This window comes from Salvia splendens, chromosome 6 (assembly GCF_004379255.2).
Source record: "Salvia splendens isolate huo1 chromosome 6, SspV2, whole genome shotgun sequence".
Classification (NCBI taxonomy): Eukaryota; Viridiplantae; Streptophyta; class Magnoliopsida; order Lamiales; family Lamiaceae; genus Salvia; species Salvia splendens.
Window position 1 is genome coordinate 38,253,252 of NC_056037.1, and position 135,947 is coordinate 38,389,198.

General features: G+C 38.8%; 21 protein-coding genes, 1 long non-coding RNA gene, 1 other non-coding gene and 2 pseudogenes across 39 annotated transcripts in view; 14 read left to right on the forward strand and 11 right to left on the reverse strand.

Moving 5' to 3' along the window:
• The first annotated feature begins 1,112 nt into the window (after positions 1 to 1,112).
• On the forward strand, positions 1,113 to 3,955 carry LOC121806572 (NAC domain-containing protein 7-like). The gene is made up of 4 exons (XM_042206676.1): positions 1,113 to 1,336; positions 2,418 to 2,582; positions 2,790 to 3,061; positions 3,478 to 3,955. The coding sequence occupies exons 2-4, from the start codon at positions 2,423 to 2,425 to the stop codon at positions 3,862 to 3,864; spliced, it is 819 nt and encodes a 272-aa protein (XP_042062610.1). The 5' UTR covers positions 1,113 to 1,336; positions 2,418 to 2,422; the 3' UTR covers positions 3,865 to 3,955.
• Positions 3,956 to 7,440: 3,485 nt separating this feature from the next.
• On the reverse strand, positions 7,441 to 11,129 carry LOC121808423 (monocopper oxidase-like protein SKU5). Its single transcript, XM_042208906.1, has 9 exons — positions 10,772 to 11,129; positions 9,944 to 10,053; positions 9,602 to 9,872; positions 9,384 to 9,522; positions 8,867 to 9,233; positions 8,359 to 8,724; positions 8,193 to 8,271; positions 7,922 to 8,124; positions 7,441 to 7,835 (listed from the first exon to the last, which is right to left on the reverse strand). The coding sequence occupies exons 1-9, from the start codon at positions 10,907 to 10,909 to the stop codon at positions 7,742 to 7,744; spliced, it is 1,767 nt and encodes a 588-aa protein (XP_042064840.1). The 5' UTR covers positions 10,910 to 11,129; the 3' UTR covers positions 7,441 to 7,741.
• Positions 11,130 to 14,249: 3,120 nt separating this feature from the next.
• On the forward strand, positions 14,250 to 16,558 carry LOC121808370 (inorganic phosphate transporter 2-1, chloroplastic-like). The gene is made up of 3 exons (XM_042208812.1): positions 14,250 to 15,179; positions 15,369 to 15,560; positions 15,642 to 16,558. Exons 1-3 carry the CDS (start codon positions 14,514 to 14,516, stop codon positions 16,473 to 16,475), a joined length of 1,692 nt encoding a protein of 563 aa, XP_042064746.1. The 5' UTR covers positions 14,250 to 14,513; the 3' UTR covers positions 16,476 to 16,558.
• Positions 16,559 to 16,579: 21 nt separating this feature from the next.
• LOC121808369 (beta-arabinofuranosyltransferase RAY1-like) lies at positions 16,580 to 20,235 on the reverse strand. 2 transcript variants are annotated; one of them, XM_042208810.1, is made up of 7 exons: positions 20,055 to 20,235; positions 19,912 to 19,964; positions 19,494 to 19,832; positions 19,206 to 19,410; positions 18,426 to 19,133; positions 18,098 to 18,344; positions 16,580 to 17,894 (listed from the first exon to the last, which is right to left on the reverse strand). In XM_042208810.1, exons 1-7 carry the CDS (start codon positions 20,055 to 20,057, stop codon positions 17,449 to 17,451), a joined length of 2,001 nt encoding a protein of 666 aa, XP_042064744.1. In that variant the 5' UTR covers positions 20,058 to 20,235; the 3' UTR covers positions 16,580 to 17,448. The 2 variants fall into 2 exon arrangements, with proteins under 2 accessions (XP_042064744.1, XP_042064745.1); XM_042208811.1 differs by having other exon boundaries at positions 19,206 to 19,327; positions 19,451 to 19,810; positions 19,912 to 20,235.
• A 1,725-nt stretch (positions 20,236 to 21,960) lies between these two features.
• Positions 21,961 to 22,616, forward strand: LOC121809234. Its single transcript, XM_042209769.1, has 2 exons — positions 21,961 to 22,051; positions 22,162 to 22,616. Exons 1-2 carry the CDS (start codon positions 21,961 to 21,963, stop codon positions 22,614 to 22,616), a joined length of 546 nt encoding a protein of 181 aa, XP_042065703.1.
• A 5,803-nt stretch (positions 22,617 to 28,419) lies between these two features.
• LOC121807430 lies at positions 28,420 to 30,825 on the reverse strand. Of its 2 annotated transcripts, none has more exons than XM_042207660.1 (5): positions 30,449 to 30,825; positions 30,283 to 30,362; positions 29,434 to 29,994; positions 29,106 to 29,331; positions 28,420 to 29,009 (listed from the first exon to the last, which is right to left on the reverse strand). In XM_042207660.1, the coding sequence occupies exons 3-5, from the start codon at positions 29,962 to 29,964 to the stop codon at positions 28,555 to 28,557; spliced, it is 1,212 nt and encodes a 403-aa protein (XP_042063594.1). In that variant the 5' UTR covers positions 29,965 to 29,994; positions 30,283 to 30,362; positions 30,449 to 30,825; the 3' UTR covers positions 28,420 to 28,554. The 2 variants fall into 2 exon arrangements, with proteins under 2 accessions (XP_042063594.1, XP_042063595.1); XM_042207661.1 differs by having other exon boundaries at positions 29,434 to 30,005.
• Positions 30,826 to 30,882: 57 nt separating this feature from the next.
• Positions 30,883 to 33,089, reverse strand: LOC121807431 (F-box protein At1g70590-like). The gene is made up of 4 exons (XM_042207662.1): positions 32,477 to 33,089; positions 32,079 to 32,212; positions 31,327 to 31,509; positions 30,883 to 31,236 (listed from the first exon to the last, which is right to left on the reverse strand). The coding sequence occupies exons 1-4, from the start codon at positions 32,991 to 32,993 to the stop codon at positions 31,066 to 31,068; spliced, it is 1,005 nt and encodes a 334-aa protein (XP_042063596.1). The 5' UTR covers positions 32,994 to 33,089; the 3' UTR covers positions 30,883 to 31,065.
• Positions 33,090 to 34,197: 1,108 nt separating this feature from the next.
• On the reverse strand, positions 34,198 to 37,251 carry LOC121809847 (dual-specificity RNA methyltransferase RlmN). Its single transcript, XM_042210669.1, has 9 exons — positions 37,025 to 37,251; positions 36,867 to 36,943; positions 36,445 to 36,547; positions 36,069 to 36,166; positions 35,786 to 35,916; positions 35,443 to 35,551; positions 34,999 to 35,190; positions 34,762 to 34,898; positions 34,198 to 34,665 (listed from the first exon to the last, which is right to left on the reverse strand). The coding sequence occupies exons 1-9, from the start codon at positions 37,206 to 37,208 to the stop codon at positions 34,383 to 34,385; spliced, it is 1,314 nt and encodes a 437-aa protein (XP_042066603.1). The 5' UTR covers positions 37,209 to 37,251; the 3' UTR covers positions 34,198 to 34,382.
• A 60-nt stretch (positions 37,252 to 37,311) lies between these two features.
• TRNAG-UCC lies at positions 37,312 to 37,383 on the forward strand. Its single transcript has one exon. It is a non-coding gene; the product is annotated as a tRNA-Gly (tRNA).
• A 526-nt stretch (positions 37,384 to 37,909) lies between these two features.
• On the forward strand, positions 37,910 to 38,645 carry LOC121807045. Its single transcript, XM_042207227.1, has one exon. The coding sequence runs from the start codon at positions 38,005 to 38,007 to the stop codon at positions 38,503 to 38,505; it is 501 nt and encodes a 166-aa protein (XP_042063161.1). The 5' UTR covers positions 37,910 to 38,004; the 3' UTR covers positions 38,506 to 38,645.
• A 2,040-nt stretch (positions 38,646 to 40,685) lies between these two features.
• LOC121809389 (cyclin-T1-3-like) lies at positions 40,686 to 46,287 on the forward strand. Its single transcript, XM_042209974.1, has 7 exons — positions 40,686 to 40,944; positions 42,061 to 42,376; positions 42,591 to 42,672; positions 42,970 to 43,104; positions 43,961 to 44,136; positions 44,225 to 44,376; positions 44,840 to 46,287. The coding sequence occupies exons 2-7, from the start codon at positions 42,180 to 42,182 to the stop codon at positions 45,805 to 45,807; spliced, it is 1,710 nt and encodes a 569-aa protein (XP_042065908.1). The 5' UTR covers positions 40,686 to 40,944; positions 42,061 to 42,179; the 3' UTR covers positions 45,808 to 46,287.
• Positions 46,288 to 46,894: 607 nt separating this feature from the next.
• Positions 46,895 to 49,688, forward strand: LOC121806618 (carbonic anhydrase 2-like). The gene is made up of 7 exons (XM_042206734.1): positions 46,895 to 47,508; positions 47,795 to 47,843; positions 47,907 to 48,038; positions 48,137 to 48,190; positions 48,849 to 48,934; positions 49,170 to 49,275; positions 49,365 to 49,688. Exons 1-7 carry the CDS (start codon positions 47,444 to 47,446, stop codon positions 49,527 to 49,529), a joined length of 657 nt encoding a protein of 218 aa, XP_042062668.1. The 5' UTR covers positions 46,895 to 47,443; the 3' UTR covers positions 49,530 to 49,688.
• Positions 49,668 to 51,246, reverse strand: LOC121806617. The gene is made up of 5 exons (XM_042206733.1): positions 50,907 to 51,246; positions 50,673 to 50,825; positions 50,470 to 50,592; positions 50,244 to 50,387; positions 49,668 to 50,174 (listed from the first exon to the last, which is right to left on the reverse strand). Exons 1-5 carry the CDS (start codon positions 51,021 to 51,023, stop codon positions 49,734 to 49,736), a joined length of 978 nt encoding a protein of 325 aa, XP_042062667.1. The 5' UTR covers positions 51,024 to 51,246; the 3' UTR covers positions 49,668 to 49,733.
• A 3,657-nt stretch (positions 51,247 to 54,903) lies between these two features.
• On the reverse strand, positions 54,904 to 59,223 carry LOC121806847 (pantothenate kinase 1-like). The gene is made up of 10 exons (XM_042207007.1): positions 59,056 to 59,223; positions 58,439 to 58,657; positions 57,762 to 57,808; positions 57,229 to 57,345; positions 56,734 to 56,853; positions 56,397 to 56,491; positions 56,225 to 56,318; positions 55,854 to 55,985; positions 55,446 to 55,558; positions 54,904 to 55,325 (listed from the first exon to the last, which is right to left on the reverse strand). The coding sequence occupies exons 1-10, from the start codon at positions 59,150 to 59,152 to the stop codon at positions 55,175 to 55,177; spliced, it is 1,185 nt and encodes a 394-aa protein (XP_042062941.1). The 5' UTR covers positions 59,153 to 59,223; the 3' UTR covers positions 54,904 to 55,174.
• A 4,933-nt stretch (positions 59,224 to 64,156) lies between these two features.
• LOC121806534 (ADP-ribosylation factor 2) lies at positions 64,157 to 67,138 on the reverse strand. Of its 2 annotated transcripts, XM_042206612.1 has the most exons (7): positions 66,990 to 67,138; positions 65,852 to 66,020; positions 65,636 to 65,706; positions 65,361 to 65,480; positions 64,842 to 64,960; positions 64,671 to 64,752; positions 64,157 to 64,446 (listed from the first exon to the last, which is right to left on the reverse strand). In XM_042206612.1, the coding sequence occupies exons 2-7, from the start codon at positions 65,997 to 65,999 to the stop codon at positions 64,441 to 64,443; spliced, it is 546 nt and encodes a 181-aa protein (XP_042062546.1). In that variant the 5' UTR covers positions 66,000 to 66,020; positions 66,990 to 67,138; the 3' UTR covers positions 64,157 to 64,440. The 2 variants fall into 2 exon arrangements, with proteins under 2 accessions (XP_042062546.1, XP_042062545.1); XM_042206611.1 differs by having other exon boundaries at positions 64,401 to 64,752.
• A 1,536-nt stretch (positions 67,139 to 68,674) lies between these two features.
• Positions 68,675 to 70,417, forward strand: LOC121807326 (putative FBD-associated F-box protein At5g22720). The gene has a single exon (XM_042207548.1). It carries the CDS (start codon positions 68,736 to 68,738, stop codon positions 70,221 to 70,223), a length of 1,488 nt encoding a protein of 495 aa, XP_042063482.1. The 5' UTR covers positions 68,675 to 68,735; the 3' UTR covers positions 70,224 to 70,417.
• A 1,339-nt stretch (positions 70,418 to 71,756) lies between these two features.
• Positions 71,757 to 73,790, reverse strand: LOC121807599 (E3 ubiquitin-protein ligase BOI-like). The gene is made up of 3 exons (XM_042207866.1): positions 73,548 to 73,790; positions 72,430 to 72,791; positions 71,757 to 72,302 (listed from the first exon to the last, which is right to left on the reverse strand). The coding sequence occupies exons 1-3, from the start codon at positions 73,648 to 73,650 to the stop codon at positions 71,793 to 71,795; spliced, it is 975 nt and encodes a 324-aa protein (XP_042063800.1). The 5' UTR covers positions 73,651 to 73,790; the 3' UTR covers positions 71,757 to 71,792.
• A 13,034-nt stretch (positions 73,791 to 86,824) lies between these two features.
• On the forward strand, positions 86,825 to 102,939 carry LOC121807792 (annotated as a pseudogene).
• Positions 102,940 to 104,384: 1,445 nt separating this feature from the next.
• On the forward strand, positions 104,385 to 115,847 carry LOC121807794 (alpha-glucan water dikinase, chloroplastic-like). 2 transcript variants are annotated; one of them, XM_042208109.1, is made up of 33 exons: positions 104,385 to 104,533; positions 104,982 to 105,308; positions 105,785 to 105,829; positions 105,948 to 106,057; positions 106,148 to 106,226; positions 106,337 to 106,428; positions 106,508 to 106,661; positions 107,081 to 107,503; positions 107,590 to 107,697; positions 107,847 to 107,945; positions 108,052 to 108,192; positions 108,277 to 108,365; positions 108,965 to 109,099; positions 109,558 to 109,720; positions 109,812 to 109,901; positions 110,012 to 110,197; positions 110,403 to 110,465; positions 110,546 to 110,608; positions 110,695 to 110,754; positions 110,855 to 111,007; positions 111,116 to 111,199; positions 111,517 to 111,693; positions 111,778 to 111,884; positions 112,104 to 112,317; positions 112,411 to 112,514; positions 112,703 to 112,835; positions 112,967 to 113,092; positions 113,606 to 113,716; positions 113,981 to 114,079; positions 114,205 to 114,378; positions 114,986 to 115,078; positions 115,197 to 115,312; positions 115,400 to 115,847. In XM_042208109.1, the coding sequence occupies exons 2-33, from the start codon at positions 105,039 to 105,041 to the stop codon at positions 115,602 to 115,604; spliced, it is 4,266 nt and encodes a 1,421-aa protein (XP_042064043.1). In that variant the 5' UTR covers positions 104,385 to 104,533; positions 104,982 to 105,038; the 3' UTR covers positions 115,605 to 115,847. The 2 variants fall into 2 exon arrangements, with proteins under 2 accessions (XP_042064043.1, XP_042064044.1); XM_042208110.1 differs by having other exon boundaries at positions 105,788 to 105,829.
• Positions 115,848 to 116,224: 377 nt separating this feature from the next.
• LOC121809235 lies at positions 116,225 to 119,051 on the reverse strand (annotated as a pseudogene).
• On the forward strand, positions 118,836 to 124,022 carry LOC121808408 (pentatricopeptide repeat-containing protein At4g39952, mitochondrial-like). 4 transcript variants are annotated; one of them, XM_042208886.1, is made up of 5 exons: positions 118,836 to 118,993; positions 120,029 to 120,117; positions 120,800 to 120,972; positions 121,060 to 123,733; positions 123,881 to 124,022. In XM_042208886.1, exon 4 carries the CDS (start codon positions 121,262 to 121,264, stop codon positions 123,590 to 123,592), a length of 2,331 nt encoding a protein of 776 aa, XP_042064820.1. In that variant the 5' UTR covers positions 118,836 to 118,993; positions 120,029 to 120,117; positions 120,800 to 120,972; positions 121,060 to 121,261; the 3' UTR covers positions 123,593 to 123,733; positions 123,881 to 124,022. The 4 variants fall into 4 exon arrangements, with proteins under 4 accessions (XP_042064820.1, XP_042064823.1, XP_042064822.1 ...); XM_042208889.1 differs by lacking the exon at positions 120,800 to 120,972; XM_042208888.1 differs by lacking the exon at positions 120,029 to 120,117.
• A 22-nt stretch (positions 124,023 to 124,044) lies between these two features.
• Positions 124,045 to 125,987, forward strand: LOC121808409 (alpha-glucan water dikinase 1, chloroplastic-like). The gene is made up of 5 exons (XM_042208890.1): positions 124,045 to 124,078; positions 124,181 to 124,288; positions 124,523 to 124,620; positions 124,746 to 124,919; positions 125,697 to 125,987. Exons 3-5 carry the CDS (start codon positions 124,558 to 124,560, stop codon positions 125,760 to 125,762), a joined length of 303 nt encoding a protein of 100 aa, XP_042064824.1. The 5' UTR covers positions 124,045 to 124,078; positions 124,181 to 124,288; positions 124,523 to 124,557; the 3' UTR covers positions 125,763 to 125,987.
• A 15-nt stretch (positions 125,988 to 126,002) lies between these two features.
• On the reverse strand, positions 126,003 to 128,312 carry LOC121808410 (lysM domain receptor-like kinase 3). The gene is made up of 9 exons (XM_042208891.1): positions 127,682 to 128,312; positions 127,417 to 127,608; positions 127,184 to 127,323; positions 127,019 to 127,108; positions 126,841 to 126,946; positions 126,613 to 126,764; positions 126,440 to 126,537; positions 126,228 to 126,366; positions 126,003 to 126,140 (listed from the first exon to the last, which is right to left on the reverse strand). The coding sequence occupies exons 1-9, from the start codon at positions 128,310 to 128,312 to the stop codon at positions 126,018 to 126,020; spliced, it is 1,671 nt and encodes a 556-aa protein (XP_042064825.1). The 3' UTR covers positions 126,003 to 126,017.
• On the forward strand, positions 128,237 to 129,061 carry LOC121808411. Of its 2 annotated transcripts, none has more exons than XR_006052189.1 (2): positions 128,237 to 128,373; positions 128,794 to 129,061. It is a non-coding gene; the product is annotated as an uncharacterized LOC121808411 (long non-coding RNA). The 2 variants fall into 2 exon arrangements; XR_006052190.1 differs by having other exon boundaries at positions 128,281 to 128,400.
• Positions 129,062 to 135,610: 6,549 nt separating this feature from the next.
• The window catches only part of LOC121807796 (RNA-binding protein 25-like), a 5,251-nt gene continuing 4,914 nt past the window's right edge, over positions 135,611 to 135,947 (forward strand). For 7 of the 9 annotated variants that reach the window (XM_042208114.1, XM_042208115.1, XM_042208116.1 and 4 more), the window contains exon 1: positions 135,917 to 135,947. This exon is cut by the window's right edge and continues 145 nt beyond it. Coding sequence is in view for 2 of the 9 variants with exons in the window: in XM_042208112.1 (XP_042064046.1) it covers positions 135,696 to 135,947 (252 nt within the window). In the remaining 7 variants the exon portion in view is untranslated. The other 2 variants (XM_042208112.1, XM_042208113.1) reach the window with 1 other exon arrangement.

Genomic DNA, 135,947 nt, shown 5'->3' on the forward strand with positions numbered 1-135,947 from the left:
CTCCCCACCGATGTGGGATGGCAAAACTTTTGCCAAATTTCAACAGTCCTAGGTTCTTAAAAATTTGTCTCATTTCAACTTTGGTAATTAATTTCTCTAATATGGTGAATTCTATTCTTCAGTAATAAACTTCAATCATTTTTTAATCTCTATTTATATCTTAATTTATCAATTTTGCATTAGAACTTGGATTAGTTGATTACAACAAATAAACACATAAGAACACATTTTAATGCTATTAAGGACGCTAGTTTGTGTGTCTAATTATACCACCAACACTTCATAAAGTGTCCTTATTATTAGTGTCCCAACTAAAATTAGGGGACACAAATAGAAGCATCCTAAAAAAGCAAAAGATTAAGATAATATGTCCTCAACCTAGAGATACTTTCTTTTGCGTCATAAATTATGGTTTATTTTAAAAATTTACAAATGCCATTAATTGTGTATCAATTTTTATGTCCCTAAAAGATACAATTTTTTTTAGAATTACTAGCAAGACTAGTAGAAGTGGACAAAGATACCATGTTGACAAATGAAAAAAAAATCCTTAAATCAGTGTATAGATAAAACTAAAAAAATAGTCATACAAGTCTACCACTTTACCAAATTTGCATCAAAATTCGAGTCAGACAATATCTAGACTATTGATAGTGGATGGAGATATTAGTGTTTGTATATATAATTAACAAACAAACTAACTACATTTGTGTAAAGAGAAGAACAAAAAACAACTATACAAGTCTCATAGCTAGGCTACTAATCTCTTAATTAGCAATTGATTTTAAGATGGAACCTCTTCAATTTTTATCATGACTTCAGAACAGATCACTATTTGTGGCCTTGAAAGTTTAATTGACCTAGCAATATATTTGGACGGTTGGACCTGAAGCCGTAGAACCGAGATAGGTCTCAATCAGTTGCGGGTGGCTAACTTTGTGCCACCTTTTCTCGCGCCCAAAAAAATACTTTCCCAACAATTCAGCCGAGTCTTGACAGCGAGAGACAATCAACATAAATGTTAGCTACATAACCTTTCATCATTAGGGCTCCACTCTCTCTCTCTCTCTCCACAAATTAGTTTAAGAGTTTTGTCCTTAGACATACATATATATAACTATATCATTCGCTCTTTCCATTCTCCCCTTGTTCAAGTAGGGTTTTCAAGCCTTGATCTCTCTTGCTCAGTGAGGATTCAAGAAGCCCTTTTCCTCGGGATCCAGCCCAACCCGGCCCGGCTCGGCCGTGTAAAGGGGTTTTAGTCCCGAGGAGAACTTCTTCCTTCTCTTCGTCGGAGATTTCACTTTGCCACGGGCCGATTCAACTTCTCGTCAAGGTTTGGAATCGTTTAAAGTTGTGGAATTAATTTGAAAGTTGTGATCAATTTTAGGATTGCCATTACTTTAAGCTAATGCTAAGATAATAACTTGGTGATCTAGCTTAATTTAGATAATATAACTTGCATATTGATTTGAGGTTCTCTATCTTTGATTTTTCAGAAAGTAATATTTAGTGTGTTATTTTTCAAGTTTTATTTCTAGATTTTCATCTAGTTCAATTTAGATTTTTTTTGTAGGTGGTTATTTTGTTACTATGAATAAGAGTATATAATTGGAATAATAGTATGATTTTGATATTGATTTTACATTCTCTCTTTTTTTGAAATACATAATTATAAGGGGAGTGGTGAGAACTTTGCATGCATCTCACATGCCTATATATTTTTTACTTCTCATTATGATACAAGCACTAGTACTGATTTAATTTGGCATCCACCTCATCCATTTTGCATTGAGAAATTGTTGTCGATGATTATAGCCTTGCAATTTCTTGTTGGAATTCATCATCATTGACTGCACGCTTAATACTCCAAATATATACGTTCATTTAATTTTGTGATATTTTTTGTTATTTAATTAACCTTAAAATTTATATGAAAAATAATGTTAGAATTTCAAATCTCGATCGATTTTTACATCCAAATTAATTTGAAATTTCACTATAGCTAGTTTATCATGCCATATTTAGATATTATATAATCAAAAAGAGATCATTTATTTTTCATTAAGATTCATTTTATTCTTGTTTCTTTACGTACACATTAATAAACCAAACACCTCCAAAAATATGGTTTATACGAAACAAACATTTAGTAATACGCGGCAAAATCGTAAGTACTTACATAAAAAAATTAGGAAATTATGTCACGCGCAATTTATAATATGAACAATGTTTTGGACCATATAGGCTTGATTGAATTATTCGATGATAGGGATATTTGGTGGACATGATGTGCTTTAATTCTTTCTTTATTTATATGTAAAACCCTAAACAATCACATAAAAAAGAGAAACACCTTTACTTTGTTGATAAAAGAAGAAGAGAGAAGAGAAATTAATCTTGATGGATTGAATCAGAGAATATGAATACGTTTTCACACGTCCCCCCGGGCTTCCGATTCCATCCGACCGATGAGGAACTTGTCGATTATTATCTCCGGAGGAAGATTACTAACCGAAGTATCGACTTGGACGTCATCAAAGATGTTGATCTGTACAAAATTGAGCCATGCGATCTCCAAGGTACAATATGATCATTTCTTCACGTACACTCCATCCATTCAATTCAAAATATAACAAAAAAATCGTTTCTTTATTTGTCCTCATTTAAACACCAAATACTACCTTCCTTTTTATATGTACTTTGATAAACTAAAAAAATGGAGTATAATGAATTTACAAAATGGCAACATGAATTAAATCTAACATAGTTATGGTTGATTTTGGTAGAGCTGTGCAGAATAGGAACAGAAGATGAAAACGAATGGTACTTTTTCAGCCACAAAGACAAGAAGTATCCAACGGGAACGCGCACGAATCGAGCCACGACAGCGGGGTTTTGGAAAGCAACCGGGCGGGATAAGGGCATCTACTCTAAGCAGGAGTTGATCGGAATGAGAAAAACCCTAGTTTTCTACAAAGGGCGAGCTCCAAATGGTCAGAAATCAGACTGGATCATGCATGAATATCGCCTCGAAACCGACGAAAACGGAACCCCTCAGGTATGTATGTATTTACCTTACTTGTATCTATTCCGAGTGGACTCAAATATATTGAGTCGGTCATTTTTCTGTTTTACGCCTAGTATTATGTAGTATTGGGCCAGCCATTTTTCTACGCCGGTATTGATATATTGTTGCGTCAGATAATACTTTAGCACAACTAGACTAAAGTTTATATAGTCATTTTTTTCATTGCGATCTATATAATCATTGGGTTAGTTAACTAGTCCAAATTTGAAGCACAAATAAATGTATTGCTAGGGCAATCAATTTTCAATTCAGCCCACATATAGTGTCTGGTCAGTTAATGTTTTAGCTCATAATGAAAATCAATATCTTAAAAACCAATTAGTGATAAGTATAGTAGCTCATTATACTTAATATATGAGTAGTTAGTTGCTTAATTGTGTCTGCAGGAAGAAGGATGGGTGGTGTGTAGGGTTTTCAAGAAGAGGATTGCGACGACGCAGAAAATGAGCGAGCACGACTCGCCCATGTGGTACGACGACCACGTCTCGTTCATGGAATCTCCGAAACAACACTCGTACAATCCGAATCTGCCCTACAAGAAAGAGATGTCCTTCCCGTACGGCCCCGATCACTTCCTCCAGCTGCCCCTTCTAGAAAGCCCTAAAGTTCTTCAGCCGCCGCCCTCCAACCCGGACTACTTTCACGTCACAGATTGGAGAGTTCTTGACAAGTTTGTGGCGTCGCAGCTCAGCCACGAGGATGTTCCGAAGGAGAACGAGGGTGGGGAATTGAATTCGTCTTCGAGTTGTTGTCAGATTGATCTGTGGAAGTGATGTGCGATTATATATATACTGTTTGCTGTAAATAATATAACTGATAATGTCACCTATAGCTGTTGATCTTGCAATACTACTTATTACTATATCTAGAAACTTCATTTTTTTTTTAAAAAAAACAAAGAGGGAGGGAGGGAAAGCTTAATTAGTACATAGTACATGTTATTCTTGTAAGATAGTGGTCCGACGAAGATTTTATTGTGGTTGCACAAGGTCATCTCTGTAATGCCTCTGAATATATCCCTTTTATATGAAATTTAAAAGGGCCAATTGCCTAAAAATTTATGAAGATTAGTCAAATTTCGGTTCGTCTGGCAACTTTAAAAATGAGTAGGGGAATATAATGACATTTTGATTTGTTTGCAATTGTCCTAAGGCGAAAAACAAGCCACCTATGTGTATATTGTTGATGTTTTCAATGAAACGACATGCTTTTCTTTATAAATGGACAACATCATTTAACTAAGTACCGGTGGTGACGCACATGTATAATTTCTCGATTTAACCAAAATTCTAGTCACTGGATAATTGCAAACAAATCCAAATTTTATGATTTTCACTGATATGTACTATTATATATGAATGAGTTTGATCGAATGTAAAATTTGATAATTGTAAAATAGAAGTGAGTATGTTGCGAGCACTATACTAAACTTCATATATAGATAAGGAGAAGTCGAAGTTGATGAATATTGTTATATAGTAAAAGCTAGTAGTTAGTAGTAGTATAATTTAATGGGGAATTGTTACAATTAATGATACAGAGCAATCATAGAGTAAATTCCTTTTCTTTGCTTTTGCTGTCGGAAACAACGTCACTTAGAAGGGCAGGCTTGTGGAAATTGGAATATTTGGCTTTGATTTGTATATTTATTTTAAGAGCTGGTCGAAAATTTACAAAAGCTTTTCTTATCCTTTACACAGACGTAAACTCATCCATCTACTATTAAAAGCCATCGAGTTTAATTTATAGATGGATGATGACGAAGATACAAATAGTCCAATGCATCTCTAGTCTTTACCTACTATCCGTATAACACATTATTAGCGAAATCCATTGTGATATATAGAAACTTTTCAATTTGCTTCGTATTTAATTTAAAGCATATACAAAGTGTAAAAATAATGGTAGCATTAAACATCTCCTGTGCATTTACGAGAATCTTCTACTATCACTTAAAATTGTGCAGCATATTTGTCATAGATAATTTGCAGAAAGTATTTAAAGAATAAGTTTTAGGCATTGCATTGCATGCTTTCAAACTTGTGAGTTTAAAAGAAGTCATGGTTACAAAGGGGCAGGCAGAGGCGGACGGAAATATTTGTTTTGGTATGTGCTATATATATTCGCTCGCTATTTTGTCCAAGATAATATGTTTCTTATACTATTTTGTTCCATTGACATGGGATTTTGTACAACAATTCACATAAAAATACCAAAAATTTGATAACATTATAAAAAAAAGGACTTTTTTGAAGTTAGTAAGGGAATTTCTTGCATGGAACGATAATATTTCTTAGAATTTATAACTCCATTAGATCGTATATGCAAACTAAAATATTAAGTCCAACCTCAAAGAATAAGTAGGCGCGTGAAGAATATATATGTATGTATGTACATAATGAGTGTGTGATGATGAATATAAACCATTACCAAAATGTGAGTGTTGTTTGAAATTTGCAGTTTCTTGCATCTTGGCGCAGTGAAGACACCTTGTTTTTGAAGTGAGGTGATGATACTTTGTTTTGGAAGTGGCCAACATTGAATCCTCAAGTCAATGCATGTTTCTTGTGGTCAAACCAAAATACATATATATGTATATGTATAGAGAGAGGCAAGGTAGTGTTATAGAGGTAGAGAGAGATTTATATATGTATATATATGGGGATATGTGTAGTGAGGATGGTGATATGATTATGTATTGTGTGTTATGGAAGTAAACATGATTAAACAGCTACAAAAAATGATCCCACCATCACGCTCCTCAGCCTGCATTCTCACAATTATTACTCCAATTTGACCCGGCCCATCTGCATATCTGGGCCCCTCTTACTCTTCGCTCACGCCTCATCTTTAATTAGGTACTATGTTAAGGACGTACTCCTTAACCTCGCAGGAATTCCTCCGTGAAGTCGCGGGAACCTTTGCCCGACGATCAACAACGATAAGAACTTGGGTTTTGAATTGTAAAAGAAAAAGAAACTAATGTGAATTCTCTTATTTCATTTATTGAATGAAAGGAAGAACATTGTCTCCTATTTATAATGCTAAATACCCGAAAATAATCCTAATCATATATGAAAGATACGGTAAATTATTAAATAACCAAATAATGATATGAGGAATATTCTCATATATCTGCACGTATCATACTACATGTCTGGTGTTAAAAATAAAGCTCCTCCTATACTAATTAATTAATTAATGATATATTTACTCATGAAGATGCCTAATTATGCAATTTTACAGCGCTAATTGGCTATCAAAATTCATAATGTAATTAATTAATCGTTGCCTCATGTTTTAATATCAAGGTGAATTGAAGTAATATTCTAAATCAGAACATTGACCATAAAAAATGTAAATTTCCTAAAATCTAATGCAGAAATTAAGGGATTATAAAAAAAATTAATACAGACAGCACATTCTTTGGTCAATCATTCTTCTTTCCTTGGGGGCTTATCCGTCAACCCCAAAATAAAATACATCATGATTCCATGTGTTCAATGAATAAGTGTGTCTAGGACCGGAGTATATATACTATATTGTACTTTACAAATTAGTATGGTTGATGAAAGGAAAGAAGATCAGCACTCTTAAATTAAATTAAGACTAGTATTACTTGGCATTTTATTTTAAAATCGAGTACCATAGACACATAATTTAGTCCTTCAATTCACTCCATATAATAAAGTCGGTAAGTTAATTAATATATATATACACAGAATCTTTATCATATATACTTCACCAATTAATTTTTTTATAATACACTACCAAATTTATAAAAATAATAATAACTACTTAAATATGCATTTAAGTCATTTACACTTGCCATGTAGGAGTAGTAGACTTATAAAGTAAGCTGATTTCACTTGATATTGTTACGTCTTATGATTCGAATATGCATTTGAAATAGTTCAATCCGATTTTGCTCTTCCATTTAATTGTTATTTGGGATTCCATTCTATACATATTCTTTACTTTTAATTTGCAAATTTTAGTTATGGTTGCTATTTCAAATTTAGCAAGAAATCATATTTTTATTATTTGGGGTAGGGCAATAAATGTTAATTACAGAATTTACATTTGTATAGTAATACCAAAACAAGCAATTTCTAATACACCCAAGACACTGTCCACAAATCTTAATTTTCAGTCCAAAATTAAGTTTAGACTAAATTGCATGTTTTTATTGTAATACTAATGTCAATAATAAAGATTTGACTAGCTAGAAATTGGGGAATTGACTATTGATGAATGTCATGCAAATTAGATTTTCAAGTTAAATGCAACTGCGTAGAAGTAATTGGATGAGTCTCAAAGAAAAATGTTGCAGCAAAGAAATAAAGAAATTTTAAAAGAAAAAAAATTAGAATTGAAGGGAGAGAGCATAAGAATGGTACATCTTAAACAATGTAATAATCACCTAATATTAATGAGGACTAATGCTTTGGACAATTTGACAAGTACTAATACTCTTACATGATCGATGAACAAAAAACAATCATGTCCACAACTCCAACAACATTTTGACACACCACGCCGTCTCGTTGGTTTGAGAAATCAAGATAAGAGGATCGAATCATTTCTTCGGGACCCTTTTCCAAATTTGATAAATGTTGGTTGATCATATATTTCATCGTCAGCAAAAGTTTAGTGCAAAAGGAAAATCAGTGTTGGAACAATCACGAGCATCATATAGAGCAAGCGTATGTGCAGTGCCGTTGCTGAGGAAGCTTTCTGAGGCCTGCACATAACCATCAAAATAAATTCATGCTGCTAAAGATGAGCAGATGGAGTTATTTGCAGGTAGAGTTATACAGTTTCACTCACTTTTGCATATGGCTGAGGGCACCACAGAAGAGAGCGTTGTCGGGGACAGGCAATTCTGTTTTGTTGCTAGAATCTTCGGGGTTGATGATTCTCATGTAGGTCTCTTGCCCAAGATACCACCTATCGAGGTTGTCAGTCCTAAGGTTCCATGCACCGACATTGTCAAGCGACACATAGACAGCAGTCCATCCTCCAGCAAAAACCTGACCATCGAAAAATAAAAGTTGTAAGACATGATAGCGAGTAAGTGGTTGGTCAATAGGATTCATACCTGGACAGTGGAACGAGATATCGCATCCCATCTGTTGTACGAGCCCCTGTTGTTTTCCGTCCAATCACCATAGCCCATCCTGAGATCATTCACCATACAATAAGTAGTTAGGAGGGTAACAAGTCACCTGTTTATAAGATGAAATAACTAAAGATTGAGACCATACCCAACGACAAAGAATGAATATCCATCCACGTGAAATGTCTGTACAACTGTGTCGTTATTCTGGAGTATGATTTCTATGAATCCCTTGTAGGTAGCGTTGATGAGAGATCTGTCCACAATTGCGGGCCTATTCAGTGGTTTGCTGGGAAAATCTAGCTTATAGTCGCCTTTCACCTTGTACACGTCAGCAAGGCGTATAGGGGTGTCAGGGTTGACAAATGATATCCCATTGTATGTTGCTCGTAGCTTCCCATTAATCATTACTGGTGGAAGACTCTTGAGAATATACACATCGGTAACATTGATTGAACCATAGCGAAAAGAACCCTGTGGGTTAGGACGAGCTCCACTAGCACTCACGTTTTGCCTGGCATACACGCACGGAATCAGATTGAGGAACAGCAAGTCATGAGAAGAAAAGAACAGTTCGCATCAAAATTAACGTGCATCGAAAGAATCATACAGCATAAAAACGAAAAGAGATGTACAAAAAGTGCAGAAATACGGACCTGATAGACAAAGCCTGGTTGAGTGAATATGATTTGTCATAAAAGTCATTCGGGGAGTCTGGGAGTGGACCGGCGGCCTTCCCTTTCGAGTTTGAATAATGCAAAACAGCAACACCGGTAACTCTTTGCCAGAGTGACTCATTCACAAATCTTGCACTGGCAACAATATAGTAATCGCTGCTTGCATTCTGATCCATGGTAACGAGAAAAGAGTAAGACTGCCCAACGTGGATATCCAAACTGGTATAGTTCTGCTGAGTCGTGTAATAACCCTCGGTTTCTGCCAGAAGCAGATTATGGTTCTGAATACGAAAATTCAGGCTAGTTGACACCCCAACATTGTGGACCCTAATACGATACGTTTTACCTGCAATTTCCAAAATAAGAAGGTTAGTCAATTATGTAAAATACGCTTTTGCGAGGGATAAAGCGAACAAATCAACAATAAGAGATACTCCATCGGGAAGACAATCAATTTATTTTCCAGTAAATCGAGGGACGTGTTTAAGAAGTTTACCAGGATCAACATTAATAGTCTCGTGCACTATTCCATCAGGAACAAGAGAAGTATTGTATCTGTATGGTCCCTTTCCATTGATCAGAACTCCATCAGGCATTCCTAATTCTTTTCCACTGTCAAGGGCTTTCCTTAGAGCCTGCATTTCCATACATGATCAAAATAAGAAAATTCCGCATTTCACAATTGAGTGCATGATCAAAAATCAGAAAACCAACCGTATGGTTTTGTGTGTACCAATCACCAATCATAATAACTATATCTCCATCAGGGGTGTTGAAAGGAATAGGAATGATATTGCGGTTCATGATAACCAAAGAGCCGAATCCACCAGACGCCCTCTGCATGTTGAGTGATGGGAAGTAAAAGAAGCTACCAATCTGATCCTTCACCTGGAACTGGTAGGTCCAGTTCCACTTCGGCGGGATGGGGCAATTTGTGCCTAGAACCCCGTCCTGCCACGAAGAACGGCGCATCTGGATCCCGGACCTGTGACACCAGCAATCTTATCACACAATCTGATTCTATATAAATGATAAATCTATTGAGATAAAACATACCATGTGACCAGGAGATTCTCATCTAACTTGTTCTTAACATTCACCACCACATTGTAATTTGTTGTAACGTTGAGAACAGGGCCTGGGAATTTCCCATTGACAGCTATTACCTAAAAAATGGAGCATAGACATAATCAGCATGCCAACCTCAAAACATTAAAAATACAAATAAAAAAACAGAAAATCCTAAAAAGAGTAGCTAGAGTCAGAGATGAACCATAAAAGCCAACTCCAATGACTAAACAGACACCATTTATTACAGATTCATCTTGATTCTACTGTGGTCCCTATACACTACCTTTTGGAATCATCAAAGCAATAAAATTAACAGCTCAAATCAAACTTCAACTTTAATTGAGAGAAAAAAAAGCTCAAAAGCAGAGACAATTACAAGAAGTTAAAAGAGCTTGAATAAGAAAAAAAAAACCTACAAAACAAGATTAATGAATCCAACAGAATCAACATGGCAACCTCAAAACTACATACTGTAATAATCAAACAGAAAATCCTCAAAAGAGTAAACATAGTCAGAGATGAATCATAAAAGTTAACTCCAATAATTAATTAGACACCATTTATAACAGATTGGTTTTGATCCTACTTTTTGAAATCGTCAAAGGAATAAAATCAACAGCTCAAATCAAACTTCAACTTCAATTGAGAAAAAAACTCAAAAATAGAGACAATAACAATTGACAAGAGCTTAAATACAAACAAAAAACAAGAATAAGGCGTAAATCAATCCAACGGTTGCTAATAAAATCCAGAGATATAGAAAATTATTGATTCAACAAAATTCAGTAAATCACAAGGAAGAAATGAATTAACCTGTTGAGGGACACCCAATGGAGAAGCAGTGATGTAAGAGAAATCCAATTCGAAGTTAGCAAAGGGGTCGGCGCAAGAACCGATTTTGAACAGCAACCCAATGAAGAATATCCAATACAGTAACCGGAATGTCGCCATTTCTGATTTGAAAGAAGAAAAATTTGCAATAGCAAACAAATGGGATAAACTGGGAAAGGGAAAAAAACAGAGAGACCAAATGCAGAGAGAGTGCAAAAGGTGTGCTTCTACTTCCTCTATCAACACTCAAAGGAATTTGAGAGAGAAGAAGGCTTGATTTTCTTGGGCTTTGGGTGGAGTGAGTGATTTGCGTCGTTCTTACCTATAACCCTTTTTTCATGGCGCAGTGTTTTTTTTATTATATTATTATATTTTCCTTTGTCTAATTGTTATTAATAACAATTTTTAATTCTAAAAGAAAGAATGTTCGAGAAGTTTAATATTTATAAAATAGAGCTAGCAGAGCACTTTTTAAATAGTTATGCGAAGAAATGGTGGTTCGTCTTCTTATAATACTACTTGCAATCGATACAAAGTTAAAGAATTTAGGATCTCTTAATCTTTGAAACTTAATCTTCATATTACTATAAATATTAAAATTTTAAAAAAATAAATGCCAAATTATGAAATCGATAATAAGTCAACAAAATGATTTAAATGACAAATACCTAATTTTTTATATGTACAAACATGTATTTCAACTTTCCATATTGAATTTAGAAACGTAATTGACATAAGATCCTCAAGATATTGTTATGAAAATAATTAGAATGTAGTGCCATTATTAATGGTATTTACTATTTAGCCTGAAATTATAAATTCCGTCATTTTGTAATGCACATATTTTTAGTGTTATTTCAAGGAAATATTTATTCATATTTGATCCCTAGTGATTAGCCGACATTAAAATATTTTTCTACATTTGTCCGGCAATTTGCAGTATTTCCAAAATAAAATAATCGAATTTCAGATGGGAAATCCGGTGGGGTGGGGCCCAACTAACAAACATTGATAAAATATGACTTTATTTTATCCATTTTCATAGTATTACGTAGTGTCCATCTTTAATCTTTTCTTGCCGCCAATTTCGGCGTTCAATATAACTTGTTTTAGATGTAATCTATCTAGAAATTAAATTAGGTAAATAGTCTATGTCATTCCCAAATTGATCGATTTCATACAAGCATGCAGTCTAATGTATGTGGTATGCAAGTGCAACCCATCTCGCTTTTTTACAATCAGCGATTAACACATTTAATATAATCGATTAAATGTTGTCACCAGTTACGAGTGCCCTTAGAATTACAGTAAATGGTTTTTATATGAAAAATAGTAGAATTAAATTACATAAATAATTTATTTAGTTGCTAATTTGATTAATGTTAACACTTACTAACATATTGTAATGCAGTATTTAATGTTAATATATTCTTGTTTTGTTTACAACAATATCCAAGTTTTGATATACATCTAATTCATTTATATTTATTTTCCACATTTTAAGAGATATGATCAAACTAATTAAATCATAATTTGACTTTAATTATTGGTTGAATTCTTCCATTTATTGGGGATGCTGCTCCCTGAAAATTGAAGAGTGAGTTCTACCTTGGCATATTGTCATTTCCTCTTCCAACTTCCAAACACTAACTTTAAACACAATTATTGTCATTAATTGAAAATTAGAAAAATAGCATCGATGTCATATAAGATTTGACTATGTCCACATTCGGACAACACTAAAATCACACGATAATTAACTATGGTAGGATGTCGAAAATTCAACTTTAATACTGTATTTAAATAATTTTTAATAATACTAACATTTATTATATCATATATTTGACTTTGCAGTCCTACACCTTTTTTATTTCTTCCCCATGAATTCCACTTACATTCTTGCTATAATTATTAAATTAAGAATGATAATTAGACAGATTGCATGCGCATATGACCAATAATCTAGTCCAAAGTGATAAAAAAAAATATAGTGGGATAATCCTATTTAAATCATAAGATTTAGTTAAATTTTGATTGTAATATTTATTTGAAATTAGAATATATTAAATTATGATGGTTTATTTATTAAAATAAAAATACTTATTCTAGTAACCATTAAAATTTATATGGCCTCAAATATTTCTTTCAAATGTTATGTAACTGGCCTAGATTTATAATTTAAATAGCTATTATTTTAACAATAGTTCAAAAGTGGTGTATTTAAATTTTAATGATATAATAAGAGTTGTTTCAACTATACATTAAATTAACTTTTGTATTACGTTATTGTGTTGTTAGTTGTAACGATGGTCTTTATTTAAAAAAAGTGGATACATAGAACGCAACTTCTTTTGAGGAATAAATAGAGCCTCGATTTAGCAAATACATTTAATGTTTCTGACTCAATTGCTTTAACCAGTTTTATATTGCCCCAGTCATCGTAATTGTTTGGATGGATCTACTAATTGTTTTGTTATTATTTTTTTTAATACTCCAAACGAAATAGAGTCCAAATTCATTATTTTACTAGTCGAAGTTTAGAGAAGTAGCCCAAGCCCACATCTTGGATGTTGGTCCGTTATATTTGAAATCCATCGATTTTATTCCTTCAAATCGACTTACCACACGAGCTACACTATGGGCCTATACTTTCGGCACAGGTCCAAGATTTGAGTAGTTACTATAATTCTCTCTCCATCCGTCTTATTAAGATATCCATATTCTGGAGTGATATGAAATTTTAGAAAGAGTTAAGTATAGAGAAAAAAAGTAGTTGGATATTTTAATGAAAGAGATTTATTTTCAAATGTAGAAAATGAACATCCACAAACTAAAAAGAAAATGGAGAGATCGACATGAAAATAATAAAATTAAATAAATTTGAAAGTGTTAAAGCTACATGCCTACATCCAAACATCACTAAAATCACGCAAATATGCAACCATCTATGGTTTTGAGAACTGGCAGTTTTGTTTACGTATGATTTCTATTGTTGGGAACATCACATCTCATTGAACAAATGAATCAATGTTAAGCACATCGGCAATTTTTCAGAATAGACTTAAATGTTTGGGAGGATAGATAACTATGCAATTCTATCATAGAATTCCATCCATACATAAATTATCTACTCTACCAAACATAAGCTAATACTCCTTATCGTAAAATATATATACCAGATTCAGTCCGGTTACAATATTATGCTAGCAACATATAGATTTTTGATACAATGGTGTAACATGATGTAGCACTCCTCCGTTCCATGTTAATTGAATAATTTATTTTATTTTATGAAATTCAAACATATTTTGCAAAAAAGAAGCATTCGTTCTTAGTTTATCTCTTACTTTATTCAAGGCACTATTTTTAATTTTGGTGTGGATCTCAATTAACAAGACAAGATATGGAGGGAGTATGATACATAATGATAATGGTATATTTGTTGGGAGAGAGAAAATAGGTGCAGTGCATAGGAGTTGGTAATGCCCTTGGAGAGGAGAGTTAAAAGGTAGCGTGGATAACGGATATTATTGGATCATATAGTGGCTCTGAAACAACACACTCAATCTTCAGCTTTCCACCACTCATCCATATTCCATTCAACATCGCCGGAAGAAAACTGGGATTCAAGAAGATGCAAACTCAGCCATTCTGGATTAATGGTCGTTAATCAAGCCCACCTTCTCTCTCACTCTCTCATCTTAGTCACTCACTCAGTCACTCCATGGCTTCCTCCTACGGCCTCAGAAACACCGCCGCCGCCGCAACTCTCCTCCTCCGCAACTCCCACTTCCACCTCCCCCGCTTCCGACTCAATACACACCTCTTCATCCCCAACCCCCACCCACCTTCGTCATCTCTCTCCATCTCATTCTCTAGGCTCTCTCCTTCCGCCGCCTTATCCTCCTCTTACGCAGAAGAAGAATCCGGTGGCGGCGATCATGTGAAGTCGGAGGACGAGCTCCCGCTCCCCGGGGTGGCGGAGGCGATGAACATCTCCCCGGCGACGGCGGCGGCCATGGGGGTGTGCATCGCGGTGGCGGTGCTGGCCCTGCCGCTGGCGATGCCGTCGCTGGGGCGGGGGCTGCCGGTGAAGACTCGGGCAGTGTCGTACGCCACGCTGCTGTTCGGGTTCTACATGGCGTGGAACATCGGGGCCAACGACGTGGCGAATGCCATGGGGACGTCGGTGGGGTCGGGGGCGCTGTCCCTGAGGAGGGCGGTCATCATCGCCGCCGTGCTGGAGTTCTCCGGGGCGCTGCTCATGGGCACGCACGTCACCACCACGATGCAGAAGGGGATTCTCGTGGCCAGCGTTTTTCAGGGGAAGGAGACTCTGCTTTTTGCTGGCCTTATTTCTTCCTTGGCTGCTGCTGGCACTTGGCTTCAGGTACTATCCCCCTTTCCTCTCTTGCTAATTACCTAACATTGGAAAATTAGTTACAATGTTTGAATTTGCATTACATAGTGTTCAAGATTTCTACCTTAAACTTGGAAGATTTAGCTAACTCATAAATCATGTGGTTTATGTCATATTCTTAAAACCTTCTGATTTCCTATATTCAATTTGGCTACTTAGGTTGCATCATACTATGGTTGGCCTGTCTCTACCACGCATTGTATAGTCGGATCAATGGTCGGATTTGGGCTAGCCTATGGAGGCGCTGGAGCTGTTTTCTGGAGCTCGCTGGCACGTGTGACTTTGTCGTGGGTCGTGTCGCCTTTGGTGGGAGCATTCGCCTCTTTCCTCGTCTATAAATGCATCCGCAGGGTATGTATGTATGTATGTTTCAGTCTTTTTGCAGAAAACTATGGATGCGGCCTCAAATCTAACCCTTGTCTCTACATCTAGTTTGTTTACAGTGCTCGAAACCCGGGGCAAGCAGCAGCGGCAGCTGCACCATTAGCTGTCTTCTTAGGCGTCACGGGGATTTCCTTCGCTGCATTCCCTCTCAGCCAGACTCTATCTGTAGCCATCGCGCAGGCCTTAGCCTGTGGCGCTTGCGGAGCTGTCCTGTTCGACAGAATCATACGGACGCAGCTCGGCCACCTCCTCGACAAGCCTCCTAAAGATGATGCACAAGTGACAGAATCAAGAACAGAGAACGAGTCGAGTAAAAACATCGGTCTCCTGTCTGATATAGCTGGTCCTAAGGGAACACAGTTGAAGATAGTTTACGGAGTGTTCGGGTACATGCAAGTTCTGTCGGCCTGCTTCATGTCATTTGCACACGGGGGGAACGATGTCTCCAATGCGATTGGCCCTCTGGCAGCGGCCCTCTCGATTCTGCAAGGTGGGGCGTGTGGCGGTGAGATTGTGATCCCCAATGACGTGCTGGCATGGGGCGGATTTGGGATCGTTGCAGGGCTTATGGTTTGGGGATACAGAGTTATAGCGACTATCGGGAAGAAGATAACGGAGCTGACACCGACTAGGGGCTTTGCTGCTGAGTTTGCAGCTGCATCGGTTGTGCTTGGGGCTTCGAAGCTCGGACTGCCTATCTCAGCCACACACACGCTGGTTGGAGCAGTGATGGGGGTAGGGTTCGCAAGAGGGCTTAACAGCGTACGAGCAGAGACCGTGAGGGAGATTGTGACGTCGTGGGCTGTCACCATTCCTGCTGGAGCCACTTTTGCTGTTGTTTATACATGGATCTTCACCAAGTTCTTATCCTACTTACTGTGAGTGAAACTCCATTGTTTTATTATAATGTGCACTGAAAATTTTCAACTGAGATTTATGAATATGATTCACATCTTCCACATGTATGTTATTTACTTATGGAGATCTCATGATAATCAAGTATTATTCCTCAATCAAGAAAGTTCATAATCAAACACAAGAAGCCAATAAACATAGAGAAATCTGATTAAACGGTTTGTGTTCATGGAGATAACTCTTGTATAGAATCGAGGCTCGGCTCCCAGTCACTTTCCTTCCATAGCTTCGGCTTCTGGATTGGTGGAACGAATGGTCTCTTCTCTTTCACAGATTTTTTCGATGCAGAATCTGCACGACGCGGACGCTCTGTGGAAACGAAGAGGTCCTGAGCAGAAGAGATGGATTCCTCGATACTAACATCTCCGGCTTCTTCAATTTCACTGGCTCTCCCTCTGGCTGAGTGTTTACGTTTCAGCTTCTCCACAGAAGTACGCCTCATGAGAAAGTATTTCCGGCCAGGTAACAAGACGTCGTCTTCTGTCAAGACAGATTCCTGTGGGCGGTTGAAGACCTGAGGAGTAGTGATGTAGAAATCTGGGTATTTCCGAATGAGTTCGGAGGCACGAATTCGAGTATGATACATTTCTACTCGACCGCCAGCATGAACTACCCTCACCATGATATCCTTCATTTGCCTGCTCACGCTCTGTGAATGAGATGGCGTCTCCTCTCTCACCTCTTGCTTTCTCTTGCATGTATTTTGCACGGCTGGGCTTGCGGTAGACTGGAAACATGAAAACATCCCTCCAGCATCTCAGACCAGCAGAAGCAGATTGATGAAGCTGTGGTGTGGGGGGGGTAGGTATCTAATGCTCTAAAACCTATGTTTTTCTTAGTTTCCTAAGCTCTTTCCTTTTTTAGCTTTATCCTAAAAGTCCAACGGCAAGAACTAAGCAAGTTATCGATGTCCACACATAGGAATGAGCTCCAATGATGCTTAGAAATAACTTTTGGGATTTGTCGTGTACCAGCTTTGCAAACACATTCTAGTGTTGATGTCATACTCCCACAGCCCGGACAATACCTGCCTTTCGAGCTTCTTCTTTCTCCCGTTTATCCAGTTGTTGTGTAGAATAAAACAGCCCCTTTCCTCGCAGGCCTTCTTCGTGTCCTCCTCCTCCCATAGACCCCGGTATGCACCGTTTGGGAAGAGATCTCGATCCAAGAAATGGACCCGTAGGTTGGTTTCTGGGTCCAAGCACTGGTCATCGCCTAACCTGTAGGAGCCACCTTCCCCGCATAACGTATCGTAGAAGCTTGGTTGTTCGGATAGATTGGAGTAGGCTGCGTGCTGCACCACCTTTCCCAGCGCAGCAATTGTCGCGCTGTCTGAATGAGCATAGTAGAAGCCGGAGTTAAGGCGCCGAGGCAAGTTTATTGCTCCTGCAAGAAACCAGAAGCAAGAAGTTATATTTGCTCTTTCACCATAGTGCAAAATGCTGAAAAAAATCAACTTTAGTCGGTAAAATTCTGATCCGCTCCTTAACTTTAGAAATTAGCCAGAAAACCATTAAGTTTGGATCTTTTCGCAATCATCAAACCAAACTTCATGCATTTTTTGTGGCAATTTGCCCTCTTATATTTACCTGTGACATTATATTCATCGGACTGTGCGACAAGAACGCCCGGGCCGAAAGAAGTGAGATAATCTAATGGATTCTTGAACCAATACACATCCACATCACTCAAAAGCACATTATACCCAAGCTCCAAAATCTGCAGAACCATTCTTGACTTCACTTTAGTTACTTTCTGAAAGCATTCGGATCCGAAATGGCAGTCATCAAAGCTGATGTTGGTTGGAGGAGATGCACATTTAATAACTGGGACGCCCTATCATATGAACATGAAAATGTTAGCAAATCATGAAGTCGTCAATCGAGCTATATAGATCAGTAATGGAGGTGAAGCCACCTGCAGGACTGAGAAATCATAGACTTCATCATCGAGGGCGCAGACCAAAAAGTTTGGTATTTGGAGGTAACGCAGCCTGCAGACCCAGCTCATCAGCATGTCTTCGTAACTAGATCCAGCAATTCCAAGTAGAATTGTCTTGTTCTGATCAGCCTGAATTGCCAGTAGAGATTCCATGGACATTGGAAGTGTGACTGCTTTCGTCACACTCAATGCCTCTCGTTTGAAGCAACCTCCGAGTGATTTCACTGCCTCAACACAATCGAACAACTCCTTTTGTGTAGATAAAAAGAGGCTCTTGTTTCTCAGGTTCAGTGGTCTGCTGTATCCCTGCCAATACACAGCGCTGTGATCCGTGTTTGTAAACAGATAGTTCCCACCGCATGTAGATAATCTGAATGAATTAGTATAATTCGGATCACGGAAAGAAAATGATCCATAGTTCCTTCCAAGAAGGGAATTCCCAGCAAGCTCCCAGCTTCTTTCTTGATCGGGCTCGCTTAGGTAGAAACTCGACACAGTCAAGGTTGCATCGATTACGAGCCTGAAATCAGAGATCAAAGCTTCAGTGACCAGCCAATGGTTGTGAACTCCCTTCCCGAACAAGAAAGGGGGAAGAACACCCTTGTGAAGAGGCAGATCTCCATTGTTCCATGCTATAAGCATCTTTTCTCCGCACAAAGCTTCTTGAACGAGAAACGGCTGCAACTAAGGAAGACAAACGACAGTTTTAGCAAGAAATCTGCTTCTCCCACCAGAATATGATGAACAAGCGCATACCTTTTGTATCCCATCATCAGACTGTAACGAAAAGGGGAAGGTGGAAGCAACGAGCAGCCAGTCTTGGTCCAGCTTATGAGCGTATCTCAAAGTGGAGAAAAAGTCTGCCATGAGAATGGTGTCTGGATCAATCAACACAGAAATATCTGATGAGGATGACAGAGATCGAGCAACCATTGAATGGAAAAAGGGGGTGCCCATAAACCTAGTAAAAACGATGAAAATGTAGGAGCAAATTAGTCCACCTTGAGTTAAGATGAAGAAACACGATGAGTGAATCAAACTCACGTGAAATCGATTTCGGTCTCCACAGAGATTCGTGGACCAATGGAGGTAGCAAAGGAGGAAACAGAAGGGTCTTGGCTGAAAAGAACAACAATGATGTGTTCCGACAATCCAAGCCATGATCTAACAGCAAGAGTCTGTCTTTCACCGATTGATCCAACGAAAGGCCTCGGCGCTGTAAAGATAGTGATACTGGGGATACTTGAACCACTTGGTTTCTTCATCTTGATTTGGTCTTTCAGCATTTGGGTGCCGTAGAAGGAAACACCAACCAAGAAGAAGCCACACATCCAAACAAGCCAAAGTCCACTTTGCAGAATCTGCAAAATAAATTGGGGGAAACTGAATAAAAATGAGAATGCGTAGAACATGCTCGGCGATTTTACTCAATGAAATTGGGAAATTCCACCCTGTGTTTTACCTTCTTGTTATAGATACCGGATAAGAAATGCATATCCATATCCATGTCCGTCGCTTGATTCACAATAAAATGAATCAATTTCCTCCTTTAAAGCGATTAGAAATGGATTGAAGGAGTGAAAAAAACGCAACTAATGGCAATACCATGTGACGGCAGCGCAATCTTCAACACTTGCGATGCTCCGGAAGGGAAACGCGTAACTTCAATTTCCTTATTTATATTCAAACCATTTCCTTGGTTATTTTTTTCTCCTTTTCAGTTGTCAAGTGATTAAAAAAGATGAATTCGGTAGTGGAGCATTTGCGAACTTCATAGCTCAGATAAATTATAACTGTCTGTGAATTGTTAGTTATTTGATTCTGTAGTGATGTTTGATTGGTTCATAATTACTATAATTAATAAGGATATAATCTTTTAAAATAATTGAAGAAGAAATGTATTAGTATCATTTAAATTGTACAGTGCTTAAATACACATCCTAAAGTAGACAATTAAGTCAAAAGCTGGTTTGGTACTCCCCAATTTGGACCAGCAATTTTCCACTCAAAGAGCCCCATATTTGAATCAGCTCAACTATTTACCGAACATTGGAATGAGATCATTTCAATTTGATTAGAATTTACAAATAAAAAAATTATAAATTGGGAATATAAAGTTAAAATTAAAGAACGAATTCATAAAATAGTAGGAAAAAGCAAATTAATTTTTCTTAATGACTGTGTACAGTGCTTAAAAACACGTGAATATATTAAATCTTAATGTGTCTATCTCTAAAGAAAACAAGATAATGCCCAATGCAATACATACACGTTCCCTCTCTCAGATTTAGATTTAGATTTAGATTTAGATTTAGATTAGAAAGTAGAGGTGGATTGCAGGATGCTTTGAAGAATTTTGTCAAACTTAGAGGTATTGAGAATGTTAATTGGCTTCTTATACAATTATATATTTTGTTACCCGCCAACAAGTCTAAAACTGGTCGCTTTAAATATTTGTTGTCATAAATTAATTGGCAAGGACAGAAACTTTTACCTTTCACTTGCCTTCTTCTTTAGGGCACGTTCAGGTTATTAGAAATAGGCAGATTATGGCCCATTTCTTATGCGGTTCTGGCGTTCAACTTCATTGTTTCATTACTTGAAAGCCCAAGGAATTGCCCAAGGCCCGTACTGTTCTTTAATGAAATGGGCAAAATAAAATATTTGGTTGGGGTTGGTATATGAAACTGGATGCGGGACGGAAAGTAAGATTTGATGGGAAAATGTCTCATTTACCCCTGCCAATTTCGTTCCCTCCTTCCATCTCTCATTTCCCAAATCAAATTAGGGCTTCTCGTGGAAAAGATCATCGTCGCCTCCGAGGGGAGAACACAATAGCTGAGTGTGTGAAACTGGAAGAAGCCGACGAGGTTGCATCAAAGGTACAATCCGGAGTTTCTTCAATCGTCGCTGACGGCGTTCCACAAGATCCGCAGACGTGCTTACCATTTGGCCAGGGTTCCTCCGTCGATTGTAGGTATTTTGACCGAATTATTTTGGCTTATCCCGATTTAACAGCTTTCCATTCATTTTTCTTAAACTCCTACGATTTTGCATTGCTAAATCGTTCCACTAATTCTTCCATTTTCAATGGGTAACGCATGTTTGTGTAGCTCTGGAGTCTTAAATATTCTCATCCAACAGGATGTAATACAGCTTATCACTGCTATTATATTTCGAAATTTACTTTGAATTTAATTTCGTGCCAACATCTTCGTGCCAACATCAAGGTATAGATCTGTAGAATTTTATCAATGGCTGAGTAAGATGATATGCAACTTTTTGTATGTATGTGTGATATTTGAAGAATGGCTGTATAGATTTCCTACTAATCCTCTACTGTGTCATGGTTATGCTTTGGATTGTCCTTTTGTTTGGTAAATATCACTTCTTTTGTTTGTTCCTCTATAAAATACCCTGTTGCTTAGTCTTCATCTTCAGTAGTTGTGACAGATATGCTTGCCGTGTAAGGTTCCCAAATTCGTTCCCCATCTAACGCCATATACAGACAATGGCTCCTGATACATCAAACTATGCCCAACTGTCTATGATGCTGGAAGACCTAATGGTCATGTATCGAGTAGAGGTGACTATTCTCATTCGTAGATATAGGCGTGCCCGCACGGAACGCAAGAAACGACAACTCCTTGACCATGCTCGACGTTTTAGCGTCATTATTACTTGTGCGACAATGCATACGCTAACAATGCAGGATCTTATTACTTGTGCGACAATGCATACGCTAACAGTAATGGCTTCTTGACTCCGTACAAAGGTGTTAGATATCACCTGAAGGAGTGGGGCCCTGGAACAACAGCTCCTCAGAACCCGAAAGAAATATTCAACATGCGTCACACAAAGGCCAGAAATGTTATAGAACGTGCTTTTGCAGTCTTGAAAATGCGGTGGGGCATCCTTCGAAGTGCTTCGTTCTACCCTATCCAGACCCAGATCCGTTTGATAATGGCTTGTTTCCTTCTACATAACTTCATAAGACGTGAAATGGTAATAGACCCAGTTGAGATTGAACTAGATGGGGCCGTAGGTCCTCAAACCCCTACCGAAGAAGAGTATGTGGGCCTAGATTTTGTAGACTGTGTTGAGCCGACTCAAGAGTGGACGCAGACACGGGACAATTTGGCCCTCAACATGTGGAACAACCGTTAGGCTGGATTTGTGTATAAGAACTCTATGTGGAGTCTTTTTGCATATCACTATAACTTCCAAATTATGAAGCACATTTTGCTTTTGAAATGTATCTTATTGTATTGTGCTGTTTAGTGGTATATTATAATGAGTGGATTTTTTGTTTTCTCCACTAGCAAAATGCAACATCGTATGCCTCTCCCATTTAAACATGCATCTTCTCATGGGCTTCATGGGGTTGTACTGGTTTTGTTTGGGTTGTTGATAGGAAAGCTCCTCTGAGAGGGAGTCCAGTTGCCTACTAAACTTTGTGATTTTTTTGGGCTTGTAGTTAAGTTGGGCGCTCGCACCGGATGTGCGCAAACCTTCGCAATGTTAACTCGTACTATGTATGCCATATTATGAGATATGGATGCGGTGTTAAGGATGCGATGTAGTAATACAACTTGGTATGTTTGACAAGCCAATATGATCACCGCACGCCAGTTCATGTGGATCCAACTCACCCATTGCTTGGTGGCCTAACTTGGGCAAGTGAGTCCAATTGTGCACAGGTAAGAGTGTTGCTAGCTCCACATTAATCAGCCGTGTAGTGCAAGTGGTTGTGGACTATGCCATTTTGTTTTTGGACACTCTGTAAGTACAATGTGGTTGTTTTCTATTCCCCCTTTTGTAAGCCCACTTGTTAGATGCATACTGATGATAAGATCTACCTCCGTTTAGCAGTATTTTACAATATTTTCTGTTGCCAATGGATATATGACAACGGTTTTTGTAACATTGGCTTCAACAATTACTCAGTTGTGTGATGAAAGTTGGACGTCCACTGAATTTCAGAACTCAACGAATGTACACACCAACCAAATCAACAAACATAATTTGTTTTATATTATCATCATCAAAAGTCTCATATACCGCCCCACTTTGAATAGGTTTACAAAATGTTTTGCGTACTATAGGCAAATTTTACAAAAAATATTTACTTCTACTTAACTTATGCATCATAGAGAGTCAAAAAGAAATTACAATATCATTACCCAAATATAAGGTCATGGGACAAAGAGATACCATCAACTGACTTCACTTGGGCGGGTTGCTTGGTTTGAGGAACCTTTTCAGATATCCCAGCCTAGCATTCGGTGGCATCCCAATGAAAACCTCCATCCACTCAGAATTTTTGCTGAGGATGTCACAGAGGTCATACCTCTCATCAAGAGTTAGGCCGTCAACGGTCCCAAGCTTGTCAAACACCTCTTGCCTAGCCTTCCCCAAATCAAACTCGTAGCCGATCCTTGCAGCGATAACCTCCAAGCGTGCGTTAGTGTCGGCATGTAGGTTGCCTAGGAAGTCCAACAATGCATCATCAGAGGAGGTGCTCTTGCGTTTTCTTCCACCAGATTTGGTGGTAGCCGTGACCCTCTCATTGTTTCCTGAACTGATGTCGTTCTGCTCCATATGCTCTTCGACCGGATCAGTTTCATGAATGGGGAAGTCTTCAGACAATGGGAGCTCAGAATTCTCGTGTGTGTTGCTTGCAGCAGCGACTTTTTCTCGCTGGCGGACAGCAGCCGCTTGCAGGTCCTCAGCCCCACCACCACTGGCTCGATCTTTGCCGAAGATACACTTCCAAGTCTCCCACAATGGCCACGACTTCGTTCGCATAAACCTTGCATTTTTATCAGCCTGTACCGGAACAATCTCTAATGGATTACTAAGGTCACAAATACAACACATTTTAGAGAAACCAAATAATACGTAATCTGTGAGAAGGCTTTGATTTATGAAACCTGAACAATTTGCGCCCATTGTTCGTTGTCGCAGTCTATCTTGTATTCGCCATCGTTATTGAAACCCACACCAGTCCGACCTAAGATTTTGCATAGGCTGGTGTAGCTTTTCTTCCACGCTTGAAGCCTCGAGGTTACATGAGGAGTACCCTTGATATCTGTGTTTGGGAATTCCGCTCATATAGCATCCTCGATCTTCTGTAGATAGCCTGCACGGAATCCATTATCGGATTTCCAACCTCGAGCCACTAGGTCTAGTAACGTAGCTGCTAGGATCTCCTCCTCGCGTATAGTCCACATCCTTCGAGACCTATCCCCCTTGTGATACTTCTGTCGTGGCGATACATAGTTCCCTGGATGAATACAACCAAACAACAAAAATAGCTTGAGATAAGCAATAAGTTCTATTTGTCACAAGTGCATACGTTATGTACACAACGGCAGTAAAGTACACACCTTCACTGCTACTACCAATTCCATGAACACTCCCAACTCGTTGGGAGTTTGACATTGCCTGCAAAACGTGAGCATAACATCAATTAAAGTATCAAAATACTACTCATAAGTAATGCAATATCTCATCCATGTCATTTTGAGGTTTAGAACAGCTTCTGTCTGATTCCATCCAAAGATTTTCTCACATCTTATACAGATTCTAGAGTCAGAACACCTTACCCCTCGTCTATGCATAGCTGGATCTCCATCGAACAACTTCAATACCAAAATTTCACAAAAAGTGTAAAAGACCCAAATTGATTGTACAAAAAATACGCCGCCCGGATGAAACACATACCCAATTCCTACCGAAATTTCACTAAATTATTGAGTTTTGCAGTGCATACCTCGAAGAATTCGTTGCCCCAACTCGCCGCTTTGGTATGTAAAGGATGAAATCAATCATCGGTGCTGACCCCCTTTTGTAGGCGGTGCCTTTTTGAAAAAATCAAATCAGGCGCCCAAATTTCACTTGCGCGTCGAGGAGGATTAATTTCATTTTAGATGAGGGTATTTTAGTCTACACGGTCAGAAGTGGCTTTTAGAAAATAAACCAAAATTGTGTCATAAAAGCAATTCTCATTTGTTATCTACAAACCTGAACTAAAGAAATCATTGACATTTCTGTGGGCCCTACACGGCTGATTTACCACAAGAATCCTTTATGTGCATTTCCTACGAAGCAACATGAACACGCCCTTAGGTTAATTCTTGATCAGAATTAGACGGTAGGTCCCACCAGTAGAGAATTCAATTCACTGAACAAGTTTTGGCCTCATGTTTTAGAAAAAAACAGCTCTTTATTTGAGTGTGCTGACAAAAAAACCCTCGCTCTTCCATCGCAGGTCTCTGAATTGGAGCATAAAAGAGAGGGGGAGGAAGAAAAATAAAGACCTCCGAATCTTATTTTTTTCTGGGATTGAATTTTGTGGAAAGTTGTGAAAATGCAAAGAAAGAGATGAGTGGGAAAAGAGTGATGAGAGCTCTATTTTACTAATGTGTTTTTGAAATTGGAGATGGTGAAGAAAGAGAAGGGAAAATGCAGGGAAATGGGATGAAGGTGGATCGGTGGTGGAGAGAGAAAATTGTAATGAACCACCAAAATTGAGGGTAATCTTGCATCTATTTCTGGATGCACGTTCCAAAGCAAGATATAAAAACCACCAAAATCGAAATATTGTAATTCGGCCATTTCAGCAATGAACAGTGCGGGCCTAGCTATATTCAAGGGCCGTCAAGAAATTAGTCTGCCACACTGAACACATGAAATTGCCCAGATTTCTTGACATAACTGGGAAAGCGATCGCTTTCATTAACAATCTTGCTCAGGGATAGATACCATTAGGGTATGCACTACATCCCTTGTGGGTACTAATTAAATGAAAAAAGGGCATAAATGTGTTTCCTGGGCCCACACAATTCACATACTAAATGGGCGTTCATTGACTCTTAATTGGGCTTCAGATTTGAGGAATTGCATTTTGCCATTTTTTTAACCTGCCTTTTTCCGACTGCCAATGACAGGTTTGCCCCTAACACCATTCCATGAAAAAACAATACAGATACGTGCTCAATGACAGGTTTGCCCCTAACACCATCCCATCTCGCGCCCGGGAAGTTGTCGACCTTCTTGAATATTTTGTAGCGCGTATGGAGCACATCAACACGTCCATCTACTTCAGCCGCAGAAAATTTGACTCCAGCGATGCTCCGGATTTCCGAGGCCACACTACGCAATACACTCCATCGGGGGAAGAGCGGGTTGATGCATTGCATTTCACTCTGCTTGCTCACCAAAGTATCGACGAGGATTGTGTCACAATCTGCAGTCCATTTGCCTTGATAAAGGACGACCGATTGTAGAGGAATATCCATGGCTTGTGATCTTCGAAGAACAAGTTTCGAAAGTTGGGTGGTGCAAATGCCGGTCAAGTTTCACAATTAAATAGAGATATGGGCTCATCACACCCAACCTTAATTACTTCTTGAAGAAAGGCTTGTGAAGTAATTACGATTGACACATATCTACCCCAACCATAATTGCAATTGGAGGAGTAAATATGAATGACATTTTTCTACCGCCGTACTTAGGGGAGTATAGCTATGCATATCCTATAAAAGATTTTTCACAATTGGAGGAATAAATATTATCTAAGTTATTTCAAAATCATAATTTTAAATTATCTAACTTATTTACCTTCAACAAAAATAAATATTTCTTTATTATAAAACATGAGAGCTATTCAAGAGAAGAGGTAATTAAAAAATAAAAAATATAATATGAAAGGCTTATTCTGTTATGATAAAATATAACATGAGAGCTATTCAAGTTTACGTATATTTTGAGTTTGATTTAAAATGATAAAATAAGACGATAGAATGATACTTTCAGACGATAGAATGATACTTTTAGTTGATAGAATGATAGGTATTTTTGGTGTATAAAATGACATTTTTGTTTAATAAAATGATACTTTTACCTTATAAAATGATAATCTAAGCGGATAAAATGACAGTTAGCTTATAAAAATGACAGTTTAGCTGGAGAAATTGCATATAAGCTGAAAAATGATACTTTAACGTGACAAAATGACATAAAACTGATAAAATGATACTTTTGCCCGATAGAATGATACTTTCAGCCTATAGAATGATACTTTCAGCCGATAGAATGAAAGGTGTTTTTGGTGTATAAAATGACATTTTTGTTTAATAAAATGATACTTTTACCTTATAAAATGATACTCTAAGCGGATAAAATAACAGTTAGCTTATAAAAATGATAGTTTAGCTGGAGAAATTGCATATAAGCTGAAAAATGATACTTTAACGTGACAAAATGACATAAAACTAATAAAATGATACTTTTGCCCGATAGAATGATACTTTCAGCCTATAGAATGATACTTTCAGCCGATAGAATTATATGTGTTTTTTGTGTATAAAATGACATTTTTGTTTAATAAAATGATACTTTTACCTTATAAAATGATAATCTAAGCGGATAAAATGACATTTAGCTTATAAAAATGATAGTTTAGCTGGAGAAATTGCATATAAGCTGATAAAATGATACTTTAACGTGACAAAATGACATAAAACTGATAAAATGATACATTTTCCCGTTAGAATGATACTTTCAGCCTATAGAATGATACTTTCAGCCGATAGAATGATACTTTCAGCCGATAGAATGATAGGTGTTTTTGGTGTATAAAATGACATTTTTGTTTAATAAAATGATACTTTTACCTTATAAAATGATAATCTAAGCGGATAAAATGACAGTTAGCTTATAAAAATGATAGTTTAGCTGGAGAAATTGCATATAAGCTGAAAAATTATACTTTAACGTGACAAAATGACATAAAACTGATAAAATGATACCTTTTCCCGATAGAATGATACTTTCAGCCTATAGAATGATACTTTTGCCGGGTAGAAAGATAGGTATTTTTGGTGTATAAAATGACATTTTTGTTCAATAAAATGATACTTTTACCTTATAAAATGATAATCTAATACGGAATACAGTAATATAGTGATGTGTTAAACGTCTATTCATCCACATGTGATAAAACCAGAAAAGTTTAGTTAGAGGGGGATAAAACCAAATGAGTACAATATCACATAGTTTGCAAAAAGTTTCGAAAAAGATCAGTAGCTAACAACAAATCCTATCTATTCATCCACATGTTCATTGCTAGTTGCTCCCTGGTTTGAGTCCATTCGGCAGTTGGCTCGACGCAATTCACATAATCAGCGCCTATGTTTTCTTCTGTGTTGCCCAACTCCGCCAAATCAGCATCATCAAGCTCCATTTCGACCGGATCAACCTCCATCTCCCGCCGAATAAAATTGTGTAGTAGAAAACAACACATAATCAAGCGGATCTGAATCTCAATTGGATAGAACGATGCACTTCGAAGGATACCCCAACGCATTTTTAAGACTGCAAAAGCTCGTTCGATTATGTTTCTTGCCTTAGTATGGCGCATATTGAACATTTCTTTTGGATCCTGCGGGGACTCGGTTCCTGGGCCATACTCTTTCAGATGATAACGCACGCCACGGTATGGTGTGAGGAAGCCATTACTGTTAGCATAAGCATTATCACACAAGTAGTAACAACCTACACGTAGATCATTCAAATAACATCAGCTTGATGATTTTCTATTTAAGAACACATATTTGAATAAGTGGACTACCCCGGTATAGAACAACATACCTTGGGGCACCTTGAAGCCATTATACCGGGTAACTGCATCTCTAAGAATACGGGAGTCGCCAGCAGACCCTTCCCACACGGCTAGTAGATACACGAATTGCATGTTTCGATCACACACGGCAAGGGTATTAGTCGCAATTTGCCCCTTTCTGGTTCTGTATCGGGGCTTGTCTTCATTGCTGACGAGTACGTTGATGTGTGTTCCATCAAGAGCACCAAGGCAACCCTTCAATAAAAAACCAAAATTAAGTGAGCCAATTTAGGTGAACAATTGTATAAAAATAACTTGTAGGTTAACAGCTGATAAGTGCATTACAAAGTATAATACCTTAAACCATTTCCATCTATGATCTGTATTGTTTTCGGTGACGGGAGTGGGTTTGGAAATCAGCACCGAGTGAAGGCTGAGAATTGCACAAAGCACGTTGTGCACAATGTGCGAAACAATGGCCCCAGATCGGAGGAAATGGAATTTAACCACACGGTTTTTATCATGATGAGCAAGTACCCCCAAAAACATGGCAACCTGTTCCTCGATTCCTAAACATCTCCCGATGTGCAGGCCACCCCGCGCATGTAGTATACGACATAACCGTCCAAAGGTGTTGTGGTCCATTCGCAATTTGGCGATGCAATCCGTATCACTAGCATGCACAAGTCTATCTAGGTGCTCCACTTGCGTAGGGATTTTTTTCAATATACTATACCGCTTTGCGTGGTCTAGGACCTTTCTTTTTGCTAGCCGGGTGCGGGCATTAAGGTAATTGTGCAAGAAATAGGTTGTTTCAATACGATAAAGTTGCATAATGTCCTCCAATACCATGACCAGATGACCGTGTTCACTTGTGCGGCTAGACATTCCTTAATTGCAGAAATTGTGTGGATACCTCTACAATTGCACTGGCAAAATGACTTAACAGATACGTGCTCAATGATAAAGTAGCTCTACAGCAAATTACAAAACAATACAGATACGTGCTCAATGATAAAGTAGCTCTAGAGCAAATAGGCATTATAAATGATATCACGGCACAAATTTAAGCACAACATATGCCATCCAAATGCTAAGAATTTACAGACATATACACTCTGTATCACATCACACACAGCTTCACAAATCCAAAATTTTTTAGAACACAACACAGGATATGGAGTAGATGGAGAACCGACGACTTACTTGTGGAGACTGGAGTAGAGCTTGCAGATCCTAAATTCGTCTTGGATGGGTAATTTCACGCCTGGTACAACCGCCGTTCCCTGCGACGAAACACATAATCAATACAACACTTGGAGCCCGTATCTTCGTCTAAGTTAGGGGCCTGTTTATTGCAGAAAAAATTAACCTGAAGCAGCGTTGTCGAGAAGTATGATGATCAATTTTCCTTGAGTAAAATGGCAGCGGCTCAACAATAAACTCGAATTCGACTCTGAAGCACGAATCGGGGATCTAGCTTCGACGATTTGCGAGAACACCGACCTTAATTCCGCCTCCGTCGATGGCTGCGAACTACCCAGTTATCGCCGCCGTTGTAGAGCGCTGGGGCTTCGGTCTTCCTCACAAATTGAAGAAGTGATTTCAAATTAGGGGTGAAAACCGAGCACCTCAAGGCCACATTCGACTTTTGCCATCCAATTCCTGATGCGGTTTTCGATGACATTTCAATTAGCACCATTTTGTCAATAAATGCTATTACCTTATTTACGGAGTGAACAGTGCGGGCCTTAATAAAATGCAGGGCCATCCTCATTTATATCAAGACTAGTGAACACCCAAATATGACCATAAATGAAGCATAAACTGTCTATCTCTAAAGTAGTGAACACGTCCTTAATTGGAAATTACACTGTTGCATTACTACATCTTTTCACACTCTCTTTTGATGACTGCATTTAATTACATAACTAGTTTACAAAATTTGACACACATAAAAATTAAAATTACAAATAGGCAGTAGCGGAGTCACCGGGAGGAGGAGGCTAAAGCGCGCCATTTGTCAGCAAGAAGTACAGCTCTTTTTCGACAAGTTGCAGAGAGTTGCTCGAGCACAGCGTCTCTTGCTGGTGCTGCAGCCATTTCACCGGCCCTAGTAGCCAATTCCAGGTACACCACACCATTCATCGCGTCGCCTTCCTGTCAACGATGTAGAAATACCATCTAACTATCTGAGTTTTGAGCAATTACTCACACCAACAGAAAGCAAAGAATGCTCTTGTTACATACTGAAATGAGCGCCAACCCGTGCTCATACTGAGCTTTGCTATGGCCGTGGTCGGCTGCCCTTCTCATCCATTTTCTAGCCAACATATCAGATTGAACCAAACCTTCACCAAGTGAGTAGCATAGGGATGTATTGTACATCGCACGCGCATATCCCCCCTCTGCAGCTCTTGCATACCAGCCAGCCTATTAAAATCAGTAATACAAGTGAAAAGGATAACCATAAGTTAGCAGTCTATCAAACTACAAGAGCAACCGTGACCCCTATGAACACCAACAACTTCATTATTTGGGCCATCATCGTTTAAAAAACAATACAATAGTCGATAATTAATTTGGCTAGATGGGGAGCTCAGGCTTTCTACAATACAGGCCTTTTAATCAGGGATGAGCACTATACAGAACACTGTTAAATTGTAAAACTAAACAGGATCACATTACAAATTTGGCTTCTTTTATACTACTCCACTAGTACATAAGTTAGTTCAGTTCCAATTACAGAATTATGAAGAATTGGTCTGGTCCAGTTCTGCTTCTAGTCAAAGCTCAATTTCATATGCAACATCCAGATTTCAGCCTTCTACTACAAGTTTTTACTTCTAATAATCTTTCGGTTTGCTTTTTCACTAAGTCGACTGATTTATCAACCATCGCAGCCTGAAACTTGCAACCGGTTGCATTTCTACTCTGTTTCAATAGGTTGGCATATACTATATGTTAAGGTCAAAACACTAAAGAGTTGGATAACATCATACCGCTTCTTGCACACTTTGTTCCACCCCTTTTCCTTGATGAAAACAAAGCGCCAGTTGGTATTGAGCGCGAGCATGGCCAGCAACGGAAGCCTTGTACAGCCACTCAACTGCTTCTTTGGTATTTGGAGGTTTAGCTGCAGCATATGCACAATCGTCATTCATATAGTAGTAGCATTCTTTCGTAATCTCACTAATCGGTTTCTCAATTTCGTATGTAATCAACAAGAAATACAGATGAGCTAGTATAAAATTGATTCTAGGAAGGAGGAGGATAGTAGTATCCATAAAATTGAACAAAGATTTCTCATTTAGCAGTAAAATAATCATCAATAACAGTCCTAAGCATCTAACACTAAATGATGAAATTGATTCCCAAACACACAATCATATATATATACCTTGCAGAAAGGAGATAGCCAAATTACATTGTCCAGCGGGATCACCAAGCTCGGCGGCTCTCCTATACCAAACAACCGCCTTTTCAAACTTGCCCATTTCCCAATAAATCAAACCCGCATCTACCATAGCTAGAATGGAGCCACGCGCCGCCGCCTTCAAGAAACAATCCAAAGCCTTGCCCAAGCTGGGCTGCACCCTTCCGAGGCCGTGCTTGAATTGCTTCCCCCGCCTAAACAAAGCCATCGCCTCGCTGAGCGGCTTGAGCGCGTCCCTCCACGCTCTGCAGACGAGCGAGGCCGCCCTCAGATCCGGCAGAGTGAAGGACGATGCGATCCTGACTAATGCGTCGTAGGGGACGGCGGAGATTGAAGTGGAAGTTGAAGAGGCATCTGGAGACGGATTGAATTGGGGGAATTTTGGGGGTTTCGATGATTTTGCTAAAGCGTAGGAATTCTTTTGCTTTTTGATCGAGGGAGGGCTGGCTGGTTTATGTCGAGGCCATTGCTTCTGCTTCATTGGAAGGTTGCGTTGGCCGTGGCGGCGGTGTTGAGCTCGGTGGAGACCGACAGCTGAACAAAGTAAACGATAACTTTTTAATACAATAGCATTATACATTTTCTTTTACATTTGTTTATTTATTTTATTTTAATAAACATATATACATTTCGTACTCCATGTTTCTTTTACCTCTTTTTCGTAAATGTAACTTTTAGAATTTTTATCATTAATTTAAATTCTCAAAATATCATAAATTTAAATAAAATGTAGTAGTACTACTCAAAATATCATAAATTTAAATAAAATGTAGTAGTACTACTATGGGTCATCTTCTATTGTTTATAGCATCGTAATCCAAAATAAAGACCAAATCTCCACCCTTAGATTTTAAATTGAGGTGGATGAGATTAAATCTTACGAATCTCAATAAATAGTAGGCAAAATATCAACAAAAGGGTAACATCGTCATTTTGTTATCATATCATAATTTTCATGTTTTTTTATATTAACATAGTGTATTACAAATATCACACGAAAATATCAACTCGGTTTTATTGAGATTTCACCCGCATTATATTGAGATTTTACATGCATAATATTGAGATTGTATATGCATTATATTGAGATTTCGTCAAATCATCAACATATACGAAAATTGATTTAAAATTCATCAAAATTCATCATCCTATCATATTTTTCGTGTTTTTTTTATATTAACATAGTGTATTACAAATATCAACACAATGACATGAGTATTTCAACACAAGTATACGAAAAATATCAACCCAGTTTTATTGAGATTTCACATGCATTATATTGAGATTTTACATTCATTATATTGAGATTTTATATGCGTTATATTGAGATTTCATCAAATCATCAACATATACGAAAACTGAAATAAAAATCATTAAATTTTATCATTCGAACATCGTTGGAATATATGCAATTGAGATCTCGTTAGAATCATTATAAAATTACCTTTAATTTGATATGTTTTTTGCGAAAAAATAATTTAAATTGAGAGAGTTACATAAATTTAAAGTTTTAGGATAATTTTAATAAGAGGAGATTGGCATTAATACCCTTATATTTTATTTAATAATTATTTATATTTAAAATATAATAAACTTGGCATGATGCCACTAGATCTTCAAATCTAATGGTTAAAAATTAGTCTTAGTTTTGGATTGCTAATTAGTTAGCAATTGATCACCTCACGTACTACTATAGTACTATGATATTAAGGATTAATAAGAAAATGATGAATTAATACATCATTATATATTGAAAGATTCCATCAACCTCTATCCCCAGCATTCTTATGGAGTAACTATGAGCTACAAAAAAAGCTAAAACAGACACAGCACGTAGAGAGATCACAACAATCAGATAAAAGGTCCAACCCTACGCTGAGAGCGAAGACCGAAACTTAAGTGGGACTTTGAGCAAGGGAGCCTGGATTTCACCCGGCTTGCCAAGCTGGCCACACGCAGCCATCTGATCATCGCCTCTGCTGGGTCGTACGAAGACCACTACTTTTGCTTTAGCAAGTATGTTGCGGAACTCTATCATCTTCTCGTCTGTGGTTGGCTTAAAGTTCGACCCACAATGGGGATTGAAAGATATTAGATTGACCTTGCAAGGAATGCCTTGGACAAGATTGATCAACCGCTTAGCATCTTCAACACTGCAACAAAATACACCAAATGATCGTCATTGTTGATTTCCTTGTATTAATCACACTGACTCTATTTGACAAACGGGTATCAAAAGGATATCTGACCTGTCGTTCACTCCAGCGAGCATTACATATTCGAATAAGACCTTGTAGTGGCGTTTCAAGCGAAGTTCCTCCCGAAGTGTACCAAGAAGTAGCTCAAGGTTATACTTGCGGTTGATTGGCATGACCCAATTTCTGACCTGCATATGTTTTAGCAATGTATTTAAAATAGAAATCTACTGTATATCTAGTATAACTATACACTGAAAATAATCAAGAAAAGAAGGATAGAGGTAGTACCTCATCTGTAGTAGCATTCAAACTGACAGCTAATGCACAGTTGGATTCTTTAAGGAAACGCTTTAATTGTGGAACAAGGCCACTAGTCGAGACAGTAACCTTACGAGGACTGAATTGAAGACCTTGCTCGTCTACCATTATGTCAGCAGCTTTTAGAACATTCTCAATGTTGTGAAGTGGTTCGCCCATCCCCTATAACGAGGAAACTTCAATCAGTAACTACAACCATGATGTGAAGCCCTAAAATGCTAGCTAGTAAAAGACTAGAGAATGAGATGTCTGATCAAGTCAGTAGAACCTTCAACGCATAATCTCACACATCTAGGTCAAATGAAAACCATCAAACTCGAATCTTAACCCATCATTAAGCAGCTTTGATAACAGTAGCTCAAAAAGTGTCATAATCAACTCTATTAATGATGACAAAACCCAATTAACACTTACCATGAATACAACATTCGTTATGTTACCCACTTCATGTGAGAGCAGTCGCCTTGCAAACACAGCCTGCTCCACGATCTCGGCAGCAGATAAATTTCTTTTCAATCCCATTCTGCCAAAGAAATCAACAGGAAAATTCATTACTACTTGGATAACAATAAACATTAAAAGTAGGTAGCATTTTTTCTGTTGAAAATTTGCATCATCCTTTTGAAACTCAAAAGATTTAAGTCCCAAGTCCATCTTCACGGAAGCCACACAAGGAGCCTTTTTCCGCTTACGTTCATATAATAAGAAACTAGAAAAAAAATTAAAAAGAAAAGTAAATGTAGGTTAAAAATCTTGCCTCCCGGTGTAGCAAAACTGACAATTCATAGCACACCCCACTTGACTAGAAACGCATACTGTAGTCCGGCCCCTAGGACAAGGAATCACGACGGTTTCAATCACTAGTCCATCCTCCAAAGTGAACAGTATCTGTAAAATCCTGTGACTCCCAAATGAATGAGACGGTTCTCAAAACTGTTGAAGTGCATGAAAGTAGTACACATGCAACCTAATACTTCGCGTAGCTAACTAGCTGTACAAGGATTAGTTAGTGACTAAACCGTCAGTAGAGACATGTTTACCTTCTTGGTTCCATCTGAAGCTGAAATCATATCCTTTAAGTGTAGTGCCTTGAATTCAGCATGTGCGCTTAACATCTTTTTGAAATCCTTGTTCAAACCTAGCAGTGCCCAACAAAGCGGGATGGAACTATCAATTAGCCCCAAAAATGGAGTAAAGGATGGTTTGGGGAAACAAATGAAAACGAATAAAATGTGTTCAGTTTATCCGGAGACAGAGTGATAGTGAACTTCGTTTCATCGACATACTTTCTCAATTCTCAACTTATACAAGGATAAAAAAGATAACTAGAGCAGTTAACTTCACAGTAGCTATAGAAATAAAACTTTATAGAAAATTTAAAAAAGCAGAGACATAGTTACTTGATCACGGACAGACCTTCTAATTCTTCATGGCAGTGAGCCCAGATATTATTTCCGTACAAGCGTTTCCATAACATCATAGCCTGACCAGGCCTGTAACCATGTGACTGAACCCATTTCTGTTGTAGCAGCAAACAAAGTCAGCAAAACATTGAGATACTGAAATACAATTCAATTTAATTTGGGTCACTGCAAACTCATTACTTGGGCAATTATATCATAAGATGATAGATAGGAAATAAACAAAACTTGCTAATAGATAAAATCAACAGATAAAAACCTACTAAAAAATTTACGCTTGATTAGAAAGAAGACAGAGCAGGCAGCTACAAGAATAGAGCTTGTAACTAGGCTATCATTCTTCAAGTTAGGATTTTCATAAAAAAAAAATACTCCGTAATTAAAATTAGCAGGAGTAGAAAGGAGAAAGAGAAATACCTCAAGCTCGTGATATCTCATCCCTTTCAAAAGAACCATGGAACCCTTCATTGGAATTTCCATACCTCCTTTGCTAACTACAAGTAAAACGTAATTATGTGTCTCTCGAAGACTGATTGGCTGAGTTAGCTGTTAATGGGTATAGAGGAGTGAATTACCTTTAGGGTTGAGGGAGACGTTGGATTGGAGAGTGGCAGCGGCTGAGAAAGAGAGGAATCGGGCATTAGAGAGAGGGTGGGAATTGGCGATGGGGAGAAAGCGGAGTGGTGTGGGAGAGAAAGGGAAGCAGAGGGTTGCGAGGTGGCGCCTCATCCAGTGCCCGCGGCTGAGCGTCATCTCCATTGCCTATAGCCGCCCGAGTTCCAGAACATCCACTACTTTACCACTTTGATTGAATGCAATCTTTATAATTTATGTAAGGCCATTTCCGTCGAATCGGCATCAAGCGTTTGTAGTCCAACGGTTAGGATAATTGCCTTCCAAGCAATAGACCCGGGTTCGACTCCCGGCAAACGCATTATTTAATTTTTTTTGGAAAATTAAACATTTAATTTTTTTTTTGGAAAATTAAACTAGTAAGATAACTATATCGTATTTATTTATACTAATATATAGTAAGATAACTGTATTTTTTTTTTTGAAAATTAAACTAATAAGATAACTGTAACGTATATATTTACACTAATATAGTACTAATGAGAACATGATATGCTATATACCTTACATGAGCCTCCTCTGTGAGCAACACTCCCGTTTGATACAAGTATAGTATTGTTCGTTTGGATTTATACTAAAAAATGTTATTGAAATTCTAATATACTAAAAAATGTTAGTTTAATTCTAATATACTAAAAATGTTATTGAAATTTTTAGTTTCAATAAATTCATACTCCTATTTATCAAAGCTCGAGAAATAGAATATGACAATCTTGTGAGAAATGAACTTTTTTTTTATTTGGTGTATGCAACTAAAAACTTTTATGTATTCAGTGAGATCCAATCATAATTACACAAAACAGTGGAGGCGAAAAAGGAAATACACATAATTGGAGTATTAAACGCTGGTCTGACCTCCGCCTCAGAAAAAGAAAAAGGGAAAATAAAAGAAGAAAATCCAGAAAGAAGGAATCAAGCAACAATGGCAACAAGTCTACCAGCTTCAAGTCTCCAGCTCCCAAAACCTGACCCCACATTCCCATCCCAAGCCCGGGCGCACCAGCAGGCTGTGAAATTCCGCGCGGCCCCAGAAGAGCAGGAGGAAAGCTTCGAGGAGCGGCTGTCCCAAGTGCGGCTCCGGTACCGCAGCGGATCGGGGAAGAAAGCGGAGGTGCGGAAGAGCCGGAAGGGGAAGAAAAGCGGGTCGGGTGCTAGCGTGTTCCTGCCGCCCGTGGCGCTGAAAGAGCCCAAATCGGAAGGGCTGAATGTGGAATTCGGGTTCAGCCCGTATTCGGAGCGGGTGAACGGGCGGATTGCGATTCTGGGATTGAGCGCTCTGTTTCTGGTGGAGCTGGCCACGGGTCAGGGCGTCATTAACTATCACACTCCTTCCATTGTCTTCCTTCAGATTTACTTCGTCGCCGCGCTTTCCGCCATTTATCTCAAATTTCAGAAAGAGAGCATCAGTGTTTGGCCCAAATGAACAATTCTATTCACTCTCTTTTTTCCTTGTAACTACCACTATTTCTCATTCTGATTTTGTGCTGTGAAAATTTATGAATGAACAGAATTTGTGATCATACTCCTCTTATAAATTTGCACAATTTGAACTCTTCATCTTAATCCTGGCTATGATTGAAGCTCTGGTCATTCCAAGTCGGAGGTTCATGAAGAAAGAGCACCAGATTCTTCTCGTCGCTCACTGTAAGCAAACAAATTACTCCTACTCAATTTAGTGCCAACAAATCATTTAAATCTTAAACACTTCCATCATATATGTGTTTAGCCTACAAAATCATTTTTATTTTGACTACTTGTATTATTTATATTTATTACTGTACTTTTTTAACTCATAATTTAAATTTATCAATAAAGATGAGAATTGAAAATTTAAATACATCAAAAATTACATTTTTTTTAAATACTACTCCTATGTAACTAAATTTTGTTAAATGAAACAATAAATTAATGAATAGTATATAATTTAAATTAAAAATACATAACTAAATCTGATTTTTCATAATGAAAAAATGTCGTGTGGACTCAGAGATATGCGAGTCATGTGACATTTATAGATCATGCTATTGTGGATGCCAAAAGACCATTCCCATTTCACGAGTTTTGGCTAGAATTGTACTATATGACACTATAAGGTAGGGATCACATGACGCATATTAGTTTGCTTACAAGACTACCAAGCCTTGTGGCCAAGTCCAATGCGATGCTGCATCGTGATAATCACAACTCAGAAATTCAAAGAATTATTGTTAGTTATTTTTTACAGTTTTATTAATGATTTATAACCTCTTGAAAATCAATTTAGAAAAAAAAAAGATAATCCGTAGACCATTAATGGTGTCAAATGACAAAGATTTGTAGTAGTAGATCTTAAAGCTAAAAAATTTAAGGTGGTGTGGGTTGAAATAAATTGGATAGACATCTTCTATTGGGAAATAAAAGCACACAATCATAAATATAAAAGATAATTCGATACAATGTGTATCTACGTTTGGGGCGATGCCAAACCAGAGATTTCACTATATAATTTTATAAGGAAATATCTTATAAAGAATAAATATATCACAAGAAAATATACTTCAAGTCAAACAAGGAAACTTATGGTCAAACAAGGAAACATATTCCATAAGGAAATATTACAAAAAAATATACTCAAGAAAACAAATCTAAATATGGTAATAGATATTTTAAGTTCCATAAGGCCATCCACAATAGGAATAGCCCAGCAATAGCACAGTCATAGGCTAGCCACAAACTCATATTGCCACATCATCAACACTAAAAATCCTCCTGTCACATCATCAAAACAAACAAATAGCCCAGCTATAGCCTAGCCACATCACTTAAAATTATATAAAACAAATAATTAACAATCACACAAAATACGGAATTGAATTTACCACACGGATACTGGAAAATTCAATAATAATATTAAAAATTTAAAAAGTACATTAATTAAAAAAACACACTTCATTAAAATTAAAATAACATTACAACATCCTCATTAATGAGTTTGTCCCACATCGAAAGTGGAATATAAAACATTCAAGGATGTCTCTATAAAAGAGAAACAACCAAGAATGAATTTGTCCCACATCGAAAGTGGAACATAAAACATTCAAGGATGTCTCTATAAAAGAGAAACAACCAATAATGAGTTTGTCCCACATCGAAAATGGAACATAAAACATTCAAGGATGTCTCTATAAAAGAGAAACAACCAAGAATGAGTTTGTCCCACCTCGAAAGTGGAACATAAAACATTCAAGGATGTCTCTATAAAAGAGAAACAACCAAGAATGAGTTTGTCCCACATCGAAAGTGGAACATAAAACATTCACGGATGTCTCTATAAAAGAGAAACAACCAAGAATGAGTTTCATAAAAAAAACATTAAATAAAAAAAATTAAAAAATCCGCTTGGCGATGCGCTCGGCGATCCGGAGCGTTGCAATAGCGCCGAGCGGATCGCCCAGCGCTGTGAAACCGCCGAGCGCTCGGCGGTTTTTAATTCCGAAATCCGCCTAGCGCCGACGCTTGGCTAGGCGGTGCGCTAGGCGCCATTGCGGATAACCTAATTAACATTTTTATCATATAATTATATAATTGGGCTTCTTAGACTTAGTTATTACGTTTAGGCGTTAATCTTATTTTAAAAAAAAGGACGAGACCTAACACACGCTGAAGCACCCACGCCTACATCTCTCTCGTTACCCTCTTCCGCCGCGAACCCGCCGCAGCCACCGTCACCGTCGACCGCCGCCCCACCCTCCTATCCCTTGTCTATTTTGCTTATAATCCTATCCCGCGAACACACAACGCGCGCGCACCACCTTACGCATTAACAATTCCCCTTTTCATCTTCAAGCGTTTAACTGAATCGGCATCTACCGCCCCAATCAAGGTACAATTCGAAACCTAGTTTATGCCTATGCTTTAATATGAGAAAATCTCTTTTGGAAGTTGAGAAAGGGGGGGTCGGTTATGGTGGGAGGAGTTAAAAGTAGGGTTACGATTTTTCGGTCATTGCTTAATTAATGGCTAGATGCGCGACCTATAAGTGAATTGAGTTTGAATTGTGAAAGAAAGTTGGAACTTTGGATGAGTAAGTGGGCTGGCCGATAATTTTGTGGGTTCAATTTGGGGATTGTTGTCTAATTGCGTCGAATAAGGTTATATGAGCGTGCTTGGATATATTTTGATACGACTGAGTAGGAATTCGTATTAAAATCAAAATCTCCTGATAATTTTGTGGTGGCCAAAAATTTATGAGATTGTGGTGGCCAATAATTTTGAAGGCAATTCTTCTTGAAATTTATGAGATACTCCTATTTCATTAGTTTAGCTATATGCAGTTATCTTTGATAATATTGAGCATTATTTGTGTTGAGAATGTGAAATAAAGATTGAAACCTGGAAGAGTGGTGTATGGATGAAATGCTCTGTCTAACTCTCTTTTTTGAATTATGTTTAGCATGCTGTGGGTTATTTTTGTTGAATAACTTGAAAGGTAACTAGTAAATAGTCATATTATTTGCAATTTCTTGTCTTTTACTTCACTAAATATCTAAATGAATTTCATAAGTAATTGTATAAATAAGAATTTTCAGGATACACTTTGCATCTCCAATTAAGATATTACTGTTGCTGCATATAAGTATTTCAAAAGCAAAGTAAATATTTACATGCTTTCTTAGCTTCAGTATAGTGATTATTCTATTCTACTTGTACATAATGGTAACATATAATTGGAGTCTTTGTAAAAATGTGCCAGTATTGCTTACAAAATCATTGATTAGTTTTCTGGTGCCTGCCTTACTGACAGCACTGAGCACTGTTATTGATGATACACCTGCTCTCTATAGTTTTATGTTCAACTCTTACACTCAGAGGTGCTTGTTCACTTTATTTCGATGTTGCTGTTATGTTAATTCTACTCTTTATTCATTAGTTTTATTTTCATTTTTCTGACTCTCACTAGCTTCCTGTTTTCTCCACTTTGGTGCTGCTATAATGTTAGCTTGCTGAGTGAACATTGATGAATGAAGGTTCACTGAGGATATGAGCATATCACTTTAGATCTTCAGGAGAGCTCATCTGGTGTTCCGTGAAGAATTTTGGTGAAGAAAGGAACTACTTATGGCTAGACTGTTGACTGGTGAAACCTCCCATCATGGAGCACCTGTAGAAGATGTCGGTTCCCACTGGTACTTATCAAGGAAGGAAATCGAAGAGAATTCTCCTTCTAGACAAGATGGTATTGATTTGAAGAAAGAGACTTACCTGCGCAAATCATATTGCACATTTTTGCAAGATTTAGGCATGAGGCTGAAAGTGTAAGTTGTTTTCAGGAGCTTTGGATTGCTGTAAGTTATTTAGCCTGTATATTTTTGCATGCATTCTTATGAACTGTGGTATAGAAGTTTCATGTGATAATATCACATTATCTGTATTTCTTATCAGAATGTATTCCATCTTGCAACCAAACACCGCAGATGTTTATAGTCTTGCAATTTTCTTAGTGCACTGTGCGGATTCTTCATGTTGCAGGCCACAGGTGACAATTGCTACTGCAATTATATTTTGTCATCGTTTCTTCCTTCGTCAATCCCATGTGAGAAATGACAGAAGGGTGAGTAAATTTTCTGTTTTATTTCGATCTTTCAGTTTTCCCTTCACAGTTTAGTCTCAACTTTATGGTGTGTATGCTAAGAGACTGCTGGTGGACATTTACATGTAGATTTCATAGGTGTATACTATCTTTCTGATTGAATATTTAGATATGGTATTCTGTATTCAGTAAAGAATTACTTATGGTGCTGACTGTTGATGATATACGATAAGTAGTTTATTGTTTGACCTAACCATATGATGCCTCTGTATAAGGTCTTAATTTTGGCAGCTCATCTTTATTGCATTGTTTCTGCAGACCATTGCTACCGTATGTATGTTTCTAGCGGGTAAGGTTGAAGAAACTCCTCGTCCTCTTAAAGATGTGATTCTTGTGTCGTATGAGATTATTCATAAAAAAGATGCTGCAGCTATGCAGAGGATCAAGCAAAAGGTGATGTACAATACAACTTCTATGAATCAATTATCTCTGGACCATAAATGTGCATTGATTAGATGTGTCTTATTTTAACAAGTACATTCTCCTTTCAACATTAAGTTGGGACCACAGTATTATGACTAGTAAGTTCTCCCTCCTTCCCACTCAAGATGTCCATTTTTCCTTTTTATAGTTTGTCCTGCTCAAGATTTCCATTTTCTATACTTGGAAATAGCTCCCTCTCTCCTCTCCTCTCCTCATTAGAATATTTAACTACCATTTTTCTCTCTACTTACCCCACCTAACAACTCCTAAAATCCCATGCCACTCTAGAATGTGGACATCTTGAGTGAGACCGAGGGAGTAATATATGGTACTCCATGTTAATTTAAAGAAGTTTACTATACTTTGTTACTCTATCTAGTTTACTTGACACTGCTTGATCTTGATTGTTTTTGTATTGGATCTGCCCCATTAGACATCTATATGCCATCTATGAAAATTGTTTAATTAGTATAATACTCATTTATGCATGGATATCATAATACTCCCTCCGTCCTTGAAAATTTGTCACTTATTTCCATTTTCGTCAGTCCCTAAAAATTTGTGACCTTTTACTTTTACTATTTTTTGTAGTGGACCGCACACTCCGTCAACTCATTCTCACTCATATTTTATTATCAAAGTAAAAAGTAATATAAGTAGGACCCACATGCCACTAACTTTTCCAACCAACTTTCTCTTACATTTCTTAAAACCTGAACAGGGTCAAATGGTGACAAATAATTAGGGATGGAGGGAGTAATTTTTAAGAGAGTTTTGATACTCCTCTTTTACATCAATCATTTCATATTTAGTTCTCTGTACACAGGAAGTGTATGAGCAACAAAAGGAACTTGTTTTATTGGGAGAAAGGGTTGTGCTTGGAACACTTGGTTATGACCTGAATGTACATCACCCATATAAGCCCCTTGTTGAGGCAATTAAAAAGTTCAAGGTTGCTCAAAATGCCCTAGCTCAAGTTGCATGGAACTTTGTAAATGATGGGTATGATGTACTCAATATAGTTTCTACTTGGTGCTTATCCAAGGCGATTCTACCTTTTCTCCTTTTGACCAGAGAAAGCCCCGTGCAGGCTTCGGACTTCTCTGTGCTTGCAATTTAAGCCTCACCACATTGCAGCAGGTGCTATATTCCTTGCGGCCAAGTTTCTCAAAGTGAAGCTTCCATCTGAGGGTGAGAAGGTTTGGTGGCAGGAGTTTGATGTCACCCCACGACAGTTGGAGGGTTGGTGTCCTATCTACCTTTATACAAAGTGGTTATAATCACTGTCATGCTATCATGGGCTGTTTCATATAGAGAAAACTTGTATTTAATTTAAATGTTTGTTTAAGGAGTAAGGGGAGGGTTGAGGGTGACTCGGTATGATAGGATTATACTCCCTCCGTCCCGTGCTACTCGCACGTTTGCTTTTCGGCTCGTCACAAAGTCCTTACACTATTTATAATTTAAGTTAGAATTATTGCATTTAATTAATATGTTAGTTTAAGTTAAGAGCTCTTTTATTAAGTGATGTCTCATTACACCTAAAATTCTTTTTTAATTACACAAAAAAATCAATCCCAAATTTACGGCCTAAAATGAAAAGTGCGAGTAGCATGGGACGGAGGGAGTATATAACTTTCTTCATGGTAGGTAGTAGCATATTATGTGATGTTTCACTTTTTTACTGAAATTTTGTTCTTTGCAGTGGTTAGCAACCAGATGTTGGAGTTGTATGAACAAAACAGAGTCCCACAATCACAGACAAGTGAAGCAGAAGGGAGTGCTGGTGGTAGTCAGCAACCTCCATCAAAGATGCCTGCTAATGAAGAACATGTTACCAGTTATAGTTCCCCTCATGGCGGATCTGCTTTGAAGAGTTCGTCCTCTAAGCCTGCACTATCACAGCCAAGTCCTGATGAACAGTTCGTCGATAATCACAGTGGACCTCCTAGAAATACTCATGCACAAAACAATGAGTATGAAAGTTCTGAATATAATAGTTTTCCAGATCGCCGGGGAGAGGATGTGATTCATGAACGAGAGGCCCTTCCACAGCAGGGGAACTCGGGGGAGACCCAGAACAAAACTAAGCTCGGGCATGGGGAGGAGGATCAAAAAAGGGACTCTCTAGAATCTAAGGACAAATATCATGGAAGAAATGTGTCCAACAAGGATATTGCACTTAGTCAGTCACCTCATGATGCTACTAGAAAGCTTGACAGGGAGAAGATTAAAGCTGCCTTTGAAAGAAGGAAGGCCCGTGGAGATATAACTCGTAAAATAGACCCTGTGGATGAGCTTGAAAAGGAATTGGAAGATGTGGAAGTTCCTGGGGACAGTGAGAAGACCAAGCGTGAAAGAAAGCAAAGCTGGAACAAGCCGTCAAGGACAGACCATGAGAACTCCCACAGCACCAAATACGACAATGAGTCTGGAGATGCGCAATACCCGCTAATGAAGGGGCAATCCTCGCACGGAGAAGATTTTGATACTGTAGAAGAAGGTGAACTTGAACCATCTGATATAGCTGATCGGGCTTATCGGTCACCTCGCACGAGCCGCAAGAGAAAAGCCGGTAGCCCGTTGGCAGGTAGCCCGTTGGATAGGAATGGACAGGGGAGGCCTGGGTATTCAGAAAGAGAACACAAACGGCATGGCCATGAACGGGGTTGATTGCTTGTGCATGTCTGAAGTACTGTGCACGGCGGCCGAGTTCTTGACAGGCTGGTTACTGAAGAAAGAAGACATAATGGCAGAGAATTGGAGAAGCTGGGAGCTGCTTTGACAAGATGAAGGGCTCTTGATATTAAGGTTGATTATTTGGATCATCTCTGCATATGATTCACCTGTTTGAACATAAGTTCCAGGTTAAAATGTTGAGGAACCAATTAAGGTGATTATTATAATTTATCATTGACCTTGAGTTGGCACATATAATGAGAGAAGATGCAAGATTTGATTTCTGCCATTTAAGGTGGTGACTGAGGTGCATTCAAGTTGTAACAGTAACAAGAGAAAGAAGTGGAAATTTGTTCAAATTTTTGGTGGATTGTGACAGTTTGTTCCATTTACCATCTTCACATTTTCATGCAGAACATTAAATTTTCAACTGTTTAATGCCGCATTTCTTTACCTTTTCCATTGTTAGGTTAATCCTGTCTCAACTGACATCAATTCGATCCGGTAATGTGTGTAAACATTCACAAGCATATACTTTCTCTATCCTATAAAAAAATATAATGTTTTTTTTCTTTTTCGAATAAAATAAAACATTTCCTAAAATAAAATTAATATTATCTCTATTTTTTCATCTCTTACTTTACTCTAACTTCATTAACTTACTAAAACAACACTATATAAAATCCAGTGCCGTAAACCATATGTTTCATATTTATTGGGACGGAGGGAGTACAAGTTATTGGTCTTTGTCTCTCGAATGAGAGTCACACATCCCATGGTGCATCACATATGTTCCATTATAGAATTATATCTCTGTTCTTAAAAATAGAAGCTATTTTTATTTTGGTCCAACCTCTACATATAGAAATATTTTAAAAAAAAATATTTTAGTCAAGATAAATTAGAAAGAGGAAAAACAGAAAAGGAAAAAAAACACGTTGATTTCCACATTTGACGTGCGAGGTGCGTTGAATATTCAGTCATGTCTCTGTTGAATTCTAAACCCACCCACTTAACCATGGTTACTTCCTCGCTATAATATTAGTAGCACAAGTGACGCATTGGTTTATTATCATCACATAAAAGATTTCGAAAAAGGTGTGTATCACCAATCCCATCCCTTCCCTTCCCTTCCCTTCCCCTCCCCCACAATTCATCATTCTCTACGATGTCTCGCATTTATAGCATGTGATCGTAGTTTTTTTGGGGAGAAACGAAACGTTTTTGAGAATTTTCAAACTTATGATCTGGATTCTGTTTATTTCACTCACAATTCATCATCTTTAGCATGTGATCCTGAGGTATGATTGTTGTTGTTGTTTTGATGGTTTTGGAGCAGATTTTGTTAATTTGGAGGTGATTTTGTTTACGCGCACGTGAGGCAGAGATTGAAAATGGCATTGGAAGGCTGAAGAAGCTTCTGAGGTAGAGTATTCGGCGTACTGTTTTCGTACACCACACCAAACCAGACCAGAAAGCCAAATTAATTTGCAAATCACATTCCCGAGGCAGATACAAATTAATGTTTTCCTGCAGTGAGAACATGGAATTGGAAGGTTAATCAGATGATCACAGAGCTGACGGGCTTCGACCCGGTCGCCAGGCTTCCACCATTTTAAGAAGGAGAATTATGAGTCTCTTTTTTTTGGCTTTTAATTCTTACTACAAAAAACTGCCAGATTCTTGTAGGAGTATGTATGTATATGCTAACTAATTAATCCAACTACTTTTATTACTACATGTGTGATCATCTAAGCATTGAGTAATAACATGGGATCTTTTCACAAATTTGGATGAGATTCAAACTGGGAAATAAGTGGTCCTCCTTGTATTGCGTCATTACAGTTACATTTTGTTTCGTAATTCAAACCTATTTCCACATTAACTACTTTAATTCCCTTGTTTGTTTTTATGTCATTTGACATAAAATTATAACTACAAACCATGTCTTGTTTTAATTAATCAACAATTTACTTTTTAGGAAAAATCCTGCTTTGTACGAGGAACTATCCCAAGCCCAAAGTCCAAAGGTAAATTACATACACAAAAAATTACTAATTCATTAGAGTATATTAATATAAAAATAATTGCAGTTCTTGGTATTTGCCTGCTCTGACTCGAGAGTATGCCCTTCCCACATACTGAATTTCCAACCCGGGGAGGCTTTTATGGTGCGAAATATTGCTAGCATGGTTCCACCAGGTAACACACCAAACCAAAACAATGTACCTAATTCGGTTTTATTTTATTTAATTATCTATTGAGGTGCTTTACCAATTAAGACAACAATTGTTAATTTCCATTGATTTTTTATTCATTGCAGAAGAAATACTCAGGGATGGGGGCTGCAATCGAATATGCAGTCATTCATCTGAAGGTGCTTATTATCCTTTTACTTTTATAAAAAAATTTAATTTTAGTTCGTAGTTTTTTTCTGATTTTTTCTTGTTGTCAATAGTAATTTATTATCTACAACCTAATAAGTTGATAGTTGAGAAAAAAAGGTAGTGGTTAGTATGTGGGGAAAAAGAAGAAAAAGCATACAGACCTAAGCCACAAGCTTCTTTACATCATATATTTGCCACTTTCTCAGCCACACGACAACCTATTCCCACAAACACTATTTTTGCTAGTATTGTTTTGTCCTCTAGGATAAAGTGTTTCTTATTGTGGAACTCAAATAGTCATCATTTTCAATTCCGTAAAATTTCTCACTCAAAACTTAAGTTTGGCTGTGGGAATCAGCACTTTACAAAACAAAAGAATGAAAGATCCATCTTATACAGCAAGAATGATCATTAGATAAACCCATATAACTGAATTAGGTGACATAAACTAATCACTAATCATATGCCAGTACCTTTCGTATGGAATTGATTCCTCATCCTCACAATCATTGCTTTGTTCAATGATTTCATTTTGACTAATATAGAGTATAGACAACGCCAAATGACTAATCTTATTTGAAAAGAGTGTTTATTTAAGTTATTATAGATTGTTATATATTGATTATGGGAAGAAATATGAAATGTTAGGTGGAGAATATATTAGTGATTGGGCACAGCTGTTGTGGAGGGATAAAGGGCCTCATGTCCATCCCAGATGATGGGACCATTCAGAGGTTAGTTAGTGTCATTTTAATTGCAATCCTGCTTTCATTCCATTCCCAATTTTCATGTTAGGACATGAGTAATAATCATAGGACTGTAACTGAATCAAAGATGCAGACTTTCTGGGTGATTTCTGGATTAAATGTTTAATCTTATTTGTACTGGATCTTAGGGGAACATTTCCTCTGTTGGTTATGAAAAGTGGATATCTTATGTTTTATTTTTATACCAATACCGATGTTGCAGTGATTTCATAGAAGATTGGGTGAACATCTGCAAGGTGGCTAAGGCGAAGGTGCGGACAGAATGCAAAGACTTGGATTTCGGAGAACAATGCAGTCATCTTGAGAAGGTAAGAAGAAACATGTATTTTAAACCAGTCATTCAATGCTGGATTAAATATATGATGTATAACTTGGTTATGGTGATGGTGATGAACAGGAAGCTGTGAACGTGTCGCTGGGCAACCTATTAACCTATCCATTTGTAAGGGAAGGTGTGGTGAAGAAAACTCTGTCACTTATGGGAGGGCACTACGACTTTGTCAAGGGAGCCTTTGAGCTCTGGAACCTCGACTTCAACCTGTCTCCTTGTCTATCACTATGAGCCATACCAGCATTGTCAATTCATGATTCTTGATTCTTCAGATCAAATGTTGTAATTTCTTGGTGTTGAATAAAATGAGTTTACTTTCAAAATGTGTGCATTGTGTAAACTGTAAAGTGACTTGTAATATCAATGAAATGAGTTTTGGAATGAGATTAACTTTTATGCACTTTCATCATGAATGATCAGTGGAATGAGATAAACTTAAGAGAGCTTTGAATTCAAGAACAACCTTCTATGGGAATGCCTTGCAGCTTTTCTCCTGGCTGCCCATCTCTCTTTGATGTTTTTATGCACATGGTCTTGTCGAGTTTCTGCGGGTTCTTCATCATCTCCATTGCCGGAAGCTTGCCTGATTCGGGCAGATTCAGCGAGCAAATCGGTGATTAACATTTCAGTGGTCTTTGTAGTGATCCCTCTGAGGTACCAGGAAATGGGCGGCGGAGGAACTATGGCCGGTTGTATCAGCTGCTCTAGCTTCAACCTTGATGCGATCCTTCCTACGCCATTGCTGCAAGAGACGTACTCTGCCACAGAATTCGGTTTGAAGGGATGGCAGAGTTGTTCATCCACAAATAAAGGTTCCATTTTCCAGCTACCTTCAAATTTTTCCATGAATCCTGATTTGATCTGTTTGAACTTCATCTGATAGACAGGGAGAACACTTAATGTCTTGAAAAGATAAATATATTGAGGAAATGATCATGTCCTTACAGAATGATCTTCTCTGTTTTGGTCGACTAAAACATGAACGGAGATTGTTCCCGACCACCAAAGGAATCTCCAAATTGCTGCTTGCTCCAATTCCACCACCTGCCTTAATCCTTTATCCACTAATACCTTTCTAGAAATTACTTCCTGAATACATACAAGAAGAAGTTAGAATGAGGCTATAGACAGAATGACTGTTTAAAGAATTAAAGATCATTAAATCTGTTACCTTGATGTTTTTGAATACTCTCTTATTATCAGGGTCTGTCACAATGTTATATACAGCATCAGGAGGCAACCCAACATCAACGCTCACACTAAGGCACGAAAGAGAACCTTTAGGGATGGTTACCTGGAAAAACTCAAAAACACATAGTTAACGATAGGGAGTATCTAGGCTTGCTATTGTAATGATGGTCAAACTTTTTTTACCTTTATACACGGAGGACGTTCCAGCCACTCTGGATTGTGTTTCCATGCTTCCATTTGCCTCTCTAAACTAAGACTTGTGGTAGACAAGTCTTTGGCAGATAACTCAGAGGATCCAAAATGGTCATTCTTGCTCAAATTTTCAAAACTAAACTGCTGCATCAAAGACAAGGCACATAAACTCAAACCAAGAACTGAACTTCCATTCTTCAAGTAAAAGTGAGGGCAGTGACCAACCTTAACATACTTGGCAACATTCTTCGGGAAGTATGAGGTGAAATTACGCAATCCTTGAGCCAGAAAATTAGGATGTTCATTAGCCTTTTCTTCACTTGGATTTGCACCCCGGGCCATCTAAACCTGTGTAAGATAGTGAAGTTAAAAAACCATAACCAGGGTCAGTACAACTAAATTGTCCAACCATCAAAACAGATAAATCACTTAATTTACATGGAATTCCAGATTTGAAGCATAAATGAAATGAAAACAATCTAACACATATGTTCAAGTAATTTTATGAATTAAATCAAAAGTAAAATCTTGATTCAAGAATCTACTACATAATTGGGGAAAGCAAGGCTTTCGGTATAAAAGTGTTCAAAGAAGTCCAAAATTGCAAAAAGCAGCAGTCTTTAGAAACAATGGCATCAGAAAAATCATGGGCTCTCAGCTAATATTCATCAAAGAATATGCAAATACAATTATGAATCCTGGATGATAGATTCATACAGTTATACAAATTAAGCTGAGGGAAATGTCGATTAGGCCATCCGCAATGGGCGGACGATGGCACGCCCGATGGCGCGCATCGTCCGCGCCATCGATCGTCCGCGCCCATTGCGGATACGGACGATAGGTCGCGGACGATCGTCGCGGCCGATACTAAGGGCGCGGAGGATGGCGCGCCCGATGCCTATCGTCCGCGCCATCGTCCTCCCCATTGTGGCGTACACGGACGATGGCCGCGGACGATAGGCATCGTCCGCGCCATCGTCCTCCCCATTGTGGCGTACACGGACGATAGGTCGCGGACGATGGCACGCGGTTTGGTTTTCTATTTAAAGAGCGTTTGTCATTCATTTGTGCATACCTCTACATATTCTCTCTCACAAATCCAACCAATATGAATCCCGGCGACGACACCAATAGTTCTAGTTCCTCTGATGAGTCCAGTAATAGCATAGATATAGCATTAAATGCAGTCGTTGAAACGGCGATGACGCATTGCTATGCGTTGATGCAGCGCCAGGCGGCAGCGGCAGCGGCCTCTGAGCAAGTCCATAGACCTATTCGACATAGGTCGTATATCCGACGCGACCACGCGGAAGCTCACACACGTCTGGTTGAAGACTACTTTGCCGATCAACCGCGATGGGGCCCGGCTGTTTTTCGGCGCCGATTTAGAATGTCGCGGTACCTGTTTCTCAGCATTGTTCGGACATTGTCTTCACGTGATGAATTCTTCACGTTTCGGGAGGACGGCATCGGCAAACCCGGCCTTACACCATTGCAAAAGTGCACGGTTGCACTCCGTCAGTTGGCCTATGGCACCACGGCGGACCTTTTCGACGAGTACCTCCACTGCGGGGATTCTACAGGCCGCGATTGTCTGAAGCGCTTTTGCCGGGGGATAGTAGAGGCTTATGGCGACACATATTTGCGCAAGCCGACTGCCACTGATTGCCAGGGTCTGATGCAGATGCACGAGACGGCGCACGGGTTTCCTGGGATGCTCGGGAGCATCGACTGTATGCACTGGCAGTGGAAGAATTGTCCGACGGCGTGGAGAGGCCAGTTCACAAGTGGATACAAGGGCAGCCACCCGACGATGGTCCTCGAAGCCGTCGCTGACCATCGGCTATGGATCTGGCATGCTTACTTCGGCGTAGCCGGGTCGAACAACGACATTAACGTCCTCAACTCGTCCACCCTCTTCACCGATCAATGTAATGGCAACGGCCCGGCCATCGAGTTCACTGCCAACAGACGCCAATACCATATGGGGTACTACTTGGCCGATGGCATCTATCCACGGTGGCCTGTTTTTGTGAAGACGGTTAGCTGCCCAATTGGTGAGAAGAGGGTTTTATTTGCGCAAAAGCAGGAGTCGGCGAGGAAGGATGTCGAGCGGACATTCGGCGTGCTCCAATCACGGTGGGCAATTGTGAAAGGGCCGGCTCGTTTCTGGTTCAAGGATGTCATCGCCGATGTCATATATGCGTGCATAATCATGCACAACATGATAGTCGAGAATGAAGGCGGAAGCATCACCGATTGGAATGAAGATGATCGTGCATCTAGTTTGGCCGGCGCGTCGACCGAGCCACCCGATAGAGGGTTACCGTTAGGCTTCAACGAGGTTCTATCTAGACAGGCCTCAATGCGCAACCAACAGGATCATGCGCAGCTCATGAACGACATGATCGAAGAAGTGTGGGCTCGCAACCGCCGTTGTTGAGTTCGCGTTTTTTTAATTCGCATTGTAATGTATTAATTTTTATTCAATGAAATGAAGTTTTTGAAATTCGTATTTTAATGTATTAATTTTGTTAAATTCGTATGAGTTTTGTAATAAATATTAAAAAAATGATGATGTGGCGCGCCATAGGGCGCGCCTTAGGGCGCGTCTTAGGGCGCCCCACTGCAGGTGAGGAGGTAGGAGGATAAAACTGCTGACGTGGCGCGCCATAGGGCGCGCCTTAGGGCGCCCCATTGCTAATGCCCTTACCTTCAACAATCTACCACAACAATCCCAGAAAAGTTTGGCTATACTGAGTTCATTTCTTTCAAAGTGAGATTCCCTTTTCAGTTGAACTTTCTGTCCAAAATTAACTGATAAACCTATTTTTCCTTTATTTATTTGATTTTTCCCATTTTGGAAATATATTTTATTTTTTATTCCAAAAATCGTACAGTAATAGCGAATCGGGTTTTTGATTTTTCCTTATGCTAGTTCAAGGCCCAATAGAGTTTAGCATTGGGCTAAAGAGTTAAGCCCATTAATTAAAAAAATGTACTTATTGGATATATTAAGCAAACCATCAAATTGCTATCATGTGAAATGGGATGCACTGATTTTTTAAATTAAATTGTGATGAATGTTTGCATGTAATAGTATGCTATTTATATTTAACAAATATTTGATATTAATATTGATCACATGGATATTGTTCTCATACTTTTGCGTATTTGTGTTTAACTATATAGATATTGGTTCAAACATTAATATTTTGATTTTTCGAGAATCACTAGTGTGCAACAACCTAACACTTATTATGCATATTTGTACATTATATGTTCAACTTTATACAGTACATAAAATCATTTTCACCTTATATATCTTAATATTTAATTAATTTTATAACATTTCTTCAATTGCTCGTAATATTCTCATCGGTTGACTTCAGAGATATAGTATATAATTATTATGTCTCCATGGAATTTCTTTGATTTTGTTGAAAGTTGACATGCATACATTTATTTCAGATGACTAACAATTTATGGTTAAAATTCTACCACTAAATTGGATTGGTGAGGCATTGATCTAGTTCGAGATACGTTTTCTGTTGAATTGAAAATTTCACCGCTCTTAATAGAAAAGATCTACTATACAAATAAAATCTAGAGTTTAGAGACCAATTTCACTTTATTCAATTTTATTTTGATCGAAATTGTAATAATAAGATTAGGCTATGCAATGCCCACTTCTCCCGTTCCCATATATTGCAATTGGGCTACCCTATAATTAGTAACCTTTAATTACAAATTAATTAATCCTTTTTAGATTAATTAGACACACAAGAATGCAATGCCCACTTCATTTATATGTGGAGAAGCAAAGACGTCACCTTAGCATTCATCAAACCGGTTTTCCCCTTGCGGCCGGTGAAGGTGTTGGCGGGAACGGATGGATCGGAAGGCGGTGGTGTGCCAACTCGACCAGATTTTCGAATATCTGGCGTTTCAAGGATCTGCTAGGGCCATTGTGGAGGCGAAGACGGGGGTAGAGGTGAAAACGTCGGCTCAACACAAGATTTACATTAGGTGAGAAATGGAGACAACCCATGAAAACATAACGGAACATGATCTCCACACTTTGCTTCCCAACTACTCAATCAAATCAAATCAAATGCAAAAACCCCACATGATAACAATGACTCAAATAAGAGTACATTCAGTAGCACTACTACAAAATGGGAACAAACATTACTCGTTACTACTACTATACAAGTGCTTTTCACTTCTGAATTGGCATATATTTATTCAATACCAGTGAAAATTGCTCACTTTGCTTTCTACCAATGCTGCAAAATGAGTTGGCAAATTCAAATTATCCATATCCCCCAAAAAATACATACACCTCTTCAACAAAAGTTCAAATTCATAGGAAATAAAAAATATTACAACAAGAAGAAAAGGGAAGCCATCATATTCATTCATTTGAAAGAAAACTACCCCTGGTGATCTCAAGCATCTATATGTTAAAACCTACTGCATATATTATATTATGGGGTTAGGTTCGACTTTTCGCAGGATTGTTCCATGAATTGATGAGTGATGTCTGTAAATCCATTTTTCTCATAGTTCATGAAAGCTCCCAATGCCCCAAGAAACCCTTCATGCCTCAAAAATAAAGCTTTTGCTTCACCTTTTGACCTGAAAATTATGGTTGTTTCAGACACCATTAAGAAGCTATATAAATTTTTCACAGATTCAAATTCCACTAGTAAGGAATGAATTCCTAGAATGTACTTGAGCAGAGAAGCAGGTCATTACCAAAAATTAACTGCAACAGAAATTGTATCCATTGTGTATGCATGTCCCCGAATGAAAAATCCTCCAAAAAATATCCTCTTCAATCCGAAACGTAATGCGTTCAAGTAAGCGATCTGACATTAGCAGATGAAGGAAACAGTTTAAAGAAGCAATGAACCCGGAAACCAACATGACATGGTAATTGCAATTAGTAGAAGATGATTTCCTGAACTCCAGCATTGCAATTTAAATGTTTTTTCCAACAGCTTAACCTTGTTATGTGCTTAAGTGTGTTTACCAAGTTTTACGGAGTAAGAAAGCTATGACCCAACAGTGACACTGACTGTTAATGTTTTTGTTTGTTTATATTCACTGTGGATTACTCACATATTTCATGATGTAAAGATTTGCCCTTTTCATTTCACTGACCTGTCCGATATTGTTTGAGATCATTCTTAGTAGGGACCTCGCTACATCCTCGGGTCTGTAATCATCAAGTTCTTTCTTTTCTGATATTGCCTTGCCAAAGCTAGAAGCAATTGCCGTTGACGTAAGACCAATCTGAAATAATTAAACACAAGTAGAAATTATCATACCATTATAGTAGTTGGTGCTACCTGACCACTCATGTGACAAGAGAGGATGGAATATATCGTTAAAGCACTAACTTTAAATACATATCACAGTGAACCCTAAATCTATTTGTCGTATTGAGGGGGATTTCCAGACACTGAGTGAAACAAGTAATGGTATAAAGAAGGACATCAAGGAGATTAGGACATGCACTCAAGGAAATATACCTTTGAGTAATCCATTCCACCATATATGTCTCCAACAAGCATGTCTATCACTCTATTGTTTCCTTGGCGACTCAGTTCTAACAACTCATCGAAACTGTGAAAACCATAAAATATCATGTAGCGAATTATGGGAGACCGTACATTGCACTACAATGAAGGATCTAAGAGCAACCTTTGGCACTTGGTTAAAAGTCTTCCCAAACCCCAGAATGTGCCGCCACCAACACTTGTTCCACTGACTCGCTCATAATCGTTGTCACCATCTACCTAAATACACAGGGAAAGACAATATAAATAGTTACAAGAAGGAACTAAAACCTTGAGAATTCTCATACACACAAAAGATGCAATAAAAATGTCTGCTAAACAATCAAAAGATAATATTGACGAGCAGTACCAGATCGATAAGTTTCGTATAACTAAATGCCTTATATAGAAAATTTTATTCTAGAAAATGAAAAGAAAAGGAAGAGAAAATACCAAGATAAAGTGGAACAGGAAAAGATTACCTTGATCATGCTGACTCCAGACCCCACATTGACTAGGAGATAAGGGTAAAGATCTTTGTGGTTAATCTTGACATAGTCCTTCTGGCCATCCGTATAGGTAAATGCTTCATGGTTCACTGCCTAACAGATATAAGTGATATATGAACTTCATATCAAGCGTAATTAATAGAGAAGCATAGCATACGCACCTAGAGGCAAGGAAACAAATTAGACAACAAATAAAGGAGCTTGAAGTATTTATAGAAATTGTCCGTCTTAAGCTGAAACCTGGAGTGTAATAGAATATGATAACTCCTCTATAATCATTTATCCTTATTCCTTATTGAAGGACATAAAAATGTCAATTTGGATATGTTACCTAAATGGAGAACACAAACAGTATCACTCAAAGAAAAATATCAGAGGAAAAAGAAAAAAAATGCTAACTGCAGCAAAGAGTCATCCAGAGATAATAGAGAAGTAAATTCCAAATTTCATGCATTAAATGGTCTATACCTTAAGCAGGAAATTAGCTCCAGCAACAAGGCAGCTCATTTCGTCAACCTTGTCCAGAACGATACCTAGCTTTTCTTTAAATAAATCGGCAAATTTAAATGCCCCGCCACCTGTGGCCTTCAGAAACGTACTCAATCAGATTATCAATTCATATATTCCTGTATGTGCGAAGACAATATTTTATAATTGACTTGAAACCAATCTGGTGTCTACGCATTACATGGTCAAATGAATCAACGAAGAAAAGGAAAAGGAAACATCCTCCAGTTTCGGTCTACGATGACAAGATAGTCAGATCCTTTTCACTATTATTAGCAGAAACAGGAAAATATGACTGGCAGAAAATTATTGGCAGCATGGAGAAGCGATTTCCATATTTATTAGTAATTGATATCAAATTCACAATCTACTTCAGAAATCATCAACTCATAAAATATCTGAAACTAACTAGAAGAGACCTTCTTGGTTTCAGGACAAGGCAATGACAAAGGACGTCATCTAATCATGTACTCTGACATTATTCAAAATATTACCTTAACAATATTTTCGTCACTGGCAAGGTCCTTATCATCCTGATCACCTGAATTCACAGAGCCTCTAAGAAGGCAGATATATGCAACACTACTACACAGGATTCACAGAGCCTCTAAGAAGTAAGAAGGTATAAATATGCAAAAATAAAAATTGTACAGCTAAACATGCATGATCATCGAATGGGTTAATAATCCCAGATAACGGATGCTCATAATCTTGATGTTGCATTACATCTTGCATCTCATACAGGTTTTCAATATGCACCACATATATTTGCATGCGCAAAACTAGTGAACATGCACGATTACATAGTTATTCAATAACTCCATATAAAGATCATACATAATCTAGATGTAAATCTAGCATCTCATACAGCTTTTCAATATGTACCAACCAGTAAACATAATGCATAACCATGCGATCTAAATCATTAAAATATTTTCCTTTTCATATTTAATGTGAGAATAGGATGATTATTTCTTCCAGGTTGTTGGAGTATAATGGGAAATTAGCAGTAAAATATATTAGCCTCAATCACAAATCATATTCCCATCACAGGCAGAGTATAGCAGAACAATCAATAATCCAGGTAAAAAGGAAACATTTGTAGACAGGACACATGACAAATACTTAAGTGCATATTTCCAATATCTTGATATATTGATCACCATATTACCATAGTGTTGAAGGTGCTTGGAAGATATAAAGTTGATGCATTCGCTGATTTTGCTGGTTTCAAACTTGAGAAAGTGAAGTTTCCCCCTGGAGCCATCATGATTGGATGTGTTAATTCCATCCTTTAAATAGTTGTGTTTCTCATCATCATCATCATCATCATCATCTTCAGAGGAGGAGCTACTGCCACTTGAGAAGTAAACCATCTTTATTAGAGAACCTACAGATAATAAAGGAAAGATCAATGCAAAATCTTGATTGGTTCATCAACTCACTATTTTAAAACTTTGCATCACCGATGGTACAGCTTTACAAAGTTGGAAATTATCAATAAATGAAGTAAAAGTATATCAAGCAGAATGATAAATGATCTTGAATCCAAGTTGTAAAATTCGACAAGTCGAATTTAACATTTCCTCATAACGGAGTAACTTGTAAGAAAAATCCTACTACTTGAAAAGATTGCTTTTTTACGGGCATTTTCATATAATTAAAATAGTAAGCGCCCAAATCACAATTGAAAATGGGAAAAGGGTAATCAATCGCAGTCGCAAATCAAACAAAAGCAACAACTGCAATTGCATACGAAGGATATCCAGCAATTAAACAAGCGATCACCTCCTATATCAAGAGAAAGATGCGAAACGTGATCACGATCACTGGACTTCAATTCCGTGTCTCCCGAATTCGCAACATGAGTTCCAACAGTCTCCATCCCGTTGACGAATGAATCACCAAATTCGATTCGGCGGAGTCTCCGGGTAGCGACTACATCATTTATACATAGAAAACAAGTGCGATTGTCAACTATGGCTGCTGAGTCAAATCCACCTAAGAGCATCTTGGTGGAGGACATCCAATAGCCCTCACATAGCCTTTTCACTGCTATATCATAGCACTAAAATCCTCCTGCCACATCATCTGAACATGCAACTGGACATCCAATAGTCCTCACATAGTCTTCCCATAGCCTATCCACGTCACTAATAATAATTATATAATTTAATTTACAATCGTAGCAACATACAAAATTTAATTTACGAGACAAATACGAGAAAATTGAATAATATTATTAAAATTTAAAAAAGTACAATAATTTAAAAAAAGTACAAAAGTTAAAAAGTACAATAAAAAAATTACATAAAAAATCACTCCTCGCCGCCGTCCTCGCCCAGTCCTTCGTCGTCGCTGCCGCCTCCGTCGCCACCAATCTGACGTCGGTCTGACGCCGATCCGGGGCCTACAATGGCGCCGTGAGGATCGGCGTCAGCCCAAGAATCGGCGTGGACACGCCGATTTAGACGACGCTCGCAATGGTTCGGCGTCAGCACCGACGTCCGCGAAAAATCGGTGTGCCGGTGCCGACTCCCCCATTGGAGATGCTCTAATAGCGGATAAGAGCATCCACAACGGTGGCGTCCGTCGCCACGGCCGTCCGCGCCGCTGGCACGGACGCTACCCGCCGCTGCTGCGCTCGCGCCGCTGATAAGAGCATCCACAACGGTGGCGTCCGTCGCCACGGCCGTCCGCGCCGCTGGCACGGACGCTACCCGCCGCTGCTGCGCTCGCGCCGCTGGCATGCCGTGCCAGCGAGCAGCTGACGTGGCGCGCAGGGATTCGTCAACGACATAGCCGTTGTCTTTAAAAAAAATTTTAATTAAAAAATCGGTTTTTAATTAAAAAAACTGATAAAAAATAAAAAAAAATTCACTTCCCAAAAAAAATATATCCGTTTATAACCGTTTTTTTCCACTTTTTATTTTTTTTTTCATTTTTTTACCCCAAAAATACACACTTTCATCTATAAATACCCTCAATTTCACTCCCAAAAATTCACATCAAACTACACAATTCTCATCTTCATTCTCTCATATCCATTTTCATCTTCAATCTCTCATATCCATTTTCATCTTCATTCTCTCATACCCTACAACATCACTATGTCCGGCCAAGACGATAATCCTACGGGCTCCCACGGTTGGAACCCCGAATGGTTCGGTAAGTCGTTCAAGTACCTAAATGTTTGGCAGGAAACGAGGACGCACCCGAAGTATCTGAGAGGTGTAACATCCTCCTCTAGCGGCTCCTCCAAACGGTCATCGTCGGCATCCCTATCCGACGCCGGCGAAGAAGTGGTTAGCCAACTCGCCGAAGCTAACTTGGGTAGCCCCGACGCCGGACCAAGCGGTTCCCGACGCCGACCGCAAGGAAGGAAGAAGGTGGCGGCCGAACGCCGTCGCGCCACGACTCCATCTGCCCCCGCCCCCGAACCCGCACCCTATGTTCCACCTCCACCCCCGAACAACTCGTTGTGGGCCCTTTTTGCCCAATTCAATATGGCTGATAGGTCAACTATGACCCCCACGCAACTTCAAACGCACGAGGACATGATATTGGGTCTCAAAAAACAATTGGGGTTGGTGCCGCCGGATGCGTAGTCTTCCCCGGGTAATATTAGCCAATAATCACGTAATTTTTAATTTTTAGGAGTTTAATTATGTAATTTTTAATATTTATGATTTTAATTATGTAATTTTTAATTTTTTGGATTTTAATTATGTCTTTTTATTTTATTTGTAATTTGTAATATTTATTGTGGTTTTTTAATGAATTTTAGTATTATGGAAATGTTTTTGTGTAATTGAATTTTAAATTAATTGTGCTCGTCCTTGCGGAAGAGCACAGCTGTGGGTGTTGTGCTCTTGACAGAGAGCAGACAGAAAAAGTGGGGTCGGACCCACAACCGTACCGCTGGTAAGAGCACGGTTGTGGATGCTCTAAAAGTAGAAAACTTGTAAAGTGGGGACAGACACATCCAATATTTATTTATTTATTTATGAGGAAGTAGTTAATAGAGGTACAACTTTGAAGGTTGGCTAAGGCTGAGGGCTTTCGGTTAACCCCTAATTCGAATGGATAAGAGCATCCACTACGTGTCCCGCGCGGCTCGCGTTCCGTCCCGGAGGGACGGTTCCGCCGCGGGACGCGTTGCAACCCTCGTCCCGTCCCGTAGCCCGTCCCCAGCCTGTCCCGTAGCCCGTATCCGCGAGACAAGGGACGTGCCGGCCCGTCACGCGACCGGGCGACGTGGCGCGCCCCCGATGCATGCGTGACGCCCACTCGCTGGCCCGCGAGTGGGCGTCGTCACGGATGACGCAATAATTCATTTTTTTAAAAAAAAATCAAATTTTAATAAAAAAAAAATTTCAAACGGTAATGTTACCGTTAATTTTTTATTTTCTTTTTATTTTATTTTATTTATTTATTTACTCTATAAATAATCCTATTTCATACTCATTTCACACACAAACACACATCTATTCCTCTCAAATCCTCTCTATCACTCCAATTTCCATCTTAAATCAACTCAAACAAATGGATCCTTTTGAGCAAATGCGTCAATTAATGGAACAATCACTTGAAGAAGATCGACGACGAGAGGCGGAGGAAGCCGCGCCACCCCCACGACGCTCCCGGAAGTACATCAATCGGAACCGGGAGGAAGCCGCCGCACGGTTAGTACGCGACTACTTCTGCGATAACCCGATTTGGGGAGATACCTACTTTCGTCGCCGTTTCCACATGAGTAAACCGCTATTTCTCCACATAGCGAATACTTTGGCGGCCCGGGAAGAGTTCTTCCGAGAAGGGTTCGACGCGGTCGGCCGTCCCAGCCACACGACGCTGCAGAAATGTACTGCAGCCATCCGTCAGCTTGCGACTGGACAAACGGCCGACATATTCGACGAATACCTCCACATCGGAGACACCACTGGGCGCATGTGCTTGCTAAACTTCTGCAGAGGCGTCCGGGCAGCCTTCAGTTACGAATTTCTCCGGAGGCCAAGCACGGACGATTGTTAGTTCCTCCTCAACCTGCACGAACAAGTGCACGGATTCCCCGGGATGCTTGGCAGTGTCGATTGCATGCACTGGCAATGGAAGAATTGCCTGGTGGCTTGGAGGGGGTCCTACACGAGCAGCCACAAAGGCACCCACCCAACCGTTGTACTCGAGGCCGTTGCCGACTACCGGCTTTGGATCTGGCACGCGTACTTCGGGGTCCCTGGCTCGAACAACGACGTAAACGTGTTCCACCAGTCCGATCTCTTTACCGAAGTTTTGGATGGTAAAGCGCCGGCCATCAACTTCGTCGCCAACAACCGGCTGTATAAAATGGGGTACCATCTCGCCGACGGCATCTACCCGAAGTGGCCGACCTTCGTGAAGAAATGCGGCAGGCCTGCGAACCCAAAACAGGCTCTTTTTGCGCAGAAGCAGGAGGCTGCGCGCAAGGATGTGGAGAGGGCGTTTGTGGTTCTCCAAGCGCGCTTCAACATCATCAAAGCCCCGGCTCGTTCCTGGTTCATGGAGAGCATGGTCGACATCATGTATACGTGCATAATCTTGCACAACATGATTGTCCGAGACGAAGGACCCGATGCGGGAAATTGGTTCGACCCCGAATCTCCCGGAAGCTCAACTGCAAGTAGTCCACCGCGAAGTGGAGCGCATCCGTCTATACAAGAACGGTTGGCTATTCGGGCAAGGACACGCGACTCTAGCGCCCACACCCAACTCCAAGAGGATCTAATTGAGCACATTTGGGAAAACTTTGGCGGAGAAGATTAAATTATGTCATTTTTTATTTTTTTAGAATTTTAATTATATCTTTTTTTCTTTTTTTTTTAAGTTTAAGTTGTAATGTTGTTTTAATTTTAATGAATTGTGTTTGTTTAAATTTAATTGGTGGTAAAAAAAAAGAAATTGAATGAATAGTAATTAAGGGACGGAATAAGGGACGGAGCGTTGCAGGTTCCGTCCCTTAGTTAAGGGATGGAAGAAAAAAGGACAGTGGGGCCCTCAAATAGTGGTCAAATAGTAGTTAAGAGACGGTTTAAGGGACGGTATAGAGACTGCGTAATGGATGGTCTAAATATAAAATGTGACTTTTTTGGGATTGGATAAATAATGGTGAATATTGACTTGTTTCAAAAGCCACAAAATTAATATTTCTATATTTTCCTACACGAGATAGGATAAAAGATATCAATCCCTCTACCTATGTTCACACAAAATAATTAGTCTTGTATATTTAGATAGTTTTCCCCTAAATGTATTTTACTTGTTATTTTTTTTACTATCTTCCTTACTTTATCAATTTTATATTAAATTTCTTTACATAAAAATAAATTGTAAATGTCATTTTATTTTGAAGTACTCTTTATGAGTTTATTCAAATTTATAAGTCTCTTTTAAAATTATATTTGGTCTTCCTCTTCACAAAATTATACTGTATTTTTTTTATTGCATTCAATTTTCATGTGTAGGACAGATTGTTCTTCCCTTAAACATCAAACTCAATCTAATTTGATGTAAAGAGGCAAAATTCCCAATATCAAGTAAGAAATCATACAGATTTACTATAAAAACTTGTGAAAATTTATAGAAAAGGTGTATCGATGTTAAGGTGAGGCTGTCCGAAACTTCGAACTCAATATTTGTAGTAGCATGATATTATCGACTTCAAATGTTCAGTAGACATATTTCGATGTATTCGAGAAGCAGTCTATACTCTATAGCAATTACTAAACCCATCCACAGTAACGTACTATAGCATAATAATGAAAATATAACTAATTGATTTCAATTAGTAGTAACTAGGAGTAAGAGATAATTCAAGCCACGCAACAAAATAAAAATGAGAATGCACCGCAAATAACAGAAAAATGCAATTGAGTAATTAGCTTTTATGAATGAATATAGCATTACATGTAGAACTGATGTACCGTAAACATATGAAACAATATCATTTAGTTTTTTACACAGCCATTGTGCGTACGAAACAATTTCATTTAGTTTTTTACACAGCCATCCATTTGCACAAGACAAGTGCTAAAAGAACTTTCAAAATTTCTGAAACGAAATCATTCAACACATAGACTGGTATAAAGGCTATGAAAACACAGCTGAACGCATTATCCAAGCAACTCCGAACAGCATTTAAGCCTGTAACAACATATTCAGATTAAAAAATTGATCGAATAAGGTCATCCAGTCTGAATTTTACGTCTAGGGAAAAAGTAGAAATAGTGATATTTATATTTTTAGAAATATGTCATTTAGAGTGAGACATCCAAAACAAAGAAAAATGTGTACATTCCAAAAACGAAAATGTGCAACTTAGAGTGGGACGGAAGGAGTAGTAGTTTACACGTATCTCAAGAACTTGCCTTGTTAGCTATATTGTTAGAGAGCCAATCCAGCCCCTCGTAGAGCCCCTCCCCGGAGGTAGCACAGGTGCTCTGGATGTACCTGAAGGCAATACGTGTTGGGTAAAATTTACAATAGTAGATTCAAATGCATTTGGGATTACTATAGTATACACAAACAAAAATAGTTACCAGTGACGCTGTCTCAGTGAGTGCAGGCCGAGCTTGTCAGTAATTTCGGCAGCATTCATTGCATTGGGAAGATCTTGCTTGTTTGCAAATACAAGTAGCACAGCGTCCCTCAGCTCATCCTGTAATACAAAAACAAAATAAGAATATCATCAGTGTTTTATCCTCAAATAATTAACAGCACAGTACCATGGCAAACCAATGTTTATTCTGCAAGAAAACCAGTTGCAGGGAGACAATGTATTCATTTGAACAAATATGTTCACGACTGCTTGGTGGACAGTTGATAGAATGCAACAATCTAATCAAAATGCCTTTATATACTATTGGCTTCATAACTAAGCCAATGACGAGATATTAGCTTAAGCAGCTATCCATCGGTCTACTCAAAGAGGCGCATATGATTAGTTAGATCATTCCATCTATTATACTGTCTATTATAAATATGCTATACACCAATGATCCTAGACATGTTGATTTTGATGGACCAATGCAATGCAGCTTCAATAATAATTCTCTTACCTCATTTAACATCCTATGCAATTCATCCCTTGCCTCCACAACACGGTCCCTGTCATTGCTGTCCACCACAAAAATGAGACCCTGTGTGTTTTGGAAGTAGTGCCTCCACAATGGGCGGATCTGAACGAAAGTAGAAAACAAGTCACTATGAGCATGCAGCTTCAATGAAAATTCTACCATCTTACTGATACAAATATAAGCAATTAAAATGCTCGTATGTATTTACTTCAAGGGGAAAAAAAGAGCAAATGAAACGTTAAAAAAGCAAGTCCCACCTTGTCCTGACCCCCAACATCCCACACAGTGAAGCTGATGTTCTTGTATTCGACAGTCTCCACATTGAAACCTACACAGTTAAAGTTAACCCAAAGCAATGAATACCAGAAAATGTTGATGCAAATTCCGAGAAATAGCTAGACATTCATTTAAATGTCTTCTATAAAAAAAAGGTGTATGAACAGGAACAAAAGGTTAATGAAGTTGCAGCATACCAATGGTTGGGATGGTGGTGACAATCTCTCCGAGCTTGAGCTTGTACAAGATGGTGGTCTTACCAGCAGCATCAAGGCCAACCATCAAAATTCGCATCTCCTTCTTAGCAAAAAGCCGGCTAAACAGCTTAGTGAAAGTCAGCCCCATTTCTGTTTTCTACTTAGGTCCCTGCATATCATCAGAATGGAGATAGATATTCAAATATATACACGTAAATCATGATATTTATGTACGAAGCAATATTTCCACCAGTATTTACCCCTTGGCATTTATATATGCATACCCATTTAAGCTAGCACACATATATGAAATTATGAATAGATCCATCAACCATATGCTAATATATATAGAATGAATTCTGAAAACAAGACTGTACATGTAAATAACAATCATTGTTGAGAACAGCCTGAAAAATTTACATATTACATGAATATAAATATTTTCCCAATACCTCATGATTTTAAGCATATAATAAAATTTAGCTAGTAAGTCGTTCTAAACTGAAGATTCTCACATAAATGGCATTCTAGACCTCTGAACAAGCATGGAACAGTTCACTAACGATTACTGTTTGTAAAATGTACTAGTTATCATCAAATCTCACCTAACAGGCAGCAATATGATCCGCATCTATTAAATGATAAATCTAACCAAGCGAAAACAATCCAGAACATTCTGAAATTTCACTCTCTGAACCGAAATTATCAACATGCAACCGCTCGGATAATTTATTATGTCACGATCTCCATGAAAAATGGAGCACTATGCAATCAAAAAGCTTTTCCAAAGAACAAAACAAATAACAAAACCGATTCCAAATACTTTCCGAAATAATGAGTTTCAGATCGACATCATTAGATTAGTAGACCTTCCAGATCAGGCATCGCAAGTGATACGAAAGCAGAAATCAACTGTGCTTTCAGGAATGAAAATAAAAACTAAACATAAATTCTAATTGCATAGGAAATGTGATGTAACACTCAAATATAACAAAACAAATAAGAGAAACCTCAGAATTTAGATCAGATTTCCATTGTAACATAATAAATTCAAGCGAAAAAAACAAGACCGGAAGCTTAAGATATTCGAGCTGAATCAGATCTAAGAATTGACATCCGATCTCAAGCACTTACGTACCAGAAAACGATAGATCTGGGGAGGTGGTAGAGAGTGTACGCGGAGAAACAGGGAGCTGCTTCAGAACAACGCGACAGTTTTTAAACTTTCGATTCTTCTTTTCTGATGAGAAATATCGGCCATCGGATATTTATATTGATATTCCATTGAAATTACTATACTGCCACCGGATCTTGCCTTATATAACAACGTTGACCTTTTAGCAATTACAGTACTTCTGGAAATTGGGCAAGGTTCCACTGTGCACAGCAGGCTAATTATACACACACATCTAATTATTCATGATAAAACAATAATTAATATTTTAATATTATAATTTAAAAATAAAAGTATAGTAGGATGTATGGAACAGCAGCCCATATTGTGCATCCAAACCCCGGGAAATTCTGGGTTGAACCGGCCATACCAATAGGATCTTGTTGCCATGTCATTTTTCATTAGTTGTTAGTACTTCCTTTATCCATGAAATATAGTTCAAGTTTGATTTGGTGCGAATTTTAGGAAATGTAAAAGTGAGTTAAAAAAAATTAGTGGAATGAGGATCTCATATTTATATATTAATTTTATAATAAAATATGAATGTAAAAAGTTAGTGGAAAATATGATCCATTTACTAAAAATAAAAAAAAACAAAGTGAACAATTTTTCACAGAAGGACAAAAATGGCAAAACTGAATAACATATCACGGACGGAGAGAGTATATGTTATTTTTATTCTAATTCAAAGATTGTGATTCATTTGTTTGGTCTCCCCTCCATCTCTAAGCTCGCTTCAATGAATGAGACCATATGTAAAAATCGAACTTACATGAACAACGGTGTTGGCAAGCCCCATTTTGTCTGCTTCTGCAGCGTCATAGAACATTGCCATAAACCACATCTCACGTGCTCGGTTCGGACCAACCTGTATGCTTATAGGCTTTCAATAACTATAAAGAACAATGGCTCAAACAAGATGTGTGTAGAAGATTTTAGACTTACCAAACGATCCATTACGCAAGCTCCATAACTAGCATCTACACTTCCAACCTTGGGCCATGTTTGGCCAAAAACATACTTTTTTGCAGTAATCGTAACTGTAAGATAGCAGACCTTGTGAAGCACGTGCCCACCCCCAACTGCGTACCTTGCAACCTTTTATCAACAAATTGAAAAAAAAATGGATATTAGTAATATTGGAATTTGGTACTCCCTCTATCCCATTTCTCTTAACTTGCAGTGTTTTAGGAAAATCATAATAGATAGTTAAAGTAAAGAGAAACTAAAGTAAGAGAGAATAATGCAAATGAGACTTTCATCTATATTATTATGAAATTATATACACACGTAGTAGAGTGATTTCCCTTTTTAGTAAAAGTCAACACATTTCCTTTTGTTCTTTATTTACTTAACTTAACATAATTTCTCTTAAATCGCATGCGGAAAAGAAACGCATACACTACCACATAACAAAGAGAGTATATGATTTCACAAATGTTCCAAAATATTGATGGAGAAAGTAAAGTTTCAATATAAACAAATAAGAGAAATATTATTGTATGAAATAAAAAACGAAAGGATGCGAAGAAAAGGGGAAAGTTAGTTGGTTGGCAAACCACCAAGTGAGAGAGATTCCCGCCTTGAACCAACATCACACTTTTTTCTTTTTTAACATTTAAACTCATCAACCAAATATCGCCGGAAAATAATTTCCTAGGGCGGGAGTATGCGCGGCGGCGGCAAATAATACATATTTCATCTCCGGCAATGGAGAAATATTCCCAATTTGTCGTCAACGCCTACTCTCCCCCTCCCCCTCCCCGCCCACTGCTGGAGGCCGCTGAGGCTGAGGATGGCGAAGACAGACTCTCCGCCCTCCCCGACTCCCTCTGCCACCAGATCGTGTCGCTCCTGCCCGCCACCGAGGCCAGGCGGACGGCGTTCCTCTCTCGCCGCTGGCGCTACATCTGGTGCGCCTGCCCTTCCTTCGACTTCGACGAGAGGGAATTCCACGGCCGCCCCCTCCCCCTCCTCCACCGTTACCGCAGCCGCCTCAATTTCATCCGATTCGTCGACGGCGCCATCCACCACCGCCGCAGATTCTTCGACGACCTCACCCTCGACCGATTCAGAGTCTCGATCCGCTTCTTCGAGGAGCTCGAGCCGCACCTCGATCAGTGGATCGCCTTCGCCCTGGAGAAGAGCGTCAAGGAGCTCAGCGTGATCGCCGAGATGAAGGATCTCATCGCGATCGCGGAGTTTTTCCAGCCCTTCAGACTGCCGTACGAGCTTCCCGCCGCCGTCTTCTCCGCGAGATCGATCCAAACCCTAGATCTGGTCTTCTGCGATCTCCGCCGCGTCCCCGCCGCCTCGATCTCTCTGCCGCTTCTCAAAAACCTAGATATGGTGAACGTCCATTTGAGCGATTCCATTTTGGAAGGAATTATCTCCACAAGCCCGCTCCTCGAGAAAATCAGCCTCTCCCTTGTCTCCGGCCTCAAAAACCTCCGAATCTCCGGCGAGAATCTCAAAATGGCGGTGGTTCTAAAATGCTCGCCGCTTTCAAACGTAACCGTCGCCGCTCCGAAACTGGAATCGCTTCTCTTCAGAGGGAAGCGCCACAGCCTTGACAAAATCGACTTATCGGGCTGCCGGAATCTCCGGTTCCTGTGGCTGCAGCGCGCCACCAATCTAACCGACGACGGCCTTGAAAAAATAGTCAGGCGAAACCCGAAGCTCGAGGTGATGATCCTATCCCACTGCCCCGGGTTAAAAGACGCGTTTATCAACTCCCCCAAACTATGGATGCTGGTGCTGTTCAAGTGCAAGCACCTGAACAGCGTCAAAATCCAGGCTCCGTCACTGACCGCGCTCGAGTACTCGGGCCACGTGGTCTCGTTTAGAGAGGTGGCGGCGTCGCCGAAGCTGGACGCGGTGGTCCACGTGGACGGGGCAGAGATATCGAGCAGGTGGTACGGGAAGCTGAGGGACATGTGCGGGAAGCTGGAGGGGTGCAGGAAGTTGTGGATCAAGTGTGAACACGACATTGACTTGATCATACCGCACGACATGCGGGAGAGGCTGCAGCCGCAGCTACATGGGCTGAAGGAGCTCAAGGTCCACGTGCGCAGCGGGATTCTCAATCTTGCGGTGCTTGAAGATGGGATTCGGTGGATCTTTCCTGGCTTGAGGAATCTGTACGTGGAATCTGATGGATTCACGCACCATTTTTGCTACGATGACAATGCCCATTAGGATGTTGATGTCGGGAGGAGGAGGAACTTCCTCACTAACTCCTCATAAATCAAACGCATCACAATACTTACATTCCCATTCATATAACTTTCCCTTTTGGTAGCAACTCTTTCATTTTTCTGCCCCAAAATCATGTATTTATATGTATCATTCTAGTCTCGTCGATGTTAAATTTATGATTAATTACAACTTTAATTTCTTCTTGTTTTCAACTTCCAATGAGTCAAGAAGATTATGTGATCGATTGTTCTACAGCATCTCAAGTCGCCTACTTTGTCAGGAAATTAGCACATATAATATCGACAATATAAACTCAAGAAATTATTTATCCGATCTGATAAGGTGTGTATCTACGTCAATGCCAAGCTAGAGATTCCATTATACAAACAAAGATAATCAACCATAATCCTAGTCAAGTAGCCAATCAGTGTTGACATGTGACCACCCATTTTAATTTTCATCATTTTTCCTTTTTTCATTTATACAAGCACACAGTGTACATCCTACATTCCCACACTCTAAAATCCTCCTTAAAATTTTCTCACTCCACTTTTATAAAATTAAATTATATAAAATTTACTATTATTTTAATATAATTATGAATGTAAAACATAATCTAGAAATTCTAAAGGGCTTCTTGGTATGGAATGAATTGAAGATAGGAATGGAATGGAATGGAGATGAAAATGGAATGACAATTCAATTTAATTCAATTTAATTCCATTCTTGTGCTTGATAAGTGAAAAGAATATAAAGGGAATGGAATTGTTATTCCATGATTGATTCCATTCCTATACTTGTAACTATAAATAATATAAGAAATGGAATGGAAACGAGTGTAAATGAGTGTGTGTATGTGTGTGTATGTATGGTAGACTGGTAGTGTGTGTGTGGTGGTGTGTGTTATATATGTGTACATGTGTGCTGGTGTGTGTTATATATATGGTGTTGTGTGTGTGTGTGTGTTATGTATGGTGTTGTGTGTGAGTGTGTTGTATGGTGTTGTGTGTGTGTGTTTTCAATTATTAAAAAAATTTAAATTGTAGTTTTATCATCTTGAGATGATATTAAATATAATATAAGATAGTATGTTGTATAATTATGTTAAAATATACTAGTAAATAAGAAGAAAGGAGAATGAAATGGAAGGAATGACTATTCCGTGGAATGGATTATTCCAAATGGAATGGTGATTCCTAAGGAAATAAAAGCAAAGGAATGGAATGGAGGTAGAAATGTCACTCCATTCCCGTGAGAATAGTTGTTCCTTCCATTTTGCTAGGGATGGTCACTCCATTCCATTTCATTCTCTTTTCTTATGATTTAATTTTCAATAAAATTATTAAACAATCAAGAAGCCCCTAAGTGCTTAAGATTCAATGTTTAGTGTAAATGCTTAAAATAAGTGTTTATCAGTGCATTGGGATGTCATTGAATAGGATCTATTTTTTCAGATGATAAAATCATGCATTTACCATGTATACAAAGTAAAGCCAAAAAGGAGATATAGAGAACTGAGTATTCCTGTTGATATAAGTTAAATACTAGTCCATTTGATTGATACTCCATTCAAGATAGATGGACCTCGAAACTAGCAGTTGTAATCATCTGACAGACAGGACAAACAGTTGCAAAGGCTTGACACTCTCTACACAAACAGAAATGTCTACACGGCATTAACAGAATGGATACCTCCTTGCCTTTGCAAGCTTTACAGATGAGGTCTTTCTTCGTGGGAGCGGAGACGCTGAGGTAGTTGTTCGGATCAACGCAAGACGCAGCGTCATCGGCATCGCTCTCTCCACGCCCTTCTTTGCCTGCGTTTGACCCCCGCATGGCTTGCTCGAGATTGGTTTTCAGAACATTCACGACTGACTCGTTGTACTTGGCCATATAGCACCAGTTCTGGGCCTCACTCGTTGCTTGCTTCATGCTCTCAACCAGTTCTTTGTTTCTGCGGGTTATGGTCTCCAGCTCAATGTCTTCGCGCAGCTTTGTGGTTACGCGTTTCTCTACAGCTGCGAAAGAAGCCATGTGTCTCTGCCTCGTGGCTCGGATCCCTTTCACCATATTTTCTTCCTGTCCGGATTCAAAAACATATCTGTTAGCTCGGTGAATTGGAGAACTGCAGTGTCAAGGAGCATTTTCCTACTACTCATTTTATCGAGTTTCCCACATGAACGTCAACAAACAATAGAAAGAATACCTGAGTTCTGATAAAGTGGTTTAGTTCTTCCTTTTGATGATCAAGTTCACTTTTTATGTCATTGCTCAGATAAGGAAAAACTGACGATGCTACCGTCAGGCTTCCACTTGCAGAAGTGATGGAGGAGTTCCGCTCCTCGTCATCATAAGAGAGTCTTAAACCAGTGGACACGGGATTTAGGTTCAACGTGCTGGCTCTTCTCTCCGATTCATCATTTGAAGTTTTATTGCTCAAGGAAAATGGATAATTTTGCAGCCTCGGAATGGCTTCAGCATCCCTTCTACATTTATTCGACAGGAGGAATGGAGCGTTGTTGTTACTTCCAAGATAATTTACTGGGTCCGAATGAAATTTCACAGGTACTGCAACACAAATCGAACAAGATATATCAATGGACATGCATTAGCCCTATACTAGAAAATGCGTGACAGAAAACATTAGTCTGTTTAATGCTAATCAATCCAAGTTGACAGTACACTCTTGCTACAATACCAATGGCATCATCAACAATTTCAAGGGAAAGGGGCGTTTTATTTCTCCTTTTTGGGGGCTAAAGACTGTTGATCATAATACATAGTAGTATTAACTAAGAAATGGATGAATACAAAAATTTTTAGGCTCGTCTCTAAGTTTTAATATGAGAAAAACATTAAATGGAAAATGGATCATTATTGCATGTGACACCTCACTTTTTAAATGAAATAAACAAAAGAACGGAAGCACAAGTCGTGATCTTGGGTCAGATAAATATTAGACAGAATATGAATAAACGATATGTTATGTTTGTTCATGACAGTTCATAGTAACAGCCGTTGCTGCCTCGTATGGTATAAAGTAGTACTCCTATAAACAATTGCAGAACATGCAGAATTTCTAGGACAGACACTTCAATATTTTTTCGACACCCCCACCACTAGTCCCAACCAAATAATAAATGCTACTGCAGATGCCTAACAATAACCACCCACATGTGGGAAATATTTAGGCATGATCAAAGAGAAAACAATGGTAGCGACTAGTGAGCAGTTATAAGACACGTTTCAAAGAAAACTTAAAGAGCATAGTTATGGCAATTAAAATCCATATATGAGATAGGATCTATAATTATTCGAACTCACAGTTTCCACATGATTGCAGCTGATTTGAGACATCTGCCAGGTATTGAAGATGGTTTTCAAGAAACGATGGGGAAGCAGTGTTGCTGTTGTTGCCTCTGAACATTTCAGAAAATGTATATGTAGCTGATTTACTTCTACTTCTGCAGGAAGAACACAGTTATTATTAGAAACGAGCCACTCTCCCCTTAAAAGGTCTTTTAAGGGGTGAGTGGCCCATTTCTAATATGGTATCAGAGCATAAACCCGCCGCCCCCCTCACTGATTTGGAGAGGGTGATGTCAAGAGGGCTCGAACTCGGCACCTCATACAATAATGTCTAAGCTCATTGCCGCTAGGACCAAGGCTCTTGACATTATTGTATGAGGTGTCGAGTTCGAGCCCTGATGTTACAAATAAACTCCTATACTATAGAAAGGAGGAAATTGTAACTTTATTAGAAATGGCCCACTGACTCACCCCTTAAAAGGCTTTTTAAGGGGTGAGTGGCTCATTTCTAATATGGTATCAGAGCAAGGTTTAGTTAGCTCAGAGTAGAGTAAGCCCAGGAGCTTAGCAAGAGTTGTGGCTACATGCCACTTTTCAGAAAGGTAAACATATCCACTTTCTTCGATATTAGGGTGAAATATCTTCGTCTCAAAAGTAATCTTTGGGCCTTCAAAAGGATAATTTGAAGGGAAATCTAGCGCGACCGAAAATACACCTCCTGCATAAGGGGTATCAGAAGGCCCCATCATCTTCACCTCCCAATGTTGGATATCGTCCGCTACAAGACCTAGCTGCAGAACGGCAGAGGGTCCTTCTGCAAATCCGTGAGCTCCTTATGTAGCCGGGGAAACAGAGTCATTCACCAAATCCGGAACTGTTCTTCCTTAATTGCATATTTTCTGGATCAGGCGCTTTGCTGTGAAGGCGAGAAGGATTCATAATGCTGCCCGCGAAGAGCCAAGATAAGGAGCCCACGGATTTGGTGAATGACTCTGGGTTTCACCGGCTGCATAAGGAGCTCACGGATTTGCAGAAGGACCCTCTGCCGTTCTGCAGCTAGGTCTTGTAGCGGACGATATCCAACATTGGGAGGTGAAGATGATGGGGCCTTCTGATACCCCTTATGCAGGAGGTGTATTTTCGGTCGCGCTAGATTTCCCTTCAAATTATCCTTTTGAAGGCCCAAAGATTACTTTTCAGACGAAGATATTTCACCCTAATATCGAAGAATGTGGATATGTTTACCTTCCTGAAAAGTGGCATGTAGCCACAACTCTTGCTAAGCTCCTGGGCTTACTCTACTCTGAGCTAACTAAACCTTGCTCCGATACCATATTAGAAATGGCCACTCACCCCTTAAAATGCCTTTTAAGGGGTGAGTGGCCCATTTCTAATAGTTATAAATTAGAATACAGGATCAAACTATTGATTGTGCTCGAGCCAAATATAGTTTGATGCTTCAGAAACCCATTACACAAGTTTGACAAAAGCTCATACATCAGGCCTTTTAAAATGGATGATGAAAAACAGATATCATACTTCAAAATTCCCAGCTGATTTGTGAATTCAAATGTCAGGTTGAAACTATAATACATAAATAGCCATATCTTGTCTATCTTCTTCTCTCTCCGAGCCAAAAAGAACATTTTGGAATACAGCGCACACTTGATGTTTCGGGCAATTACTTCTGTTTCTATTTATTGAGTAGGAAATTGCTAGAACACAATTACACATACTGACCAGAAAGATTGCAAACCCGAAATTTGAAGGGTTGCAAACATCAAGTGTCTGTAGGATAGGGACTTAGCTAAGTATTAAGTACTTAACACAACGCAGCAGCATCAAGTGACATCATATAAAGAAACTTCTGGTGACGTTGCCTTTATTAAAGGAACATGGAACAGTCTCAAGAAAACGAGAGACCTCCAAATTACACACTAGAAATTTCGAATAGGATGTCATCATCTTATACACCTTGTAACCACTCCTTTCACAATATTACACTATTCTTCGAATATGAAAGTAAGAAGTCAATTTGGTTGTACATCCTACAGGTGAGCTAGAAACTGTCGTTTCTTAACAAAGTATATTCAAGCTTTAGCCTAACAGTAATTCTGAAAACTTTAATGAACACAAATCATCATACAAATCCAACAAGGAAATGATCTAGATGAGAGAGTGACAATCAAGAGCAGCAACACAAGAAAAAAAATTCCTGTAAAAAGCATAGTATTATTATTCCATAGGCAAAATCAGGCATGCAGAGAGAAGAATACAAGACTGGTGATAAAAAAAATAGATCTTTATTATTGACAGCTTCAATGAAAACAGAACATGATGAAAATGGAAAATCCTAATGAAAACTAATAAATAGAGTTGTAATCATCATCAGTGAAGCTTGAAAGACATGAAGGAGAGAATGTTACCAGATTGTGATGCGGATGGAGTGGATGTGGATCGGTGAGAGGTATAATAATGGTGAGGGTTTGGTTGGGTGATGCATGGAAATGAGATTTGTAGAATACAAACCGAAGACGAACTGAATAAAAGCCGAAGACGAACTGAAATAGAATAAAAGCCGAAGCCGAGAATGAGATTAATAGAATAAAAGCCGAGGACGAGCTGAAACAGAATAAAAACCGAAGACGAGCTGAAAGCCGAAGACGAGCTGAAATAACAAGTAAAGGCCGAAGACGAGCTGTCATGACATGTGTACACTCGAGGGAAGCGGAGAGAAGATTGACACGTGGCATGAAGATTAGTTAGGAATGAGTTAGTTATAACTGCCAATTCAAGTTAGTTAGCTAGCTCATAGCTTTATAATCTGTAACTTCTCCAATTTGTAGGTCATCATCGAAATTAATGCAAAACACTACTTCTTCTTCATCCTACTCTCCTTCTCGAGGTTCTGTACAAGTAGGTGCAATTCCGGTCACTATTCCGATCATCGGTGACCCCAATTCCGCACCAAGTGGTATCAGTTGTCAAGTTCGATCACCAGCGATGGTCGAAACACGTTCTGGCGACATGCGTCGCTGGGAAGAGATGCTGACGGCCGCTTTGGCCGAATTCTCGACAAAAATCTCGGAATCCGATCGTCGACGTGGAGAACTCGACGCAATTCGAGACAATGCTGATCAGACGCGCGATACGTCGATGAAGGAACTACGCGAAGCAATCCTTGCTCTGCAACTTCAACATACTGAGATTATCAATCGATTCGTGCCAAATTCTAATGCATCTACTGGAAATCAATTTGGAGGTGGCATTCCTCATACTCAATTCGCCGGGAATGGCCTCCAACGTCAACCGTATTTTGCTACTCGCCAATCTAAGGTCGGCTTTCCAATTTTCTCTGGTGAGGACCTAGCCGGCTGGATTCTCAGATGTGATCATTTTTTTACGGTGGATCTAACCCCCGAGGAAACCAAAGTGCGATTAGCTGTGATTAATTTTGAAGGACGCGCATTGCAATGGTTTCAAAATTGGTCTAAGTACCAGGAACGAGCAATGGCTACACCTTGGCCACTATTCCTTCAAGCACTCGAAGGAAGATTTGGAGATCAGCTTCTCGGTGATCCAATGACAGAGTTACTCACCTTAAAACAAACAGGTTCCTTCTCTGACTATCATGACCATTTTGAACTACTCTTAGGCCGTGTCTCTATATCAGAATCCTATGCTGTTAGTCATTTTATCAACGGCTTGAAACCTTATGTGCAAAAAGCTGTACGCATGTTTATGCCGCAAACTCTTGTGCATGCCTATGCTTTAGCTCGCTTACAAGATATGTCTACACCTGTTAAAGAAGGAACAACTCAACCTAGTAGACGATTTAACACATATGAGGCTAAACCTGCACATACACATACCTCTGCTCCATTACTCCCTACTCCTATCACACCTGTTTTTAAATCTAGACGACTTCTTACTGAAGAGGAAATGGCTGACTTGAGAGCTAAGGGTTTATGTTATGGATGTAAGGAAAAATTTGAAAGGGGACACAGATGTGCAAGGAAACAAATCTACTTACTTGAGATAGATGATGAGTTGCAGGCTGTTAATGATGAATCTGAGTTCATTCCTGAAGAATTAGGTGAAGATGATAATCCATTAATCTCTATTCATGCTATACACGGCTCTGCTACTAGAGGCTTTCGTACCATGAGAGTCACTGGTCGAATTGGGAAGAAAGATCTGCACATCTTGATAGATTCGGGTAGTACTCATAACTTCCTTGATTTGCAAACAGCTAAGAAACTAGGATTGACACTCACTGGGGTGAATCCTGTATCAGTGGATGTAGCGGATGGTAATAGATTAGAATGTAAATGGCTGTGTAAAGGCTTAAAGTGGTCACTGAGGGGTACTACCTTTGTTACTGATGTACTTCTCTTACCATTGGGAAGTTGTGATATGGTTTTGGGAATCCAATGGCTAGAAACTCTGGGTGACATTCAGTGGAATTTCAAAAACTTAACCATGGAATTCACATTGAATGGAAGAAGACATGGGCTGAGAGGGGGGCATAATGAACAACGGGTACAAGCTGCTTCAGAAAAAGCTATGAACAAAATTCTGAGTCAGAGTGATGGAGTCCAGTTATGCTGCATACAGATGAATAATGAAGGCCATTCTGAGCTGTTTGCTGTGCAAAGTAATGAAGTACAACAGCAAAACCCTAAAGCTATTCAATCATTCTTAGATGAGCATCACTCTGTTTTTGCAGAACCAACCACACTGCCTCCTATGAGATCTCATAACCATAAGATATCCTTAGTCCCTGATGCGTCCCCAGTAAACTCCAGACCATATAGACACTCGGCCATCCAGAAGAATATTATTGAAAAGCAAGTAGCTGACCTATTGAAGCAAGGTTTCATTCAACATAGCTCCAGTCCCTTCTCCTCCCCAGTAGTGCTGGTAAAGAAAAAAGATGGCACATGGAGAATGTGTGTGGACTACAGGAGGCTCAACAAGCTCACTATTAAAGATAAGTACCCCATTCCTCTCATTGATGAATTATTAGAAGAACTTAGAGGAGCTACAATATTCTCAAAAATCGATTTAAGAGCTGGGTATCACCAGATTAGAATGGAGACTCAAGACATCCCTAAAACTGCCTTTAAGACACATGATGGACACTATGAATTTGCTGTCATGCCTTTTGGTCTCACAAATGCCCCAGCTACTTTTCAGAGCTTGATGAATGACATATTTAGACCATTTTTGAGGCAATTTGTGCTGGTCTTCTTCGATGATATCTTAGTCTATAGCAGAGACTTGGATTCTCATCTGCAACAGCTTCAGTTAGTCTTCCAAAAGTTGCATGAGAACTCCTTATTTGCTAAAGCTAGCAAATGTGAGTTTGCCAAACCCCAGATAGAATATTTGGGGCATATAATTTCTAAAGAAGGAGTCTCTACTGATCCAAAAAAGGTCCAAGCTATGCAAGAATGGCCTACTCCTACAGATGTCTCTAAATTAAGGGGTTTCCTTGGTTTAACTGGATATTACAGGAAGTTTGTGAGGAATTATGGCATCATATGTAAACCCTTGACGGATCTCCTACGCAAAGATGCATTTCACTGGGATGCAACTGCTGATAAGGCTTTTCTAGCATTAAAACAAGCCATGGTCTCTCCACCAGTGTTGGCCCTCCCTGATTTCTCTAAACCATTTGTGATAGAAACTGATGCTTGTAGCTACGGTATTGGTGCAGTACTCATGCAAGATAAACATCCCATTGCTTTCATAAGCAAGGCACTCTCACCAAGAAATAGAGGCCTCTCTGTCTATGATAAAGAACTCTTAGCTATTGTGTTTGCTGTGACTTACTGGAGTCACTACCTGAGTCTAATGCCTTTTGAAGTTAGAACGGATCATAAGACATTGAGCCATCTGATGCAGCAGAAGCTAACTACCCCGGGTCAGCTCAATTGGCTCTCTAAACTCATGGCTTTTGATTTTGAAATCACCTACAAGAAAGGTGCAGAAAATGTGGTGGCTGATGCATTATCTAGGGTGCATTCCTCTGAAATTTTGTGTATGGCTATCACTACAGTGGATACTGATATCTACCCTATGATCAAAACCTTATGGGAAACTGATCCAGCTTTACAACTCCTCATTAAAGAAATGCAGCTAAATCCTACATCAGCTTCAAAATACTCTTGGGTAGGAGGCCAACTACGAAGGAAAGGGCGTTTGGTGGTAGGCAATGATGAGGTTCTCCGCTTAAAAATCATCAACCTATTCCATAACTCAAGCAGTGGCGGACACTCTGGAGTCCTTGCTACATATAAAAGACTATCTTCTCTGTTCTATTGGTCTAATATGGAGAAACAAATCAGAAATTTCATCCGGGAGTGTGATATATGCCAACGTTTCAAGTATGATAACAGTGCTTCTCCAGGGTTGCTACAACCACTACCCATTCCTGAAGCAGCATGGTCACAAGTCAGCCTCGACTTCATTGAAGGCCTCCCTCTATCTCAAGGGAAATCAACTATACTTGTAGTGGTAGATCGGCTAACCAAATATGCTCATTTTATGCCACTCACTCACCCATATTCAGCTCTATCCGTAGCTCAAGCCTTCCTTGATCAGGTGTTCAAGCTCCATGGTCTTCCCACCATTCTCATCAGTGATAGAGATAAAGTTTTCCTCAGCCAATTCTGGTCTGATTTCTTTAAATTGCAGGGTGTGGAACTCCATATGTCTACAGCCTACCACCCTCAATCCGACGGCCAAACCGAAGTAGTAAATCGATGTCTTGAAACTTATTTGAGATGTATGTGTGGAGATCAACCGACACACTGGAGTAAATGGTTAAGTCTAGCCGAGTTCTGGTACAACACCTCCTTCCACTCAGCTATTGAGAGCACTCCCTTTGAAGCTTTATACGGATATCCACCTCCACTCCACATTCCCTATTTCAGGGGTGATTCAACGGTACATGATGTGAATGAGAGCCTTTTAGCCAGAGAAGCTATGATGGAGGTGCTTAAATTTCACTTGACCCGAGCCCAACGTCGCATGAAACAGCAGCACGATAAACACAGATCAGACCGACGTTTTGCTATTGGAGATTGGGTATATTTGAAGCTCCAACCCTATCGTCAAAACACCTTGCGCGATAGACAATTCCATAAACTTAGTCCTCGCTTCTTTGGACCCTTCAAGATCGTCGACAAGTTTGGTGAAGTGGCTTATAAACTAGCTTTACCGGCTGATGCAAAGATTCACCCTGTTTTTCATGTATCTCAATTAAAGAAGAAAGCAGGTCCTTTATCTCAACTCCACAGCACGCTCCCAGCCGTGGGTAACTCCACCTTTCTCGAACCAGTACAAATCCTTGAGCGACGCCTGGTTAAACGGGGTAACAAACCAGCAACGCAAGTCCTAATCCATTGGGCCAACTCTTTCCCGGAGGATGCTACATGGGAATTTCTTCATGATATCCAAGAACGCTTTCCGCATTTTCAACCTTGAGGACAAGGTTAATTGAAGGGGGGGAGATTTGATGCATGGAAATGAGATTTGTAGAATACAAACCGAAGACGAACTGAATAAAAGCCGAAGACGAACTGAAATAGAATAAAAGCCGAAGCCGAGAATGAGATTAATAGAATAAAAGCCGAGGACGAGCTGAAACAGAATAAAAACCGAAGACGAGCTGAAAGCCGAAGACGAGCTGAAATAACAAGTAAAGGCCGAAGACGAGCTGTCATGACATGTGTACACTCGAGGGAAGCGGAGAGAAGATTGACACGTGGCATGAAGATTAGTTAGGAATGAGTTAGTTATAACTGCCAATTCAAGTTAGTTAGCTAGCTCATAGCTTTATAATCTGTAACTTCTCCAATTTGTAGGTCATCATCGAAATTAATGCAAAACACTACTTCTTCTTCATCCTACTCTCCTTCTCGAGGTTCTGTACAAGTAGGTGCAATTCCGGTCACTATTCCGATCATCGGTGACCCCAATTCCGCACCATTGGGATGATGGAGGCGTTTGTTGTAACAAATTAAAAGCGCGCAGAAAAGGGAATCAGCAGATGAAGAAGAGCGAATCGAGTGAGGCCCACATGAAATAAGAGAGGCAAGTTTCTGGAAACACGCTCCTTTGTTCAATATTCAATGCTCATTTCTTCCATCTTCATCATCCTCTTTTCTCTTCTTTTTTTTTTATTTTGCTTACTCCTACGTTTCTTGTTTTTTTTCCAACAATAACTTCATTTTCAATTTTTACTATTAAGCCCTTCCCAACCAATATTTTTTTTTTAATAATCTCCATTTACTCCACTACATAAATAAATACTACTCCTACAATTTTCTTAGTTCTTTTGTCAAAATGTAATTCATCAAATAAGTCAGAGACCAGGATATCAAGAGAGTACAAAATTAATTTCATATATTAACACAATTTTCATAATTTTAGCATAAGATGAACTTCATTATATAAGTTAGGACTTGGGACAATGGCAGTACAAGATTCATTTGAAAAATGAAGCATGACTATTTTCCATTTGATTCAATAAATATATTTTTCTTATTTATGTCAATGAAATTCAATAAATACAATATTTTTGTTACAATAAATTAATCATATTACTCAGGATGAGCTAGGATGATATAAGCATGGATTACCCTCTCCCTTATAAGATTTATTATGCCTTTTAAATGATGAGCGACCAATTTATAATATGATATCAAAGGAGACCCAAGTCGATTATGAATTTTATGTTTTTATCTCTTCTCTTGCCTACCCAGGTGATTGAAGTCCGATAGGCCTTTTAAGGGGTGAGTGACTCATTTTCTAATATTGACCTTTTCTTGTATAATAAAATAATATTTATATTGATGCTTATCGCTAATCCATACGATAGTTGTCCATTAACTCCACCATTAACCCCACTTTCGATCTTATTCAATTGAAATCAACAACAAAAAAGAAAAATAAAATCTATGTTATTACTAAATATTAATGTGGCGTGATTAATGACGTTTCGTTGTCTCTAATCAAAGCGTAATCACTTCCAATTAGAATTTTCTTACCTTTTAAAATTCCGGCCCTCATTTTTTGTGGTAACGTGCCTAAGATAATGAGCAAATGAATTGGGACGTAAAGTCGTTAGAATAATTAAGAGTCACATCATAAATTGAGAAACAAATAGACAAATAAAATCAGCCCTCATTAGTTTTTTCTTTCTTAATAAAATGTAACCAAATTAATTTCTTGATTATACAGGTTATAGTAATTTCTTATTCATTGTATGATTAGTAATTATTTGGTGGGAATTTTATTTACTCCATTAAATGAATGAACCGGCCATATCTTATCACAGACAAATCTAGTTAATTCTTATTTATTTTCCCTCTCTACATATTCATATGCCATAGGTGATAGGCCCATAGGTAGTTATTTTTATATTATGAATCATTATTTAACTACATGAATGTGTTATATTTTATTTGTTTATTTAAGATTTTAGGCAACTGGGTGGTTTTCGGCCTCATATAAATAACTTCATTTGTTGATGGGTTTTGATTAACAGGCCTAGTTATTTTTTTTAAGGTATTGGGCTAATGAGTAAGGCCTCACTTTATTAATTTCATTTATTTAGTCGATGGGCTTTATTTAATTGGTCAAGCTTGATCAATGGTCTGACTTAATTTGTGAGCTAAACCTAACAAAAAGTATTAAAAATTTAAATAAAATTGCGTGTTCCAAATGTCCTTATTTTTAAGGGACGGATGGAGTACACGGTAATGTCGACCTATATATAAACTACATTAACTATAGATTGTAACTACCGTTTTTGCAACTATCACAAAACATCCAAATTTTATAATTCACAGCATGAATTCTACGACTATTATTTTCTTTCAAATTATATAAGCAAACAAAATAAGTAAATATGGAGTACAATTTTTATAAAACAAAGAGCTACGGAGTAATAAAAATGTATATTTTCTTTCTTGCTGCTGGTCCCCGGGGCGACTGAAAATACCTAATAAATTGGAATTGGGAATGAAAATTCCTCATTAATCTAAGCAAGAAATAAAATACTTACTCTAGATGTTTGAAAAAATACACTAGTATCAAGAATTAAATCGGTTATCAAGTGTAGACCAGAGAATATGCAGCTTTTAGGTTTTAAGAAATGCACCTTCTATATCCATAAAATGTTATTCACTTTTATATTTCGGTTGTCCACGAAATATTATCCATTTTTTTATAAACGAAACTCGTTTTTCACTAACTTACATTCTATTATAAATAAATGTGTTCACATTCCACTAACTTTTTTCACTCACTTTTCTTCGCATTTCTTAAAACCCGTGTCGTGTCAATTTGGACAACATTTATTGGACAGAGGGAGTAATAAAAAGTGAGTTGAAAAAGTTCGTGACAAGTGTGTCCTATTTTATATATTTATTTTATAACAAAATGTTGGTAGAATTTAGTTAGTGAAATGGGGGGTTCATACAAAAAATGTAAAAGTGAAAAATAACAAATTTTTAAGAATGGACAAAAATAGAAATAAATGATAAATTTCGGGGACGAATATAATACTCCCTATTTTATGAAAATAAATGGTTTTGACTATATTGGGTAGTTGAACAAACCGTATCAACTCTTACCTAATAACGACATCACTATTCCTTCACCAAACAATATTTTATTTAAAACTTTATGGAAATTAGATAAAACATTTAATAAAATAAGTTATTACTTCAAAACATGTAAAATTGTGTCTCTAGTAAGATAAATTATATTTATACTCCACAATATATGTATATTTATCACCGTAACCAATATAAACAACCTCTAATAAATAAGTTATACTATACTGTATTAATTACTGCTACTAAACTACCGTATACTAACAATTCTGAGTAAATTAAATTTTATTGGTGACTGAAATTATAAGAAAAGTGATGTCTGATTAAAAAACACGTCATGGCCATGTCTGCCTATAAACTCAACAGATCAAAATCATTAGTACAATTTAAATTAAAAAAGTAAACCAACAAAGAAGTGACAAGCATAGCTCGTGACCTGCCAAATTAATTTTCCTGCCATAAAATATCTGTATTTTTGCTTTCTGTAATCTGCCAAAGATATCTACCATTTAGGGCTGACAAATTGTGCGGATTGGGTCGTTATCGGGTCAACCTGAAAATGACCCAACCCAATAAGGCCTAACCTGAACCCGACTTGTTAAGGAAACTGTAAATCCGAACACGAACCCGACCTGCTACCTTCAAATCCGAACACGACACGCACCCGACACGAACCCGTTATCGACACAATATAATATGGGTTGACACGACACGATAACAACCCGAACCTGATATTACACGATTAAAACCTAATATTACACGATTAAACCTTAATTTTTAACCTAATTTACACAATTAAAATTTGTTTTATACTATTTAAACCTAATTTATAAGAAATTAAAAAATTATAGTAATATATATTTTTATAAATAATAATAAAAATAATAATATTATTTCTTAATGGGTTACCCGTATCCGACCCGAACCCAACCCGAAATTATCGAGTTCTTAATGGGTCAACCCGATAAGGACACGGATCCAATAAGACTTGACCCCAACCCAATAATTTCGTGCGGATTCGTGTCAGATTTAAAGCAAATTTAAAGCAAATTTAAAGCATGGTTCCCCCAAAAAATACAATTAGCTTTTCACATAGAACTCCACATAAAAAAATTGTAAAAAATGGATTACAAAACTTGATTTATTTTTCTTTTTCATTTACACTGTCCACATCTGTATCTGTAAGAGTAAGACAATGGCTTTATGTTTTGCACCTTTTTGCAGTATGTTTGTATCTGCTTATTTAGTAAATATACACTATTGAAATGTGTGAATTATGGCTGAAGAGTGGAAGACTGAAATGTGTAGTGTAATGCTGTTCTTGAAAAAACTAATGAATTTTTCATTTTTGTAAATATTCAGATGCCATAAGCTGTAGAGATTTTTCTTTTTTGCAACGAAAGTTAAAACTGCGTGGAATTCACATACAAACTCAATTCCATATCTCAAGGCTTTGTTTTCAAGAAAATACCACTCATTTTTTTGGTTTCATTTCATCCCATGGTCGTGAACATGTTTGGCAAGAAATCTACTCCGTTTGGATCAAGACAGCACCTTTATCATCCGGGCATTTTCCTGTTTTTGCCTAAAGCTGGTGGATTTATTGGAGATTCAGTGAGTAGTTTGGGATTCTAGAAGTGGGAAATCTTCGTTTGGTGATGGTGGGATTGGGACTACTTTATTTGGTATGAGCATTGTGTGTGGAATGTGTGAATGAGAATTATGCAGAGAAGGTGAAATCAGTGGAGTATGGAAAGAGGAAAGTTCCTGCTTTGGCAAGTGGGATTGCTGGTTTTGGCCTTAACTGACTGAGGCTTCTTTGTTTATTTAGTCTTCTTTCTGAAAAAAGGTTTTGTTTACTATTTAGTTTTGTTTGCTCATTAATTTGGAAATTCTATGGAATGTTCTTTTTATTTGGATGTCCAAATCTTTATGCCTTGAATGTGTTTTCCACTGTGTCTTCATTTGATTGGACTTTATAGTGGATCCACTAATAAATCTACTTGTTATTTGTTGAGAGGAAAGTATGAAACTGATCACTAGTTTTATTCATGTTCTTACAACTCGTGCAGTTGTTGCTCTAATCGACTTACACGATCCTTTCAATGTGCGGGAGAATTGGGATGCTAATTCTGTTGATCTGGACTTACAATTATGTCTCTGCCCTCCCTGTAAGTTCCAAAACTAATTCTGAAATAGTTTTCTTTATGTCATCACCAATGCTTGCATAATAGTTTTCAATCTTATCACCTGATGGTTAACCAGAGGACTATCTAGCCTTGGCTCATCTGGAACTGTGTCGCCGCGGATAGCGAACCTCACTAACTTGCAATCTGTGTAAGTAGTTTAGATAATGCTTACTTCTTGGTTGGACTCTGATTTTGCGTTGCGTGAATTAATTATTGAGTGGAAATTGTCGATGGACTAGAAATTGTGAAATAAATTACTACGCTAATTTAAAATAATTCCTTTTCGTGAGAAATAAATATATTGGACTCAATACGCGGATAAATTGAATAAATAATATATAAATTGTGGGCTGCATTAATTCAAATTTTAATTGCAAAGATTTTTTCCTCCCCTCCGCAAATAAAATATTAAACAAATCTAATTAAATAACTAACGTTCAAACAAAAAGAAAGGAAAAAAACGCCTCCAACCCTATTCCCACGATTAAAACCGTTCCTCCCCTCACTCCATAAATCTCTCCCATATCAACCACCTCCCCTCTATAACACACCTCTCACCAATCCGTTTTTCTCCTATCTCTGCAACAAGAAAGCCTCAATCAAATTCAAGGTAAATTCTGCAGAAATTCTTCTCTATTCTATATGCTTTGAAACCAACTCATTAAACTCCTTCTGGCAAAAACCTGGAATCAAGTTCAGAGAAGAGGGAACAGAAACCACAATCTCTTTTGCTCAAACCAATCCGTTCACATTCTTAGAAGGTATATCTCATACTCAACACCAACTCACTTCTTCAATTACCTCAACAATTTGCATCTCATGAATTCGGTAATTACAACTCCAATTGAGGAAACCAAAAAAAGAACCAACCTTTAGGGCATCAGCAGTGGAACGCCCTAAGGCGCGCCCTATGGCGCACCACGTCATCAGTTTTATCCTCCTACCTCCCCACCTGCAGTGGTGCGCCCTAAGGCGCGCCCTATGGCGCGCCACATCATCATTTTTTTAATATTTACAAAATTCATACGAATTTAAAAAAACTTAATAAATTAAAATACGAATTTCAAAAACTTCATTTCATTTAATAAAAATTAATACATTACAATGCGAATTAAAAAAACGCAAACTCAGCGACTGCGGTTACGAACTAGCATGCCGCCATGGCCTCCTCAACGGCTGCATCTAATGCTTCTGACGTCGAACTACTGGACTCAGACGAACTAGAACTATTGGTGTCGTCGCCGAGATTCATTTTGGTTGGATGTTGAGAGAGAATATGTAAAGAGATAGTCGATATGTTCGTATGTACAAATGAATGAGAAACGAGATTTAAATAGAAAATCAAAAACGCGTACCATCGTCCGCGTAGCTCACAATGGGGCGGCCGATGGCCTATCGTCCGCGGCCATCGTCCGCGTAGGCCGCAATGGGGCGGACGATGGCGCGGACGATGGACATCGTCCGCGCTATACTCCGCTCCCTTAGTATAGGACGCGACGATCGTCCGCGGCCTATGTCACGCACCCGCAATGGGGCGGACTATGGCGGGCGCGGACGATGCGCGCCATCGGGCATGCCATCGTCCGCCCCATTGCGGATGGCCTTAGTAAAAGAAATTTAAGAACTTAAGTCGCGGGGTGAAAACGGGGCTGTTTCGGGGTGGAATCGGGGCTGCCGGAACGGCGACGCCGAGCGACGACGGTGGTGTGCGCGGAGTGGCGAATTGGAGCCGACCAGCAGCTGCTCGATATGGACTACATCTGAACGGTGACGAAGCGGGCGAACCACGACGCGATCCTGCTTGACAAATTTGGGGATCTTGTTTTGTCTTCTTGTAAGAGAAATCGAGGGAGAGATAGAGAGAGTTAATTGGTGGGTGCTTCTGTAATCTTCAAATCAAGTGTTACAAATTTGAAAAAAATCTGGGATGTTCTTGGTAGAGAATTGCATAAGAGAGGCGACGGGTTTTGGAAGGAGATCTGTGCTCTTTTGTTTCTTTCTTAAGAAAAATATATGTACCATCCTTTTAATATTATTTTAATCTAATGTATGGTTTTTAAAATGGAACATGTGGTATTTACGTGTAGGCATAATAGTTAATAGGAATAAATTTCTACTTGTTTTATTTCATTTGTTAATGATAGTTTTAAATAAAGGGGGCTATTTGTGTTGAACAAAAAAAATGGAAGGATGAGTGTACGTGTAGTTACTTTAGGTGGGGATTATATCGGGCTAAGATAACTGATGGGGTACGAACTAAACCCTAATGGCAAGCCCAATAACAGTGACGGCCCATCAGCCCAGAGCCCAAGAAAGAGTATCTGTTCGGCACCAACGAGTTCGGCACGACCAAAGAGTTCGGACTCAGCCTACAGCTCGGTAAAAGCCGACCAGTCAAGCTCTCCTCTCAGATCGGCAAGAGCTGATCGGTAAAGTCCAGCAGTTCGGTCTCAGCATTCGACCGAACTAGGAGTTAGTGGACTCATGAAAGGCCTCCACGACCTCCGCTATACCCACGATCTATTTAGTGGTACGAAGCAGTTATTGAGCAGTTATTGCTCACCCACGATCTTGTTAGTGGGGCTGCAAACCACGACCTTAGTTCATTGTATAAATAGAACTTAGATCAGATAGAAAAGGGTTAAGCTCTCTAGAGATAAAATCATATAGCAAGTCTGTGTTGTAAGCTGTAATCCCAGATCAAGCAATACAATCTTGCCCTCCCTTCTTCCCGTGGACGTAGATTTACTTCAGTAAATCGAACCACGTAAATTCTTTGTGTCGTAGTTTTCATTCTCTACCAGCATTTACTAACATCAGAAATTCGCGGATCCATCACTGGCGCCGTCTGTGGGAAGCAGAGAACAAAATTTGTGATAAAGCGAATTTTTGATCCATTTTTTCCACCCAAAAAATGCATACCAGATCGCAGAGTACCCGTATTCCTGCCCGTGAGAACCAGGAGGAAGCCAATCCATCCCACAGGTCTGGAAAACAGCCTAGGGATAAATCCACCACCAGTTCTCATGGCGAAGGAACAAGCCGCTCCAAAAATCGTCCCACTGAGTCTTCCCAGCAGCCCGATTTGAATGAGGCTGTCAAGCAGTTTTTGGAGGCGAAGCAGGAGGAATTCTTAACCTTCCTGCGAAAAAAGCCAAAAGCAGCCGGAGACGAAAACGGCGGATTCTCCTTCTCCCTCCGCACAAGAAAGTCACTACCGCAGTAGTGTCGCATCTCCCAGGAGAAAGAATCCCCGTCCCCCACATATTCCAGTTCCTCCTCGGTACCGGAATCACAGGAGAACTCAATCTCCTCCATACCGACGAGATATCGGATTCGCCGTGTACGGAGCACTGAAGACTCCGTTCTCGGACGACATCACCCGAACTCCCCTACCACAGAACTACCGAACTCCGTCGATGACTTACGACGGGCTCGTGGACCCTCACGATTTCTTGGGGCGCTATCAATATAACATGGCGAACCAGGGTCTCAACGAGGTCCACATGTGCAAGCTGTTTCCCGAGCTGCTCATCGGGAACGCGAGAAGGTGGTTCGATAGCCTCCCCCAGGGCAGCATCAGATCTTACCGAGATCTAATGGATGCCTTCCACAGGAGGTTCTTTCAGAAAGCGGAAGCCCGAATCACCTCGGCTCAGCTGCTTTCCATTCGTCAAGGTCGCGACGAAAAAATCAGCGACTTCATGACAAGATTCCACAAGGAATGCCTGCAAGTAGACGATCTCAACGATCTGCTTGTCATCTCGGCATTCCAAAATGGAATCCTGCCCGGAGCTCTCTACAGGAAGCTCGTTGAGTGCGGTCCGCAGACAGCTCAGGAAATGTGGGACATTGCGGACCAGTACTCCCGGGCCGATGAGGCAGACCGTCGCAAACGGTCGTTAGACAGCTCATCGACCCGAGGAGACAGAAGGAAGCCCGATCATAGCGATCAGGGGCATCCTCGCCGGACTCCATTTGAAAGAATTCAAAGGGCTCCGGTGCAAGACAGATTGGGACCTCGTCTCAATCCCGAGAAGCCGCCCGCTCAGTTCGTACCGCTGAACAAGCCGAGAGCGGAAATTTTCGAACTGCACTCTGACCTATTCGAAAAGCCAAAGCGGATGACGAAATCAGCCGCGCGCCGACCACAGGATAGCTACTGCTCCTACCATCAAGACCACGGTCACGATACTGAGGAGTGCAGAAACTTGGCTGCAGGTATCGATGTTCTTGTGAAGGCAGGGACATTGAAAAAATACCGAAGCAAGCAGCCAAAGAAGAATAAAAAGCAGAGTGGTGCGAACTGCGCTCCTCAGGATCCGAAAAGGCAGTCGGATCCCGAAGACGATGACGAGCCGCAATATGATGGAGTAATCCAGACTATTGACGCGCTCCCTGCCGGGAAGACCAAGTCGTCCCTAAAGTCAGAACGCAGAGGCTCCAATCGAGAGGAGCCAACGCATAAAAGGCTGAAGCAGGACGAAGTGATTACGTTCTCGGCTGCTGATCCCGTCCCGGCCATCTCTCCTCACCAAGACGCCATTGTCATCCAAGCCGGAGTGGCAAACAAACTGATCCACAGGGTGTTTGTGGATACAGGAGCGTCGGTTAGCATTCTTTTTAAAGAGTGCTTCGACAAACTAGAAGTGGACCCAGCTCGGCTCAGTCCGGCTCCGCTTCCCCTGAAGAGCTTCACCCAGGAGGACACCCGCCCTGAAGGTATTATCAGCCTTCCGATCACGGTGGGGAAAGCGCCTACTAGCTCCAGTACGATGATTGAGTTTTTCGTGGTGAAAGCTCGGTCCCCGTACAACGTCATCCTGGGAAGAGACTGGCTCAACACAGTTCGGGCCGTTTGCTCCACCTATCACCTCACCATCAAGATCCCTACTAAAGGAGGGATAGCGGTCATCCGAGGTGACCAAAAGAGAGCAAAGGAATGTCTGCAAATTGCGCTTAGAAGTGCCGAGCAGTCAGATCGGCACCACCAAGCATAGCAATCACAGCAGCCGGAGTCAGAGGCGATGACCGAAGTCATACCGGAGCCGAACTCGATGACAGTTCAGCTGTACGAAGACGATCCATCCAGAACGGTTAAGATCGGCTTCGCGGGAACGCCCCTACTTCGGGAAAAAACCATCCAGCTCCTCAAGGAGTATAAGGACGTCTTTGCATGGTCTCCGTTGGACATGACCGGAGTGCCCCCCGAGGTAATCACTCATCGGTTAAATATTGATCCTTCAGTCCGGCCGATAAAACAGAAGCAAAGACTCTTTGCGGCAGAACGAAGTCAAGTCATCCATGACGAAGTCCGTCAATTATTGAAGGCGGATGTGTTATTCGAAGTGAAGTATCCTTCGTGGGTGGCCAATCCTGTCATGATCAAGAAAAAGGAAGGAGGATGGCGGATGTGCATAGATTTCACCGATCTAAATAAGCACTGTCCCAAAGATTGCTATCCCCTTCCGAACATAGATAAAAAAGTAGAAGCTTTGATAGGCTTTGAAATTTTTTGTTTTCTTGATCTGTACAAAGGATACCATCAAGTTTTAATGGATGAGATTGACGCCTCAAAAACGGCCTTCATTACTGATTTCGGCATTTTCGCTTATAAAAAGATGCCATTCGGTTTAAAGAATGCCGGAGCCACTTATCAAAGGATGGTAGACAAGCTTTTTCGGCACCTGATTGGAAAGGAGGTCGAAGTGTATGTTGACGATATAGTCGTCAAAAGCAAAAGCACTTCGGAGTACGAGCACAACCTCAAGTCCACTCTCAACGTGCTCAAGGAAGCCAACCTCAAACTTAATCCCCAAAAGTGTACCTTTTTGGTAGATTCGGGAAAGTTTCTGGGTTGTTGGGTTTCAAAGGACGGACTCAAGGCAAACCCCTCAAAAGTTCAAATCGTTCAGAACATGGCAATGCCGAAGTCCATACATGACGTGCAAAGGCTAACCGGATGTCTAGCCGCACTGAATCGATTCCTTTCCCAAGCAGCCGAAAAGCAACTGCCGTTCTTCAAGGTGTTGAAAAAGGCACCAAAGTTCGAGTGGGGAGCCGAGCAGAAAAAGGCCTTTGACGAGCTCAAAAGTTATTTAGCCGAGCTTCCTATTCTCTCTGCTCCGACCGAAGCCGAAGTAATATTCTTATACTTAGCGGCATCGGATCAAACCATCAGCGCGGTGCTTGTACGAGAAGAAGGCCTAAAGCAGCTTCCCATCTATTTTACAAGCCGAGCATTAAGAGGTCCAGAAACCAGGTATCAACCTCTGGAAAAGATTGCTCTGGCATTAGTAAATGCAGCAAGGAGACTGCGGCCATACTTCTATGCTCACAAGGTATGCGTCTTAACTGATCTGCCACTTCGGCAAGTGTTGACCAAACCAGAAGCATCAGGCAGAATCGCCAAGTGGGCTATAGAGTTGGGAGAGCACACAATTGAATATCTACCTCGGAAAGCCATCAAGGGACAAGCCTTGGCAGATTTTCTTGCAGAAGCAAAGTTCGATCAAGCAATTCCTGTTATTGCCGAACAGAAGAATTCTGCCAATGCCGAACTAGCACAGCCCTTGGAATCCGAAGTAGAGCCGCCGGACTGCTGGAGCGGATTCGTAGATGGAGCTTCAAACAAGATGGGAAGTGGAGCTGGTATTTTACTTGTCGCTCCCGACGGACACGAGGTAACCTACTCACTTCGGTTCCTATTCCCCACTACTAATAATGAAGCCGAGTACGAAGCCCTCCTGGCCGGACTCCAGCTAGCGCAAAGTCTGCTCGTCAAATCTCTCAAAGTCCATTGTGATTCACAAGTCATAGTAAATCACATGTTGGGTACAAGTGAAGCTCGTGACGAGAGAATGAAGAAGTATTTGGACAAAGCGCAAAGCATCAGCCGAAGTTTCTCCTATTTTCGGATAATCCGCATTCCCAGAGCGGAAAATAGCCGAGCAGATACCTTAAGTAAGTTGGCCTCAGATCCGAGCTCAAAGGCGGAAGAATTAATGCATCGAAGCATTGATGAAGCCGAGGTACATTCAGTATCCAGCTCGCCGAACTGGATGACGCCGATCTTGCAGTATCTGGATCAAGGACAATTGCCCGAAGATAAGAGAGAAGCTCGGAAGATCACGTGCCGAGCACTTCGGTACGAACTTCATGAAGGAGTCCTCTTTAGAAAGTCTTACCTCCAGCCGTTATTGCGGTGCGTAGGACCAGAAGAGACGGACTACATCCTCAGAGAAGTTCATGAAGGATCGTGCGGTAGCCACATCGGAGCCAGAGCTTTAGCTAAAAAAGTTCTGAGATGGGGATATTATTGGCCAACCATGGTACAAGAGGCAGTGCAGCTCGTCAAGAAGTGTACGAAGTGCCAAATTCATGCAAATGTCCCAAGGATGCCGCAGACCGATCTGTACACTATGCAAAGCCCTTGGCCTTTCATGCAATGGGGCATAGACATAGTGGGACCACTTCCTCAAGCTCCTCGGCAAATGAAATTCCTTATCGTTGCCGTGGACTACTTCACGAAGTGGGTGGAGGCTGAACCATTAGCTACGATAACGAGCTCAAAGGCATTGGACTTCGTCTGGAAGAACATAGTGTGCCGATTTGGCATACCCCACATCCTCATCTCGGATAATGGGACTCAGTTCACCGACAAGACGTTCAAGAATTGGTGCCAAGAGCTGAACATTCAACAGCGGTTCACTTCGGTCTCCCATCCCCAAGCAAACGGACAAACGGAAGTAACCAACCGGATTCTGGTGAAAGGGTTAAAAGCTCGGTTAGAACAAGCCAAAGGACAATGGGTAGAAAATCTCCCTCAAGTCCTATGGTCCTACCGAACTACACCCAAAACCTCCAACGGTGAAACTCCGTATAGTCTGGTGTACGGCACTGAAGCCGTAATTCCGGTGGAGATCGGCGTACCCAGTCCCCGAACTCTAAATTTCTCCTCAGAAATGAATGACGACGGACTGAGAGCAGAACTAGATCTCGCCGAAGAAAGAAGAGAATTGGCGTGCATAAAAGCAGCCAAGTATAAGGAGCAAGTAGCCCGGTATTATAACCAAAGGGTGAAAAAGCTTCAATTTCAAGTGGGAGATCTCGTCTTGAGAAACAACGAAGTAAGCCGAGCAGAAAAGCTGGGCAAACTCGAGCCCACATGGGAGGGTCCGTATCGGGTGTCAGAAGTCCTCGGCAAAGGGTCTTATAAATTGACTCACATGTCAGGAGAACAAGTACCCCGAGCATGGCACGTCTCCAACCTCAAGAAGTTCCACTTGTAAGAGACAAAGTCCGGTCAGTCTGTCTTGTGTCTAGTTCGGTCATAGGGGTACATGTTTTTATTTGTTTGTTTTTTACTTGTACCTTTTACTTGTCGTTTTATAAAAAGTTTAAAGTTTTTTTTCTTTCATCTTTTTCATTTTTTCTCTATGTGTTTTGTCTCTATGTGCTTGTCGTCTCTTACAAATGGTACCAAGGTATATCGTTCTTTAAAGACTGATCCCCTTTTTAGATCGATTATTAAAGACTATTGTGAGTCCAAGCTTCTAAGGAGGATATAAGACCACAATTCAGCTTAACAAGCAGTCCGTCTGAAACGAACTGCAATAAGCCAACGATTGTGAGTCCAAGCTTCCAAGGAGGATACAAGACCGCAATTCAGCTTAACAAGCACTTCGTCTAAAACGAACTGCAATGAGGGAAAGTCCGATCCACGCGATAAACCTCGCCGAATTAGGACGACCAAGTTCGGTCAAAGAAGTTTACCTCATAAGACCGGGGACGACCACGTCTAGTCAAAGAGGTTTACTGCATAAGACCACTTCGGTTAACTGGGAAAGTCCGATCCACGCGATAAAACTCGCCGAATTAGGACAAGGGAAAGTTCGATCCCGGCGACAAAAATTGCCAAATTAGAACACAAACCAAGTTCGGTCAAAGATGTTTATTTCATCAGACCAAAGACGAGTCCGGTCAAAGATGTTTATTTCATCAGACCAAAGACGAGTCCGGTCAAAGATGTTTATTTCATCAGACCAAAGACGAGTCCGGTCAAAGATGTTTATTTCATCAGACCAAAGACGAGTCCGGTCAAAGATGTTTATTTCATCGGACCAAAGACGAGTCCGGTCAAAGATGTTTATTTCATCAGACCAAAGACGAGTCCGGTCAAAGATGTTTATTTCATCAGACCAAAGACGAGTCCGGTCAAAGATGTTTATTTCATCAGACCAAAGACGAGTCCGGTCAGAGAAGTTTACTTCATAAGACCAAGGACCAAGTCCGGTCAAAGAAGTTTACTTCACAAGACCGAGGACAAGTACGATGAAATTTTTTCGCTAAGCTGTAAATACAGTGTTAGAAGCGAAAACAAAATTTCATTTTTCAAATCTTGTTCGGCATACAACTCCGCTACCCTACAAAATGGCGTTACGCTATTACAAAGGACTATTCTACTGTCCAGGGTTGCTGAAGTTAAGCCACCTATCTGCAAAATCCTCTGGAAGCCGAGTTCGGTTGTTCCGAGCAGATGAAGAATAAGCAGGTCGACGAGATGCTATCCTCGACCCAACGCCTCTTCCCCGAGCCCGAGAAGTCCTAGCACCTCGGCGATGAAGAGTCTCTGCAATAATCATCTGCTGATCTTGCTCGCTCATAGTCACAACTCCTCGGCGAATTTCAGTCCGTCCCTGTCTTGACGATTCCGGTTGCTCCTGAGCCCGTTCTCGTCTTGACGTTTCCGGCTGTTCCGGAGTTCGTTGTTGACTGGAAGTAGGATTTTGAACAAGGGAACCAGAGGCTTGATCTGGAGTGCGAGCATCTGTTGGCACGATATGCCGAAGGAATCTTTCTATGGAGGGGCGCCGAGAAAGAACAATGTCGTACCGAGAAGCCCAGCGCCGTAATGATTTCACAACTTGTTGGCAAGCCGAGCTCTCCAGCGCATTGTTCCTCCGGAGTACATGATATTCCTCCCACAGTTCGTCAACTCGACTCTGAACATCTGATATGGTCAAGCCCCCGCGCACACGGATGTAATCCTCGTACGCAGTCCTCTCAGCAATGGTCGTATTCAGCTCGGCCTCCAGATCCTTCTTATCGGACTCTAAGTCCTTATTATCGGCCTCCAGCTTCACTAAACGAGCCAGAAGCTCGTCATTCTTCGTCTGATCGGCTATAGCTCTTTTCTCAGCTTCGTCTAAAGCCGAAGAGTACAGCCGTTTCCAGTGAAGTATCTCCATCTCCTTGAGTACAAAGCAGCTATATTAGTTCGGCAGCTGTACCGAGCAGATAGTAAAATACAACAGGAATAAAGGCAAGTACGAAAAGCTATACGAAGACAAGTGTAGAGAATTTTTCATTCACAAGGAAAATTTTTTACACTAGGAGGGCTTCAAGGCCATTTTACAAGGAAGAAACTAGACTAAGAGAAGGGAGACGAAATCATACTCCACCAGCTTCGTCTCCGGCTCCTTGGTCTGGTTCAGCTTCTTTCTCCTGAGCTACCTCAGCCTCGGCCTCGCATCCTGCCGGCCTCGCCTCCGCCTCCTGATCGGCTTCCTTCTCCGGATGCCCGGCCCGCTCGACTTCGGCCTCCAGCTCCAGCGGCTCGGCCTCACCCTCTCCGTTGTAAGTCGAAGCGGGTGAAACGGGTCCCACGGAGGCAAAGATAGCCTCCAGGTTCTCGTCCCGATCAGCTCGACAACTCCGGACTCGGTCTGCAGAAAGCAGGACCGAGGATGAAGCGAGCTCCTCAAGGAGCGGCAGATTCTGAAGCCGAGCTGCTATCTCTCGGCTGTACAGAGGCAGCACGACGTCGGCCCCCTGCTCGCCCTTATCGGCAATTAGCCTTACCAGGCTACCGACAAAGGCCGAGAACTGGCTGCTCAAAAAGAGTTTCTCCGTGTAAACACGGAGAGCCTCCCCTTGGGCAACCACGGCAGCAGCATCCCTCCGTTTCGTCTGCTCCCGCTGGATGACGAGCTGGTTTTTGGCAAACTGAGCTTCATCCTGGGCCGAAATCCTAGCAGCTCTGGCCTTCTCAAAGTTAGCCTCAGCCTGTTCGGCCCGATGACAAGCAGCCGCCAACTTCCTCTGCATCTCAGCATAGTCATTGGACGCTTTGGAGAGTTCGACGGCTACGAGCTTGGAGAGCATATCGTTCCTCTGAATGAATAAAGAAAAAAGTCAACAAAGGGGCCACAAAAAATACAGGAAAAAAGCAAGGCCAGAAAATCAAGAAGAGAATTCACCTCGGCGAAGTCCGTGGGCCATAAAAACGGCTCACAGATATGTTCCGAAGGAGGCGCCAAGACCACATCTTTCTCTGGCGCTCTCGGGGGCTTCTGGGCCTTCCCCTTCCCCTTTGCCGAAGTCGACTCCGGCTTCTTCGGATCCGAAGAGGTTTTTTGCCTTTTCGGAGTCCTCTCGGCATCAGACGCCGAGCTGGTGGTTTTCGGCCTCTCCGGCTCCTTGGACTCCGAAGATTTGCGGCTAGCCTTACTCAGCATGTACACTGCCAAAAAGCAAGAAAGCAAAGTCAGATTTTCTTCGTTAAAGCAGTAGAGCATAAAGATAAAGAGAAATCCTCACCCTCGGCCTCTTCGTCCGAAGACGAAATGTCGAACACGACGTCGCCCTTGACGAGCTCAGACTCCGTGTATTGTTTCCTAACTATGGGAATCTTGTTGAGCTCGCCATCGAGCTCGTCCAACGGTTCAGGCCGAGGATGACGGATAACGGACTCCGGCCCTCTCCAGGGAAAACTAGGAGCCGCGGTCCTATCATAGTAGAAGAAGCGATTTTGCCACTTCGGCCACTTCGTTTTACAAAAGGCCCTAAAGGGCTGTAAAGGGATCAAGTAAAACCAAGACCCCTTCCTCTTAAATTGAAAGAATTTAAGGATCGCCTTCAAAGACAAATCCCTTCCTAACCTACGGAGTTCGGCAGCGAAGGCCGACAAGTGCCTCCAAGAGTTCGGAGTCACTTGGCCTAAAGGAAGCTGAAAAAAATCTAGTAAATCTATAAAGGCGGAAGGGAGGGGGAAACGAAGCCCGCATTCTAAGCAGGCCTCGTACACGGTGGCGTACCCCTCCGGCGGGGAGTCAGCCCTATGATCACCGTCAGGTACCACCGCCTTCCCCCCAGGAAAAAAGTATTTTTCGGGTAGGGATATCACAGTATCCTTACTCAAAATACTATGGAAATACTCTACGGTCTTCTCCCCGGACTCTTTCCGGCCAGAAGACCCCTTATCCCCTTTCCTACCGCTACCCGACTCCGAAGAAGAAGAAGACATTTTTCTTACTTTTTGAAGGTGAAGAAAGTCTGAAGAAGCTCGTGAAAGCGGAAGAAAATTTCTCGAGAAAGAGAGAGTATAGAAGACGCAACAGCAAAAGTGCTTCAATGATGAAGAAAGGAGGTACTTATCAGATTCGGCGAAGATTTCAAAATCGTCGCACCGTTTCGAATCCCACCTTTTCAGGATTCAACGGCCGGATTTTACTGTCGCATTTAATGCGGCCACGCGCAAGGCACGTCCCCTGACGTCAGCCTCCCCCGTACCTTTATCAAAATGCCGAAGTGTCTCGCTTCGCCGAAGTGATTCACTTCGCTTTTCGGGGGGGGTAGTGATGGGGTACGAACTAAACCCTAATGGCAAGCCCAATAACAGTGACGGCCCATCAGCCCAGAGCCCAAGAAAGAGTATCTGTTCGGCACCAACGAGTTCGGCACGACCAAAGAGTTCGGACTCAGCCTACAGCTCGGTAAAAGCCGACCAGTCAAGCTCTCCTCTCAGATCGGCAAGAGCTGATCGGTAAAGTCCAGCAGTTCGGTCTCAGCATTCGACCGAACTAGGAGTTAGTGGACTCATGAAAGGCCTCCACGACCTCCGCTATACCCACGATCTATTTAGTGGTACGAAGCAGTTATTGAGCAGTTATTGCTCACCCACGATCTTGTTAGTGGGGCTGCAAACCACGACCTTAGTTCATTGTATAAATAGAACTTAGATCAGATAGAAAAGGGTTAAGCTCTCTAGAGATAAAATCATATAGCAAGTCTGTGTTGTAAGCTGTAATCCCAGATCAAGCAATACAATCTTGCCCTCCCTTCTTCCCGTGGACGTAGATTTACTTCAGTAAATCGAACCACGTAAATTCTTTGTGTCGTAGTTTTCATTCTCTACCAGCATTTACTAACATCAGAAATTCGCGGATCCATCAATAACAATTATCTTGGGTTAAATTAATTAATCCTTGGGCGGCCGCCGAATAATCGAAAACCGAGAAAACGAGATAAACAACTTTAATTAGGAAGCATGCATTTTATTTATTTATTTGAAAAGTGTGTTGATTTATGTATTATCTAAATGTTAAAGGTTAATTATCGCAAGTGAAACGTGATATCAAGGGAAAGAAAGTACTTGAGAATTAAGCGGTCGAGGTGGGCTTTATTTCCTAAACTCTTATATATTTGAAATTTATGATTACGGCGTTATAAGGGTGGTTTAAAATGTTATGTCATGCATGTGATTGTTTTGATGATGTTGTGTGCCTGATGCCTAGTTTGTGAGTTCGCTCCATTAGGCTATAAGGCTATGTTGTCTGATGCTTAGATTGTGAGTTTGCTCCATTAGGCTATAGGACTATATAAACGAATTCGGGTCTGAGTAGGGCCGCAAACCCTATCAGGCTAGTGTACACAGTTGGGATCGAGAACCGTCCTTGCTAGTCGGCCAGTCTCATGGGCGAATAGTGTGGCCACACTTTCGTCGCACTATGGAAATGTTGTGATTGATGGATTGTTGAGAAAGTGTGGAGATTGTTTGACTAGCCAGTATATGAAATTATTTTGTGATACTCGATGATATTCTTTTCTAAATGTAAAACTCGAGTTCACTATGGTATGAATGACATAACTATTAAAATGTTTTCAGCATGAGTTCACTGAGTGCATTAAGTACTTAGCCCTGCATGTGTTTTTCCTATATGCAGGTTGACCGGCGATGAGAACATGGTGGTGTTGAGCAAGTTAATTGGAGAACTAATTGGTTATCTTGAATTATGAGTGTCGTTGTGTCTTCACACATGACGTTGCTCTTTCTCTTGGTCTTGGTCGTTTCCGCTGTGACATTCCTTTTACTTATCATTTATTGGGCCTGCAACTTGAATTGTTTGGATATTGGATATTTGAGATTTTGTTGGATAAGGTCAAACTCTTTGTCGTTTTCTTTGAATATTGATTGTTGGTCAAACTCGTTATTGAAACCCTAGTTCTCTTCGTCTGTTTATTAAATCCTTTTTAATCACGATTGCCCGTATTTATTAACCCTAAAGGGCGGTCGTGACAATTCCGGCTGCTGTTGGGAAGTTGGAAAAGCTTCAAGCGCTCGACCTATCCATTAATAGACTAACTGGTGAAATTCCCAGTTCTATGGGGGATCTGAAGAACTTGAACTATCTGTGAGTTAAAGAATTATACAATTAACTAGTAGTATTTCTTTAGATTGACTCTCATGCCTGCTATTCTTCTGGCAAGACAGGCGGCTTAACAATAACAGCCTTACTGGACCTATTCCTGACTCTCTGACCAAAGTCGAGAGCCTCACTCTCGTGTATGTCATCCTTCATTTTGTAAAATGGCCGTAATATCTTCCTTCATTCATCAACTGTAGGCTTATTGTATTATCAATTCTTGCAGAGACATTTCCTTCAACAATTTCAGTGGCTCGTTGCCGAAAATTCATGCTAGAACGTTTAAGTGAGTTATCTTTCTAGTTACATGGACTAATATGCATCTTACATTATACTTGCTGTTAATTTGAAGTATCCTCATTGCTCGAATTGGTTTTTAGAGTGGTCGGGAACCCTCTAATCTGTGGACAGAATTCTCAAAACAACTGTTCTGTTGTCTATCCAGAGCCCTTGTCTTTCCCACCAGACGCTGTTAAAGGCAAGTACCATCTCATCTTCTTCCATCGCCTGTGCCTCTTGATCGAGAAAAATATATTATCTGATATCTGTTTCCTACGCAGATCAATCAGACTCTGGAACAAAACATCATGTTGCAGTTGCTTTTGGAGCAAGCTTTGGTGGTGCCTTTTTAATCGTTGTTGGTGGCGATACAGGCGGAATCAGCAGATATTTTTTTTATATTAACGGTGAGTTTACAATTTCATTGCTAGAGCACAAATGAATGTATGAACTGATTTATATTGATAACTAGATGTGTCTCATCTGGTTATTGAAAGTTTATGAATATAGGGGTTTAGATGGTAACCACTGAACCCGAAAAGTAGTTTCTTTTTATAGCTCGTAGAACTGGTCCTCAACATGCCTCTGCTCGCCTGTTCATTGTAGAATTACAGCAAAATTGCAGCATCCCTTGCAACATCAATAATAGAGATTGAAAACTTAAGTTGACTCGTTGTTCTTCGTTGATCCCTTTACCTGGGAGAAGCTTTGTTTGCTCCTCATTACATCGTCTACGAATACTATGTTTATTTTGTATGTGCTAATTAATGCACTTGATAGAAACTTGACTTCCATTGCTATCATTCTTAACAGAGCAATACGACCCTGAGGTACGCCTAGGGCATTTGAGAAGGTATACTTTCAAGGAACTTAGAGACGCAACTGATCATTTCAACGCGAAGAATATATTGGGGAAGGGAGGGTTCGGTGTTGTATACAAGGGTCGCTTGAACAACGGGACTGCAGTGGCCGTGAAAAGGATTAAGGATTGCAATGCTGTTGGTGGAGAGATACAGTTCCAGACAGAGGTAGAGTTGATCAGTTTGGCTGTTCACAGAAATCTCCTCCGACTATGGGGGTTCTGCTCAACTGAAAGCGAGCGACCCAATCTATCCGTACATGCCAAATGGCTGTGTCGCATCGAGACTGAAAGGTATGCAACAGCCAACAATCAATCATCATTATGTAAAGGTATCCATAATTTTATTTTTTGGCAGACCACGCCCATGGGAAGCCGGTACTGGACTGGTCAAGGCGGAAGAGAATAGCACTGGGCACTGCACGGGGTCTGGTGTATCTGCACGAGCAGTGTGACCCCAGAGTCATCCATCGCGACGTCAAAGCAGCCAACATTCTGCTGTATTAAGACTTTGAGGCGGTGGTTGGCGACTTTGGATTGGCAGACAAAGACCTGAAGAGAGACTATGACGAAACAGAGCTCAAGGAAATGGTTGAGGTGGCATTGCTGTGCCCGCAGTTCAATCCGTTGCATCGGCCTAAAATGTCAGAGGTTTTGAGAATGCTGGAAGGCGATGGCCTAGCAGAGAAGTGGGAGGAGCAATCACAGAACGAGACCCCTAGGTACCCCGTTCAAAGATATTCGGACTTGATAGACGAATCCTCCCTCGTAGTCGAGGCTATGGAGCTAACCGGGCCAAGGTAGCATCTTTCCACAAGGTTAGTTTATGTATCGATTGTTAAGGTAAAATATTTGAAGATTTGGCTTTCACTGCTGTCTGTCTATAGTGTTTGTTTGGAGCTATCTGTGTATTTGAAATCACCTGTATAAAAAAAGAAAGAAAGAAGGAAAGAATCATGTGCATTTGAGTTGTTTGGTGGAAGTATTAGATTCATTGCAATATTTGGAAGGGAATGTATGGATTAATAGGAGTATGAAATTTGGGAGAAAAAAAATCATAAGAGCCATACAATATAGCATGCATACACACGCACTAAATCACTAACCTTTTCTTAGAAATGATTAGGAGTATCAAAATATGGGGAGCATGTAAATTTTTTATTCAGTCGTAAACTAAAATCACAAATAACATGTAGGAGTAAGGATACTTTTTTAAATATTAGTAATATATGGAGTATTTAATATGAGCAAAAAGACGAAGAGGCCATGACGAACACATTGAGCGTCCGCAGACGAAGGAGTCGATCGTGCAACTGGGCATACGATAAGATCATGGACAGCGTGAAGGCAAGCACCATATGAGTTGAGTTCGGCCTCTCTGTTTGACGCCGAGATGCATAAGCTGAGCCCCACACTGTTGGCAATCGCCGAGAAAGAAGCCGTGATCCGAGAGGGTTTGCTCATAATTGTAGACAGAGTTAGAGGTCATATACATCTAACATATTTCTATTGCTCTGGGCCATAATCCAAAAATATGGACTACCTATATACTTCACATACTGGGCCTGAACTATATAACTTATAATTGAGCATGGTAATGCCAACTCTAGCAAATATATACTCCCTTCGTCCATAAAAAATAAATCACAGTTATTTATGGTATGTTTTCTAGAAAATAATAACCCTACCCATCATTTTATTTACCACTCATGCCATTAAACACTATTAATAATATGGACATCACATTCCATTAACACTACTTCTCTCTTACTTTACAAATTCTACATTAAAACCCGTATCATACACAAAGTGATCTATTTTTTTGGACGGAGGGAGTAGTATTTAATTCAAAGTCATACTAGTATAAATTATAAAGTATGCCTTTACTTAATTTAGCTCAACACAGGGTAAAGCGCCTGGGATTGCTTCAGTTGTAAGACTAATGTCTTGGGCAAGATCAAAGATGTGACATTTAATATCGAAAACGAGCACCATGTGACTGTGAGATCCTATGCGGAGTTATGAATTAATAATCATGTGATGATGCAATTAATAAGCCTCAAATCAATCGGATTCTGGACGGTACACAAATATTTGTCATAATCCATAAATTATATGACTAGCAAATTGTGTGAATCGAATTATTTTTGTTTAACTTCATAATCCATAAATATAAAAAATTATTTCTAACTTATTAAATTCATATTTATTTTTATGGTGTCGAGAATTATCAATCAAATCGTAATTGGAAATTTCCATTAAAATATCTAGTAATGAAAAATATCCAATCACAAGCCAACAAAGCAGCCGCGAGTCATGGACCCCACGCCTATGCTCCGGGCACGTGATTAATCTCCAAAGCCCTTTATTTTTGGTATACCTCTCTCATGTTGCCACGTGTCCCCCTTTCTCATGATAATAATATTATTATCAGTTACGTATTAGCAACGTTCTTCCTTTTACTAAATCTCGCCACTTTCCAATTTCCATTTTCCATTTTCCATTTTCAGTCATCGCTTCACTCTCTTCTCCGTAGATTTCATTCCGTCTGCTTCAGGTGAAGTTTGATTGCTGAATTGCTGTTGTTGGTTGCAATGTTGCGCTTTTTTGTTGTCAAACTGTGTAATTTCGAATTTGTTGTACTGCAGTATTTTGCACTTGAAACGATGATGATTCTGTTGAGTAGTTTATTTGATTGCGCACGAACTGTTTGTCTAAATGATTGACCTATTTTGTAATGAATCGTTAGTTCATTCCATGATCTGTGTGGAGTTAAGAGCTTTTGTATCGCATTAATGCCTAATGGTGTTCAAATTTAGTGGTGTGATGTTTGTTTCGTAACTCGTTGCGGCAATGCTCGCTCACCAATAGTGATTTAAGAGTTTGTATCTTTGTTTTGCTACCAATAGTTTTTGTGTGTGTATATGATTGTGTTTATACTCGTATATCCGTATACCATGGTGGTCAGTGATAATGATTCGGCACTTTGTTTCTTTTTTTGACAGCATAAATATTGAGGTTGAAGTTGTGATTTTTGGAGTTAATCATACGATTGAGAAAACATGAGCAACACGATTGGGAATAACTTGCTGCATCAGAGTTTGCTTTCTCCGACGGTTTTAGAGCATCAGAGTAGAAGCAATACTTCTACCTCGGTTAGGGGGAATACCTTTCTCCAGCCTCAAGCATATTCACTAACACACCGAACTCCTATATCTACCGACTTCTGGGGTAGAAGGGTCTCACTGCAGAAAAATAGGTTACAGATGGGAAAAATGTATACTATTTTAAGATCCGTGAAGGCTGTCTTGGCTGCTGATCCATCTTCTATGGTAACATTGCAAAATTCTTGATGAAAATTTAACATTATTAGTTTCTATGTGCATGTTTCACTGTTTCTTCTAGTGTATTGCATATATTCAAAGGTGGTAGAGAAAGATTGACAAAACGGTAATAAACACACAGAATCATGTTGTTTACTAACTTCCTTTAGCTATGTCCACGGACTGAAGAGAGGATTATATTATTGATCACAGATTTGATCTAGACGAATATCTTATTGGAACCCTTCAATTTGATTAATATGGGGTTTTCTCCTCATCTGATGATTTACTAGTATATTTTCTTCACTTGGTAATGGTCATTTCTGTTTTCCGAAGTCTCTTGTTTCTAAAGCTGTAAGAATTGGAAAGAACACCCTCATTTGTACTGCAAGGCTTCATTTGTGGCAATACCATGGCTAGTTTTTTTAAAGATATTTCCCTACTCCTGTTGTGAATGCATTGTCTTCACTGTTTTTATTCTCTAGCAGCAGATGGAGAAATTCAGACTCGACGAGAAGGTTGAATTACAGGTATAGTGATCTTTATTTTTAGGATGCAAACTATATCCCACTGTGCATATAGGATGACACTTGGATGAAACGTGCAAGCCAATCTATTGACGTTAGAATATTGGATGTAAATAAACAGGTTGATGTTGGGCTTCCGACATCTGGTTCTGGTTCAGTGGTAAATATTCAAGTTACAAGCAGCAGTGACAGCATACTTTTACACTGGGGAGCGATAAAAAAACGACAAGAGTAAGTGCGATTGAAGTATATAAGTATTCATATACTGTAAAATGGGATCTTGTTTTGAGTTTAAATATTTCTTGTCTCTTGGTTGGTCAGTACATGGAGTCTTCCACGATGTCGTCCAGTTGGAACTATGGTGTACAAAAACAAAGCACTTAGGAGTCCTTTTGTGAAAGTAAGCTCAGAATGCCACTTGAACTAAATGTGTCTTATGAGTTGTTATACTAAGCAGAACTGCATCATTTCTGGTTGATGACATGTTTTTCATGTGATGTATCTTCTTAGTCTGGTGCTAATGCTTCACTGAGCATAGAGATTGATGATCCTGCAATAGAAGCTCTAGAGTTTCTGATATATGACGAAGCCCAGAATAAATGGTAGAGTGATGCTCAATTATTTAATTTAGAGCATATGTATCGAACCGTGTCTTTAGCGTTGTATTTCTTATGCTCTCAGGTATAAGTACAATGGTGGCAATTTTCATGTTAATTTGCCAAAGAAAGAATTTACAACTCCAAACATTTCGGTGCCTGAGGATCTTGTTCAAATCCAAGCTTATTTGAGGTGGGAGAGGAAAGGGAAGCAGATGTATACCCCAGAACAAGAGAAGGTTTGTGATTGTTCATTGCTTTAGCTTCAGTTGAAGAATACTGTAGCTACCTTATAATGATGCCCCATTACTCCTTTCGGTTTACAACAATTCTATAATCTATATGTTTCTTTTTCTGATTTCACACACAACACTGAGTTCTGCCCTATGATTCTCTACAATGATGAAGAAAATTTAATGTTTTATGTGAATTAATTATTTAAATCACTAGATACAAGATCTAGAAATATACTCTAATCAATATGTTCAAACTGTTAAATATATTCTACTACTTGATTGTCTAATCCATTGCATGTCTTTTGGTTTAGTTACAGTTTATGATCCTTTGTAAGTGCTAGTTGATATTGTGTTTCATACAAATATTGGTCGTATCCCTGTTTGATTTTGTTCTTGCTCATATTTTCATGTTCATTAAATAGGAGGAATATGAGGCAGCTCGAATGGAGCTATTGGAAGAAGTAGCTAGGGGTGCTTCCGTACAGGACCTTAGAGAAAAGTTAACAAGTAAAAATGCTGCAAGTGAAAGTAAAGAGCAATTTGTTTCTGAATCAAAGAACAATATACCTGATAAGGAAAAAGACAACAACAGGAAAAATATACAATCCAAGGTTCCCAAGAAACAGGCTCAAAAAACTAATTTCTCCAATGAAAAAGTTCAGCGCAAGAAAAGGGACATAATGTCGCTTCTCACTAAGTTTACACCAGAGTCCATCAAAGAAAATATCTCCCCTTCTCCAGAAGTTTTATCTCCTATTAAACAGTTCTCTATGGATAAGGAAGTTCATATCGATGGCCCTATAATGAACAAGAAAATTTATAAGCTTGGTGATAAGGAACTCTTGGTATGTCTACAACATCCTATCTCATCTCCATTACAAAAGTTATAAAAATTGAGCATATGTTTTATAAAATTCATTTTCTTCTGAAGGTACTTGTAGCAAAGTCCTCAGGCAAGACAAAAGTCTACCTTGCTACAGATCTTCCAGATCCTGTTACTCTCCACTGGGCTTTGTCCAAAAACGCTGGAGAATGGACAGTACGTCGAAAAACCTATTCATAGTTATTAACTCTTCCAATGTGTATGTTAGTGGAGAAACTAAGTACTACTATATACTACTTAATTTTCATTTTTTAGTTAGTAATTTCTTAGTATTATTCAGTTGATAATGGCTGATTATGTTCCAGGCACCTCCCTCAACTATGATGCCCCCTGATTCAGTTTCTGTAGATAAGGCTGCCCAAACGAATTTCACAACCAGTTCTGTCAATAATCAGTCACACAAGGTACGGAGATGAACTTTTGTATGTTTCTCATTTGCCTTGATGCCATAACACTAATATCAACTCAATGAGCTTAAGGAAATAACTTCTTCCTAGACTACTCTTTCAGATTCAATCATTGGAAATAGCAGTTGAAGGTGAAAACTTTGTGGGGATGCCATTTGTTCTTTTGTGTGGTGGAAACTGGATAAAAAACAGCGGATCCGACTTTTATGTTGAGTTCAAAACTAGGCCTGCGAAAGTTAAAAAGGTATGAATAACCTTTCTTGATTTTCATTGTATATCTGTCTCCGTATAACATTGACTATTCCAAATGTTTATTTTGTGGCAAAAGGATGCAGGAAATGGGGAGGGAACATCAAAGTTTTTGTTAGATAAAATAGCAGAGTTGGAAAGTGAAGCCCAGAAGTCATTTATGCATAGGTGATAAATCTACTTGCATCTCTAAACTCATGATGAGATTTCTTACTAGCAATTTCATTCTTCATTTCCCTTATATCCGAGCTTCTATTGATATTTGAATTAATTTTTTATTGATATTTGAATTAATTTTTTTGGCTTAGCGGGGATGATACAGTATGTGGTGTGTAGCATGTAAATCCTACCGATACTAAAATTCCTGCTTTGAATTTAATATTATTATGACAACTTTGATTCGTGGAAGTCTTGGGCTTTGACTTGTCAACTGGAGCTATGCAAACTGACTAATATAAAAACTCTTCAAAAACTGTTTCTTTAATTTTGCATCTATACTTTAAATTTGCCTCGTTTTTTTAAAAAAAAAATAAAAAAAATTCTAGAACTTTTCTTAGTTCTTTAACTATGTCAAGTTTCCACTTCAAATTTAAAACATCACTTGTACATTCAAGATACAGGACAGACGTTGTATTGTAGCCTTTTGTTCTTGAGGAAAAATGGAAAATAAATTATAAGTGGAGATTCCACTCAATGTACCTTATGCATATTAGTATTAGGATATAATTTACTATGTTACTTGTGTTAACACATGATGTTTCCTACAGATTTAATATTGCAGCAGACTTGATGGAACAAGCGACTAGTGCAGGTGAAGTAGGTCTTGCCGGCATTCTTGTGTGGATGAGATATATGGCAACAAGACAACTCATTTGGAACAAAAATTACAACGTAAAACCACGGTATGATTCCTAAAACGCAGCTGCAATTGTTTTTATGGGTGGGTTTCTCGTTCATGGAAATCTGGGTCCCCTCCTTTCTGTGGTCCTTGGATAGGGTATCCTATGAATTTCCCAAGCTCTTAGGCCCTTCTTGGTATGATGGAATGGAATGGGATTATTCCTATTTTCATTATACTCATGTTCTTGGCACGATGGAATGCGGGAGGGAATGGAATGAAAATGTAAAGGAAATGCAAAAAAAATGTCATTTCATTTTTATCTTCATTCCATTCCATCATATCAAGAAGGGCCTTAGTTTCTGAACGTATTTGGTTCTGGGTCATTTGCTCTTTTGAGGAAGTCGAATGAAAGAGCCTCCACAATGGATAGTGGGGGATATGTTCTCCACACGTCTGTTTTTCTTCTAACTCTTGTCATTTTTCAGTTTAATTGGAATATAAATTCTTGTCTTGGTGCAGAGAGATAAGTAAAGCTCAAGACAGACTAACGGATTTGCTCCAGAATGTCTACAAAAGTTATCCTCAGTATCGTGAAATCCTACGCATGATTATGGCAACTGTCGGTCGTGGAGGTGAAGGGGATGTGGGGCAACGAATTAGGGACGAAATATTAGTCATTCAGGTAGTTTTCATAAGCATGCCCTTACCCACTAATTTTCTTTTGGTGGATATATGCATTTGATAATGCTTTATAAGTTATTATTTAACTGCAGAGAAAGAATGATTGCAAAGGGGGACTGATGGAAGAATGGCATCAAAAGCTTCATAATAACACTAGTCCTGATGATGTTGTAATCTGTCAGGTATTCAGGATATATAAGTAGACAATCATTTGGCTGATCAAAATACACACACTCATGTGCATGTATAGAAGTTTCAACTAATAGTTTTACTCACATGCTCCTTATCACAGGCATTGATGGACTATATCAAGAGTGATTTTGACATTATTGTTTATTGGAAAACCTTAAATGATAATGGAATTACAAAAGAGCGCCTCCTTAGTTACGACCGTGCAATACGCTCTGAACCTAAGTTTAGGGGGGATCAAAAGGATGGACTTCTGCGTGATCTTGGACATTACATGCGAACATTGAAGGTTAGAGATTTTGTCACATCTGCATGACCTTATAACTGCTTCTTTGTATGTGTCTGAGTCATTCAAAGTGAATACATGCAAGTATAAAACTCAAATTGCTTAAACCTTTTCATTCCACTTAAAAAGACTTGGTAAGTTTAGTTCATTTCTTAGCAGTATTGTAACAACTCCTTAACTTCCAAAATTCTACTGTACTGCTGTGCAGGCAGTTCATTCAGGTGCAGATCTTGAGGCTGCCATCGCAAATTGCTTGGGATACAAAGATGAGGTAATTCCATCATGGTAATTCATTATCAGCTAATGTCATTCCTCCTGCATTTCTTCTAAGTTGTAATTGATGCACATCAGGGACAAGGTTTCATGGTTGGAGTGCAGATAAATCCTGTCGAAGGCTTGCCAGCAGGATTTCCGGTAGTTCCATTTTTTCAATATGTAACGATCCTTAGCATAGCGAAATTCTGAAACGTTTTGCCAAATATTTCTAATTATGATAACAGGAATTACTCCAATTTGTTATGAACCACATTGAAGATAGAAATGTTGAAGCCCTGCTTGAGGTATACCCAGTTATGATGATAATTCCCCTTTCAATCTTGGAGAAACAATAATTTGACGACCCTTTTACTGCATTCATGGTAATTATGCTTTTCCACTCAGGGATTGCTTGAGGCTCGTCAGGAGCTTAGATCATTGCTTTCCCAGTCTAATAGCCGCTTAAAGGATATTTTATTCCTGGATATTGCCCTAGACTCTGCAGTTAGAACGGCTGTAGAACGTGGATATGAGGAGCTAAATAATGCTAGCCCTGAGGTATCATATAAACTTTATTATTGGTCTTCAATAATCCCTTTTCATGCAAACTCCCTCTTCTTTATTATAATTTGACTTGAGTTGCAACACTTAATGCAAATTCTGCAGAAAATTATGTACTTCATTTCCCTTGTTGCTGAGAACCTAGCACTTTCCATGAGTGATAATGAAGATCTCCTTTATTGCTTAAAGGTGAGGAGCAATGGAACAAAAGTGCCAGTTGTTTTTTCGTACTTTATATTTATGATCCAATTTTTCTTCATAAGCATCATATTTGGGTCCTTATAAACACATGTACATGAATTTGGAGCTTTTTAGTTAATATTGCCCGTGGAACTTTCAGAAGCCCCATACCTTTTGTCCTTATGGTTCGCATCTTCAATGTTGGATCTTTCTTTGTTAATGCATTTTCTAGTTGATGGGAGATTTTGTTAAATTTTGCTGATCTTTTTCTTGTTGATGGGGGATTTTGTTAATTTTGCTGATTTTAATTTTCTTCTCATAATAAGGGGTGGAATTTAAGCCGGAGCATGTTCAAGAGCAGGGATGAGCACTGGGCATTGTTTGCCAAATCAGTTCTTGACAGAACTCGGCTTTCACTTGCAAGCAAGGCCGAGGCATACCATCAATTACTGCAACCATCGGCAGAGTATCTTGGCACACTGCTTGGGGTGGATCAGGGGGCTGTACGTATACATTGACACTTGTGTAGTCCTTTTGGTGCCTACCCAATTACAACTCATAACTAACATTGTAAATATTTCATGCAGGTTGATATATTTACTGAAGAAATAATTCGGGCTGGTTCAGCAGCTTCACTGTCCTCCCTTCTCAACCGACTTGATCCAGTTCTTCGACAAACTGCTAATCTAGGAAGGTCATCAAATTTAGTAGCTCACCAGAACATAAACTTTATAAATCTGCATCTATCCAGTTACAATCATTTTCTCAAGAACTTTTAAACCAGGGTGACCCTGTAACCTGTTTACTAAGTCAGACGAGGAATGCCATTTCTGACATCTGTTGAAAATGTACAATTATAGTTGTTGAATTAGAATTAGTAGCTTACTAACGTGTATCCCATATTCTGCTACAGTTGGCAGGTCATCAGTCCAGTTGAAGTTGTTGGATACGTCGTTGTAGTTGATCAATTGCTTTCTGTTCAGAATAAGTCTTACTCAACACCTACTATATTGGTTGCAAAATCTGTTAAAGGAGAGGAAGAAATTCCTGATGGTGCTGTAGCAGTACTGACACCTGACATGCCTGATGTTCTGTCGCATGTTTCTGTTCGAGCCAGGAACAGTAAGGTTGTATTTCTGTTGCTGTTTAGTTGTTCAGTGCGATATTTGGCTCACAATGTCCCTCTGTAGCTCCACCATGAGTTCTCTTCTTTTTCGTAGGTTTGTTTTGCCACTTGCTTTGATCCCAATATATTGACTGACATCGAGGCACGTGAAGGAAAGTTGTTGAGCTTAAAACCTACATCTGCAGATGTGGTATACAGGTAATTCAGGATAATCCAAGTTTACTGTTCATGTTCATTAACATCACAGATGTCAGGGACACTTGAGTTATCTTTTGCTTCTTTTCTTTCTTCACATTTGCAAATAATCTTAGACCCAGAAAACTTGCACTTTATGATTTTGTGAAGACCGAAGTTGATGCCTTCTTAATTTTACGTCTTTACTGTAGTGAGATGAAAGATGATGGGCTAGTAAGTTCCGCTAACTCAAATGAAGCTTCATCTACTCCTTCTTTGTCGTTGGAGAGAAAGCAATTCTCTGGAAGATATGCAATCTCATCTGAGGAATTTACAAATGAACTGGTCAGCCTTTTACATTTACTTCATTATTTCATGTTCTCAATCTATTTAAAGTTCTAGGAGAATTATTATGCCCATTGAATAATCAGCTATAAACTAAACTTATACAAAATGCATGATTTGAATTTGTCCAGGTTGGGGCCAAATCACGCAATATCGCACACCTAAAAGGGAAAGTTCCATCATGGGTTAACATTCCAACTTCTGTTGCTTTACCATTTGGTACTTTCGAAGCAGTCCTTTCAGATAATTTAAATCAGGTTATACTCTTTGGTAGATGCACCCTTGCATGCATCTCCATTTTGTACACATTGCCCATCATCTTATACTTTAAATTCATTTATCTGTATGTCTGGGGTTGCAATTGTTCCCATTTTCTACATTGTGGCTTGAATTTCTCTTAGGAATAGTTTTTCTGTAGAGATTTATTTAGTCAAGAGAAAAATTAGTATTTCTTTTATAGGGTCTCTTTTGACACTTACTGGAATTTAAATTTCTTCAACGAACTATGATCTTACAAGTTGAAAGTGTTTCGGTGCACTTTAGATGGTAAAAGCTTCGGCGGCATTTACTCTAATAGCTTTGTGGATTAAATCCTGTGAAGAATGATTGGCACTACTATGGTATATCCCCTTTTAGTTCAGGGCACATGGGGGGTATACATCTGTGTAGCAGAGTTTCTTATGAACTGAAATCCCTGACGACGACACATTTGATAATGTGAACATAACTGCTTAACAATCTCTTGATTTTTTTTATCTGGAACTCTGCAGGTTGTGGTAGAAAAATTGCTAGTCCAGAAAAAAAAGTTATACGAGGGACAGTCCAGTTTCCTTGGTGAGTTACGGAACACAGTGTTGGAACTTTCAGCACCACCACAGCTGGTAAGTCCCCTTTTAGTGCCACCACTTTTTGCTGACTAGGCATTTTCCCATTTCTTAAATTGAGCAGATTTACACTTTTCTTTCCAATAGTTTCCATACATAATTTGCCTTATATGTTGATGGTCACGCCTCAAGAGTAGATTATAACTAACATATTAAGTTACAACATGAGACTAAGATGAAGAGTATAGCCCGAAATTGGCAGTGTTGAGAAAGTGAATCACTTCAGATGCCCCATAGTTTACTTGAGAAACCTTGTCTCAGATTAAAGAGCTCAAGGAGAAGATGCAAAGTTCTGGTATGCCGTGGCCCGGGGATGAAGGTGCAGAGAGATGGGAACAAGCATGGATGGCCATAAAGAAGGTAAGCCTAGAGATAGGCATCCATACTTGCATGTTTTATGGAAACGTTGCCATCTTTTGATGGTCATTGATTAAAGAACAACTGATCTTTACATCAGCCAAATGTTTAATTTTCTGCATTTCTAGGTATGGGCCTCAAAGTGGAATGAGAGGGCATACTTCAGTACAAGAAAAGTGAAGCTTGATCATGACTGTCTTTGCATGGCTGTCCTAGTTCAAGAAATAATAAGTGCTGATTACGCATTTGTTATCCATACTACTAACCCATCTTCTGGGGATTCATCAGAAATATATGCTGAGGTAATAATATATGCTGTACTTTGTTTATACTTTATGAACTGTTAAAAAGTTTTGATTAGCGTGGCAAGGGATACTTTGTAAACACACAAGAAATATCAACGTACATGAGAGACACCATAGCTGAATAATTATAAAAGAAGGGATTCAATTACTAGATTGCCTCCTGCCTCCCACACCCTCAGTAAGGCCACAATTATCTCCTCCACCCCCTCCTCCACCCCCAACAAATGCATTCTCCTTATATTTGCATTTGAAAGTAAACTTTTACTGATCAAAGAATTATGTGTCAAAAAGCACGGGCACACTCAGGAGTGGCAAGTCTAGTACACCCCAATCTATGTCTATAACCTCAGGTGACAAGCTAGACACGAAACTGGTATATCATCACCTACCTAAAATCAAAATCTATAGTTAAACTAAACAACCTATATCTTTTCATATATAATTTTTCTGTGCTGGTCCATTTCTTGGGGTTTAGCTCCAACTTAAAGAATGAGGAAATAAGAAGGTTTTTCGTGCCTGTTGAAGATCTCCAGACTCATGTAGCTGTGTGGCATTTAATTATCTAATAAGGGTTATCACCTTCCTATGCATTTCTCATGAATAGGTTGTCAAGGGGCTTGGGGAGACACTGGTGGGGGCTTATCCAGGTCGTGCACTGAGCTTTATTTGCAAGAAAAATGACCTCAAATCTCCTCAGGTAAGTTATGAAACTGAGGAGGCTTGCAGCACATCTGGATGTGTCATGTCCTTTCGACATTAACACATATGTTCCTATTGACTGCTGATAAGTTTGTCCTTATGCTTTATCCTTCCAGATATTGGGTTACCCCAGCAAACCTATTGGCCTTTTTATTAGAAGATCTATAATTTTCCGGTCAGATTCTAATGGCGAAGATCTAGAAGGTTATGCTGGTGCTGGGCTTTATGACAGGTAAAGTTGTATGAAAGATGCTCTTCTCTAATGTCACAGAATCTTTGGAATATAACCAAGCCTTGAACTTGATGGTGATTCTTGCAGTGTCCCAATGGACGAAGAGGATCAAGTGGTGCTTGATTACTCGTCTGATGCATTAATGGTTGATGGCGACTTTCGTCATTCAATTCTCTCTAGCATAGCTATTGCAGGAAATGCCATAGAGGAACTCTATGGATCCCCCCAAGATATTGAAGGCGTTGTCAAGGATGGAAAAATATACGTAGTCCAAACAAGACCACAGATGTGATCACATTTCCTGGATTCCAACTGTTTTCGGGGATGGAAACGACCTAGTACATTAAAAAAAGACCCGCAACGAGCAACATCTACTATAATGGCAATGAAGAATCAGGTAGCGGTAGTTTATATCAACTGTCAATATATACGTATGCAACAGGTAGTTCATATTCAAGTTATTCTGCATTCTAAACGTTGTATCAATAATACATACACTCTATTTATAATAATGATAATAATAAGCATTTTATCATTGACAGTGTATAAATGTTTCATTTTTTCTGGTGAAATACCTCTACTTGCATCAGCATCGTGCTGGGTTTACTGATTTAGTGTGATGGTCGTTTGTAATCTACTTAATTTGGAAATATCTATTTCAGTTTGTATTTATGTTTAAACAATTTAGCTGACACACTACGACTACGTTGTGCAAGCATGCATTAACTAAAACTGACATAATTATTATGTCAACTACGTATCTTAATTACATGTTTGTACATTTGGAATTGGCAGTGGTGATCTAGATTGAACACCTGGATAGGAAAAAAAGTAGAGAATGAACTGCGGTATCTTCTTAGATAGGCTAATTAATTTCTTGTGTAAATCATGTAATCTAGAGAGAGATTGTTCTCATCTGCCACTGAAAACTCCACTGAAAATTTTGCTGCCCCCTCCAAGTGATGCCTCCCATTCAATTGATGACATTCTGATTCGAGCTAATGCTACGACAACCTCGCGCATCTCTGGCCTGTCTACTGCCTCTTCACTTAGACACCATTCTGCAATTTCAGCCATCTGCACCCACCATTTTCTTATACCATCACTCATCGAGTATATATACTTCATTTTCTATATACGCTACCTACCTACCTTGTATACGTCTTCTCCAGGATAATTGTCTTTCACATTTCCATCTACCATTACTTGCAACGCCGAAGCTGCATCTTCTTCATTGAACATATTTTTTACCTGATCACTATAAATAAGTCTTTTTTTAACTGCTCTACTTACTTTTATTCAACAATATATATGCATCATAATTAAACTTACTACTGTGATCAAGGACTTCATCTTATTTGGCTCTTGGTTGTCCCGGATGAGTGCACGTTTCCCGGTTATAAGCTCTGCAAGAACTACTCCAAATGCAAACACATTTGTCTTAGTAGTCACTTGCATCTCTTTCACAGACCTGCAAGAAATCATTTACTTTGATATGCTGCTAATCAGCTAATGTAATGATGATTCACCACAATTGGACTTACTCAGGTGGAAGGTATCCTGACGTCCCAACAAGCCGGGTTGCTATAAATTCATCTTCATTGCTTCTACCAACAAGCTTTGCTAAACCAAAATCTGCAACCTGCAGATATTCTGAATCATGATTGCTCCAAAAATCAATGTCAGATGATCAATTGTAACTAGGTACTCCACATACCTTTGCTCTAAGCCCTTCATCTAGCAGGATATTGGTAGTTTTTATATCGCGATGCACATATTGAGATTTTGTGTGGTCATTGGATGCACTCTATACCCCTTGCAGCATCAAGTGCGATCTGGGTTCTTGCACTCCACGAGAGAGGCTGATGACCTATGATATAAGCATTTCTTTTCAGTTTATACGCACAAAGAAAGTCTAGTGTTAATATGGCTTTTCTAGTTTTGAATACCTTTCAATGGATCATGAAGATGGTAACCAAGAGAGCCATTCGGGATATACACATAAACCAAGTAGAGGTTGTCATCACCAGTGGCATAACCCATCAGCTCCACCTATATTCTTGATAAATTGTTATGGCCTCTCAATGTTACAGTAATTCTCAGGTGATGGAAAATTTCTCTTACCACATCATTGTGTGTTATTTTGCACAACACTTTGATCTCAGCAAGGAATTCCTTGGAGTTGTTGGACCTCATTTTCTTGATTGCAACTTCCTGATTCATGTCAATGATAGTAGTGACTAGTCAAGATTCTTGATGAATATTTGGGGGACTAAATAGTACTACTACCTTCTCTCCGATCACATCGTGGTATACACTTCCATATCCCCCCCGCCCAATTATTCTAGTCTCTTCAAAGTCACCTGTGGCCTCTGCAATCTCCTCAATACTTGTATTCAACCTCAATCTAAGCCATAAATAAGTACATTAAACGTAATGTCATTTTAAGTCCAAACGCATTTGTGCCTAACTTTTACTATATAGTGTAACACCAGTGCTATGCACGGTTTTTAATATTCATTTAAAATTTTGAATAATTAAGCAATATCTACATTTAATTTCTCATTTTCCATTTTTCTAATACCCATTTATTGAAGAATACACTTTAAAATTTTAAAATATTAAGCAACATCTAAATTAATTTCTCTAACACTATGTTACATACACGTGCAAGTTAATAAAACATAAAATAATATGAACACTTTGATATATTAAACAATACTACATATAAAAATCATATTAATCATAATTATTAGTTGAAATAAAAATATTTGCTGATAAATAAATTTCTACATAAAATTAAAATACTCTGCAAAGTAATCTCTTATAATTTCAAATGATTATTGCTATAATGAGTTTATGAAAAATAGTAAAATTCCAATATTTACAAATCTTTATCACCGTAATTATCATGTAATGTCATTATGCATTTATTTAAATATTACAAATTTAAGTTTTAATAGTACACAATTAACATGAAAATTGTCAATAAATTATTATTTTTTATATTAAAGAACACTATTTAGAATAGAAATAGAAAATAAAAGAAAAGTTAAATTCATGAGATAAAGAAATCCTTTCAACTTTCTAATTTATTAGTACTCCTTATCTTCGTATCGAAGATGACCCACTTTCTTTTGATTTGTCCCAATTAAGATAACTGATTACTAAAAAGAAAACACATTTTTTCTACTTTATTTTCTTTCTTACTTTATTCTCTCCACTTCACATACAAAATAAATTTACATAAATTTTCGTGCCGTCCAAGAAACGGATTATCTTCCTTAGGACGGAAGGAGAAGTATTTTTGTTTAAACACTTTTTTATATATATGTCTCATACATTGTTGATTAAAAAACTAAAAGAAGAAACGACGTACTTCTTAAGCACAACAAATTAATTGGGCGTCAAAGCATTAGTTGGGCTTTGAATATTGGTTTTTAACTCAACCATGTTAAGATAAATACTATACAACCCAATAAATATTATACAAACCAAATTTAATTTTCACCGCCACATTTTTATCAGCCGCTGCGCTGCTTCTTCATCCCTCGCACTCTCTTCTCAAATTCTCTAATTCCCATCACTCGTCGGATCTTCGCTAATGATGCATCTTCTTCTTCTTGACAGCGTGGAGTCACCCAGTAGACCGCTGTTTCGCCCGGTCTGACTCGATTCTCGGTGAGAAATCTCAATACCTGGATAAAGTTCTTTTCTGTGTTGAGCTTTGCTTTTCCATAATTTTCACATATATATAGAAGATTCTAAGTTGTAACTGTACATATGATAATTTTATGCATTCCACAAACTTTGGTGGAGTATAAAATTATTTCAATTTTTAGCATATGAACAACCTTCATCCGTTTCACATAGCCCAATTTTTAGCAACTCAATGCTTTGAGTACCTTATATGACTCTAAGCCTATTCTTATTCCATGAGAGTCATTTTTAAGACATTCAATCAAGTTTATTTTAAGGCATTCAAATTGTTACTATTATGAATTTAGCAGTTATTCTGCACAAGCATATTTGCATTGCATATGTTCTTATCTGTTCATCTATCTCTATCTTTCTTTAAATGCTCTTCTTTGGAAACTTGCGTGGATTCATATCCGTACAACACCCTTCTAATTAGTTATGTTTGAAAAGCTTAAATCTTTGGCTCCAGTCATGTAATATAAGAAACAGCTGCATTGTGAAGGCTCTTGCGATTCGTTGCTTGGGCGTTTTTTCTTGAAAATATTGCATTACGGATCCGCAGCTAAAATTCTCTATATGAGGTTTGAGCAAATTTTACAGCTGTTATAACTTCTGTAGTTCAGTCATCTGTAACTAATATTCATTCGTGTGGTGCACCTAAAGTTTGCTGCGATTATTGGCTTTTGCTAAGAAGATCTAATATAGAGATTGTGCTTCAAGGCTGATGTGTATATATCGTTTGAGTGTTGAAAATTGTTCTTGTTTTTGTTTTCAGGAATCATATGTTAATAATGACATAATTGTAATTATTTCAGATCAATCGCATCTGTATGCTGAAATATCATTAAAGGATGTATGCTTCATGATATAATTTGTAATCAAGCAAGCGAGTTTGGTTATCCTAAGATCTTTAACATGTCGGGATCATATTGTGAGGGCATGCAGTTTGTTCCATATGAGATAATACTTGGGTTGTTAAATATATCTAGCATTACAAGTACATAAATTGTGTTTCAGGTGGTCCTTGTCATTTCCACTGATATAGTACCAATTTTCAAGAATGACTGATGGTTCCAAAGATAGAATGGCCATTTCAAATACTTATGGTAAATAACTGCAGTGTGATAGTCTAGCACTAAGAAGGTTTTGATACTCATCTTAGTATGCTGATTTTGAAATTTAATATGGTTTTTAGTGGCAGATATTGAATTGACTCAGTTTCAAAATTTCTGAGATATTATTGGTGTAACTTTGCACTCATATTGAAATCATGTACTCCCTCCGTCCCAACTGAGTTGATTCATTTTTTTTGGCAAAAAGCAAACATCTAATCCCTCTTACTCTATCCCCTCTCCTACTTTACTCTCTCTTATCTCTCCTACATTATTCTCACTCCTATTTTATTAACCCATTTAACACAATTTCTTAATCTCCGTGCACAAAAGAAATGCCTCAACTTAGTTGGGATGGAGGGAGTATTATAATCTAGCTATAAACTTCTGTTTGACATCTATGTTGCTGAATATGATATGAAGATGTATCTCTGTCTCGTTTGCTAAATATTTACAATCAGTTCTTGTCTACTTAATTATCCACAACATCAACATCTTGATTTGAATAACATATTTTTGTTTCCTGGGCATGCTCTGATCAGCAAGCAATTTTTAATTTGGATTTTAACTTGATGCAAGTGGCATTATAATGTTTCACCAGCCTCCACTACTGTGTTTTATGCTTTCCTCTAAATCTTGGTTCATCATTATGTTTTTTGTCTTTCATGTGCTGTAGGCTGCTTCACGAGATTTTGTGCTAGATTGTCATTGTTAATAGATGAACTGGAATGCTGTGATACAGCATGGGGTATTTATTTCGTCTGTGGAGAGCTTAGTGGAGCATTCTCGAAATCTCACTTTTCTCTATGATTCTATTAATTTTTTACTGTGCAACATATGTCTTACAAAGTGAGTGCTGGAGAACTTATGTTAACCAAATTGCAGAAGTGGTACTGCGTACACTTAGTCTCTAACATGCTCTGTTTTGTGATATAGGCTTGTGGAGACGAAAGTACTGGCAGCTTTTTCATTGACTTCTGGAGTTGCACTTTCTGAGGAATAAGTTCTTGAAGACTATCTGGACTTTCTGAGGTTTCTGCTTCAAGCTTCACTTCTTCACGAGGTTCCTTCTTCAAGCTTCTCCTTCGTTACCGTATTTCTCTTCCCTTGTATATATTCGTAGCTCCTCCCACCCTCAATGTTTGTATTCACACTCCCGAAGCTCCACAAACATCTCCATTCATCTAACTCGATTGTCGATTCGCTATCGAGTTACCTTACCAAACACATTGACTCTTTCCTTACTACCGATTACTTGGACCAGAAGACCCTTCTATCTGCCCATGCTGCTATCATAACAACCGGTAACGCACACAATAAATTTATCGCATCAAAGCTGATAGCATATTATGCGTCCCTCAAACAGTCCCATAATTCAACCAAAGTATTTGATTCCCTCACTTTTACAGACCACTTTCTTTGGAACTCCATCATCAAAGCCCATTTTTCTAATGGGGACCATGTGCAAGCCATTAACTTCTTCTCCAAGATGAGGTTTGCTGGCATTTTGCCTACACAATTTACCATACCAATGGTTGTTTCTGCTTGTGCTGAACTTCAATCGCTTTCTATTGGCATGAAATTTCATGGATTAATCTCAAAATTGAATCTTTTCGATGGAAACTCTGCTGTTGGTGCTTCATTCGTGTATATGTATTCGAAATGTGGAACTATGGACTATGCATCTCTTATGTTTGATGAAACTACTGTTAAAGATGTGGTTGTTTGGACTGCACTTGTGATAGGGCACGTGCAGAATGGCGAGAGTGAGAAAGGTTTTCACTGTCTTTGTGAGATGCATAGAACTGGTGGCAATAGTGAGAAGCTGAATTTCCGAACATTAGAAGGGGGTTTCCAAGCTTGTGGAAACTTGTGTGCTTTGGTTGAAGGTAGGTGCTTGCATGTGCTGGCTCTAAAATCAGGAATTGTATCCTCAAATGTGGTTCAGTCTGCCATTTTGTCAATGTATTCCAAGTGTGGTAGTGTTGAGGATGCACGTATGTCTTTTTCTGAAGTTGTAGATAAGGATCTATTATCATGGACATCAGTCATGGGTGTCTTTTCAAGGTTGGGGTGCATTGTTGAATGCTTTGATATATTTTTGAGGATGCAAGCTACTGGTTTACATCCTGATGGAATGGCAATTAGTTGTTTGGTTTCTGGTTTTGCTAATTCATTGAGAGTCTCTGAAGGAAAGGCACTCCATAGTTTTATTATAAGGAGGAATTATATGATTGATGAGAAGGTACACATTTCGTTATTGTCAATGTACTGTAAGTTTGGCCTCGTGGATCTTGCTGAGAAGATTTTTATTCAATGCCGCGATCAGGTAAAAGATTCTTGGAGTCTAATGGTGTCTAGCTATGAAAAGGTAGGATTAGATAAGAAATGTATAATGCTCTTTGGACAAATGCAACATCAAGGGATTAAACCTGATATATCCAGTCTATTATCAGTAATTTCTTCCTGCTCAAGATTGGGAGCCATCTGTTTTGCTCGTTCTATACATTGCTGTATGATGAAAACAATGATGCTTGAGAAGGTCACAATTGTTAATTCACTGATAAACATGTATGGGAAATGTAGTAAGTTGAATGAAGCAGAAAGGTTACTCAATCACACATCACATGACATTACTACATGGAACTCTCTTATCTCATCTTACATTGACAATGGTAATTGTCTCAAGGCTATAGCTCTTTTCGATGTAATGATTACGAGAGGCTTAAAGCCTAACAAAGCAACACTAGCTGTTTTGTTGTCTGCTTGTGCTCAGATTGCATCTCTTGAAAAGGGGAAAAAAGTTCATGATTATATCATAGAAGCTGGATTTGGCTGTGAAGTTTCTGTTGCTACATCGTTGGTTGATATGTATGCCAAATGTGGACAAATTGATATGGCAAAAGAAATTTTTAACTCACTAAGTGATAGGGATATCATATGTTGGAATGTAATGATTTTCTGTTATGGTATGCATGGATATGGAAAATCTGCAGTTGAGATGTTCCAACGAATGAAAGAATCTGATGTTAGACCAAATGACCTAACATTTCTAGCAGTACTCTCTGCATGTGTTCATGCTGGATTAGTTGATGAGGGCAAGTCAATCTTCCACAAAATGAAGGAATATTCTATTGCACCCACACTAAAGCACTATGCATGTATGGTGGATCTTTATGGGCGATCTGGTTATCTGGATGAGGCCGAGGCTCTTGTTTTATCGATGCCGTTTACCCCTGATGGGGGCATATGGGGTTCTCTGCTAAATTCTTGTAAATTACATAATAATGTTGCAATGGGTATGAAGATAGCAAACCATGCTATTGAAGCTGACCCAGAAAATGATGGGTATTACATATTGGTCTCAGACTTTTATGGCTCTATGGGCATGTGGGAAGATGTAGGGCAAGTGAGGAAAAAGATGAAGGATAGAGGGGTAAGAAAAACTGTGGGTTGGAGTGCTGCATAAACCGGCAGAATGACCACAACATGTGGTCTGTCAAGTAATCGGACCATAAAGATATTAGAATATCAAGAAACGAATTAAAGTCTCTCTTTTACATTTTATTTGTAAATGGCAGCCAGCTGTGCTTTGGTTGGATTAAGGAAGGTAATAAGATACACATTTGAATTCCTAACTTCACTTCTGGTAGCTGAAGCATGATGCTCATGCTAACTCTATATATTGAGTGGTGTCCTCTCTTTTGACTTAAATTAGCTAATTCCTTTCTCATTAAGATATTACTTTGTTATGCAGTGATCAGGACAACATTTTTTATGTTGATTGGTGCATCATTTTTCCTTGCAAAGGATGTACCTGTCGTGAAAAGAGTTCCAGAGAAGGTGATGAGGTCAATGGATAAACCACTATATAACATGACTGTTCCTCGAGAATCAGTACATGACTACTAAGTACTATCTGGAGCAAGTATTGCCTATTCTATTGTGGAGACGTGTAAGAGGAGAAGTTTATGCAATAATCAGTCATTAATTTAGAAAAAATGCTGGTGTATGTTTCTAATCTCTTGATTTTCCATTTTTATCTGGAACTCTGCAGGTTGTGGCAGAAAAATTGCTAGTCCTGAAAAAAAAGTTACACGGACACTCCAGTTTCCTTGGTGCGATACGGAACACAGTTTTGGAACTTTCAGCACCACCACAGCTGGTAAGTCCCCTTTTAGTGCCACCACTTTTTGCTAACTAGGCATTTTCCTCTTTCCAATAGTTTCTGTACATAATTGGCGTTATATGTTGATGGCCACACCTCAAGAGTAGATTATAGCTAACATATTAAGTTACTACATGAAACTAAGATTAAAACTATACCCCAAAATTAGCAGTGTTGAGAAAGTGAATCATTTCAGATGCCCCATAGTTTACTTGAGAAACCTTGTCTCAGATTAAAGCGCTCAAGGAGAAGATGCAAGTTCTGGCATGCCGTGGCCCGGGGATGAAGGTGCAGAGAGATGGGAACAAGCATGGATGGCCATAAAGAAGGTAAGCCTATAGATAGGCATCCATACTTGCATGTTTTATGGAAACGTTGCCATCTTTTGATAACCATTGATTCAAGAACAACTGATCTTTACATCAGCCAAATGTTTACTTTTCTGCATTTCTAGGTGTGGGCATCAAAGTGGAACGAGAGGGCATACTTCAGTACAAGAAAAGTGAAGCTTGATTATGACTGTCTTTGCATGGCTGTCATAGTTCAAGAAATAATAAATGCTGATTATGCATTCGTTATCCATACTACTAACCCATCTTCTGGGGATTCATCAGAAATATATGCTGAGGTAATAATATATGCTATACTTTGTTTATACTTTATGAACTGGTAAAAAGTGTTGATTAGCGTTGCATGCCACAAGTAGTTCATATTCAAGTTATTCTGTATATGTTTCTTCTAAACGCTGTATCATTAATACATACTTTATTTATAATAACTTAATAAGCATTGTTATTATTGACAGAGTGTATAAATGTTTTTTTTTTCTTTTTCTGGTGAAATACCTCTACATTCACATCACATGCCATTTATCTTTTCCAATCCTCGTTATTACTTATACACAGTAAATGTTTCGTTTGATTATTTTTGAAGTAGGTATATTATTTAATTAGCATCTGTATTGTTAATCATTCAAAAACACCCTGAGATAGAAATGATTAATGTTTCTTTTATTCCGAACTTTATTTCAGTAGTCTTAGTTTCCTACAAATAATATAACTTCACAAAAATTAATTGTGACCAATCCCACAAAACTATATATGCTGGTAATACAACAATTGTTTGAAGAAGAAATAAACATTGTTAAATTTGTACATTTTTCTTTCCCATTTCGTACAAAGAAAATATTACTAGAAGATAATTAAAGAAAATATTTCTTTCCCAGTTTGTAATCTACTTGCGAAATATGTATTTATCTTTAAACAATTTACGCTGACACACTACGTTGTGCAAGCATGCAAGTCTGCATTAACTAAAACTGACATAATGCACTCTTACATGCTTGCTTGTGAAAATAGCTAAATGTTTCAACTATCTTACATGTTTGTACATTTGGAATTGGCAGTGGATCTCTAGATTCAACACCTGGATAGAAAAAAAGGAAGGACTGCTGCAGTATCTTCTTACATAGGCTAATTAATTTCTTGTCTAAATCATGTAATCTAGAGAGAGATTGTTCTCATCTTCCACTGAAAACTCCACTGAAAATTTGGCTGCTCCCTCCAAGTGATGCCTCCCATTCAATTGATGACATTCTGATTCGAGCTAATGCTATGACAACCTCGCGCATCTCTGGCCTGTCTACAGCCTCTTCACTTAGACACCATTGTGCAATTTCACCCATCTGCACCCACCATTCACAACCCTCTTAATCTTATACCATCACTCATATATTTTCTATGTACTCTACCTTGTATACGTCTTCTCGAGGATAATTGTCTTTCAGATTTCCATCTACCAGTACTTGCAACGCCGAAGCTGCATCTTCTTCATTGAAGATATTATTTACCTGATCAAACTCATCTAACACCATAAATAAATATGGTCTTTTTTTACTACTATTCAACAATATGCATCATAAACTTTGTTCACTTACTACTGTGATCAAGGACTTCATCTTATTTGGCTCTTGGTTGTCTCGGATGAGTGCACGTTGGCCGGTTATAAGCTCTGCAAGAACTACTCCAAATGCAAACACATCAGTCTTAGTAGTCACTTGCATCTCTTTCACAGACCTGCAAGAAATCATTTACTTTGATATGCTTCTAATCAGCTAATGTAATGATGGTTCACCACAATTGGACTTACTCAGGTGGAAGGTATCCTGGCGTTCCAACAAGCCGGGTTGCTATAAATTCATCTTCATTGCTTCTACCAACAAGCTTTGCTAAACCAAAATCTGCAACCTGCAGATATTCTGAATCATGATTGCTCCAAAAATCAATATCAGATGATCAATTATAACTAGGTACTCCACATACCTTTGCTCTAAGCCCTTCATCTAGCAGGATATTGGTAGTTTTTATATCGCGATGCACATATTGAGATTTTGTGTGGTCATGGATGTACTCTATACCCCTTGCAGCATCAAGTGCGATCTGGGTTCTTGCGCTCCACGAGAGAGGCTGATGACCTAATTAATTCATAGCCTATGATATAAGCATTTCTTTGCAGTTTATACGCACAAAGTGTAGTGTTTCTTTGAATACCTTTCATCAATGGATCATGAAGATGGTCACTAAGAGAGCCATTCGGGATATACACATAAACCAAGTAGAGGTGGTCATTACCAGTGGCATAACCCATCAGCTCCACCTATATTCTTGATAAATTGTAATGGCCTCTCAATATTACAGTAATTCTCAGGTGATGGAAAATTTCTCTTACCACATTATTGTGATGTATTTTGCACAACACTTTGATCTCAGCAAGGAATTCCTTGGAGTTGTTAGACCTCATTTTCTTGATTGCAACTTCCTGATTCATGTCAATGATAGTAGTGACTAGTCAAGATTCTTGATGAATATTTGGGGGACTAAATAGTACTACTACCTTCTCTCCTATCACACCGTGGTATACACTTCCATATCCCCCCCGGCCAATTATTCTAGTCTCATCAAAGTCACCTGTGGCCTCTGCAATCTCCTCAATACTGAAGTAACTTGGTTTCTCTGACTCAAAAACTGTGATATCTGTCAGAGATCCAAGCAGATCATTTTAATTTCTCTCTCTGAGTACTATGTAGAGAAGTGAAATACTCCATCAAATTATAATAGTACTCTGACCTTGTGTTATTTCTTTCTGTGTGTACTGTCTCTGCAAGGAATGTGCTCTGGCACTTGAGTTTTTGAATGACGATTTTGGATCCTGCCTTCTTTTTCTCCCAACTAGGATTATGGCCAAGGTGCATACTGAGAGTAAGGTTACAGCTGACAATATCCCAATGAGTAGGATCCATTTGTGTGCCTTTTTTGTCCCTGAAACCAAAAGAATGAGGAATTTATACATGAAATTTCTCAGCTTGTGAATGATCATGAAAATGATGCTCACCTTTCTCTGAATTAGGGAGTCCATATTTTTCCATGGGCACATATAAGAGCCAACCTTCTTTTATGAAATCTGGGGTTTTCAAATATGTGTTTAGTTTCTCAATTCCATCAACTTGAGCAGAAAGTAGATTTGCAATGGAGGAGAGAGTATCAGTTGGCTGAACTGTGTAGGTCACCACAACTTGGGACTCAATCTCCACACAGCCACACAAAAGATGCAGAGTTTTATTTTCTCCAACATTTAAACTTGTATTTACTCTGCTACTCCAAACTTGCCCGCTAAAATTCTGAGTTGATACCTCGTAGAAAATATCACCGTGCTTTGGCTCGTAGACTACATCATAGAAGTATCCTCGAGTTCCATCAACATTCTGGCACAAGCAGTTTACAGAAACCAAGTAATCTTGCCTATCTGCATATGGTATAGGCTTGATTGCTGATGCATTGACCGAGTATAACGAGGCCACATTATCCACCTGATATCCATTGTGCTGGTAAAGAAGAGCACTACATGACTGAATCTTATCTGAACAAGTAAAGGGGTACATCTGTGTTTCAGAAACACAGGTTTTCATGAAGAAGATTGGGAGGAGGAGGATATGAAAAAGAGGACTACATATCTGAAAATCCATGAAAACTTGGCATGCAGGCTTTTGAGAAGAAGATAGCACAAAAGAAAAGAGTAGTTAAGAGGTATTGGAGATAGCTTTGTTCCTATATGTGAGTATCTATCATTATATACTACTTGTTTGTCTTCTTCATTATGATCAAGTGAATAGTATTTTATAGCCTTAGTCTACAGTTGGAGAAGTTGGAAATTTGGTTTTGTTATTACAAATGTATGTCGATTTTCACAAAGACAACATGTCTAGGTAACCTATCCTTCTGTCAGTGGACATAGTCTCTAGTTTAGGAGATGAGTTCAATGTTGATAAGGGCAGAATATTAGTAGTCAAAACATTAAAAAAATGTGACTTTGACAAGCTAAGTGATTCCTAGTGTATGAAATGCTATGTTTGTTTCAAACATTACACTTTGCTGTAAGTGATGAAGCTCATTGGTCTGTCTAAAGATGCATGCTTGTCTGATCTCTTACAAATTTGATCCCAGCAGAGGATCTTGAGCTGTGCATATGACTATGAGCTACCAGACGTTGACATCGGCCGGCTGAGTAAACAATGATCAGGTCAGGTCAGGTCAGGTATTTCCTGCACATACTATTATAATAATCACTCATTTCTTGATTATTTTACAGTACTATTTTTTATTTTCCTATGAAACTTTATATCAAGTCGCTTTAGATTATAGTACTCGTTAATTTGACCCCTTCTCTTTAACGGACTACTAAACCAGACGGCTGATTGATGTATTTAATTTTACATACCAACTTCTTTTCTTCTTATCCCATCATATATATAACTTCGTTTCTCACGAATTCACTTTATGTCATATATAAATCCTTAATTTTCTTATAATCACATTCATCGATTCTCATTATATGCACTATAATTAGTTGATGGACTATTAATCAAGGCTTAAAACAGCTTGTTAGTAATGTAATGTCTGGCTAAGAGTAGTGCAAGTTTGCGAATTGTGAGATTAGATAATGAGATTTATTATGATTAGATTATAGTTCGCCGGCAAAAATATCTTATAAATTTAATAATTTTATCTGACAATGATATAGTAGTAGTAGTAGTAGTAGTAGTACATTTTCATCAAAAAGAAAAAAAGGACATGGGCCACTGTTATCCAAATAGTAAAAAACATTATTGCGTGATTTTGAACTTGGTCTCTATGGCCCAATACTATAGGCCCGACTCGACTAGTCCAACCACCTACCCACTACAATATTTATTATTTTATCTCTGTATCGAATAATTAATTGAAAAGAGTATTTTAACAAGTGGAGTTACTTTAATTATTAGTCACAAAAATTGTGTAGGAGTATATCATAAGCGAGGGAAAGCTAAAAGTAGGAAGTAGTATTACACAAAAAGGAATAGCTAGTTCAACAAGAATCCCAAATACTACTCCATTTGCCTTTGAGCATCATTTTGAAGATTGATTTCGTGACTGATGGTGATGATTGTATGATGAAATTCATATTTTATAAAATTAAATAAGACTTATAATAATGAGCATTAATAAAAAAAAATACAACATGCTTATGTAAAATGTAAATTATACATGAAAGTAGTAAGAAGTAATACATGTAAGTAACTAGTAAGAACACGACGCAAGTATTTAATATTCACTCAACTTCCCATTTTAAATGAAGTGGATTCCTAAGATTGATAACTGTCGATCTTTACATTGTAGTTGCCATCAATATACACCAAAAATTCCTCCATACTTGTTCTAAAATGTAGGTTAGAGTTCACTTCTAACACTTGTCATGCCAGTAAGAATCCTGTACAAAAGTGGTTTCAAAATTTGTCTGGTTGAGTGTGTATCAATATTCACTATATCCTTCAATCTACTGTACACGGCTTTTCGTTTGCTTTCTTGAACTCTTCTCTCAGTAAATTGCGAATTCTCCTTCTCAGACTTGAAGCTTCCTCAGGTCTGAACCATTGCTTTCCGAACTGATAATGGATAACCAAAAATAAGCATGATGAACCAGAAACATGAAGAAAACTGAAAATATTTGTAAAATGGAAACAAGTACCATATGCAAGTCCCGCTTTTTCAGGCGCATCACCAATGAATCGTTCTATAAAGAATAGAACAAAAAGACCACAGTCGTATACATTCTGTTGCTGAGGCACCTGTTTCACAAGGCAGTTGTGTTAGTTAAATAAACGGGCTTACTGAGAGATGCTGCAATAGCAGGCAGGCCGTCCTACAGTATCTTTGCTTTCATAATTCATATTTGCATACATTCAGCAAACTTCACTCTCTTCTCAACGGCTTTAGCTTAACAGTTTTTTTCACATTGGAAAATGATTAAAACACAATTTCTTTCTAAGGAAGAAGTGTACCTCAATAACTCTGTCTTCAATTCTTCGAGAGAGCTTGTTCCAGATAGGCTCTGCAAAGGGCAGTTGCAGCACTTCTTCTTTTTTCAGAAACTTCCACTCTTCTACTAGAAAGCTGTCGGATAACAAAATCATGGTTACATTTGAGGTCAGAAAATTCAGATGAAAAAACCATGTTGAGCATCTGTGATTTAATAGAATAGTCAATGCACACCCATATTGAAGGCACAAAGCGATACTTTCCAAGAAAACTGATATGACTAGAGAGGAGAGTGAGAAATTGTTGAAGAATGGAAATGTTGTGAAACTCGTATAATAAATAGGCAACGGGGCATGACCTCAAGCCCCTCCGGCGGCCCCAGCCACGGCCCAAACCCAGACTCCATCACCTACAATGGACACAGCCTGAGTCGTTCCCCAAGTTCAGTCCGGCTCGGAACGCCATGGATGATCTTAAGAACTTTACCCCACTGTATGAGAGAATGCAAAAAAATCAAGATCAATTTTTGTAGACTGATAAAAAATGCAAACAAAGTACTCCCTACGCCCCAAGAAAACATACAATGTTTGAAATGGAACAAGTTTTAGTGCACAATTAGTAAAGTAGAGAAAGATTGAAAGAAGAGTGATTGTAGTATTGTTAGTGGATAATATGACATCCTAAAATGTCAAATGTGATACTCCCTCCGTCCCAAGATAAGTGAGCACAAACTTTTCGGCACGGGATTTAAGGAAATAGAGTTTTGTTAGTAAAGTGGAAAATGAATAAAGTAAGAGAGTTAATAAAGTAGAGAGAAAAAGTAAAAGAAAGAATACCAAAAAAGGAAATAGCTCACTTATCTTGAGACGTCCCAAAAAAGAATGTGAGTCGCTTATCTTGGGACGGAGAAGTATATTTTTAAGGGATGGAGGTAGTACGGAGTTCTACTCGAAGTTATGAAGAAACACAAAAGTTAGGGTTTGTTCAGTATCTTTGCATGTGATGGGCCCACTTAATTACAAATTTTCTATCGTGTTTAAAGAGTATATCGATAAAATTGAACAACATTTAAATGCACAGAAATAAATAAGTGAGTTCCATTTAATTACTTATGATTTGTGTGTCTAATGAACACCCTACACGTAAGCCGGCAGATTAAAAATTTGCTATCTCTGTCCTACAGTATAAGTCATACTATTTTCTATGGACATCGAGTTTTAAGGAACATAAAAAAATTACAGATCTCACTTATATATACTAGTATTAATCTATACATATATAAATGGGAGTTTTGGGGGTATTTATGGAATAACAATTAGAGTTTTAGGGGTATTTATAGAATAAGCATTTAGCTTTGTGAAATGAAAAGTTTTTTTGAAGGTTATAAGACATTATAGTTTTTAATAAAATTATGAATGTGAAAAGTTTTATTTTTATGGGAAGGGACTTGAAAAGACTAGAAGATGAAGAAATATATTATGGGAAGGGATTTTGAAGAAACTGGGAAGCAATCGTCGTTTCTCAAAGTTATTTTTATTTTTATTTGTTTGTTTTTGTTATTATTAATAATTAAAGAAATGAAAAGGTTTTTATATAGATCAATATGAAACAAATCTTTTTTACTATAGTAAATAAAAAGAATCTATTTAGCAATACTATTAAAAAATATGGCTTTGATTAATTTAATTTGACATACGTGTGAAGTGTTCCTCTATAAACTTTCTTGAATTTCTTGAATATTGTTGGGCATCTAACAAAAGCGTTCAAAGAAATTAATTAAGACAAAAAATTTAAACATGGGACGTGAGTGGGTCATGGGAAGTCTTTGCCTCTTCACCTCTTTTGTAACTCCCATTCCATTACCATCGTTTTGTGATTTATGGTGTATTAATTTTATGGCCTCCCATGTCTTTGTTTTATGGCTATAAAAGATATAGAGTTGTAGATGAATTACACAACAACAAAAGCATACTCGATTTTTGAAGCTTTATCAAGTTTGTCGGTGTCTAGCGGGTTGGAGATGCTTCAACACACTAGGAGGAAGTCGTTTTATATCTGTGAACAATACATTAATCCGAGAGCACTAGATGCGACGTAATTTTTCTTGCTGATAGAGGGCTTTTCTCGACTTTACTTATAGTTCGATTTGTCTTAATTGCATTCATTGTAATTTTCATTTCATTTATTGTTCATTTTTCTACTATTATACTATTTGTGCATGATTCGGAAATTTTATCTCAATGTTTTATCAGTAAGAGGGCTGAAAATATTGACATCCTAACTCGAAACATGCACAATATATTCTTCATCTTCGTACAATTTATTATTTTTATATATATGTACACGTTACACTTATATTAAGTGGTAAAAAAAATAATATTTGATCATTAATATACTATATATGTAATTTCCAATACTTGAGTATGATATTTTGTAATGGAAGAATTGTCATGTACACATGGAAGTAGGAGATAGCTCTGGAATTTCAATAATTTGCGAAAGCAATAAAGAAGGAAGCCGACTTTCCTATCATATTTGTGAATAGGTTGTTACTGTCACTTTGTATTTAGAAAAGAAGACGAAGTGAAGATTCTGTAGGAGAAAATTTTTTAATTGAGAAAAGAGAGTTTTGAGGTGGAAAACAGAGGAAAAAAATCTCGACAATCAAGACATCCGACGGTACATATAATCTGAGGGTCGTAGAACAGAAAACAGAATCAAGAACGCTTTGTTCTGTTAATGATGTTTTATTTTTATAATAGTTTTAAACTTTTAATAATTGATATACATACTTTATTTAATTTTAGGATTATTGCCAAATAATGATAGTGACGGAGTTGTATTATTTGTGAGTTAATTTAATTTGTTATTTAACAAAAATTCCATTATGAATAATTTATTAAATTCAGAAAAATAAAACAGTTTTTAATTCATGTAATAATTGACGGAAGTGGATTATAGGAGTTTTATTTGGAGTAGTGGCTATTGCTTACAATTGGAAGTGGACCGGTGGATCTTTTATTTTAGTGGGAGTAGTGGCTCTTAATTAATTAGTCTTGGAATGTGGTGGGGCGGTTAAACACTTGTCCATAAAATGGACTATAATCTTGATTGGGTCATCCGATGAAGCCTCGTAGAAAATAATCTTTGCAGGTTTCATCTCTTCCTTGAGAAGAATCACCTCAGACACGCAAAAAGACAGATCAGATGAGGCAGCTGGTGAGGTTGCGATCGATGATGGGATCGACATTAGGGGTGGCCGAAGGTGACGACCTCCTTAGCCATGGAGAAGATGATGACACCGATCTCCACTCCGCAGAAGCTGACTTGGTGGTGGAGAGCTGGAAATTTGGCTATCATGATTTTTAGTCTTGGTTATTTATTAATGTGTGGATTTTGTTTTTCTGGTGAGTTTGTGTAATGTTGATTAATTGATCAATCGTTGTTTTGGAATTTGGAGCACAAATCAATCTCATATGTATGTTCCTCCGTTGTATTTTTTAATATCCATTTATAACGATTTTAAAAAATAGTATGTAAAATTATTAATATGCAAATCCAATATACTGACAAATACGTGTATAATATTATAGTGAAATAATAAATTAAATATAAAATTTTATCACAACAAATTGGTGAAACATGTAATGGGATTGAGAAATTTATAAAAGTTACCTATTTTTATAACTTATGAGATGAACCAAAGAGTAATTAAGAAATTATGATTTAAATGATAATTATTTTTTATAATTAAACAAAATCAACTAATAATAAGAATTAATTAGAATTTTATTCTGTTTGATTGATAAATCACTTATTGATGTTATTTTTATGCCATATAGATATTACTTAAATTTTTTAAATTTTAATTAATATAAAAATAAATTAATGTTCATACAAATAATATAAATAAAAGATCATTTTTAAAGTTGTGGATTAATTGAATGAAATGAGAACTACGAATCACAAACCACACATTTTTATTAGACAATTAAAATTATAAAAGTAAATAAATTTTGAATTATATATATCACATTTCATTGAAACGTTTTTACATTTCTATAACAGATAGAGTAGCATATTATTAAAAACACATATACAATTAAATACTAACACACCATTAATGTGAATTAACCATGAAAAACTCTTTTATATATGTATAGACTTGCACAATTGTTTTTTTTAAAAAATAGAATGACATCATGTTTTTTTAATTAAAATTGCACTTTCTTGATATGAGCATATAATCAGATTTACAGCCAAGATTCAGGTAAAAAAAAACCTCTACTATCAGTAAGGATTATCAAGTAGACTGACCCATTGTAAGATATCGAATAAAGATCTAAACCCTCAAAATAGAATAAGTGATCAACAAAGTAAAATTGAACTGGGCGGAGGGAGAATTTTATTGACATTTGACTCATTTGTTGGTCATGACGAGTATATTTTAAAGTTGAGGGTTTATGATTTAGGTTTCAAGGTTTGGTTTTTAGTGTATAGGGTCACTATATTGCAATGAAATGAAGTTCGACTAAGAAGTGTCTCACCAGTACAATCTTAAATTATTGCACCGTAAACTTGCTCCTGCAGTTATAACTAAACGGTTAATTCATATTTTCACAGAATTAAAATGCTTTTTTATTTTAAGTCTAATATTTAAATGTCTAACACAAATAAGTGTTGAAATTTTCATGTGATCGTATTAATATTTCAAAGAAAATTTAGCATTTAAACGCACTCTTGTGGCCATGTGAGGTTATTTTGATTGAAAAAGTTAAAAGTATAATCCAAAGTAAGAGGACGTCGAATATTTTTTTGTTTATCATTTCACAAATTTTATTTCGCATAATGAAATAAAGATGAAGAAATTAAAATGATCCGTGCATGGTACAAGGTGATACTAGTTTTATAATAAAATGTGGGTTAAAATAAATTAGTGGAAATATGATTATTAGAATAGACAAAACCTCGCTCTTACCGCAGCACAAAACCCGACATTAGGGCTCAGTAGAACCTCCGGAACTGAAAAGACGACAACTTTATCATCTAGTCCAATGGCGGATTCAACGCCAGCGCCGGAAACAACCGCGGCGGCCGCCAGCCACACTTCCGATGTCCATCAGCCTGAACCAGAATCTCGACCCCCCCAACCCGATCCATCTTCCACATCGCTTCCCCCATTTCCAAACCCTACCCCTAGCGGCCCTCTCCCTCCTCCTCTACCGGCGATGCAGCCTTCCTTCCGCCCTGCTGGCGCTCTATTTCCATTGCCTACCGGCGCCGCTGCCCCGCAATTCTCACATGTT

Bases quoted from the DNA above. Each gene is read 5' to 3' on its own strand.
- LOC121806572 (XM_042206676.1), top strand. From the start codon at position 2,423: ATGAATACGTTTTCACACGTCCCCCCGGGCTTCCGATTCCATCCGACC. The intron at 2,583-2,789 runs GTACAATATGAT...TGATTTTGGTAG, and splicing joins TGAGCCATGCGATCTCCAAG to AGCTGTGCAGAATAGGAACA. The intron at 3,062-3,477 runs GTATGTATGTAT...TTGTGTCTGCAG, and splicing joins ACGAAAACGGAACCCCTCAG to GAAGAAGGATGGGTGGTGTG.
- LOC121808423 (XM_042208906.1), bottom strand. From the start codon at position 10,909: ATGGCGACATTCCGGTTACTGTATTGGATATTCTTCATTGGGTTGCTG. The intron at 10,054-10,771 runs GTTAATTCATTT...TCCATTTTTTAG, and splicing joins CATTGGGTGTCCCTCAACAG to GTAATAGCTGTCAATGGGAA. The intron at 7,836-7,921 runs GTGAGTGAAACT...GGTTATGTGCAG, and splicing joins GCCCTCAGCCATATGCAAAA to GCCTCAGAAAGCTTCCTCAG.
- LOC121808370 (XM_042208812.1), top strand. From the start codon at position 14,514: ATGGCTTCCTCCTACGGCCTCAGAAACACCGCCGCCGCCGCAACTCTC. The intron at 15,180-15,368 runs GTACTATCCCCC...TTGGCTACTTAG, and splicing joins CTGCTGGCACTTGGCTTCAG to GTTGCATCATACTATGGTTG. The intron at 15,561-15,641 runs GTATGTATGTAT...CTCTACATCTAG, and splicing joins TCTATAAATGCATCCGCAGG to TTTGTTTACAGTGCTCGAAA.
- LOC121808369 (XM_042208810.1), bottom strand. The intron at 19,411-19,493 runs GTGAGTTTGATT...CGTTTTTACTAG, and splicing joins GAGACCGAAATCGATTTCAC to GTTTATGGGCACCCCCTTTT. The intron at 19,134-19,205 runs GTATGCGCTTGT...TGTCTTCCTTAG, and splicing joins CTGATGATGGGATACAAAAG to TTGCAGCCGTTTCTCGTTCA.
- LOC121809234 (XM_042209769.1), top strand. From the start codon at position 21,961: ATGGCTCCTGATACATCAAACTATGCCCAACTGTCTATGATGCTGGAA. The intron at 22,052-22,161 runs GTAGATATAGGC...CTAACAATGCAG, and splicing joins AGAGGTGACTATTCTCATTC to GATCTTATTACTTGTGCGAC.
- LOC121807430 (XM_042207660.1), bottom strand. From the start codon at position 29,964: ATGTCTAGCCGCACAAGTGAACACGGTCATCTGGTCATGGTATTGGAG. The intron at 29,332-29,433 runs GTATTATACTTT...TTTTTATTGAAG, and splicing joins ATAGATGGAAATGGTTTAAG to GGTTGCCTTGGTGCTCTTGA. The intron at 29,010-29,105 runs GTATGTTGTTCT...ATCTACGTGTAG, and splicing joins TGGCTTCAAGGTGCCCCAAG to GTTGTTACTACTTGTGTGAT.
- LOC121807431 (XM_042207662.1), bottom strand. From the start codon at position 32,993: ATGAAGCAGAAGCAATGGCCTCGACATAAACCAGCCAGCCCTCCCTCG. The intron at 32,213-32,476 runs GTATATATATAT...CATATGCTGCAG, and splicing joins GGCTATCTCCTTTCTGCAAG to CTAAACCTCCAAATACCAAA. The intron at 31,510-32,078 runs GTATGATGTTAT...TGATTTTAATAG, and splicing joins AACAAAGTGTGCAAGAAGCG to GCTGGCTGGTATGCAAGAGC.
- LOC121809847 (XM_042210669.1), bottom strand. From the start codon at position 37,208: ATGGAGATGACGCTCAGCCGCGGGCACTGGATGAGGCGCCACCTCGCA. The intron at 35,917-36,068 runs GTAAACATGTCT...AGGATTTTACAG, and splicing joins CTTCAGATGGAACCAAGAAG to ATACTGTTCACTTTGGAGGA. The intron at 34,666-34,761 runs GTCAGATATCCT...ATTTTGTTGCAG, and splicing joins CTCGCTGGAGTGAACGACAG to TGTTGAAGATGCTAAGCGGT.
- LOC121807045 (XM_042207227.1), top strand. From the start codon at position 38,005: ATGGCAACAAGTCTACCAGCTTCAAGTCTCCAGCTCCCAAAACCTGAC.
- LOC121809389 (XM_042209974.1), top strand. From the start codon at position 42,180: ATGGCTAGACTGTTGACTGGTGAAACCTCCCATCATGGAGCACCTGTA. The intron at 42,673-42,969 runs GTGAGTAAATTT...TTGTTTCTGCAG, and splicing joins ATGTGAGAAATGACAGAAGG to ACCATTGCTACCGTATGTAT. The intron at 43,105-43,960 runs GTGATGTACAAT...CTCTGTACACAG, and splicing joins TGCAGAGGATCAAGCAAAAG to GAAGTGTATGAGCAACAAAA.
- LOC121806618 (XM_042206734.1), top strand. From the start codon at position 47,444: ATGAGTCTCTTTTTTTTGGCTTTTAATTCTTACTACAAAAAACTGCCA. The intron at 48,935-49,169 runs GTTAGTTAGTGT...CCGATGTTGCAG, and splicing joins GATGATGGGACCATTCAGAG to TGATTTCATAGAAGATTGGG. The intron at 49,276-49,364 runs GTAAGAAGAAAC...GGTGATGAACAG, and splicing joins AATGCAGTCATCTTGAGAAG to GAAGCTGTGAACGTGTCGCT.
- LOC121806617 (XM_042206733.1), bottom strand. From the start codon at position 51,023: ATGGCCCGGGGTGCAAATCCAAGTGAAGAAAAGGCTAATGAACATCCT. The intron at 50,826-50,906 runs GTTGGTCACTGC...TCTTTGATGCAG, and splicing joins ATGTTGCCAAGTATGTTAAG to CAGTTTAGTTTTGAAAATTT. The intron at 50,593-50,672 runs GTAAAAAAAGTT...GAGTTTTTCCAG, and splicing joins AACGTCCTCCGTGTATAAAG to GTAACCATCCCTAAAGGTTC.
- LOC121806847 (XM_042207007.1), bottom strand. From the start codon at position 59,152: ATGGAGACTGTTGGAACTCATGTTGCGAATTCGGGAGACACGGAATTG. The intron at 58,658-59,055 runs GTGATCGCTTGT...TATTATCTGTAG, and splicing joins TCTTTCTCTTGATATAGGAG to GTTCTCTAATAAAGATGGTT. The intron at 55,986-56,224 runs GTATATTTCCTT...TAATTATTTCAG, and splicing joins GTGGAATGGATTACTCAAAG to ATTGGTCTTACGTCAACGGC.
- LOC121806534 (XM_042206611.1), bottom strand. From the start codon at position 65,999: ATGGGGCTGACTTTCACTAAGCTGTTTAGCCGGCTTTTTGCTAAGAAG. The intron at 65,707-65,851 runs GTATGCTGCAAC...TTAACTGTGTAG, and splicing joins CACCACCATCCCAACCATTG to GTTTCAATGTGGAGACTGTC. The intron at 64,961-65,360 runs GTAAGAGAATTA...TTTGTATTACAG, and splicing joins TGCATAGGATGTTAAATGAG to GATGAGCTGAGGGACGCTGT.
- LOC121807326 (XM_042207548.1), top strand. From the start codon at position 68,736: ATGGAGAAATATTCCCAATTTGTCGTCAACGCCTACTCTCCCCCTCCC.
- LOC121807599 (XM_042207866.1), bottom strand. From the start codon at position 73,650: ATGTTCAGAGGCAACAACAGCAACACTGCTTCCCCATCGTTTCTTGAA. The intron at 72,792-73,547 runs GTGAGTTCGAAT...TTTGTGTTGCAG, and splicing joins GCTGCAATCATGTGGAAACT to TACCTGTGAAATTTCATTCG. The intron at 72,303-72,429 runs GTATTCTTTCTA...GAATCCGGACAG, and splicing joins ACCACTTTATCAGAACTCAG to GAAGAAAATATGGTGAAAGG.
- LOC121807794 (XM_042208109.1), top strand. From the start codon at position 105,039: ATGAGCAACACGATTGGGAATAACTTGCTGCATCAGAGTTTGCTTTCT. The intron at 111,885-112,103 runs GTCATCAAATTT...ATTCTGCTACAG, and splicing joins CAAACTGCTAATCTAGGAAG to TTGGCAGGTCATCAGTCCAG. The intron at 112,515-112,702 runs GTAATTCAGGAT...TCTTTACTGTAG, and splicing joins TCTGCAGATGTGGTATACAG to TGAGATGAAAGATGATGGGC.
- LOC121808408 (XM_042208886.1), top strand. From the start codon at position 121,262: ATGTTTGTATTCACACTCCCGAAGCTCCACAAACATCTCCATTCATCT.
- LOC121808409 (XM_042208890.1), top strand. From the start codon at position 124,558: ATGCCGTGGCCCGGGGATGAAGGTGCAGAGAGATGGGAACAAGCATGG. The intron at 124,621-124,745 runs GTAAGCCTATAG...CTGCATTTCTAG, and splicing joins CATGGATGGCCATAAAGAAG to GTGTGGGCATCAAAGTGGAA. The intron at 124,920-125,696 runs GTAATAATATAT...TGGAATTGGCAG, and splicing joins CATCAGAAATATATGCTGAG to TGGATCTCTAGATTCAACAC.
- LOC121808410 (XM_042208891.1), bottom strand. From the start codon at position 128,312: ATGGATTTTCAGATATGTAGTCCTCTTTTTCATATCCTCCTCCTCCCA. The intron at 127,109-127,183 runs GTAGTAGTACTA...GACATGAATCAG, and splicing joins ACGGTGTGATAGGAGAGAAG to GAAGTTGCAATCAAGAAAAT. The intron at 126,765-126,840 runs GTATTCAAAGAA...TGAATTAATTAG, and splicing joins TCATGATCCATTGATGAAAG to GTCATCAGCCTCTCTCGTGG.